General features: G+C 37.2%; 1 protein-coding gene and 1 pseudogene across 3 annotated transcripts; both read right to left on the bottom strand.

Annotated features, from left to right (window-relative positions):
- Positions 1 to 509: 509 nt before the first annotated feature.
- Positions 510 to 68,581, bottom strand: SPPL2A (signal peptide peptidase like 2A). Of its 3 annotated transcripts, none has more exons than XM_043985695.1 (16): positions 68,328 to 68,581; positions 54,529 to 54,648; positions 54,028 to 54,207; positions 50,703 to 50,792; positions 41,065 to 41,198; positions 30,910 to 31,058; positions 27,722 to 27,818; positions 27,317 to 27,418; positions 25,214 to 25,295; positions 24,635 to 24,709; positions 19,408 to 19,464; positions 19,135 to 19,188; positions 18,616 to 18,718; positions 16,792 to 16,866; positions 14,003 to 14,163; positions 510 to 4,812 (listed from the first exon to the last, which is right to left on the bottom strand). In XM_043985695.1, the coding sequence occupies exons 1-16, from the start codon at positions 68,391 to 68,393 to the stop codon at positions 4,741 to 4,743; spliced, it is 1,617 nt and encodes a 538-aa protein (XP_043841630.1). In that variant the 5' UTR covers positions 68,394 to 68,581; the 3' UTR covers positions 510 to 4,740. The 3 variants fall into 3 exon arrangements, with proteins under 3 accessions (XP_043841630.1, XP_043841632.1, XP_043841631.1); XM_043985697.1 differs by lacking the exon at positions 68,328 to 68,581 and adding an exon at positions 67,912 to 67,934; XM_043985696.1 differs by lacking the exon at positions 19,135 to 19,188 and having other exon boundaries at positions 68,328 to 68,579.
- Positions 68,582 to 71,005: 2,424 nt separating this feature from the next.
- Positions 71,006 to 71,502, bottom strand: LOC122739147 (annotated as a pseudogene).
- Positions 71,503 to 121,896: the final 50,394 nt, after the last annotated feature.

Genomic DNA, 121,896 nt, shown 5'->3' with positions numbered 1-121,896 from the left:
TAGGGCCTTGAGTCCATGTTCTATGACAATCAGTTGAACAAATAGATGATGTTAAGCCTGGAGAAGACAAGACTCAAATGGGAATTGATAATTATCTTTAGGTATCTGAAGTGCTATCAAGAGGAGGAGGGATTAGATTTATTGTATTTGGTCCAAAGGAACAAAACCAGGAATAAGGGGTGCAAGTTGCAGAGGAAAATTTAGGTTTGATGTCAGGGAAAACTTTCAAACCTGCTGAGAACTGGATCTGTCCAAAACCAGAATGAGCTGCCTGGACCTTCCTCTTTCTTAGAGCTCTGCAAACACAGGCTGGATGACTACTTGTCGGGTATTATAGTGTAGATTGATATATTTTTTATGTATGGGTTGAATTAAATGGCTGCTAAAGGTTCTCCTTTAACTGATGATTATGTGAAAGCAGACCACTCTAACAGGTTTCAAAGTTGCAAATTTTTTCATAATTCAAACTATAAAACAGCCACAATTACTTTTTAAAAAAGAAAATGCATTTATTATCAAGGGTTCATTAAATACAGTTAAAATATTGTTTTAGCCTATCAGTATCTACATATCATAATGGTAGTTCAAAGCATAATGCATAATTATCCTAAATGAAAAAGCTTCAGATTTACTTTAAAATGTTTCTGCCAGAAGAAAGCTAGTAGTGTTAAGTTTTAAGTTAATATAAACACTGAAATGCAAATTATAAATATTCCATTAAATTACTAAAAAAAGTCACATTAAATGAATCATTTAGGCAATGAAAATGCAATCATTTGATATTAATTAAAAAACACTGTTATTTTACAAATAAGTATTTTTCTACTTTGAGCTGAATGATATTTTGGGCCACTTTACACAATAAACTGATAGAGTAAGCAGAACATAAAGCTAATAAATTGATTTGTCTTCGGGTTAGTAGATAACTAACAAACATCTACCCCTGTAAAAATGTAGCTACTTACGAGTGGTTTAGTGGCCTTCCAAGTAGAGAAATGATGCATTGTTACATTTCCTACCATTTTTTGTTATTTACCTCAGATGTTCCTTCTGCACAGCTAACAATGATTAGCTTCCAAGGGTTGGATGAAAACTCTTTTTCTAAATGTCTTTTTTCAAACTCAGTTTTTCCACAGAAGCAAAAACCTTTATCCTAAATTATGGAAATATTATAAGGATCTCCCTTGGATATTTTTCATGGCTTGAAAGCTCAGCAGTGGAGAACAATGTTTACTGAAGTAATAGTTTGTAGCTTCTAAATGTATAAATTACAAAAAGTTTAGCAATTCAATTCAGGTATCTTCACTTTGTTTGAGAAACTCAAAGTGATTTTGTATATAACATCTACCTATTTTACAAGGTAGGTTGTTTTGAGGAAAGCACTTTGAAAACTATAAAGAAGTATATAAGTGGAAGATACTGTTATGCATTTTTATTTTATCGTTTTTCTATTTGGTAAAAAGGACAGTAATTTTACATAAATAGTCAGAGGACCAAGCACCTACAAAATGAAAGAGGTGAACATTAAATTTGCAAGCTTGATTTGGCATTATGGAGACAAAAATAACAAAGCTGATTGAATTTGACCTAAAATTGGTCAAAAGTTGTGTTTGTGCAGTATAGACTTGTCCCAGGTCATATTATCACAGTCAGTATCCATGAAAACTAGAAAAAACTCCTATTCCAATGTCTTCTTTTAGAATGAAAAGCATTTTTTTAGAAGAAATCTCATTGGCTAAGATCAGGATAGAAGTTTCACTAACTAAGCATATATAAACATGTATTCAAATGTTTAATATTCAGAAATACTAAAAAAATTTTTTTCTAATGCAGAAATCAGAATTAAATTCAATGAACATCTACCAAGCACCTGTTGTGTGCCCTGCACTGTGAGTGGAAAGAGTGTGCAATGCTTTGTTATTTTCTCTTTAAACATGCCCACTCCCCATTGTCATCTATGTGCATGGGCCAATAGAAAATTTATTCCAACAGATAGGTCCAAATTCTCACGGAAAAAAAAACAACATAGAATTCACCCTCTAAGAAATAATTTAAAAGGCAAGTTATTATGCAAGATGGAAAAAAGAGAATCAAGAAGTTAAAAAGATTCTCAAGTGCATATTCTGTAATTTGATTTTAGGAAAACTCAAATGGAGGGGAATGTTGAGATCCTTTCCCCAACCTCAACATCCTTACACTTTAGTAGTATCTGAATCTAAATAAATAAAAATTATATGTATATAAACATGCATTTACATACCCCATATAGAAGGAATGCTCAACAATTGAAGTAGTTTTATATATTTCATACTAGATATATTTTTTTCTGTTAGTGTTAATGACAATACAAGTTTATTGTTTTATAAGATAAACTCAAAAAGGAAACTTTGTTTTTCCTGAAACTAATAAGGGGAAAAAAAGAAAATGTATAAACTTCTAATACTAAATCCTGTCTTCCTCTAATTTTTAGTCATTTGAGATAATTTTGGACTTTGCTTTTGTTGATTAGATAATTTTGTACAGTACTCCATGAAGTTATAAAGTTAAAACATCACTTGAATTTTTACCTCCTTTAATAATTGCACATTATTTTGGTTAACTTGTTAGTTATGTTATATTTGAGTTCTTGCACTGACCAATCTAACTTTTTAAGAACACATTGCTCATGATGAAAGTTAAAAATCATTTCCTATTTCTGAGTTCATTTGATAGTTTTAACTAAAAGTAAGTTTTGCCATTGAAAGCAGCAATAACGCAATGCTTAGAAAGAAAGGAAATGGTATCAGAGGGCTCACATTTTCAAACTGGAAAATATCTGAAGAAGCAAAAAGATTATTACATTAAAACTGTTATAAATAATTATTTCAATTATACAAAAGAGAATTTTTATTTTAAGGCATATGCAACAGACAAAATTACAAGCAACCCTGGTTGATGTAATAAAGCAGAAAATGATAATCACCTATCATGTTTTTAAGGCTTTACCTGTCAGGGTTTATATGAAATAGCCCTTTTGCAAAAGAATCAATTAGATGAAAAAATTTATTGACATTATACAATCAAAATATAGATGAAGCTTTTAAAACAATTTAATCTTATTTTCTCTTTCACTATTAGAGTCTGCCAAATAAGCTGGATTCTTAATAAGAAACTGTTTTAGGAAGCCAAGGCATTCATTCAGTAAGAACCTACAAAAACCTAGGTTTTGGTCCCAGGTAAACCACTAACAAGCATTAACTTGGCTCACAAGCTCTCTGGACTTTAGTTTCTTCATTTTCAAACAGAAGGGGACAAGATTAGAAGATTCTTAAGGGTCCTGATCATAAAATACACTAAGCAAAAATAAGATGGCCCAAAGGGAATTGTTTTAATAAGCTATGCTTAATCACTTTTTCCCCTTTTATTAGTAATTTGCTTATGCAAAGTTAAACATTAAACCAAAGAACCAAATTCTCTTATGGTCCAAATTTTGTCTGTCTTATGTCTAATTTTTGAAAAAGAGAAAAATTAGCTATGACTTTCAGTAAGTTATGCTTTGTCCTTAAAAACAGAAGATCATAGCCACATATCATATATATTTTGTAAATTATTTGCTGAACTGTACTATCTTGGCAGTTGCACAATCACTCTTTGTTTAGGAATTCATAGGAAGAGCAAAAGGGAAAAAAAGGTATAAAGGTGATTTTTGACTCACTGACCTCCAGGAGAACTGGATTTGTTTTTGACTAATTGCCAGATTTCCAATTCAATGAGCTGTAAATCATAGAATATTAGAGCAAGAAGGGACTTCAGAATTCATCTAATCTAATACTTTCGCAGGTGAAGAAACATAGGCAGAGAAGTTAATGTGGCTAAAGGGACTAAAACCGAGGCTCTAGACAATTTTGTGTTCTTTCCACCACATCACACTTTGTATATTATCAGGCTACCATTTGCTACCACATGATTACAACCACCGAAGCCAAATATAATGTTAGTGAAAAAATGAAAGCTACCACATATCAAGACATGGTAAGCTATTTAAAAACAGATTTAATTTTTGGTGTTAGTGACTAAAATTTCAGTCATCTGTTTTTTCATCTGCTCCAGGAAAAAAGGTTTGTTTTAACAAGATATATAATATTAAATTCTTAACTTGACTCCCAATTTAAAAGTTGTTTTACTTGTACTACATTACATAAAAAAATAACATTTTGTGCATATTCCCTAAACTCTAATATTCTATGCCCTGCTTACTTGAGAGGGTCAGTTATTAGTTTTTTTAAAAATAGAGAATTGCTTTCTTTTATATTTTAGTTATTTCTACATATATTTAAGAACTAGTAAGATATCTGTATGATTCTTTAATAGTACAATCTGTTCAAAGGCTCACTGTGACAAAAATAGCAATTTGTCACTAGTCATGAAACCAAATTCAAGCCAGAAGAAAAGTATTTAACCAGAGGCCCAGGGGCAAGATATGCTTTCAGATAAAAAATATTCTGCATACAATGCATTTGAAAATTGCACAGACCATATGCTTTTATTTAATGTGAAGGCACAACTAACATTTTGGCTCTTAAAATACATTTTAATTATTTATGCTGTACTTTGTACCAGCTTATAAAAAATACATATGCAAGCATTACAAATTATTGAAGATTCTTTCAAATTTCCCATTCAAAATTCATATTTAAAAAAATCAAACTTGTCTATTTGTAGAAAAATTTATATAACAGATTATTGCAGGTTCACCTAATATTACTGTCCAACAGTTTGTTGATTGGTTGTCACATTTTCTTCATTAGCTCCATAGTCCAAGTTTTCCATCATCTAAAACACAAAAGAAAAACATTTTAAAATTTCAACATTTTCCAATTTTTCAATAAGCTGACATAGAAAGCCCCTAGTTCCTAGGAGGACATTAAATGAACCCTCAGGACTGGAAGGCATCTCTTTTACTAAGAGGTGGAAATAAGGAAAGAATACATTCTAGATGTGAAGAACATCCTATATACAAAGGTATGGACATGGTAGATGGAGTGTAGAACTTGGAGAATATTTACTGAGTAGCGACCCTTCTCTTTCCCTTTGGATTCACCAGGCACTTCTTTCAAAATATGACCCCAGCCCCCATAACCTTACCTTCTAAAAGAAAATGAGTTTTCAGATGAGTTTAAAGAAACAAATATTCTCAATGCATCTCCTATCCCTTTAAAATCTTTTCAATAAAAAGAAACAAAATTCAGATTCAAATACAAATGCTAAACATTTAATAAGCCTGAATGTCTTATTACAAGTGGAAACAAATATTTTTCTTCAGCTATCACATCTTCAAAAAGACAAGGAAATTAAAGACAACATATACAGAAGGAATGCAAAAAATATTTGTGAATAGGCTAGTTCAAATTGGAGTTTTTCTCTGAATTTGAAAAGCTGATTTGGCCATTTACAGATAGCTATCCTATTTATAAATGGAGCCTTCTCAAAAATTGGGCCATTAAATATTCAGTAAAATGATAAAACTGGAAAGGTGCTGATACAAGATTTAAATGGCTGTTCTGAGTGCTTTTACATTATCACTTGTTAGCTTCAGCTTGTGACTTCTAAAAATAATAGAAGTACTTGTGACATTTAGCAGAGCCAAACTGGATGGATTGTGGGATGCTAGCCAGCTATAAAGTTATTTCCCATTCAGATAAAAATGACAAAAATCGAGATTTTTTTGGCCCAGTGTTTCAGAATTGGACATTTTTACTACAAAAACAAAATTATTCTCTAAAATCCTTTATAGCTCTAAGTATATCAAAGCACTGTTTTTTTCAAAGGAAAATATACCATTATATTATATATTATGTTAGAACCAAAGATTGAGTCAAATCAAATAAATAAAACCCAAAAAGAATTGTTTTATACTTAGAAGCATATTATTCCATGGAAGCTCATGTACATATAGAACACATAATTGCTTTTTCCAAGTTAAGAATGCTTCAATGAGTCTGATTTATTTTTGTGTGTGTGTTTTCTTTTGTCTTTTTTTTCCTGGAACAATGGGGATTAAGTGACTTGTCCAGGGTCACACAGCTAGTAAGTGCCAAGTGTCTGAGGCTAGATTTGAACTCAGGTCCTCCTGAATCCAGGGCCAGTACTCTATCCACTGCGCCACCTAGCTGCCCCTGAGACTGATTTCTTGATGTAGTAATTTACTACTTCTGTATAGAAAAGATGATAGGTTGGAGAAGTAAGACTAAAGAATAAATCTCTTATTTTTTATTTTTATTTTTTTGCAGGGCAATGAAGGTTAAGTGACTTGCCCAGGGTCACATGACTAGTAAGTATCAAGTGTCTGAGGCCAAATTTGAATTCAGATCCTCCCGAATCCAAGGCCGATGCTTTATCTGCTGTGCCACCTGGCTGCCCCTAGTCCCTTTTTTTTTTTTTTTGGTGAGGCAATTGGGGTTAAGTGACTTGCCCAGGGTCATACAGCTAGTAAGTTTCAAGGGTCTGAGGCCGGATTTGAACTCAGGTCCTTCTGAATCCAGAGCCAGTGCTTTATCCACTGCACCACCTAGCTTGTCCCCCAAGGCAATTGATTTTTTTAAGATTCTTTCTTTTTTTTTTTTTGTATTTTTTTTTCTGGGGCAATGGGGGTTAAGTGACTTGCCCAGGGTCACACAGCTAGTAAGTTTCAAGGGTCTGAGGCCGGATTTGAACTCAGGTCCTTCTGAATCCAGAGCCAGTGCTTTATCCACTGCACCACCTAGCTTGTCCCCCAAGGCAATTGATTTTTTTAAGATTCTTTCTTTTTTTTTTTTTGTATTTTTTTTTCTGGGGCAATGGGGGTTAAGTGACTTGCCCAGGGTCACACATCTAGTGTCAAGTGTCTGAGGCTGGACTTGAACTCAGGTCCTCCTGAATCCAGGGTCAGTGCTTTATCCGCTGTGCCACCTAGCTGCCCCCTTAAGATTCTTTCTAACCATGAAACCTCTGTAGGCTGTGAATGCAGAATAAGGATTTTGGAGCTGATATGAAAGACAATGAGAGGCTACTTTGCCTTTTTGTGCAGCAGAATGGTATAATGAAAATGGGGCGAAATGAAGATGACTGAGATGGCAGAAACATACTGCTGGTTTGTGTAAAGTCATTAATATCACATAGTACTGGACAAATTACCACTGCCACCTTAAATTGGGAGTAGTTAAAAAAAAGAATTGCAAAGGTGAGTTTAAGAATTCAAATGACAATGAATATATTTGATTCAAGTTGGAAATCCCTTTCTCTTAGCAAACCTGGAACATTTTTTCCATTATCTCTGATGAAGTATGGACTTAAACCTGATACTAGCCAACTATGACCTACTGGCAAATGTTAATCTATGACGCAAGAACATTTTCACCCAAATGAGAGGACATTCCTTTCAAGACAGTTCCTCTATTCATTCAAAAATGCCAGAAATGTCTGCAGGGTCATTCAGCTTCTTCACAAATTATGAATAAGTTCTTTAGCATATTGATAATTGTAATACATAGAAAATAAAATATATTTATTCCTCTAACTTCCCTTCAAAATCTTTTTATTTTAAAATAGGGGAAGAGGATGAGGTCAAAAGATTCTGGGTCTGATCCATGTTTCCAGGAGAGAATTTTAGGTGACTGAAAGGCATTTACATTTATTATTTCCTATTTCTTTTTGAGTTACATTTTAAATTATCTCCCTTTAAGAACTATAGGAATCATTTTTGATAACTGTAACTGAATCATTAATTCAATAAAGCAGATAAAATAGGATCTCTGCTTTGAGTCAGATTTAGGTCTAAATGGTATCTACAATTCTTGAAAGGTATACATCTTATATTAAAAAAAAAGTTTTATAAATTAGTTTTCACTAACTCAGACTTGTGTCTATTTCCCAAACTATTAGAAAGGGCTTACCGTAGTGTAGAGTATTAGGCAGGTTAAAAAAAAAAAGATAATTTTGTATAATAGTTTGTTTAAAAAAAAGACAATTTATGGGGGACTGTACTGGATGCTCAGGTTATCAATCACACTTCAAACAAAACTTGCCTATTTTGTGTCTATGACATAAACATTTACAATAGTCATAGTGAGTTACTAATAAAACTTTTGGTCACTATTCCTCTCTCTCTCTCTGTTCATCTCCTTTTGATGGATTTGGTACAATGCTCCTCTTATTTACTTGCTCTATTGATGCTAAAAGTATATTGAATCTGTATATTCTTATACTTGTATAGTATTACTGACTGAATTAGATATGTTGATAATTAAGAGTAGGTCTTAGTTCCAAAATTCATTAATAATTTTCATTAAACTTCTAAAACACTGGGATCCTGATTCATGGCTTCCACATAAATAAACAAATGCAGTCTCAGCAGAAGTGTAGTCCAAATGTGGCTGCTTCTACCTACCTCCCTTCCAAGCAGAGCTATGTCTTATGACTTAGCAGATAAATATGACACTTAATTAAGGAAATTATTTAGAAAGTAAAAGCAAGCCTTGCTATAAACTGTTCCTTTTCAACATGACTTAATAGAATAATGACACTTTGATGCATTAATAATATCACTTCCTCCACTGGCTCAGATGACAATCTTCTACTCTTTTTCATCTTGTCAAGTCCTTCCATTAATTTTTCAAATAAACGAATAAATGAAAAAAAATTATCAAGTGTTTACTATATTCCAGGCACTGTGATAAGTCTTGGGGGATACAAATTCAAAAGACAGGCAGTCCCTCCCTTCATGTAACTTACACATTAATAGAAGTAGGGAGGAGCATCATCTACCATGTAGGAGAGATAAGTTTTTCCTTACAAGGCACTGAGACCATCCTTGAGACAGGGTTGGACCAGTGGTATCACCTGGTGAGTGAAGTCCACGAGACAGACAACAAGGAAGCAAGGAAGCTGCACCCAAGTGAATCAATGTTGGTTCCTTACTGAATGTCCTTTCAATGCTGTGGCTAATTAAACTTCCATTTATTAATTGTTAGATGGTCTATGAATTTCTCATTTTGTTCTGAACCTGAAGGATGAGAAGAAGTTCTGGCCTATAACTGGCAGCTTTGACAGGGTTGGATTGGAATGGCTTTGTTGAAGTGAGAAAAAGGTGATGCAGAGAAGGGCAAGCCCTGGGTGGTCTTCTTGCTTATTTAGGGTGGTATGGGGTGCATATTATGGAACAACCCCATTGCCCCAAAGGAATAAATGAATCAATGAGAGTGAGAATGAGGGGGAATGAATTGCCTGTGGGTGTTTAGCAATTAGAGACAGATGTGAATGTGTCTCTAAGAACCATGCACAAATAATGCTATAAACTATCATTTGATGAATTTGTATAATTTTTGTATTTGGGTGTAAATAGTGATCTCCAGGCTCACCAGCTGTGATAAGTCTCTGCCTTTCCTAAAGAATGGAATGCTAAAATTATTTAAGAACTGTACTGAAGGAATACATTAGGATTTTTACATTGCACTTGGAGAACTTTATTGATATTCTCTGGTTAAAGGCACTGCAGGAGACACGTGAGAAGATACTGCTTGATCTTCTCTAGGAGCCTAGAGATCTTTCTGGAACTGAGGATGTGGACAAATGTGCCACATGTACAAAAGCTGATTTGCTAAGCACAGGGTGTACCATATCAGTTTAAAAAGAGTAAAAGAAGAGACTGCTTCCATTCTTGCTCCTGTGAACCATAACTTTCTTTTTCTCTGGGACTGCCAGCTAGGGATGGGTATGGGGTTCCTGCAGAGTGATTCCTAGTACATGTCAGAACATAGAAAGGGAAAGCATGATCACTCTTCAGCAGTGTTTGGCTGGGCAAAGCTGAGTAAAGCTCAGGCTTTGGTAGTGGCAGCTCCCATGGCAGCACTTGGCTCTGCTATAGAGAGGCAGCCCTTAGACCCCAGCAGTGGCAGTATTTTCAGTGGCACTTAGTCTGGCACAGGACACAGCACTAAACCTTGGTATGTGGGGTGAGCAGAGCTAGGTCCTCTGAGAGTAATGGAGTAGATAGTGTCAGAAGCCAAGTGGGCAACGGTATGGGCACCAAGGGAGTGGGCACTGGTTTGTGTCACAGCAAAGGAAGGCCATGTGATGTCCTTTTCTTACTGTAATCTGGAACTGACTGGGCTCTCCCATATTACTGCCAATACTGTAATCATTGGTCACTGGTCAATTCCTTTTTAAAGGTGGCTCTTAGAGAACCAAAGTGTAGCATTGTTGGGAGATGTAGTATTAAAATTGTTTCCTTGAGTCCTTCACAAGAGGGGAGAAGAGGCCTTGATAGGTACACATATTTAGTATTCCCCATATGCTCAGGAAGGGCAATTCCTGGCTGGTGGATTGAAAAACATGGCATAGGAAGTGGTACAGGATGAATCTCAATATTGATCCTTGTGAGAAAATAATGGGATTTGGCAGATGCCCAGGAGCCCCACCTGAAGATTGATTTGGAATTGATTGAATTGGGTGAGACTGACAGAGACTGACTGAGAACCTACTTAAGGTTGATTAAATCGAGACCACAACTGGCCAACCCTGAGTGGGATGTTGTTCTCAGAGGCTGTGGACTATGACATCAACACAAGACGATCCTCAACCAATCAGCTTAAAGGATGGTCCCTTCCGGGGTGGGAGACAAGAAGTAGGAAGGGAGGCTGGCTCCCTAGCTCTGGCCTCTTTCCTTCTGGAACCATGGGCTGGTGGCTATGGGAATGAGGAGTCCATTCTGAACCCTAGGGTGGCTAGGCTTTGGCTATCTTTCTGAACTCCATCTGTTCTATCTTTATTAACTTCTAATACACTTTAATAAATGCTTAAGGCCCAAACACTGTTGCTGAAGTTTCTAATTTATAAGTAAATCTTAGCTAGTTTCCCCCCCCACACTGGGGGGCAGGTAAGGACACACATATTAGCTTTTACTCGTCACACCCTGGCACTGGGACAGGCAGCATGCATGACCTCTTAGCTACCTTTGTAGAGATGACCCTGACCCAAGATGAAGATCAATGACTGTGCCAGAAGTGTCATCATCTGTGCTGTGGCCTTGATGTTCCTGGTGTTGCTCCTGTTCATCATCACCGCTTTCCACTGGGACTCCCACTGTGAACTGCAAAGATTTGGTATCACCCACCACATGGACTAGATTGTTAAGATCTGGGACTTGGTCCTTCTTAGGTATGGGGGAAAGACGAAACTTGGCATTTCTGGTCTTCATTCACTTCTGTAGTCAGTCACTCCTTCATGGGATCATTACATTATTTGTTTCCTTTTTCTCCCTGTTTTTCTTTTATCTTCACTAAGCTCTTCTTCCAGTGCTGCCTATGGTAGGCTTCTAGTATTCCTGAAATGAGGGCTGTCTAGTAATGGTTCTAAAACCATTTAAGTGATGGAAGATTCTCTAAAAACATTTGCCACCAGGTTGGGTGGTGGGGAGGCAGTGGTGGTGACAGGAGTATTATATGCCCCTCAGACTAGATTAGTTTTGCCTTTCCATACAGAAACTTTCCTTGAGATTTAATTGACTCAGGGGACAAAGGCTCTTGACAGTGATATAACTTCCTGGTGGCCTAAGAACAAAAGTCACCCCACACATAAAGTTGGGCAGGTTGGGGGCCAGCACAGAGAGACATAGAAGTTGCATTTCTGTGAATCAATGCTTGTGTCCTTGCTGAGTGTCTTTTCTATGCCAAGGTTAAGGTCACTTCCTTTTATTAAGTGTTAGGTAGTTGAGTGTCTTTGAGAATGTCACGTTATTCCAAGCACCAGACTAGCTTGAATTAGGCTGGGGCTACTAGAGGGAGACAATACAAAAAGAGAATGGTAGCCAAGAGTATTTTCTCCTTTTGGCGAATCCAGTGAATGGAGCTATATAGCAATAATGACAAATCTCTTCCAGAAGTAATGATATTGATGATTTGATTACAGTTCACAAAGAACATCAACCCAACACAGAAGCTTTTTTAGGCAGAACTTAGTAGAGCCCAGTGCAATATTTGGGCTATCTATTTGTTATTCATCATTTTCACTGTATAATAGTATGACTTATTTTATTTATTATTTTATTTTTTAAGACATCCAGGAAGTCCTAAGACGTGATTCAACTCTTTTAAGGCTTATTTTTAAGTCAACAATATATTAATTGTCCTTGTTAAATTGGTCTTCTTCAAAGTGATTATACTTTGAAAAGAATTTGAGCAGCCAAAAACATGACAGTAATCTTTTATAGCATTATTGGAGCAAGTTGTTTCTTCACTGTGCACTACATTTTTAAATGCGAAGATTCTGATTAATGCATAAAATTTATGAAAGGTGATTCTAGGATACTGAAGTAAATCAATGCCAGGAGAAGATAGGTTTTAACATTTAAAAGTTATAAAACATTTTATTCAATAATTTAGACTTTCAACTAGGTGGTCTTAACCCCACTGAGGCATTTGGAAACAATGCCTTATCTGAAGCTCCATGGAGATCTCAATAAAGGGATTAAACATGAAGACATGAGCATGAAGTAATGGGAATTTTCCTAATTATTCATAATGGATATTGTAAATATTGATACCATAGATATGACAAGGCCAAAGGATTCTGTATAATTAATTCTCTATTTAAGAAGAGTTGGAGGGTCAGCTAGGTGGTGCAGTGGATAGGGCACTGGCCCTGGATTCAGGAGGACCTGAGTGCAAATCCAGCCTCAGACACTTGACACTAGCTGTGTGAAAAAAAGAAGAGTCAGAACATTTCCTCATTTCTTAACTACTACTTCTCTGGGACTCTTACTTTTTCATCATGCCCTCATGCCAGGTCACTTTTTCTCTCTCCCCCTTCTTTTGCTTTTCAACCTTCCTTTGTGTTTTGTCTTCCCATTAGATTGTAAGCTCTTTGAGGGCAGGAATTACGTTTCTTCCTCCCCTCCCCCCCCACATTTGTATCCCCAACACTTAACACAGTATATGGCACAGAGTAGGTGCTTAATAGATATTTGTTGACTGGCTGACAGTGTAGCTAACTGAACTTGGAATATACTCATCATAACATGGACCAAAGCCATGACTTTGACCTCAGTAGCAAAGTACTTCTATCTAGAGTTTCCCAACTATTTTCAGTCCCAGCACACTTGTAAACACTGTGTGGGTGAGTCAGGGGAGGGAGAAAGGGGAAGGACTTAGCTTCAGTGAACTTGGGAGGAATTTAGTTTCAATGAAGAGACAGCCCAACACCCAACATAAACAAGTTATGATAATGAAAATTTTCTCTACCCTAGGAATTGACAAGCTAGCTAACACATTTAAATTTGTCATCACTGCCTCGCTCTCTCTTTCCCCCCAAACTTATGATTTCATTACTGTAAGACATTTCTAGTAAGGAAACCTTTTCTTTTTAAACTTGGCCTCTACCTGCTTGGCAAATCAAAGTTTTAGAGAGATGCCTAGGGCAGAGAAATGAAGTGATTTGCCCAAATGTCATTATCTACATAAAAGACAGGAGTTAAATCCAGGTCTTCCATCCTCCAAGATTTGGCTTCTTATTTACTCTGCCATATTGTCTTTCACCCTGAAACGTTTTTATAAGCACTTTGAGGAGCTTAGGAGCAACTGGTTATTTAGTCATAGAAAATTAATGATTTGGCTACTTATGGAGGTTAAAAGTTGATTTTAAAGTAAAGTTACATTTTCCATGAATCATGCTTTTTGTATGTCTGGAGAGATTTTTAGGAACTTGAAGTGACTTTTGTTTTCTGAAGTGGTCCTCCTAATTTTTATCTTCTTCTTTTCATAGGTAGGGTTTTTCAAAGGCTCTTCTACTATTTGTGCTTTTGACTTCAGATACAGATAAGAAGCTGCCAGAAACTGACAATGTGGCAGGTGGGCAGCCACAGGAAGATTCATCCTGTTTCTAGAATGTCTTCATGACACAACAAAGCAGGCTACGAGACAGTGACCAGTCAATCAAGCTAACTAGTCATAAAGGTGAGTCAAAGTATCAACACAAAAACCTAAGTACATACCTGGTAGCTAGTGCCGTTCCAGATCTTCTTCACTTCCTTCCGCCTCCAAGCAACAATCACAACAGTGATGAGTGTGCAAGGTACTAAGTAGAGAAGAGCCGGCTGCCCGTGCTTCATCAGCATCAGAACTATAAAAGTGAGTACCATGCCCACAGCATAGGCTGCAAGAGGAAGAATGCTACATATTAGTCATTAACATTCACAGGCACATGTGCTGGTATTTTAAAAACTACTAGAGACTTTGTATTTAAACATCCCGAAGACCCCAGCAAACTGGCTTCTATATACAGTTTTAAGATTGTCCTACTCAATGCTTTTTTTTTGTGTTTTATTTTCTGTTTAGATTTTTATTTTCTAAAATATATGTAAAAATAAATTTTGACATCAATTCTTTTAAAAATTTATTTATTTATTTGCAGGGCAATGGGGGTTAACTGACTTGTCCAGGGTCACACAGCTACTAAGTGTCAAGTGTCTGAGGCCGGATTTGAATTCAGGTACTCCTGAATCCAGGGCCGGTGCTTTATCCATTGCGCCACCTAGCTGCCCCCTGACATCAATTTTTTAAAACTTTGTGTTCCAACTTCTCTTCCTCCCTCCCTTCCCACCCCCCACCTCCAAGAACTCAAGCAATTCAATATAAGTTATACATGAGTAGTCATGAAAAACATCTCCACATTAGCTAGGTTGTGAGAGAAAACAGTTAAAAAACAAAATGTCAGATTAAGGAATTGTCAAAGAAAAAAATGTGTTTCAATCTGTTTTCAGATACCATCAGTTCTTTATCTGTAGATGGATTGCAATTTTCATAAGTCCTTCAGGGTTATATTGGATCATTGCCTTGCTGAAAATAATCACGTGCTTCCCAGCAGATCATTTTACACTATTGCTATTATTCTGTATACAGTACATTTCACCCTTCCCTCCTTCCCCTCTTCTCTCCCCCCACCCACCATGAACCTCCCCTCCCACTTTCCCTCAGGGCAAATATATATTACTATACCCATTTGAGTACACACACTATTCCCTCTTTGAGCCAATTCCAATGACAGCAAGGTTCACTCACTCCCCCACTCCTTTCCCCTCTTCCCCTCCCCTCCATAAGTTTTTTTCCTGTTCCCTTCATGTGAGTCACCTCTCCCTAGTCCACCTCTCCCCTTCCTCCTCCCCTCCCAATGCTTTTTTTTTGGGGGGGGGGGTGAGGCAATGGAGGTTAAGTGACTTGCCCAGGGTCACACAGCTAGTAAGTGTTAAGTGTCTGAGGCCTGATTTGAACTCGGGTCCTCCTGACTCCAGTGCTGGTGCTCTATCCACTGCACCACCTAGCTGCCCCCCCAATGCTTTTTGAAAGCTAACCCCACAATCTCTTAAAAGTTAAGAAACTGACTAGAAAATGTGTGTATTATTAATTTAATTATTCTTCAGTAATAAAAATAGTAACAGTAATGCTTCAGTTATCTGGTATCATCAGAGAAGGAATTGTTCCACAGTCCAAACAACTAAAATGTAATTATTCCACTGAGTGGCAATACTTTGTTTCAACCACTCTGGAGAGTTAAAAAGTACTACAGACTTTGCTGATTCCTTAAAAAGAGAAAAATATATTGAGAAATAGTTAGCCTTTTTTGGATGATCCAAAGTAACCATTCTGAACATACAGTCACAGAATGTTAGAGCTGGAACAAACACTGGAAATCACTGTAGGCCAATCCCATAATTTTACAGAGGAAGAAACTGAGACCCAGAGGAGTTAAATCATTTGCCCAAGGTCAAATAGCTCCCCAATCCACTGCTTCTTCCGCTATATCAGAATGCCTTATAAAATGCTACAGTATATGATACCTTTGGTTACTGAGAGATGCGGAGCTGCTTGACTCTAGCCTATATTTTAAAAATTCTTTGGTTTGATGCTTTCCACTTTAATTGCCTTAAAAAAAAAAAAAGCTTTCCCCATCTTTCTTACTGTTAGACTATCACCTTTTCTATAAGTGTGTTTGCTTGTATTGATTTGCTATGGAGTGAGTTATAACTATCTAAAGTGAACCAAAAGGTCATAAGGGATAGCAGGGCCTTCCTATGAATAAAAGGGTATGTACTTTATTTTATCTTGAATGGTTGTTCAGAAGCCTCTATGGGTCCTTCCTGGTTGCTGCATGTGTACTGGGTAATTGCTGTTTCAAGATAAGTGAAGTCCTGATAAATGAGTCATTATACTTGACATTGATATGAATCTCCTTTTGCTTTCAAATCTATTTTGGGGGATGGGGGTAGAGTGGGCAGTAGACTCAAGGCAACCTGTGGTTTCTTTGGCAAAAAGAATTGCCAATTAGCAAAGAAGAACTGTACCTGCTCTACCAATTAATAACCTTAGGAAGTTGCCTGAGGCACTGAGAAGTGAGTGAAGTGATTTTCCTGGGGTCACACAGTCAATCTCTTTGTAAGAGGCAGGACTTAAAAATCTTCCTGCCTGCAAAACTAGCTCTCTGGACACTATACCAGATTATCTTTCTGAAATCTAATTTTTTGCTTTATATTCATTAATCTTTTTCAGTCTAATTTTCTCCTTTCAAAAATCTTGGGAATTACATAAAGTAAAGCAGATATTGTAATCTCTCTTTGGCAGATGAATAGGTTGAAGAATAATTAAATGACTTTCTTATATTCACCCAACTAGTTATGAGCACAGTGAGAACTATAATCTATGTGTCTGTCTTAGCACCTAAATTCCCAGACTTGTCTTCTATTTGCCTACACAATTATGGATCAAAAAAGGAAATAAATTAACTTACCAATTACGCAGGAAACAAAGTAGATAGAAGAACCGACATGAATATCGAATCTTCTGCAGTAAGCAACCAGGAGACCTAAAAAGCCCAACAAAATTAATTTCTTAAAGAAAAAAACCACCTTTAACAATTAGTTAAATTATGTATGCATTTCAATATTATAGTGGCAGTAAGGAACCTTGAACTCTCTGGAATAAAAGAGGCCATATTAATTTAACAAAACTTGAAACCACTAACCCTAAGATAATCTTAAGTGGGGTCCTCTCTCCACTGACCTTCTAGAACATTATCATCCTTTTGGGAATTTAGAATATTTTAATTTCTATTATATTAATGGTGAATATGGCTAATTTCATTAGAGAAGGATCATATCTCATCCTCATGCTGGATTATATGATAAAAAAGGCCTGTTTTCATAATAGTACAAGAAAGCTTCAAGTTTTAATTCTAAAACTCAAAGGTCAGTGAAATAACAAATCTAACTTATAGATGTACAGAAATAACCAGTTTCTTTTTACTTTTTTATTAAAAGGGTCATTTATAATAAGATTCAGTCTATGAAGAATTCTCAGAACTGACTGTAATGCACAGCTAGCTAATGTACATATCACATACATCAGTGGTAGTCCTGAAATATAATTGCTATTTTACTTAGTCAAAACAATTTCCTTCTGTTGCCTGAATTCATAGAAGAAAAAGTTCACTTTTATTATTTTTTAATTTAATTGGTTTTGGTCCCTATTTAGTGAAAGAGCAAGGTTTACTATAGTTTGTTTTTTTTCTATTCTTTCAATTGTTTGATCACATTTCTACACATTCAAAAATAACAACATTTCATCTTTTTTTATTGGCAGGGCAATGGGGTTAAGTGACTTGCCCAGGGTCACACAGCTGGTTAAGTGTCAAGTGTCTGAGGCCAGATTTGAACTCAGGTCCTCCTGAATCCAGGGCTGGTGCTTTATCCACTGCGCCACCTAGCTGCCCCTAACATTTCATCTTTTTAAAAATAGGAAATTAAATTTTAAAGTTAAGCTATAAAGTTTTATCAAACTAGTTATTTTTGGAATTTTAAGTTGCCTTAAGATGATGCATCCCACAGAAATGGTTTCCTACTTTTTCAGTTCTGTAAAAAGGGAATTGCCAGGAGACCATACACACTAAGAGCTATGTTAAACAGGACTATACTGTGTCAGCTTCCATAAAGGAGTACCACCATCTTCTCTCTCCCTCTGGCCATGCTGAGAGTATTGATTAGACTTTTCTTTTTTAGCTAAAGGGGATTACAATGGAGCTAGAACCTTCTAAGGGCCTAGCTTCCCTCACAGGCATAAGTGATGCATAGATTGCCCATGATCAAACATGGGCTCTACCTCTCGGGAAATATGATTTGTTGCTCTAATACTATGTATCCCCTATGTATCTGAAAGCATTGTTCTTCAAGAGTCAGGCAGGATCCCCCCCCCCCCAAAAAAAAATCAGAAGAGTCAGGGAGGATTATAGGAATAGTGAGAAAGAGAGAGGATAATTAGCTAATATCTTAAGTGGAGCCTACTTCAATGCTCCAATCACACAACTACCTCTCCAAGCATACCTCTTATTATCCTGCCTTGGTCCTTCCAACTCTACTAAACTATTCTAAGTCATATTACTCTTTAAAATTGAAATTAAAAAATATAATTTGTTTTATCAGCAACTTTGGGAACAATATCTTCTCTATAAACCTGTAGTTACAATGTAACTTACTAAAATTCAAGGGGAATATGAAAAAATGAGTTAAACACCCACGTTAAATGCAAATTAAAACAATTATTATAGACAACTGCTCACCTGGAACAATAATGTCTCCAAAACCCAATATTGAAACGGGTGCTAGACATGCACTCATTGCTGAGAAATATATTAGCCTTGGTACTTTGATAACGACTGGCAACTGTAGGAGGAAATGCTGACATTAAGCCTCATCTGAATCTTTAAATGTTGCATTTAAAAAGCAATGTACCAACATTAGAACTATTGTTTTACCCATTTTAATTGACATTAAAAAAAATTTGAAATCAGAGGACACACATTGAACACACACACATACACACATGTACACACATGATTTACAAAGCTTAAAAGAAGCAGATTATGTAGTTTTAGAAAAATGAAACCCAACACACACATAGCATTAATCCTATCGATCCAATAGCCCCACTGTCTATCTTCAATGACCAACAGAATGACTCAAGTCTTGAAACAACAGTTCGACTTTATTTTGGCCATCTGTTTTTCCCCCAAAGAAGAATCTTGTCTCAGAGGGTGTGATTTAGAGTCCAGTGAACATATCTAAAATACAATCCTTACTTTCTCATGGGGAGCTGAGGGCTGAGCAGTGGCTTCCACCAAGTTTCCACCATTCTAGGATGAAACCCAAGTCAATAGGTATTTAATAATTTTAAATGACTAAAAAGTGGCTATATTTTGTAAGAAAAAAATTATACCTTAATATGCACTACATGCTCATTGAATTAAATGAGAAGACAAAATTATTAATTGCAGACATCATGGAAATGCAGCAAAATTGATTGTGCACACACACTCATTATGAATATGCATTTCTGTGTAACATATTCCTACCTTTTCACTGCTTCCAAAAGGTCCAGCTGCAACTTCGATCATGATACTTTCCCCATTCTATTCAATGGAAAAGAACAAAGTTGTGCCCTCTAAATGATTTAACAATTTGCAACTATTCAAGAACAATTTGAGCACTTAGCACGGTGCTCAGCACAAAGCAACTATCTGGTTAATATTTGCTGAATGAATAATCAGCAAAAGATGTTTCAAAATAAGCTGCAAAATGCCCTTTCTCATTTCAATATTCATGGAGAACCAAACAGAATGTAGTCATTTAACACACACACACACACACATATACACATACACACAAAATACCTAACACACTTGCTCTTCTTACAATGGTGTTGATAAAACAAGGACTGACAGATAATAAAATGCAAACGATGTAACACAGTAAACCAAAGTACTGTTCTGTACTAACATATAATTCTGATAGTCACAGTCAATTCTTCATTATTTGCATGAATAATGAACAACGATAATTACAAATCTTTCATAGTCAGCTAACAGACTTCACATTTATACTTTTATTTGGGTATGTATGTATATAGTTCTCTGAAAAGTCACAACACTTATTGTATAATAATGAAACTATTACACTACAATCAAATGACTTTTTAAACATTTAATACTGCATGCTACACATAACAGACAGTCATTAATATTGCCTGAATGAAGAAGCAGCCCAAAAGGAGCTGGAAAGGTCTGTAAACCTTCTGCCCTTGAAAGCTGCTCATCTTCAATCCTGTTCCCTTTCCACACTCCATGCTGGAATTGGCAGTCTCTCCCCCACTTTTTTTGCTCAAAGCTTCTATCAAAGGGGAGTACAAGGTGTAAGGGGAGAAGAGCAAAATAAACTTTTGTATAAATGGTTTCTGGAGGTAGAACTCGGCATGGAGATGGTAAATATTCCTCAGTCACTGAACTGAGGATATTGTGGGACACAGATCTCAAAGTTCTATCATCTCGGGGTGGCTAGTTGGTGTCATGGATAAAGCACTGGCCCTGGATTCAGGAGTACCTGAGTTCAAATAGTTCAAATCTGGCCTCAGACACTTGACACTTACTAGCTGTGTGACCCTGGGCAAGTCACTTAATCCCCACTGCCCCACAAAACAAAACAAAACAAAAAGTTCTATCATCTCAAAGCAAAATAGGTTATGAAGGTAAGCAGGTATTAAAAACAACACTGATGGTTTTAAAAGAAATGTTATGACAGACTAAAGGCTCCTCCTTAACCTTGCTTCCTGGGCATGAGAGGTAATGAACTGTCTTTTTTAAAGGCAGGAGCAATGAAATTATCAGCTGTAGTGACCATGGCCCTGACTTTCCAAAGTAAGAACACAGTTTAGCTTACTTCTGTAAGATAGCTAAGGACTTTTTTTCCTCTCCGAAAAAATATTATTTGTCACATGTGATAGCTCTCTGTAAGAGTGAGGAAGAATAATACATGGCATACTATGATGACGTAAAACAAAATATCAGTAAAAAACTTACTAAAACAAAAAGAAACTAAGGACATCCCAAACTCCTCCATCAAAAGTCCTTTGTATTATCACCTATTCTCTCCTCCTTTCCTTATTTTGAATCTTGCCTCTGCTAGGTATTACTTATGTAGTCATTTATACAAGTTACTGGGTAAGTCGATTCACATTTCTGGGCCTGTTTCTGCAGATGTAAAAATGAAGGAGCTAGACCATATGATTTCTAAGGTTCAGATCCCAAATCCAATAATTTCCAACTCCTACAAGACTTCTCAACTTAAAAGTTTCACTAGTACCTCAGAAACAGTCTGTTAAAATTGAGTTTATTTTCTTTTAGAAACCTGCTCCTAGTTATTATTCACTATGTCTGTCAAGGGCACCACAGTGTACTTTCTCCTATATCTGAAACTTTGTATAATCTTTGATTCTTCTATCAACTTTACCTCTCATATTTAATCAGTTAACACTTTGTGTCTATTCTACTTAAACATCATCTCTGGTATCTGTCCCCTTCCTCTCTATTTTTACTGCTACCACCCTAGCATAAGGATAACAGTATATACTACTTGCCTGGACTAGAACTTCCTAACAGGTCTTCTTACCTTCATTCTCTTCAATCCACCCATCTCATTCCATCCAGTTATAATGACTTCCACACTAATCTGCTATATGCATAGTTCCACATAAATAACTCCATTGCTAAAGGTTTTTTAGTAGATACTACCACTTTGGTTTCTATAATATGTCTCTCCCATATGACTGTAATAGCTTCCTATTTGGTCTCCTGATCTCAGCACTCTCCCCACTCCAATTCATCTTCATTCAGCTGCCAAAGTCATTTTTCCAAAGTGTAGGTCTGACTGTGTTACTTACCAGTTCTCAAAAGCTCTAGTAGTTTCTCTATTACCTCCAGGTTTAAATATAAAGTCATTTACAACTTGGAGTCTTACCCTTCCAATCTTATATCTCACTCCCCTCCACATACTCTACCATCTAGTTACAGTAGGCTATATCCATGTGCACATGATATTCCATCTTCCAACTGCCTACCTCTGCAATGGCTCTCCCCTATGCCTGGAATGCTCTTCACATCTTCACCTTTTAATTTTGCTAGCTTCTGTCAAGACCCAACTCAAGTCTCACCTTTTTTTTTGTTTTTTGTTTTTGTGGGGCAATGGGGGTTAAGTGACTTGCCCAGGGTCACACAGCTAGTAAGTGTCAAGTGTCTGAGGCCAGATTTGAACTCAGGTCCTCCTGAATCCAGGGCTGGTGCTTTATCCACTGTGCCACTTAGCTGCCCCTCCCAAATCTCATCTTTTATAGGAAACCTTTCCTAGATTTTCCTTTGAGATGACCTTCCATATAATTTCTTATATAATCTTACATGCACCTAGTTATTTATGTGTTTCCTCATCCATCAGAAGGTGAGTTCCTTGAGGGTAAAAACTGTGTTTGCCTTTCTTTATATCCTTATGACAGTGCAGTGCCTGACAGATAGTAAGTGTTTAATAAGAGCTTGTTGATCAACTATTATGTCATTAAATTAAAGGAGGTGACAAAATAAATAGATGGTAAGGCTATTTCTTAAACCATATTTCCACATCATGATTGAATTTCCATTTAATGGAGAATTGACTGTGATTCATTTGCTAATGAATTCTTGACACCCCAAACTTAAGTTCATGAACACTTTCACATGCTCTAAATACATGCAATCTTATATTCCTACTTCTATACCTACTTGCCTACCTGCTATTAACCTATTAGGCTCATGGCCATGATGTAGCACTTCCAAGGTTCAAACCTTCTAAGCATAACAGCAAAAATGGAAAAGTTAGGAATGAAATGATCTGAGATTAAATGAATGGCTATGTAATGAGGTGACTTCAATAGCCTAAGAGTGTAAATTTAATCCTAACAGAAAACTTTAATAGCATTCATTTTTGTATGTTGCCTTGCAATTTTGTCATAATGAATGTATTGCTAGTAAACATTTCTAGTCTCCTGGGGCTAAGAATGGGACAAGAAAGTGAGAATTTCTTTATACATAGTTGAAGGAAGAGGGAATAGTCATATAGATGGCTTTCCTCCTCAGGGCATATGATTATGAGTTTCCAAACCTCCAAGTCCCTAAGAAAAGAACATTAGAGGTTGTGGATCTTTAATTTTTCTCTGTGTGCTTCTGCTTTGATTTGGTATGTGGTAGGGGTGATATTTCTCACAGAAATGGTTGGTATGACTCAGATAAAGAGAAGTGATGGTACCTGAAGGATAATTGCTTATTGATATAAAGCAGAATATAATAACTGTAAGGAGTTCAGCTCCAGCTCAGCTCTTTTTTGTATATTTTCCCATATTTATATTTATATCTATCTATTTATATTCTTGAATTAACAAATGATGAAACATAAGATACTCTCTTATAAAGTAATATCATGTGGATAGAGACTAGAGAAAGTATTCGTTAACTGTATTGTGTTATGAAGATTCAGTAATGCACTATTACTATAGGTCACTATTTGCCAGGTATTAAAATAGCTTTGTTATTTGGCATCTGTCACAATAATGGTATTTATTGTAATGGGTTTGCTGCTTCTTATAAATGCATGCAAGGTGATGTAAGCCCTTAGCCTGAAAAGATTTGTTGGGGCTTATAGTATGTGTTAGAAGATAAGAATTTTAATAAAAATATCTAAATTACAAGTCATAGCACTAATTTTTTGCTTATGTAGGCCAAGCGATCCTCAGCTATCGAGACTCTAGTCAAGTTACTTCATTTTTAGTCATATTGTCACTGATTAATTCATAGAGCTACTTAAAGATGAAATGAGATACTATATGTATTTCATGAACCATATAATTCTTTTTTTTTTTTTTTGGGCAGAGCAGTGAGGGTTAAGTGACTTGCCCAGGGTCACACAGCTAGTGTCAAGTGTCTGAGGCTGGATTTGAACTCAGGTCCTCCTGAATCCAAGGCCAGTGTTTTATCCACGGCGCCACCTAGCTGCCCCCAACCATATAATTCTATATAAGAGTGTTATTTTTTTTCCATTCATATATGACTGAGAAATTTATAAAAAGTGAAAGATGCTAGTAAAATACTATGGGCTGATGATAAGCTCAAAATATAATTTTTCAATGCAAAATTATTTGGAAGAGAACTTTCTTTATAATTCATCACTATTAGGGAATATCCCTAAGATTATACTATATTCAGACTTTCATTATAAATTAAAGATCACTGGAAAAGAAAGAAGGAAATAACTGGTGGGGTGAGGTGGGCTTAGAAAATTGGACTTGGTATGGAAAGATCAAAAAAAAAATGAGCTAGGAAAGGAAAAACGCATGACTCTTAGAAACTCAAGAGTTTCAAGAAAGGATGAATGAAGAGTAGACAAAGTAGAAATCATCAGATAATAATGATTAAGTTGAAGAATGTGGGATGAAAGAATAAAGGGGGAGGGGGAAATTCAGCACCATCCCTATGAGTATCTCAAACTAGAAACAATTTTTTCACTAAGAATCCACAGAATGTACACTTATACCCTCCATCAAATTGTTTTAACTTCAACAATAAGAATTCTCAAAATATTTCATAATTGGGGGGTGGGGTAGGGATTCACAAGGGTATACAGATTTCAAATTCATGGCAAAATCACCAAGTATGAACAATATAATAGAATGAACAAATATCTTATTTCTCAGAATGTTATATATAACTTTCAAAAATATTAACATACCTTTGTGATGAATGGTGTTATGAAAACAAAAAATACATCATAGATGAGAAGGAGGACTAGAAGTATTACACATGCCTGTTAAAGAAAAAAAAATTAAGAAAGAGTTGATAGTATTTTGAGACATTCACACATCTGTATACCTATTTAAAAAAACCACCACTAACCAACCCTCATGGGATTGTTATTTTTAATTCTGTCCTGTAAGGCAAAAAAGATTCTTTCTACCATTTTCATTTCTTTGGATATCACTGATTCAAAGCAAAGTCCTTTGTTAAATTTCTCCATTCTCTATAAGGCAATGAAGTATGTTATTGTTTAACAGGCAGCATGATATGGTAGGAAGAGTAGTGGACTGGGAGCTATAAGACCTTCATTCAACTTAGTTGTGTGCCTCAGTGTCCACAAATGTAAAGTGGGGAAGATGTATGTACTTTATATTACCTACTTCACAGGGTTGCTGTAAAGGTCAAGTAAGATATTACACAAAGTACTGTAACCATAACACACTTTATAAATATTTGTTCTTATTATTCATGCACATAACTAGTGTATGTTGGACAGGGCAACAATATACTCTACCTTGAAGTTGGGTAATTTCAGTGTTTTAATCAGATTCAGACAGAAAGCCATTCCCAAGAGATCTTGCAAAATCCAGGCCCATCTGAAATAAGACATTAATTTTTTTTTATTGAAAGTTATTTTTAAATGGATCCCCATAAAGAGATCACAATGAATAATATGCCCAACAAAGTCAATACAGTAAACAGTAAGTACCTACTACTACAGATAAAATAGTTGGGAGAAAAAGATAAACTAAAAACTAGACTAAAGTCCTCAGGAAATTTATAATTTAAAAGGAGAAATAAGGCATATATATATATATATATATATATATATATATATATATATAAATTATAATAGGAGAAATTGGAGAAGGTCCTCTTTCTTTCTTTCTTTCTTTTTTTTTTTTGTGAGGCAATTGGGTTTAAGTGACTTGCCCAGGGTCACACAGCTAGTAAGTGTCAAGGGTCTGAGGCTGGATTTGAACTCAGGTACTCCTGACTCCAGGGCTGGTGCTCTGTCCACGAAGGTTCTCTTTCAAGGGGAATGGAAGACAGATGTGGGAAAGGCTTCATGAAGAAGAATGTACTTGAGTTAGATCTTGAGAGAATGGATGTATCTCAGCATTTAGGAGATTAGGTGAGGAAAGTACAGTCTAGGCATGTGAAAAGTTATAGAGATGGGAGAAGGTAAGGAGAGAATAGGGGATGGTGTGTATTCTGGTTTGACTGGGATGTAGAGATTGTGAAGGGAAGTAAAGTGTGATAAGGTTAGAATAGTAGGTTGGAGCCAAATTGTAGAAAGAGTCATATGCTACTATAAGGGACTTTAATGGGAAATTAGTGAAGGGTTTGGAGTTGAGAAGTAACATGATTTGAAAATTACTCTGGCAGCCATATGAAGGTTATGTTGAAAACAAGAGAAACTAGTAGCAGGAAGACTATTCAAGAAGGTATTTACAATTATACCATGTAAAGATGATAATGAATTCCTGACCTAGACTGATTGCAGTTAGGTTCGAAAGGAAGGAAATAGTATGAAATTGTGGAATTTAAATGAAAAGGACTTTATAAATGACTGTACATGGGTAATAAATGACTAAAACAGGTCAAGGATGACTCAAAGGTTTCTCAAAAGTGACTGGAAGGAGGCTGGTACCATCAATATAAATAAAGAGGAATGGGTAGGTTTTCTAGTGGAAATGAATTCACTTTGGCCATGTTAAACTTAAGGTACCAGAAAGGTCATAGATAAAGAGATATCTAGCAGGCAACTGGAAATAAACTCAAAAGGGTCAGAATATTGGAAAGTCATTTTCATGGAGCTGTTAAATGAAGCCAGGGGAATGTATGAAACTTCCAAGAAAGAAAAAGGTAAAGGGCCTAGGACTTAAAAAATCCCTGTTGATGTGACTACTGAGGTAAGCATGGTATAGTAGAGCACTGGACTTAGAATCTGGAAAACATGGGTTCAGATCTTGATTTAGACATTAGCTGTATGATGCTGGAGTCATTTAAACTCTCTGGACTTCAGTTACCTCATCTGTAAAAAGAGTGGGTTGGATTCAATGATTTCTAAGGTCTCTTTTAACTCTAAATTTATGATTTAATTATTGTTTACTATTTCCTTTGTTCAAAAAAAAAGAAACCAATATTTTCTATATGTACTAAAGCAATGATATATTAGAATATTGGTCAGTACGATGAGCAAAAGTTGTAATAAGTCTAAATTTGTTTAAAACCATTGCAAATTTATAGAATAACTTTCCTAAATAAGCTAACTAAAGCATTTTATTGTAAAATTATCTAAAAAATTTAGATCCAGCAATTTCTATCAACATTATTAACAATATGTTAATAATTCATTAAATGATCTTAGTCTTCTTTACTTTTAAGCTTACATTTAACATGAAATAAGTTTCAAATGTCTTTGTACATTTGATTCCAAATCAATCAGCTTGGGAACTGTTTATTTGACATGGTTTTTCCTGAAAATTCATTCTTTAAAGACCATGATATTCTAGGATAAAAGCCATAAATTCCTCAGCCAAGTAGATGATTAACTAAGTGAAATGTGTGCCAATCTGTCTCTAATCTAAAACACTAAAAACTGGTCTCCTACCTGTCATCATTTCGAAATACTGCCCAAACAACAGCCAGGGATATGCAAAATGCTGCAAGAAAGAGAAGTCTTACTTCAAAGCTTTTGCTGCCACATGAGATCCTAAAAGAGAGAAAGAAACAAACACAAACAATGGAGAGAATTTAGTTTGCCAAGTAGTTGAAAATAGACTGGGGATGGGAAGATGGATTGGGTTAGGTAGGGTCATAATACAGTCAAAACAAAAACAAAAACTGCCATTCAGTACTAAAGTTGCTGCAACAGCCAACAGTTTCCTTTTTAAATAAAGCAACTGATAATAAAATACTTAAATGTGTGATATTTTGACATTTCCACTTTTTTTTTTGCATATAGCTTAAATAGCTAATAGCAACATTCTACAGCTGCCCAGAAAAAAATCCATACCTGCATTGTCCACATGGTATTTTCTTAATCAGTGTTGCAAGGCAGTTGTATAAACTCATTGAAGATGCCAAGCAGAAAATTGCTATCATAACATAGACTAGAAAAAAAGGAGAAATATTTAATGAAAACAGAGGAAAATGTCAGAAAAATGCTGTCATGTGGCATAAAATTTCTGTACAAATACCATATTTCAGTTGATTTGTTTTTTTAAAAGCTATCTTACATAGATGCTCAAAGAACATTCAATTAGACTGGCTAGACTGCAATGCAATGCTGTCTTCCATTGTATGCTTATTTAGGGTCTGTGAAAGGAATGGAAGAGTCACCTGTATAGCAGGAGTTGTTTGAAAACAACTCATTCTAAAATTGAAGCTAATAGAATCATGTGAGTTCTAATAAAGTAAGTCCAAGAATATTTATTTTGAGAAGGGGAAGAATGAATTCATTTATATACTGCTTTTTTGAAATACATATATAATGTATACTTAATAATCTTTTAATAATATCATATAAATTATTTCTGTCATTTTATCTATATAGTTTATAGGATATAACCTGATCCATTCTATTGCCATAGCCATGTAATAAAGAACTTTTCCCTAAGAGTTCTAATATAGTTATCAGTGTTTAATACTCATGTATTTTTATTGAAAATTATTAATAAAAGTTTTATGATAAAAATCACTAAGCTTAAAAGATTAAGTTTTTTAACCTCTCAATAATTCAAAATAATAATTAATTTTTACTGCATAGGCCTTCTGAAATTTCAATGAAATTGTGAGGCCACTTCGTTGTTCAAGAGAGGAGGACAAGCAAAAAGTCTAGAGCCAGTAAAATGTAGAAAGGGTAGTAGCTGCCCCATAGGGTGATTAAACCCCAAATATTAAGTGTTTACTGTATGCAATACATTGTGCTAGGCACTGGGAATAAATCTAAGATGTGGATGAGATGTATACAAATAACTATAACACAGGCACATGAAGTTAGATTTATGAGAAATTTGAGGGGTAACTTTTAGCTCAAGGTGGGTGGAAGGATCAAAGGCTTGATTGAGGAGGGGTATCTGGCCTGAGACTTTAAAGAATTTAAACAGCTGGAGATGTGGAGAGACTATTTTCCAGGGCTGTGTGTATGTCTGAGGCAAAGGGGTGGATTGGGAAGGGGAGAGATCCAAAAAAATATAACTGAGAAAGATGAAATCAAGAAACAGCCAGTAGACTAGTTTGTCTGGGACAGAGAATACCTGAATAGGAGTAATGTTTTGTTTTGTTTTTAAATTTTATTTTTTAATTAATAAAGTATTTTATTTTTTCCCATTACATATATACACACACACACATAATAACATTAATCCTATTTCTGAATTAGTCATGTTATAAGAGCAAAAATCAGAGCAATGATGAAAAACCTCAAAATAGAAAAAAAAACAACAGCACCTAAAACCAAAAGAAATAGTATGGTTCATTCAGCATCTGTATTCCACAGTTCTTTTTTTTTTTTTCTTGGATTTGGAGATCCTCTTCTATCATGAGTTCCCTGGAACTCTTCTGTACCATTGCATTGGTGAGAAGAATATAGTCCATCACAGTAGGTCAACACTCAATGTTGATGATACTGTGTACAATGTTCTTCTGGTTCTGCTCATCTCACTCATCATCAGCTCACGCAAGACCCTCCAGGTTTCTCTGAACTCCTCCTGCTCATCATTTCTTACAGCACAATAGTATTCCATTGTATTCATATACCACAACTTGTCCAGCCATTCCCCAATTGATGGGCATCCCCATAACTTCCAATTCCTTGCCACCACATAAAGAGCAGCTATAAATATTTTTGTACATGTGGGTCCCTTTCCCCTTAGGAGTAATGTTAAATAAGGAGAAAGCTAAGTTGAAATCATATTGTAGAGGACTATGAATGCTAGGCTAAGGAGTTTGTATTTTATCTTTTTTTTTTTTGGTAAGGCAATTGGGGTTAAGTGACTTGCCCAGGGTCACATAGCTAGTAAGTGTTAAGTGTCTGAGGCCAGATTTGAACTCAGGTACTCCTGAATCCAGGGCTGGTGCTTTATCCACTGAGCCACCTAGCTGCCCCTGTGTATATTATCTTAATAGGCAATGGTGAGCCACTGAAAGTAGAGAGTATGGTGATCAGATCTATTAGAGTTACTTTGGCAGCTGTGTAAAGGATGGACTGGAAAGAGAAAAAAGGGGCAGGGAGACAAGTATGGTAGTTTATGTGAGCGATGAGAGCTAGAACTGTAGCAGTGGTTCAGGGAAAAAAAGGAATGAATTAACACAGTGAATACACTAAAAATGCTATTAAAGAAAGCTAAAGTACAGTTGTCATAGATTGAAAGATGTTTTTAGAAATACTTTCTATAGGACAGATGAAATGAAGCTATTGAAACAAGCTGTGAGGTCTCAGGTTCATTCTCCACCCCAGCTTTAGGCTAATATTCTTTGAATGGTGGCTTGGCAAAGGTTTTTGGGTGATCTTCATGAATGTTCCTCTTTCCCCATTTCCCTCTTCTTGCTATTGTACACTTTGGCTATTGTTGGACTACTACAAAAGCAGGACTGGCAAGTTTCCAAGAGGCCATGCTGGAAAGAGGATCATTCTAGTTTTTACCTCAGCTCTCTGAGTACAAAAAAGTTCAGGCTACCCCATAGGCCACTGGGCACATGCCTGATTATACTTTGATATGACCTGATCCTGACCACTGGTAATGATAAAAGGTTTCTATATGGGGAAAATTATTTTTAAAATAAATTTTATATAATACCAACATTAGCAATTTAACTCAAAAACAGATGGACTATATTTTGGGGGTAGGCATTATACTTGTGATTCTTCTATTTCATGCATCAAAAAAACCTTAGATCACTGTTTTTGATACTGTACAGTTACGCTTTGTCTGCAGAGAAGAAAAATTAATAGCCATAGCCAGCATTTCTGCCTTGCCAAGAATAAATTCTCTTATTGAGACTATAAGGAGTTATCACCTAAACTAACAAGGGTGGAAGAATTAAAAATTTTAGTTGAGCATAAAAAAATAAATTAACTAAATCAGTCATCCAAGTTTTCACAATAAAAATACCTTAATTTAAAGAAAAGAGGAAATTCAAGGAAGTGAGTTGGAGTAATATATACCAAAAGTAAAAAAAATATAAAAACTAATTTCTTACCTAGCCACTTGTAGAAGAAATAAAGTAAGATCATTATAACACAACAGCCAACCACAAATATTATAACTGTAAGTGGAGTAAAAGTTAAAGAGTCTTCCTTCTTTTTTGTTTCTCTTTCTTCAGTGTTTGTCACTGCCTTCATGTCCTCCCTGCACAAATATACAAAAGAGCCTCAGTAAAACTTATCCTGTGAAACAGTTACACTTCTTCAGCATACGGAAATCCTGGTGTAAGAACATTTTCACCAACAGAGATTGCATCCAGCTGAGCAGATGATAGATTCTGAACATAAATATCATCTCCTTTATAATTTTACCAGAACAATCCCTAGAAATATTGTTTGGAGTGGGGTAGGTTATGAAGGGATAAGGGACAGAAGAGGAACAGGACTATAGAAAGCCCTGGCAGAAAACTTGATGGAAAAAAAGACAATCCATCAACACATGAGTTTATACGGAATAAAAATAAAACTTGATTCAAGCAAAGTTCAGATCAATTCCTAAATAGCCATTATATCATTAGTTATAAGAAGAATTTAGGGATAACATTCCAAGGACACTATAAAAGGAAATGAATCCATTTGCTCAAAACCCCTAATGCCACCATTTGAAATACAATAATGGATAAACTATTGTTCTGATACAATGTCATTTCTTAATATCAATTGGGACAAACTTTTGTATCTGAAAAAGTTGACAATATTTATGACACAAAGCTTAAATTAAGTCTATTATATTCTTCTTGCTACATAAGGGTGTTAGATATAAATGTTTTTATTTGAAACATATTAAAATCTAATTATATTATTAATCAATGCAAAATATTAAAACTATTCATTTTCCCCCTTATTAGTGTCCTCCTTAAGAGTTATTTCAATAACAATATATACATTTTCCTCTCTTGAGTGACCTCTTTAGATTTTAAATTGCCCAATAAAGGGCAAGAATTGTTTTCATTGCATTCTTTGTAGGACTTCTACATTTTTATTTCAGTTCCCTAACTAGAGACTGAATAAATATTGATAAGTTCATTTAGTTTAAAATAAGTTTAATACTTAGTAATGGTGATTACTATGCCAAAAGTTTAGAAACTTAAAAAAAAATGATGTAGTTATACTATATTCTGTAATGGCTATGCGTCAAAACTTCAATTACAGATGTATCATTTCAGTTCCTGTAGTCAGCAAAATCCACCAGATTTAACCATCCTTTCTACTATTCTTGATTCATAATTATAAGTAAGGTTGTGAGAAAACAAAGCTCACCTTCTAATTAAGAATTAGTTTTTTTCAAAATATGAGCTCTACTAAACCTCTGACTTATCTGTGGGTATCCAGCTAATGAGGCAGTTAACTTTATATCTTAAGACTCAAAATTAAGGTCTTCATTTTTTGTTTCTCTTTTTTCACTGCCTTCATGTCCTTCCTGCACAAAAATGCAGACATACCTCATTTTATTGTGCTTCACAGATGTGTATTGTTTTTTTTTCTTTTGTTTTTTTAATTATATATAAGGTATTTTATTTTTTCCGTTACATGTAAAGATAGTTCTCAACTTTTGTTTATACAAGCTTTACAATTTCAGATTTTTCTCCCTCCCCTCCCTCCCCCCTCCCCTAGACAGCAGGTAATCTGATATAGGTTATATCTATATATCTATATACATATTTATATATATACACACACACACACATATATATACACATAATAACATTAATTCTATTTCTGCATTAATCCTGTTATAAGAGAAAAAATCAGAGCAGTAATGCAAAATCTCAAAATAGAAAAAAAAACACAATAGCACCCAAAACAAAAGAAATAGTATGGTTCAATCAGCATCTATACTCCACAGTTCTTTTTTTTTTTTTCTTGGATTTGGAGATCCTCTTCTATCATGAGTTCCCTGGAACTCTTCTGTACCATTGCATTGGTGAGAAGAATATAGTCCATCACAGTAGGTCAACACTCAATGTTGATGATACTGTGTACAATGTTCTTCTGGTTCTGCTCATCTCACTCATCATCAGCCCCCGCAAGACCCTCCAGGTTTCTCTGAACTCCTCCTGCTCATCATTTCTTACAGCACAATAGTATTCCATTGTATTCATATACCACAACTTGTCCAGCCATTCACCAATTGATGGGCATCCCCTCAACTTCCAATTCCTTGCCACCACATAAAGAGCAGCTATAAATATTTTTGTACATGTGGGTCCCCTTCCCCCTTCCATGATCTCTTTGGGAAAAAGACCCAAAAGTGGTATTGCTGGGTCAAAGGGTATGCACAGCTTCATCGCCCTTTGGGCATAATTCCAAATTGCTCTCCAGAATGGTTGGATCAGTTCACAGCTCCACCAACAATGAATTAGTGTTCCAATTTCCCCACAGCTTCTCCAACATTTATTATCTTCTTTTTTTGTCATTTTAGCCAATCTGATAGGTGTCAGGTGGTACCTCAGAGTTGTTTTAATTTGCATCTCTCTAATCATTAGAGATTTAGAGCATTTTTTCATATGGGAATAGATAGCTTTGGATTCTTCATCAGAAAACTGCGTGTTCATATCCTTTGACCATTTCTCAATTGGGGAATGACTTGGATTCTTATAAATTTGATTTAGTTCCCTATATATTTTAGAGATGAGGCCTTTATCAGAAGTACTGGCCTCAAAAATTGTTTCCCAGCTTTCTGCCTCCCTTCTAATTTTGGATGCATTGCTTCTGTTTGTACAGAAATTTTTTAATTTAATATAATCAAAATCATCCATTTTGCATTTTATAATATACTCTATCTCTTGTTTGGTCAAAAACTGTTTTCCTTTCCAAAGATCTGATAGGTAGACTATTCCTTTCTCTCCTAATTTACCTATGGTATCACCTCTTATGTCTAAATCATGTATCCATTTTGACCTTATTTTAGTATAAGGTGTAAGATGTTGGTCTATGCCTAATTTCTGCCATATTATCTTCCAGTTTTCCCAGCAGTTTTTGTCAAATACTGAGTTCCTATCCCAGAAGCTGGAGTTAGCAATCAGAGAAGAAAAAGGAATTAAAGGAATTAGAATAGGCAAGGAGGAAACAAAACTATCACTCTTTGCAGATGCTATGATGGTATAATTAAAGAATCCTAGAGAATCAACTCAAAAATTACTTGAAACAATTAACAACTTTAGCAAAGTAGCAGGATATAAAATAAATCCACATAAATCATCAGCATTTCTATACATGACCAACAAAGTCCAGCAGCAAGAGACAGAAAGAGAAATTCCATTTAAAGTAAGGGTAGATAATATAAAATACTTGGGAGTCTACTTGCCAAGACAAACCCAGGAACTCTATGAACACAACTACCAAACACTCTTCACACAAATCAAATCAGATCTAAATAATTGGAAAGATATCAATTGCTCATGGATAGGCAGAGCTAATATAGTAAAAATGATAATATTGCCTAAATTAATTTACTTATTCAGTGCCATACCAATCAGACTACCTAAAAATTATTTTATAGAGCTAGAAAAAATAATAACAAAATTCATCAGGAAAAACAAAAAATCAAGAATATCCAGGGAAATAATGAAAAAAAATTCACAGGAAGGTGGGTTAGCGGTACCAAACCTGGAGCTTTACTATAAAGCGGCAGTCATCAAAACTATCTGGTACTGGCTAAAAAATAGAGTGGTAGATCAATGGAATAGGCTAGGCTCAGGAAATGCAGTAGTAAATGACACTAGTAATGTAGTGTTTGATGTGCATTGTTTTTTAATGAAACAAGTTGAATGTTTGATCTCCTAAATTCCATTCATTAATTACATATCCTGACATTGTTACCCAGATCTCACAAGAAAAAGAACCTACACTTAAATTGTTATCAATAAAACTCCCATCTTTATTTAATCACAAATTTTCCAGGTACTTGACTAACAAGTAATTTTGCCACTTAAAAATCACGAAGTGTGTTGGCTGGTCATCATTCTGATCATCTCTGTCCCTGATATTCCTGAGTTCTTGGAAGTGTTACAATAGACAACACCTCCCTCTCAATTATAGAGCTGCACTGAATGGCAGAAAATAAAGAGTTTTAAGATGTTTGAAAATCCTTAAGTGTTAGCTGAATAAAAAAAGACACCAACCCTTGGTATTATTGTTCAGCGTAAAGAAACATTTTAAAAGTCATTTTTAAAAAACAACGAACATTTGCAAAAAATTACATTTACAGTACTGTCTAGATATAAATGAATTCAATAAAGTTTTAGGTATTTATTTTCAGTATTTTAGTAAAGAACACTATGCAGTTTTATGGAGAAGAAGAAAATAATGTTCTACAATCTTTGTCTCAATGCTACATTTTAAATTGCAAATCACCTTTAAATAAATAAAAACCAAAACAAAACCACAGCTCGCCAAATCGGCTTTACATATAGTCATCTGCACAAAGAGATCAAGCATAGTTTCTTCCTTATCAACCTGGTGTTAAAAGGATTATGCTTTAAAGACTAATGATCTGTTCATAATAGTATTTCAACTCTCCATCCTGAAGAAGTCTCCAAGTGAAACCTGGGCCTTTTCATTTCCTAAAGTAACTAAATATCTTCCATTTCACAGAACAATCTGATTTTGATCTGGCTCGCAATGCATTTTTTGCAATTTATTAGACCCCAGTCCTTTTTTTCTCCTCTCTTCATTTACTTGCTAAATCACAATCTTTATATAGTTTATATTTCTATTTTTTAGGAAAATCTTATGCCTGGTCAACCAACCACTCAACAAACATTTATTATGTATCCACTATATGCCAGGCACTGGGCATAAAAAGACAAAATGAAACAGTCTCTTTTCATAAGAAGTGTATATTCTATTGGGAGAGACAACATGGCATATAAGTATATACAATTTTTGTTTGTTTGTTTGTTTTTTTGGGTTTTTTTGGTGAGGCAATTGGGGTTAAGTGACTTGCCCAGGGTCACACAGCTAGTAAATGTTAAGTGTCTGAGGCCAGATTTGAACTCAGGTCCTCCTGAATCTAAGGCTGGGGCTCTATCCACTGCGCTGCCTAGCTGCCCCAGTATAAACAATTTTTTAAAAAGCTGGAGTTATAGTGGATGCACTGGAAGATGTACTAGTACTTGGGTGGGAGGCATCAGGAAAAGACCACGTAGGAGGCTTTTGAGCTGAACTTTGAAGGAAATTAGGTATTCAAAGAGCTTGCAAAAGTGAATTACATTCCAGAAATGGGGAACAGGCTATGTAAAGGCACACAGAGAAAACGGAGTGTCATGTGTGAGGAAGAGTGAGGCTAGCTGACTGGACTACAGAGAGTATATAAAGGTTGAAAAGGCAGGTTATGGAATGTGAAGGTCTTTAAATGCCAAACAAAAGAGTTTGCATTTGTTTTTAGAGGTAATAGGGAGCAGCTAGATTATTGAGTAGTGATGTGACATGGTCAGACCTGTGCTTTAAGAATATCACTTTGCCAGCATCTACCACTCCCTGTTCAGATAGACCCACATCTTTGCATATGATTTTCTTTTCTTTTTTTCTTCTTTCCTCCCTCCCTAATTCTAAAAATCTATAAACCTACATTTGATCACATTGTAAAAGGCATTTTCTCCTAACAGAACTACAAAATTTGCTCCCTTTGTCTTGTATGTTTGAAAAATTGTCACTGTATTCCTCATGACAGTTTTCTTTGTATCTTTTTATTATTATTATTTTTTAGTGAGGCAATTGGGGTTAAGTGACTTGCCCAGGGTCACACAGCTAGTAAGTGTTAAATGTCTGAGGCCGGATTTGAACTTAGGTACTCCTGACTCCAGGGCCGGTGCTCTATCCACTGCGCCACCTAGCTGCCCCTTCTTTGTATCTTTTGAAGAAGGATGCCAATAATTATGTATCTTACTGTTCTTTGTGCCTATATGTATTCTGGGTAAGTTCCTGAGAAGTTTAGTTTACTTTCTTCAGTTCTGGGGCCAAATATTGAATGTAAGCTTATTAGTGACTCCATGTGTGATATATTCTAGTATGTTTCTGAGACATAGGAAAAAAGAAAGTGTTTTTTAAAGTGACTAAAACATTAAAATCTATGGTGTAGCAATTTCAATAGAAAAATAATTATTTCAAACACTTTCTCAAAATAGCCTAGAAAAAGAAGGATGGCTTTCAAAGGTTTTCTCCATAAACAAAATATGATATTGATTATTGTGGGATCTGCAAAATCTAAAACTGGATGAATAATATTTTAAAGTCAAGATGATAAATATAAAATGCTAGAGCAACATCTTCAAATGTTAAATGTTATACAAATGTCACGTTACATGTTATATGAATAGTTTGTCCTTAAATATAGAAAATTTCCAATTCTTTCACATAATGTGCTTTTGTTAAGACAAGAAGGGAAAACCACTCATATGTACATGTACAGATGTAACTAAAAACAGTCATCTTATCACTCTTTCCAAATTAATATTTAAGGTCATTTTTCTAGTACCTTTCTTTTGGTCTCTTAAGAGTTTCCTCTTAATTTAAGCCAATTTTTAGTACTCATGGATACCTGAAGAAATACAAAAAGTACATCTTAAATGATGATACAGATGATGTATATTCACCTAGTTAAATGTAAATGTATCTTAAACACGTGACAGAACTACAATTCAGCCTTAGACTTTTACTAGTTGTATGACCATGATCATATCAGCCTAAGTTTCCTAATAAAATAGGGATAACAACTGTAGTATGTATGCCTCACAGGGTTGTTATGGAGCTCAAATAAGATTAATATACAGTTCTTTATAAAATTTAAAGAGTCCTATCACATTTTTCTTGTTTTTCTTTGACAGAAATCAGACAGAAAAGGTCTTGGTACTATAATACCACTGTTATTATTCTTGTATATTTCATGTTTTGTGGATTACTACATAGGTGGATAAAATAACTTTTTGGGGGGGGGGAACGGAATAAAATATATTGGGCTGCAAGCATCTGTAGGGTCACTGACAGCATCTTTGAGACAAGTCCAGTAGCAGACAGGTGATGGAGATGATGTGTACTTTGTCCTATTCCCACATGATTTTGATTTCTTCTGCTGGTTGTCTATATTTTAAAAGCTTTTCATTTCGAGTATCTTGGATGGTATGAGTGTTTGATATGACAACATCTAATAAAAGAACGGTTTTTAAATTTTCATGGAAAAATATTATGTCCAGCAGATGATGGACAAGAGTTTTGCCTGTGATAGTGCTGTGGCTCCAGTATTATCATCATTATTTTTCCTGGTCCAAACAGTTTTCCTATTAGTAATGAATTTAGATACCTCCTCTAATATTGTATTGTCAGGGTATATGTTGACATATAATTTTGGAAGTAGTTAATACAGAATTATGATCATGTATATTTGTAAGGTTTTTTTTTTCTTCTCAATGGGAGGGGCAGGAGGTAGGAGAAAGTAAAAACAAGTATTTGTTAACTGAAAAAAATTAAAGTAAAAAAATTGTATTTTTCAATTTCTCTTAGGTCAAAGAGACAAATTTATAATATGGCTGATCTGAATTCAGATGCAATACATGGAACAGAGAAAAATAACTAGGATTCTCAGAAAAAAAAATTATGACCAATAGCCTTCGTATCAAACATAACCTTATATGTCAAAATAATATCACAAAGGATGGCAGTTTACTATTCGATGATTCCACTGGTTTTCCTTTTATTTATTTTATTTCCTAATGTTTGAAGTATTGAAATAATAACTTATAAAATGAGGGCTAATTTATTTTGATAAGGGACATATATTCAAATACTAATTCTCAGTCCTCATGTAGGTAAGCAATGGCACAAACATTAAAAAATATTTGGCTTTGGAATTAGATTTCCTACTTTTATAAAATCATGGGGGGTGGGGGGAGAGAGTGATACTTTCAGAATTCATTACTGAAATGAAATGATGACAATTGTAGATACCTAAATCAGGAAAAACCAAGAAAGTCACCCAATTTTCTCATGCTCAACTCCTTTCTGTTTTCCATTGCTTGTTGAGAATCAAAGTCCCAGGGGTAAGCAGAACTGTTAAATCTATTCACAGCTTTCTAGGAGGAAGCAAATTAACTAGTTGGGTTTTTTTTAATCCTTTATTGTGACTACATTGAGCTAGGAGAGAGGGAAGTTATAGCTTTTGAAGTTTAACCAGGACTTAAATCAATAGAAGTTAAGAGTAAAAAAGAAAAATAGTATTATAAAGGCAGTTTTCTTGTATTATTTCTTGCATCATGTTGAGGTTTTTTGCTGTGTCATGATATTCTGAGAGAACTATGATATTTAAGTTACCTTTGCACATCTTGTCTTTGAGATCAAGCTTTTGCTTGTGTAGAAATCGTGTTCTTTTAACATTGTTGCCATTTTTTCTACCAGACTTCCCTCCATGTCAGTATTTTTGTATTCCAAACCTGTTATTTTCTCTTTCACATCTTTGGAGAAATTTGACACTGTGGCTTTAAACTTTTCTAATTTGATCATTCTGATTCACTTTAAGTTCATTTTTTCTGTAGCTTTTCTGCTTGCCAGACAACAGTATTCCAAGGAAAGTATAAAATAGTAGAAAGACAAAGCTGGTTGCTTAGAAAAAAATGAAGTTTTGTTTTACTGCTCTTCTTCCATTACTGCCAAAGAGAAATATCCTGGTGCTATCTTGAATTAAGATTCAAGAGTTCTTTGCTCTGGTTAGAACAAAATAAACCTGGAAAAAAATGTTCCGTAAAGGAAGAAGAAAGCTAGGTGGCACAGTGGACAGAGTGAAGGGCCTGGAGTCAGGAAGACTCATCTGGAGTTCAAATCTGATCTCTGATATATACTAGCTATGCAACATTGGGTACATCACTTAACCCTGTTTGCCTCAGTTTCCTCATCTGGAAAATGACCTATAGAAAGAAATGGCAAACCACTCTAGTATCTTTGCCAAGAAAACCCAAAATAGGGTCACCAAGAGTCAAACATTACTAAAACAACTGAACATAAAAAGGAAGAGCTTAATATGATCCAAAGGATATCATTCTAAGTGTCACTGGCCTAGTTTTACTTAGTTTCAGAACTGATAAATGACCTGATTTATTTAAAGCCCTTAGAAGACTAGGTTGCTCTTTCAAAGAAATAAATAAAGGGGCAGCTAGGTGGCACAGTGGATAAAGCACTGGTCCTGGATTCAGGAGGATCTGAGTTCAAAGCTGGCCTCAGACACTTGACACTAGCTGTGTGACCCTGGGCAAGTCACTTAACTCTCATTGCCCCACCAAAAAAAGGCAATAAATACAATTAAAAAGAGGGAACAAGAAGAGAAGAAATAAAAGACAGTTTATGAAAGGAAACATTTTTATGTTCTCAAAATGAATGGGAAGGACTCTGTAAGGACAGTCTTGACTGTATATACTCGAATAGAATTATAAGTTAGCTGAAGAAATAATGTTGTGTTGGCTTTTTTTTTTTTAAAGAACAAGATGACAATACAGCCAACAGCAGGAGGAAATATTTTTTCTTTTTTTTTTCTTTTTTTTTTCTTTTTTTAGTATTAATTTGTACGTCCTAATTCCCCCCTTATGAAGAGTCATACTCGACAGTATGGCTATATACCAGGTATCTATGAACCAACTAGTTTGTAAGGGATATCAACAGCTAAAAACTTCATTCATTCTTCAACGGACTCCTCTCCTGGCTCTCATGGACTTCATTCTCTACTATTTCCAGCAACCTTCTCACCCTGGAAGATCCCTCGGCCCTTGAAATCACTTCTTTTAAGTTCCTCCCAAAACTTCCCTTTAAAGAAGGGTCCAGACCAGCCAGGATCATTCCTCTCAGACTTTTTTGTCTACAATGCCCCAACAGAGGTACCTTTCTCCTCACTCTTTTTTAAAGCTTTCTTTTATGTGTTGTTTTCCCCCATTAGAATGTAAACTCCTCAATGGCAGGGGCTGTATTTTTTGCTTCTATCTGTATTGCCAGTGCTTGGCACATAGTAAGAGCTTAGTAAATGCTTGTTGGTTTGACTTGCAAATTTAGTCTACACTACATCATGTTCAAATAACTAAGCTAATTAACTTAGTCAATCTTTAAAACTTAGTTTGTCAAAAATCATTTTTCTGCCACTTACTTAAAAAGAACTAAAGTTTAATACAACTTACAATTCACTGATGCCACTCCAGTAACCTCCTAAGGCCACACTTGACACAGCAATTATAAAGATGACCACCATAGTATAGTCAAATTTAGGCCATGGTGGTGAATACAGGTTCACAGAAATGTTATTTCCAAGTGTCTGAAAGAAAAAGGTAATTTTAAACATGATAAAGAACACACTAAGAAATAAGGTTAATACAGAAGTCTGGAAACAACAACACTTTATACTTCAATATGGAATGAACTCTGATACTAGACTTATGCAACTGGAATACTAGACCTAGGCTATTAGTAGGCATGATAAATTCTCTTAGGACAGAAGGCATGCATACTTTCCTTAGCTAAGTGTACCAAATACATTGGTTGACATAAACCTGAAAGTGCATATTTTGTTGACCACAATAATATGATTAAAAAAGACTTAAAGATTAGAGATTGCTGATAAATATGGTGACCAATTGTGACTTCAGAGACCTGTCTTTTGTAAAGCATACTTCCTGTCTTTAGATAGAGAGGTAGTATAGTATGGATGAAGAATAAGGAATGCCTTTTCAGACAGAGAAAATTTGTTGTTTTGTTTGTTTAAGGTACTAATTTGTTACAATGGAGGGAATGGGATAGTGGTGTGGGTAGTTACTAAAAAGTGTCAATGTTGTTAAAAAAGAATATCAACAAAATATTTCTTAAAAGTTCACAATGTATAATACTACATATCATTCAGTCACTTAAAGTAAGAATAATTTACACAAAATAGGAGGATATTAAATAGAGTCAAAACCAACAACTATGGTCATGGCGAATTTAGTGATTCCACGCTGATGGGTTCTAACAGGACCCTTATTCACATCATAAGACACCATGGTTACTCTGAAAACAATCTGGAAGGTGCTGTTGTAGTAGTTGAGTTCTTCACAAATTCAGATTTTCAGTATGATCTCAAACCAGCACCTCATAGGAATATAGGGACTTTATTCTGATTCTTACCATTTCATTGCAAAACCCAAAGGCATAGGGAAAAGCACTTTATTTGAAGTCAAGTCAATAGGCATTTATTAAGCACTTTCCATGTGCCATGTGCCAGGTGCTGTACTAAGCTGTGAGGGATACAAAGAAAAGTGAAAATGATCATTCCCCTCAAAGAGCTCACAAACCAAGAGGAAGAGACAGTGTGCAAACACCATAAATGCAGGATAAACGGGAGGTAATCTCAGATGGAAGGCACTAACATTAAGGAATTTAAGAGAATTCCCAAAGCTTGTACAGTTCTCTTCAAAGCAGTTAAGGTTTCTTACTCCCATGGCAATGAGGAGATGAACAAGGTTCAGTAATGTATAATAAAAACAAAATCAGCAGCAGCCAGATGGTGAGGTGGATAAAACACCAGCCCGGGAGTCAGGAGGACCTGAGTTCAAAGTCGGCCTGAGACACTTGACATTTACTAGCTGTGTGACCCTGGGCAAGTCACTTAATCCTCACTGCCCCACAAAAAACCAAACAAACAAACAAAAAAACCCAAATAATAATGATTTCTCTGTGTACTCTTCTCTAAAAGTCTGCTCCATGTACTGTCTCACTCCAGTTATATGCTCTACTTTTCTATCCCTACTCTAGTTAATACAAACTCTCACCATCAGTTTCTTCATCATGTCTATCTATAGCCGCTCTTTAATTTGGATAACACCATTTCATGGGTCCCATCCTCCCAAAGCTCCAACTAGCAATGTGACAGAGTAGATCCTACAGCTTTCTTGAGCCACATGCCAACAAACTTATCTGATGTTTCTTGATTTTGCCAGCTTTGTCTATCTATTTTCAAAGGATATGGCAACATCTTTGATAGTGGTAGTAGAGGTCTTATTGTCCAAAATGACTAGATCTGGTCTCAAGGACTTTCCAAGTCTTAGAACTGTCAAAGTTACCTGTACCTCAGTTGTTTCTGGGACTCTGATGTCGTTAAACAGCTTATACAAAATAGCATTGCGCTATTGAGTAATAGCTTCATTCAGCCAAGAACTGCAATGGCAGAGGACATGTGGGAGTTTTTCATTTGATGCCCCAAACCAATGACAGCATTATCTCCAGAGCCAAATCTCTTGGTTCTCATTTGATGGAATACAATCCAGTCTGGCTCTGTAAATAAAATGACAATTTGTGAACCAGATACAGGATCCCTTCCTCATAAGTCTGAATCTAAAACCAGAGAGGTAAAGGAATACACTTTACCTGACTAGCTGTTGTTTAAAATGATGTCTCAGTGCTTGATTTATATTCTTTTCCACTCCTAAGGCCAAGGCATTGCCATCTGGCCATAAAAGGAAGACTTTATTCAGTTAGAATTTTTACAGACAATTGTTGGGAGGCTACTCCCAGCTGGGGCTAGATGTTGGATGCTGCTGTGCCCTTGTTTCCAAACCTCTTCTCTGTGGAGCCATTTAAACAAATGACAAGTTATTCTGGCTGAACGTGGTACTTAATTCTATTCCTCTCTGTATTGCTGAGGACGCAGTGGGAGAGCTGACTCAGATCAATTGATCTCACCTCACAAGCCATCTGCCCAATGTCTGCTGCTACAACTAAAGTCACCCCCTCCCATTTTAAAGGGGAGGTACGTGGGCTCAATACTGGTTCTTTGGGTGAGGTACAGCTATCTCTTAGCATCTCTTTAAATTGTCCTAATGAAAAGATTGAAGGCATTCTTTGGGCTCACACTGTTCTTAAGATAGAATGAGACATAGTGTAAGATTAAAGTATTTACTGTGTCTCTTTTCTGCTGGGGAGCCCATTTCAACTTATGCACAAGGTTTAATTCTGGTCATGTAAATTATTATGACCCTGGAAGAGTTTGTGGAATCCACAGAAATTCTGAAGTAAGGGTAATCATTTTCTTTTTCTTTCTTTCTTTTTTTTTTTTTTAGTGAGGCAACTGGGGTTAAGTGACTTGCCCAGGGTCACACAGCTAGTAAGTGTTAAGTGTCTGAGGTTGGATTTGAACTCGGGTACTCCTGAATCCATGGCTGGTATCTCCTGACTGCGCTTGGCACTGAGTGGAGAGTACCTCCTTTTCCCAGCCATCAATTAAAAAGGACACATATTTGGTTCCATTAAAATGTAGTTTTGCCCAAGTGGCCACCTTATCCATGCTGTCCAGCATTTTTCTCAGAGGGCACAAGGTGTTAGCTACTATGGCTAAGTCATCAGCATATGGCAGGACATTAATTTTCCTGTACTACAATTTTCTGTCTTTGTCAGGGAATGATTAGTTTCTGGGATAGATTCAAAACTATGAGGCTAAGAGGACAACCCTGCCTTACTCCTGCTTAGTGTAAGGTTATCTCTAGTGTGGACAGAAGTCCTACTACTTCAATAGTCCTTGTAAGATACTAATCACCTCATTGTGCAAACTGGTCCATCTTAGTTTTAGCCAGATCACATTATGTAGCATTGAGCCAAAAATTTTAGTCATATTGATCTAGGTCAACACACACATTTTCTTTTTGTCTGGCTTCCTCCAAGTTGGATTATAATCAGAAATTATACTCCTTTCAGTCAGTCATTAACAGGCAGGAAGCCCTTTTGATCCCTGCTAAAACATCCATTTCTTGTTCTCTAATCACTAAGTCTTTTCGACAGGATGGAGGCACAGATCTTACCCAAAGTATTACCTATGGTTATGGAGCTCCAGTTGGAGGGCAGATTTCTATCACCTTTCTTATGGTTTAAAACAGTAGTAAAGGGGCAGCTAGGTGGTGCTGAAGTCAGGAGGACCCGAGTTCAAATCTGGCCTCAGATACTTAACACTTACTAGCTGTGTGACCCTAGGCAAGTCACTTAACCCCAATTGCCTCATCAAAACAAACAAACAAAACCTCCAAAAAACAGTAGTAGATAAGTGCCACTCCTTTGGGACATAATTATAAATTTCTGTGATGCATTAAAAATGGCTGTTAAAATATGTCTCTGGTTGGGGCAGCTAGGTGGCACAGTGGATAAAGCACCGGCCCTGGATCCAGGAAGACCTGAGTTCAAATCTGGCCTCAGACACTTATACTTACTAGCTGTGTGACCCTGGGCAAGTCACTTAACACTCATTGCCCTGCAAAAAAAACCCCACAAACAAAAAACCAAAAATATGTCTCTGGGTCAGTCTTTTTCCAGACCTTGGATCTGACGCCACCCAGCCCAGAGTCTATGTTCTTACATTGTTTTAATTGATCTTATATTTTAATTGGGTGAATAGGTATCAAAATGAATTACTTGTATTAGTAGAGATATCAGTTTAGTATGAAGATACAGAATATTATACAAGATAAACTGGAGATAGTCTCAGAGGGAAGGCACCAACAGAGAGTTCCCAAAACTTGTGCAGTACCTTTCAAGGCAGTTAAGGTTACCAACCCCCATCTCAATGAGTAGATTAACACATTCAGTAAGATAAAATAAATAACATAATTATGTGTTGCCTTTCTCATGATAACCTTGTGAAATCAGTAGACAAGTATTTTCACTATTTTTTTAGCTAAAGGGAGGCTGTGAGAGGTTATATGATTGGCTCACGGTCACATGGCTGGTAAGTATGAGCCAGGATCCAACCTCAGTTAAGTTCAGTTTCACTACAGCTCATTGTCTCAGGGCAGATACCAAGTTTGACTATTGCCACTAAAAATTAATGAAGCTATATTAGATATTGTAGCTACAATGTCTAGTCACATGATATGTTAAGTGTGGTAAAAATTATTTGTGGTAAAGATTAATATCGCAAGTTTTAGCTGAATCATTTGGGAGGGGCCACACCTGGCCCACCCTGAAATTATGTATGTTACTGAGGTCAGAAGGAGAACTCTCCATGAGCAACTTTTGAAGGACCTCCCCTTTTGGGGGAGGAAAGATTGAACGAGACCTGAAGGAAGGCAAGGCACTTCTGGTAGGGGAAGCTCTCGGGCACTTCCAGGACGCTGGATGCGCTCTCTCTGGAGGTTGACTGAGATGGAGTGGGTGAGGGGGGTGGGGGTGGTGGCATGCTGGTTAAGTCTGGCAGGCTGCTCAGGCTTGGGTGAGTTAATTACAGAAAACCCTAAATTCCTTTTTTTTGGTTGAGGCAATTGGGGTTAAGTGACTTGCCCAGGGTCACACAGCTAGTAAGTGTCAAGGGTCTGAGGCCAGATTTGAACTCAGGTCCTCCTGAATCCAGGGCTGGTGCTCTATCCACTGTGCCACCTAGCTGCCCCCCTAAATTCCTTTGAACCAGCTTAGGCTAATTTAGAGTTAAGAGATCTATCTGTATTTCTATTTTCCCCATTTCCTTATCTTTATTTTTATTAGTTTCACCTTTGTTGTTTAATCAATTCCCAAGTAATAAAATCTGATCCTTTTGTGAACTAAAGCTTAGAGGCTCCTTTCTTATTGGCCTGGGAGAAATATCTAAAAAGAATAGTTCAGAGGGGAGATTAAACCTAAAAAAAGGTCCCTCATATTTCTGGGACCCCAATATTAAGGCAAGTAACCCAAATAATGCTCAGTATATCTAATTTTGGCCCTCACATAATACTCATTTTTCCCCATATTCTTTCAATGTACTTACCTTATTGATGCTGTAACTTAATATTTTTCTGCCAGAGTACAATGGTTTGCATATTTTGATAAAATAGTGGCCAAGTAGGAGATAAAAACCAGATGAATAACAGCTCATAAAATGAAAGGAAGAGGAAAACACTTTAAGCTGTTCTGTCTTTTATATAGTTTTGAAAAGATAATGCTTATGATGCCCCTAGTATAATGCTCTTAGGGATGGTATCAGCCCTATTATCAAGAAGAGTGGCAAAGTTTCAAATTCATCTCAAGCTATAGTATTATATGCAGTTTTCTGTAGTCACTTTATAAGTTAAGCTTAGCTTCAAAATATCAACACTGAGGGCTTTGGGTCAACCTTTTTGGGGTTTTTTGCGGGGCAATGAGGGTTAAGTGACTTGCCCAGGGTCACATAGCTAGTAAGTGTCAAGTGTCTTTGGCCAGATTTGAACTCAGGTCCTCCTGACTCCAGAGTCAATACTCTATCCACTGCGCCACCTAGCTGCCCCTGGGTCAACCTTTTAATATAGAAAATTCAATGACATACAAAAATATGAAATGAGAACATATGAAAAAACCTGTGGCTGAAATTCTGTCTGTGTGTGTATATGTATACACATGGACCCACCCACATAATCACCTATACTGTGCAGTTAAAACTTATAAATTAATTCAAATAAATGCAACCAAGAAGCATTGAGATGTTTCCCACTTCCACTTTTCACAGACTAGGATCTACTCCAAACATTCTATAACAAAAAGAATAGCATCTTCCTTCAGAGCTATAAGGCAGACTTCTTACTGCTAAAGGACCAGCACAAATAAACCCAGTAAAGAGTATTGCATATTTAAATTTAGGATAGTCATTCATAAGGATTGTCACAATTTCCATTACAAGGAACAAATCCTCTTGCTCATCCTACTACAACCTTCTTATGTAGCCAGAAATGCCCTTGCTTATATACAGCCCTGGATCACCGATAGCATCATTGTCTCCACTGGTCAAAAACTTGACATGTCCATCTTGTCTTTCATGAATTTTCGAGACCTGGTGAATACTGGAATTTTCCTTCCCTTTATCTTAAAGACAATAATCTCTCCCCCTCTTTTGGAATCTTCAATTTGATTGGTTAAAAGAGGAGATTCCCAGGGGCAGCTAGGTGGCGTGGTGGATAGAGCACCGCCCCTGGAATCAGGCGTACCTGAGTTCAAATCCAGCCTCAGACACTTAACACTTACTAGCTGTGTGACCTTGGGCAAGTCACTTAACCCCAATTGCCTCACTAAAAAAAAAAAAAAAAAGAGGAGATTCCCTTTGTGAGATGCAGATTCTGGGCTACTACTGAGCACCATGCCACCTGGACTTTCACTTCTAGTTACTACTATTATTAATCTTTTTTCAGTTCCTTAGAGCTTAGGAAATAATCATCCTAAAATTTCAGACTTGATAATTACAGTTGTCACTCAATCACCACACATCATTCAAGAAGTCCAGAAAGAGCATGAATGGGATAGAAACAAAAGTCTTAAAATGGTTCTAAGGAAAGTTTTAAGCTATTCATCAAAAAGTTACCAGAGGAGATAAGGCACAGGATAACAGATCTAGAACCAGTATGAATCTTAGTGGTCATCTATACCAAGCCCCTCATTTTATAAGTAAGGAAGTGAGTCTGAGAAGTTAAATGACTTGCCCAAAGTCATTCAGAATAAGGGGCAGAGCCAGGATTCAGTCAATCTTAAGTGCTTACCATGTTGTCAGGAACTGAGTCAAGTCCTTCGGATATAAAGTAAAGCCAAAAAAAAAAAAAAAAGCTCCTGCTTCTCCCCCATTACTTTTTTTGAAATTTTGAAATTAAAAAAAATTTTTGGTGAGGCAATTGGGGTTAAATGACTTGCCCAGGGTCACACAGCCAGTAAATGTCAAGTGTCTGGGGCCAGATTTGAACTCAGGTCCTCCTGAATCCGGGGCCAGTGCTTTTATCCACTGTGCCACCCAGCTGCCCCATCCCCCATTACTTTCTAATGGGAGAGAAAACGCCTAAATAAGTAGGTTCATTCAAGATAGAGTGATTGTAAATGAAGGCAATCTGAAAGGAGACAGTGCTAGCAGCTGGAAGGATGAGAACAGGTCTCCCACATAAAGTAGTGTTTGAGCTGAGTCTCAAAGGAAGTAAGAGAAAGGAAGGAACAGAAGTGAAAGGCTAGATAATTGTAGGCATAGGGGATAGAAAATGCAAAGGCATGGAGCCAGGAGAGAGGCGGTCACTTGTGAGGAACTGCAAGGAGGACAACATTAGAGTATGGAGAAGGGAGTAAGATGTAAGAAAGCTGCAGAGATAGAAGGGACCCAGGTTGCAAAGATATTTAAATGCCATATAGAAGACTTTATGTTCAATACTGGAGGTAAGAGGGAACCATTGGAACTTATTGAGTAGGGAGGTAACATGGTATTTTTTTTTTAAGTGAGGCAATTGGGGTTAAGTGACTTGCCCAGGGTCACACAGCTAGTAAGTGTTAAGTGTCTGAGACCAGATTTGAACTCAGGTACTCCTGACTCAAGGGCCGGTGCCCTATCCACTGCGCCATCTAGCTGCCCCGTTACATGGTATTTTAACAACTAAGTAGAAGATGAATTTGAATAGGAAGAGACTTGAGGCCAGGAGACTTAAGCAGTTAGAGGGCAATTATAGGTGAAAGGTGATAAGGGTCTGAACTATGGCTGTACAGGTATAAATGACCAGATTTGGCAGTAGTTTGGGTATATGGGATGTGAATAGGAAATTAAAGATGGCTTTAAGGTTGTAAGCCTGGTGACTGGGAAGATGGTAATTCTCTTGAGAGTTATAAAGGAACGCTGTGGGAAAAAATAAGAACTTCTGTTTTGGTCACATTGAGTTTGACGTGTCTTTGAAAGATCAAGTGGAGATGTCCAAGAGGTCACTGGGGATGCATGACTATAGTTCTGCAGACAAATTGGGGATTATATAGAGATCTGGAAATCACCTGCATAGAGGTGATATTGAAGCCATAAGAGAAGTGAGACAATAATAGAGTGAAAAGAAGAGGACCCAGGACGGAGCCTTGGGGGATACCCATTTAGTGGGCTTGACATGGATGAAAAATCAGCAAAGAAGACTGAGAAGGAGCAATTGGACATATAAAAGGAAAACTAGGAGAGAACAGCATCACAAAAGCCCATGGAGGAGAGAGTATCCAAAAGGATGAGAAGATCAATACTGTCAAATGGCATGGAGAGATCAAAGAGAATAAGAACTAAGAAGAGGCAGTAAGATCGGGCAATTAAGAAATCAAGAGCGGGGGGCGGCTAGGTGGTGCAGTGGATAAAGCACCGGCCCTGGATTCAGGAGTTCCTGAGTTCAAATCCGGCCTCAGACACTTGACACTCACTAGCTGTGTGACCTTGGGCAAGTCACTTAACCCCCACTGCCCTGCAAAAAAAAAAAAAAAGAAATCAAGGGTGACTTTGGAGAGGACAGTTTTGGTTGAATGACAAGATCAGAAGTCACACTGCAAAAGGTTTAGAAACAAGTGAGAAGGAGGAAAGTGGGGGGTACTAAGTGTAGATTGGCTTTCTCAATGAGTTCAGTCATGAAAGGGAAGAGATATAAGATGATAGGTAGCAGGAATGACCAAGTCAATGAGGGGTTTTTCACATGAAGGTCTGATGAGTCCAAGCTTGCTACTCTAAATTCTGTGTTGTTGCCATTAATAATAATAATACCTAGCATTTATATAGCATTTTAAGGTTTGCAAAGCACTTTGCAAGTATCTCATTTTATCCTCAAAACAAACCTAAAAGTTAGGTGCTGATATTATTACTATTTTACAGATGAGGAAGCTAAGGCAGAGAGAGGTTAAATGACTTGCCTAAGGTCACAGCGAATTCAGGTTTTCCTGATTCTACATTTAGTGCTTTATTCACTGACACACATAACATCCTTGATTATATTATACCACATTATGTCAATCATTACATATCGCAGAATTGGTAAAAATATAGTTATTGAAATTAGACTTCAGTAGTATTAAAAATATACACTAAATATAACTAACTTACCTGTTGCATATCTCTCAAGTCTTTGTTACTCATAAACGCAATCAATATTCTTAAATCTTGAAATTCAGATCTGTTTCCTGATGGAGGAAACTAAAAGAGAAAATGTATTACAAAAATATATCTGAGGTAAAGAAGTAATAAAAAAATAACTGATTAAAAAACATTAAGCAAAAATGCTTTACCATTTGAATGCCACACTATTGTGTTGTGTTATATCTTAATATTAACAACATTTTATGTAAATGAACTTTTCTTTGAAAAACAAAACATCAAAAAACTTCAAATCCTCTTATGGCAAAAAATGATTGACATCATATATAGTGTTTATTCCAAATTTTGTCAAATGTCAGATTCAATGATCTTAGAGAAATGGCCATTAAAATACAAAAGAAATGGGGCAGCTAGGTGGCACAGTGGATAGAACACCGGTCCTGGAGTCAGGAGTACCTGAGTTCAAATGTGGCCTCAGACCCTTGAAAGTTACTAGCTGTGTGACCCTGGGCAAGTCACTTAACCCCAATTGCCTCACTAAAAAAAAACAAAAACAAAAAACAATAGAAATTATAATCTATATTATTTGGGTACATAAGAATTTTGTAATCGTTAACATTCTTTGGGGCCAAATGCTGTATTTTGTAATCATCAATTACAAAAGTCTTATGCAGCAAAATAATATAGATTATAATTTCTACTCCATGATTATAATGGGGAATAAAGTAGGTTTGGCAAAACCCTTTTATGAGGTGGAGAACTATTGATATTCTTAGGAAATGTTGTATATTAGAAACATAAGTATTGAAGCTACAAGTTCTTTTCCAATTTGTTTATCAGTAATACTACACACGTGTTTTTATAACAAACAATATAAACACAAAATCACTAAAGTAAAAGGAAATAAGCTCATTAATCTGAGTTCATATAAAATTTTCTTGATTCCACAAGTGTCAAAATAGTGGTGAAAGTCAGTCAAGGACTTTACTCTTAGAAAACCCCAGAGAATCAATAAACTTATTTGGGAGGATTAGAAGCTTCAGCAAAATGGCTGGAAATAAACTAAAAACACACACAATAAATGTTTCCATACAATTTTAACAAAAACCAAAAAGAAATAATGCATCCCATTCAAAATAACTAAAAAATGCATAAACTATCTGGGAACACATACACAATATTTATATAAATAAAAGAAGTTCAAAACACTCAGTAGAAATAAGAGGAGATTTAAATGGAGAAATATTTCCTTCTTATGGTTGGACTGTGCCAATATATTTTTTTAAATGCTATTTTAAATTAATTCACAGATTAAGGGATTTTCCAAGAAAATTACTGAGGAGATAGTTTTCTCAAACTAGACAAACTAAATTCCTGAAGGAGGAAGAAAAAGTCTATAATAACAAGGCAAATCCTGGGCGGGGGGCAGTTATAGAAAAAGGGAACATAATATTACTAGACATCAAATTACAAAGCAGTAGTCTACTGAAAGCAGACTGAAAGTAGAACTACTTGGTGTTTGTTAAAAAACAGATCAGTGTGACAAGCCAGGTAAGCAAAACCAAAAACCAAACAAACGAAAAATTGAAAACAGTAGCCCAGTAATTAATAAACCCAAGAACATAAATTACTACTTTTCTGGAGGGGGAAAACTGCTGAGAAAAATGGAAAACATTAATTAGGGTTAGTCCATCATATTTCAAAATGTATATGTGATCTGATTATAAAAGGCCAAATCATTAAAAATTAGAAGACAATAACAGGAAGTTCCTTTTGAAATTGAGGCTTAGGGAAGAATTATTAACCAAAGGATAAAGGATATTATAAAAGACAAATTGGCAATTTTGATTACATAAGATTTAAAAACTTTTGCATGAATAAAATAAATGAACACAGAATAAGAGAAACTAGGGTGCGGAAAAAAGTCTTTGCATCAAATATCACTGAAAACAGTTTGATATCCAAGATAGAGAGATTATGTACAAATATATAATATCACTACATAGCCATTTCCCAACAGATAAATGATCAAAGGACATAAAAGAGTTTTAAAAAAATGCAAATGATAAATGAACACTTGAAAACATACTGCAAATAACTAATAGTAAGATAAATTCAAATTAAAATAACTGGTATTTCACCTCTCACCCTGAAAATTGGAAGAAATAAAAAAATGAGGACTGTCAATGTTAGAGGGGCTTTGGGAAGATAGGCATATTAATATGCTACTGGTAGCACTGTAAATTGGTTTAACTGCTCTGGATATCACTTTGGAATTATGTAGAAAAACTTGACTAAACTGTTCATAACTTTTTTCATGCCATGATCTATTAATCTCATGCCCCAAATTAGTTAAAGAAAGAAACAAAGGAACAATATATAACACAATATTCATAGCGGATTCTTTGTAGTAACAAAGAACTAAAAAACAAGTAAGTACCCATTACCAGGAGAATAGCTTTAAAAACTATGATATATCATAGGACAAATGAAATGGAGTGCAGGAAGAAATGATGAATATGAAGAATTCAGAGAAATTTAGGGAGATTTATATGAACTGATATAAAGTGAAAAAAGGAGAACAAAGGGAAGAATATACTTAATTTTTATAATAATGTCAATTAATAGACTAAAAGGAAGCTGAACTCTCATAACTGGGAAAACTATTACTTCAGAAAAAAAGGCAATGAAATACATCTCTGTCCTCATAGCAGAGAGGTAGAGGACCACTAAGCTAAACATTATATATACTGTGAGGCAGAGTTACTATGTCAGGTGCCAATTTTTTTCTCAATTGTTTTCTGGCTCAATTAATTGTTTTTTATTCTCAAGCCTTTGTTTTTTTCTCATATTTATTTCCTAATATAACTATCTTCCCTCCCTACCTACAAGGCCATCATTTAAAACAAAGAAGAAAAAAGCCATTCAGCAAAATTAACACAACTAACTCTGACAATGTATATAACATTACACACCCAGAGCCTTCTACTTCCAAAAAGAAGGGATTAAGATATGTTTTCATGTCACTTTTTTGGGTCAAAGTAATATAATGTTCATTAAATGCAACCTTCTGCAAAAAGCCTTTCCTGGTTTCCCCATCCCCAGCCACTAGAGCCTCCCCCTCTAAGATTATTCTGGAAGCTTTTCGAAGGTAGGAAATGTTTTTGCCTTTACTTGTATCCCTTACACTTAGTACACTGTAAAAACATAACAAATGCTTAATAAATGCTAACTGATGAGCTGGTTTTTATTTTCACCTTACTGTTGTTATAGTCATTTGTACATACTGTTTTTTGGGTTTTGTTTTGTTTTTTTTAAGCCTATTAATACTTACAAGTAAACTGCCATTGGCAACCAACAAGGCTTTAGCCCCTCCTCTTTGTGCAATCCTGGCTTTTTCCAGAAATTCGCAGGTACCCCATGATACTGCAACTACTTTGTTCTTTATTCCAGTGGAAGGAATGTCAGAAATGTTGCAGAGTGGTGTGGTCAGGTTTTCCAAACTAAGTGAAGTCTGAAAATATAAGAAATATTTTTAGTTTATATGGCAATCAATATACCCCTCCCCCTCAAAAAAGGCCATATTAGATAAGAAACCAGTACTAGTTTGACACGTTAGTATTGCAGATCAGATACATTATTTGATCTAAATTAATTCTTATAATTACAAGAAACTCTCAAACTGATCTTTCTATAGACTAGTTTATTATAGCCAAGAGAATGAAATAAGTAAAATCACTATTCATCATTCCTTAACCACCATAAATTGCTATTGGCTCTATATGTTATAAAACTAACCACTCTCAGTATCTTCATTTTAATATAATCTACTTACTGCATTTTCTATTGTAGTGGGAAGAGTTGTCCAGTAGGGATTGTATAGCATGCAGTAGTCCTTAGATAGTGATGGTGTTCCGGTTCCATATGCATGTATAATTCCTTCCTGAGCAGTGGCCTAAGAACAAAAATTTCTACATAAACAATTCTGTTTACTAATAACTCAAGATTTATTGGTGTTTTATACAAGTTTAGGCATCATATCACATAACCACATGTTTGTGGAAGATTCTTTGCAGGGACTTGCTTCTTGCTTGTGGGATATTTTAAGCCTACAAATGTGATTAATCAATAAACATGTAGTAAGTGCCTGCTGTGTGCCAGGCATTGTGTTAAGTACTGGGGTATAAAAAGAGACCAAAGATAGTCTCTGACCTCAAAGAGTTTTCTAATAGGGGAAACAACATGTAAACAAACATATACAAAGCAAGCTATATACAGGATTAATAGGAAATAATTGAAAGAGGGAAAGCACTGGAATTAAGAGAGGTCAGGGAAGGCTTCCTGCAAAAGGGGATTTTAGTTGGAACTTAAGGGAAGTAAGGGAGATCAGCAGTCAGAGGAGAGGAGAGAGAGCATTCCAGGCATGGTGGACAGCCAGAGAAAATTCTTGGAAACGAGAGGTGGACGATCAAATGGATCCGTGCACAAATTATGTTGTTTTTATGATATATACACAATCTTTTGTGCAAATACATTTGTAGGCCATTGGTAAAATTCTGGGGAAGATGACTGGGGAATATGAAAGATTCACTTCTCCCTACGCTATGACTGTACTTCCAAACCATTTAAAAAATGTTAATTATCCTGGAAAGAAATTTGGAACTGTGCCCAAAGGGCTAAGGGACTGTGCATACCCTTTAACCCGGTAATACCACTATTAGGTCTGTATCCAAAAGAGATTAAAAAAAAAAAAGGATGCACATGTACAAAATATTTATAGCAGCTCCCTTGGTGGTGGCAAAGAATTGGAAATCAAGGAAATGCCTATCAATTGGAGAATGGCTGAACAACTTGTGGTATATGAATGCAGTGGAATACTACTGTGCTGTAAGAAGTGATGAGAAGGTAGATTTCAGAAAAACCTGGAAAGACTTATGTGGACTGATGTTGAGTGAAGTGAGCAGAACCAGGAGAACATTGTACACAGTAACAGCAACATTGTGATAGACTTAGCTCTTCTCAGCAATACAATGATCCTGGGACCATGAAGGTCTGAGACCATGAGAAGTTAGGGAATCAGGAGGTCAATACTTTACTGATATATAATATTAATTAATAATAAATGCTTATTGTCAAACCTGGTGTAATAGCAATCAATAGCAATTAATTTATAAAGTAAAGTAGTATCAACAATTTTAGAAAATACAGGGGCAGCTAGGTGGCACAGTGGATAAAGCACTGGCCCTGGATCAGGAGGACTTGAGTTCAAATCTGGCCTCAGACACTGGACACTTACTAGCTATGTGACCTTGGGCAAGTCACTTAATTGCCCTAAAAAAAAAGAAGAAAAGGAAAGAAAAAAAAGAAGAAAATACATTATGATATCTTTGGGATATAGACCTAGTAGTGGTATTATTGGGTCAAAGGGTATGCACAGTCCCATAGCCCTTTGGGCATAGTTCCAAATTTGAACTTAAGAATTTCTGATACAGTTCTAACAGGATTATACCATATTTCTATATTCGTCTTCCATTACTTTCCCTTGCACTCCATTTCTGGTACATGTCATTTTAAAATTGAAGCCAGTCTTTCAGCTCTCTAGGCAGCCACATTTATTTCTTTAAACAATGCTTTTTCTCATCAGAATTATCTTACTGTCTTCAGAATTTCATTTATGAACACTTCTTTCCCTATTGATCTTATTTCTCCTATAGAATTCTAGGGATCCTCCCTTTCTCTTGAAATAGACTTCTCTGAAATAGACTCTCCCCAAATTTACAGCATACATCAGACTATGCTTGGCTTTTCTATCCTTCTTTATCACAAATTTAAAAAGGAAGTGTTTACTTCCCCCAAAGTAGAAAGATTAGTGAAGATGAAGCCAGGAGACCTGAGTTCAAATTCTACCTCAGATATTAGCTGTTTATTACACGTATTACCTACCTTACAGGATTCTTGTGAACAAAGTATTTTGCAAGCTTTAACACACCATATAAATAGTAGCTATTACTCAACATAGTGGACAGAAAATTGGACTTGGATTCAGAAGACCTTAGTTTGAATCTCATCTCAGATACTTACTAGCTACATGACTCTGGGGAAGTCACTTAGTTTCCTTCAGCTTCTGTTACCTCATCTGAAAAGTGGGGATAATAGCTCTTATCTCAGTGTTGTTGTGAGGATCAAATGAGAAAATATATGGAAAATGCTTTATGAACCTTAAAGAGCTGTATAAATGTTAGTGATTAGTAGTAATAGTAATAAAATTATAAATATATTTTGAAAGCTCTGATCTGATTAATACAAGAAACATTTCCTTGGAGTGACAGGGACAAGCACTGTAGAATGGTGAATTCAGTGAACTATCAGACACAGGCACTACATCAGTTGGTCTTGCTTACTTTTTTTTTTTAAATAACAAGAGAAGGCTCACTGATAGTTACACAAACTTATGATGCATCAATAAAACAAACCCCAAAAATGATAAAGTAGGAAATGACTTAGTGACACATGAATGGTAAATGTCATAAGAACTTGGCTCACTTTCTTAGAAGCATTCTGTTTGAGGGCTTTAGGCATTTTTAAAAAAACTTTCCATGACTCCATCTTCTTCCCTCCCCCACCCCCAACAATCATTTCAGAAAAGAAGGGAGAAGGGGAAACATAAACTAATACAATACTACTTGCCATAGAATGAGTTTGGAAACTCAAAATCCCTTATCACTATTGTATCAAACTTCTGTGACATGTCTGTTTCCTGAATTCATCAACTTTTCCCTTCTGGCCAGGTAGCTCTGTTGTGTACTCCCTACAGCAACATTACTTTCTCTGTTGTTTTTAACCATTAGGCATTCTTTATCTAGTTTATGAATATCTTAAAATGAGTATAATTTCTTAATATACCATGCTACTTTGTTCCACTTCTCCTTTTGCCCTTTCTTTCTCTATTCTCTTCTTTCTAAATAATGAAATCCCTTCTAGATCCATATTCCAGCCATGAGCCCCCCTCCTACCACCTCTCTGTGGACATTGCTTCCTTAAGTTAAGATCTTCACTTCATCTTATTACCTGTACTCTGTGCATTTGTGCAGTCATCATCTTAGATCATGGCTTAAATTTAGGCTTTTAGTTTAAGCCAGAAGCCATCTTAGACTAGCTTCTTTCTTTAATTTATCTTCTGTGAATTACTGGGAACTTTTACTGGTCTTTTTCTTCCTTCATGGTAGTTATTCTCTATGGTGCCTAGCTTGGTGGATATACATATGCAGTTTTCTCCATCCCCGCCTCTTTTTTTTTTTTTTGCTTAAAGCCCTTGTGATTAAATTTGTAAGATTCTATAAAAATATATTTTTACAAACTCTTTTTAGGTATACTCTATCTCTGGCAACAAATTCATCATTACTATATTTTAAGCCATAGTTCAGTTCTTGGATACCAGCTTCTAAACTATTCAATCTTCTGAAGCCTCCCTCGCTGGGGACAACAATGCCAATGTATGATAATTACTACAGAGAGTCAGAAAAAAAGAGATGTAAACCAATCTGAACCAGAATATTTAGGAAAATCTTCAGGGAAGGGGTATATCTTAAAAGAAAAGTTGTTAAGAAATTACAAATGAATGGTTCTGAATCAAAGACGATACTTTTTTTTCATAAAAGACAATACTTTTTTGGGGGGAAGAGTGTGTGAGGCAATTGGGGTTAAGTGACTTACCCAGGGTCACACAGCTAGTAAGTGTCAAGTGTCTGAGGCCACATTTGAACTCAGTTCCTCCTGAATCCAGGGCCGGTGCTCTATCGACTGCCACCTAGCTGCCCTGACAATACTTTTAAATGAAAGTATTAAGACTATAAATACTCAAATAAGTGACTTCTGGAACTTCATGTCCATTAAGTAAAGAAACTCATATTATTCAAAACCATGGTTCATCTAATCCAGTATTATGACTAAACATTTAAGTACCCAGTATTATATGACTAAGGGACATGTGGTACAAGGGCAAATTGAGTGAACAGTTGTCTTACATGGCATGCAATTTGATAAACTCTTATTATTAAATGTTTTCTATATAAAAGGCAGTGTGTTAGGCTGTGGAGATACAAGAACAGGTGGAGGAGATCCTGCTCTAAAGCTTACAGTTTAATGAGGGGAAAGACATATATACAAATAACTATGACGGAAGGGAGAGTGTGATAAGTACAAAGAGGTCTAAGGCAACGTGTTTAGAAAATCTAGGAGGGAGAGATCCCTTTCACTCAGTAGGGAGAGGCAGGGAAAGCAGAGTGGGTATCAGAGAAGGATTCATAGACGAGAGGGCACTTGAGTTGTACCACAAAGAGTAAGATTTCAATAGATAAATGGGATAAGGAAATGGGTATCCATTTAGGTTTGGGGGATGAATGTGAGCAAAGGTGAGGGGATGCAAAGGGGCAAGAATTAAAGATGAGGAATAGTCTAATTGGGCTGCAATTAAGAATATACCAAGTAAGAGATAAGGCCAGAAAGGTAGGTTGGGGCTAGGATATAGAAGATCTTAAATGTATAGGGTCAGGAGTTTATATTATTCTGTGTTGGCCTAAGGAAGTCACTGAATATTTAAGTAGAGGACTGGTACAGTGACATAAGATTTAGAGCTGAAAAGCACACAGAGATCTTCTCTAAGTTCTTTATTTTACAAATAAGAAAGCTGAGGCCCAGAGGGGTTAAGAGACTTGCAGAAGGTCACAGAGTTAGTAAGGGGCAGTGGCAGTCAAACCCAGGTTTCTTGACTTCCTATGCAGCACTCTCCACTAGACCAAGAACAGATTGAAGATAAGACCAGAAGCAAAAACAAAACAAAACAAAACAAAAACACCCAATCCTGTTAGGATGGTAGTATAGTAGCATATAGGAATATATGGCATACACACACTGGCCTGAAGTAGGGTGGTTACAGTACAAACAAAAAGGAAAGACTATGAGTTATAGTGAAGGTAGGAGGAATGAATTTTTTTAAAAAAGTATTTATTAAGTGCTTACTATGTGCAAAGCATTGTACTTTGGGTGTACAAATAGGAAAATAAAAACCTCCAGAGTCTGGCAAGTAATTGGATTCACAGGGTAAAAGAGGGAAAAATTAAAATGATTCCAAAGTTACAAGCTTGGGTGACTAGGAGGATGGTGATGTCATCAGTAGAAATAGAGAAACCAAACAAGGTAGGAGAGTTTTGGATGAGGAAGTGGAAATAAATAATTTAGATTTGAATGCATGAGTGTGAAGTCCCAATAGGAGTGGAATATCTAGATAGTTATGTCTAGGAGGCATTTGGAAATAGGAGACTGGAGATCTCAGGGGAAATTACAGGGAAAAGTTACAGATTTGGAACTTTTCTACATTTAAGTGCTGAGATCACCAACAAAAAGTACGGAGGAGGACCAAGGACAGAACTTTAGGGGATATCAATAGATTAAGAAGATGAAATGGTACTATTAAAGAACAAGAAACATAAGGATAAAATGTAACAGACTCCAAGAGAAGATTTAATAAGGACGAGATGATCTAAAGTACTAAATGAAGAGGTTAAGAAAGTCAACAGGAAAAAAGGGTGATTTCATTTTTTTTTTAAGTGAGGCAATTGGGGTAAAAGGACTTGCCCAAGGTCACACAGCTAGTAAGTGTTTTTTTGTTTGTTTTTGTTTTTTGGTGAGGCAATTGGGGTTAAGTGACTTGCCCAGGGTCACACAGCTAGTGTCAAGTGTCTGAGGCCGGATTTGAACTCAGGTCCTCCTGAATCCAGGGCTGGTGCTCTATCCACTGCGCCATCTAGCTGCCCCTACAGCTAGTAAGTGTTAAGTGTCTGAGGCCAGATTTGAACTCAGGTACTCCTGACTCCAGGGCTGGTGCTCTATCCACTGTGCCATCTAGCTGCCCCGATTTCCTTTTCAAACATCTGAATTGCCTCTCAAATATCCTAATTTTCATTAATACATTTGTAGATGACAAGACCACAATGAGTTATATGAACCATTTTTAAAAATATTATTAATATTTTCAAACTGTACAGTCTTCTTGGAAAAAAATGGCATTTATTTAATAGATTCATTAAATATTAGGGCTGAAAAGGAGCTGAAAAAACACCTGATTTAATCCCCTCACTTTTTCAGATAAAGAAACTGGTAGGGTAAAGCGACTAGCCTAATTTCACGTCTGGGATGAGAAAAAACCAGGACAAGAACTCTGTTCCTTCATTGTCTTAAATATATCTCATTCCAGTGCTCTGAGTATTACCAGAATGGCCCTTTGACATTCTTTAACTGCATCTTCTCATCCTTTTCTCACTTAATTATTTCTTAGATTTGGTGAATAATGTCCTCTTCACTTTATTGAGACCATTTATAATTTTATAGTCTTTGGGTCTATGATCTTCTCAGTTTGGTCTTTTCAGACTTAAAGAGTCCTCATGTTAGGGGGCAACTAGGTGGTGCAATGGATAAAGCACCAGCCCTGGATTCAGGAGTACCTGAGTTCAAATCCAGCTTCAGACACTTGACATTAGCTGTGTAACCCTGGGCAAATCACTTAACCCTCATTGCTCCACCAAAAAACAACAACAACAACAACAACACAAAAAACCAACCAAACAAAAGAGTCCTCATGTTTTTAAGACTCTTGTCATAGAGTAACCTCCCAAATCTTTAATCATATTATTTCCTCTCCTCAAACTAGTTCTATTTTATCTTTGGTGCAGTAAGGCTGCAGAAAAAACCATGACTTTGTAAAAGGGTAAGCATTTTTTATTTTTAATGTTGTTCTTGAGAATAGTCAGTAATTTCTTGGCCCTTTTGGTTACAACAATGCCTTGAGTTGATATCTTCAGGGATCAGTCTACAATGACTCTTGAATCTCTTAGGGAATAGATCTTACTCTTAGGAATTTGTGTCAATTCCTTAAAGATTTTAAAGGTCAGATTTTTAAAAATCAGAATTATTAATCACAAAGAGTTCTTACAGAACATTTAAAAAATAATTCAAGATGAGATGTATTTTTATAAATTTCTTTAACTTAACAAATCTAAAACTGAATTAATTTTCATACCTCAGAAACCCATGCCTTATTTCATCTGAGAAATAGAATTTCCTTATTTCTGCTGAGATTGTCACCATCCTTCCAAACTTAGTCATCTTCATATTTGCCCTTTTTCTCCATATCTAATGAGTCTTATAGATTCTACCTCCACCACATCTCTAAAATCTTCCCCCTTATTTCCACTCACAGGGCAGTTACTTTAGTTCAGATCAAGACTTCTTGCCTGTACCTCTACAATAGCAACCTAATTGGTCTCCCTCCTTTCAATCTTTCATCTCCAATTCATGCTTCAAACAGCTACCAAAATAATCTTCCTAATGCAAAGTTCAGACTAGGTCACATCTCACTTTCCCAATGTTCCCCACCCTTCCTAAGCTTCATTGGTTCCAAATGCCACTAGAATAAAATACAAATTCCCTAGCTGAACAATTAAAGGCCTGCAAAATCTGGCTCCTGCCTACTTTTTCAGACTTATTTTATATTAGTCCCCTTCATATAACTGAAGATTTTCATCAAATTTCTACTTCCTGTTTCCTGAACTCCAGATCCTATTTCCATGCCTTTGTGCATGCTGACCTCCCTGCCAGCTCCTTGACCGGCTTTTTCTTTTTCTTCGGGTTATCAACACAATATTCTTGAGGGTAGGGACTGTTTCACTTTTGTAGTTGTATTCTCAGAGCCTAACAATATCTCATCATATAATGGCTGTTTAATGCTTGATCACCCCCATTTTTTTTAGTGGCCATCCCAAAACTTGCATTTGCTTAATAGGGTACAAAATGTTGTTCAAGCAGTACATCACCTCCCTGAAGGCCAGGACTGTTTGGTTCTTGTCTTTGCATCCTCACTGCCTTGCAACTCCTAATTGCTTAATAAATACTTACTTATTGGGTCATAACTGATAGAGCAGAAGGCCGACATCCTGTAACTATAGTTTAGTTATTTTTTTCTCTGCATGCATTGTCTTACCTTTATGGTTCCTTCCTGACCGTGTCACAGCCCACTCCTCAATAAATTCCAGTATCTCCCTATCACCTTCAGAATCACAAGTCAAAATCTCGCCTGGCATTCAAAGCCCTTTATAACTTGCCCCTCCCCCACACCTTTCCAGTCTTCTTATACCTTATAACCATCCCCCAATCCCAGTCCCCTGTGTATTCTACAATCCAGTGATCCTGACCTCCTTGCTGTCCCTCACATAAAACATTCCATCTGATGACTTTCACTGGCTGTCCTCCACCTGGAATGCTTTCCCTTCTCAGCCCCAACTTCCTTGAAGTCCCTGCTAAAATCCTACCTTCTACAGAAAGCCTTTCATGATCCCTCTTGTGCCTTCTCTTTTTGATCACGTCCAATTTCTCCTGTATCGAGATGTTTGCATGTGGTTATTTGTATGTTGTCTCTTCTGTTAGATTTTGAGCTCCTCAAGAGCAGAACACAGTATTTAGCACAATGCTTGGAACATAACAGGCACTTGATAAATATTTATTGACTTCCTAACTTCAAAGAATCATAGATCTGGAGGGACCTCACAGGTCATCTACTTTAGCCCAAACTGAGATCCAAAGAGGTTAAATAACTTGCCCAAGATCATCCAAATATTTCAGCATCAGAAATGAGAATACAGATTTTTCACTGCCCCTCCCCCAATGAAACTGTTGTTGCATCGTTCAGTGGTGTCTAACTTTAAGTGGCCCCATGGACTTTGCCAAGGGGATTTCTTGGCAAAGATAATGGAGTGGTTGGCCATTTCCTTTTCCAGTGTATCCCCATTTTACAGATGAGGAACTGAGGCAAATGACTTGCCCAGGGTCTCAAAAGTAGTAAGTGTCTGAGGTGGGGTTTGAACTCAGGTACTCCTGACTCCAGATCCAGTGCTCTATCCACTGCACCACCTAGCTGCCCCTACAATGAAATTAATATACCACTTGGTCTCAGACCTTATAGCTATTAGCTTTTTTCTATTCAGAAGAATGACTTCATTTGCAAAAATGAACATTTTCCTATCTAATCCTTCCTCCAAATCTTTTATAACAGTATAAAGATTAGTTTTAGCTCTGATTTCTGAAAAGTACATCGATTTACATTTATCTATCCAGAGTAGAGCCTGCTTATCTAGACTTTTTTTGTTTTCAGTCTTTTAACTATGTCCCTATTCAATTTCAAAGGAATTAAAAAGTTTTTAAAAGTCTCTGCTATAGAATCTCCTCAAGGGATTATTTGATAGCTTAAAAAGATTTTATCCATAATAGCCAGCCTGTGTTCTTTTCCCCCATACCTTTAAGCCTCACTAGCATGCCTATTTAATTCCAACTGCAGGATCATTCCTACTCCATATTAGAGAACCAATACTGACCTTAGTCAAGCAGACTCTGAAGAGCATCATGCCTCATAACTGAGCTAGTTTTTGTATACATTCCACTATGACATTATTGATTCTATCTCACACAGTGGCAAGGTCGCTGCCCTTGTCACTCAGTCAGCAAACATTTTGTTAAGCACTTGCTATGAGTCAGGCTCTGGGCTAAATGCTGAGGATATAAAGAAAGTCAAAAACACAGTCCCTCTCCTCAAGAAACTCACATCTTACTGGAGAAACAGCAGGCAAATAATGATGTGTATATAAGACATATTCAGTATAAATGGAAGATAATCTCAGCATTGCACCCCAGTGGTTTATCACTGATTTTCATTCCTTGTGCTCGTTATCCAGTCTCCTTCCCAATTGGATCTCTGCCAGTTGCCAATCCCATCACTTAAATGAATGAGCAACTTGGATTCTAGACCCCTTGTTGACAATACCAAAACACAATACTTTCTGGGTTTTAGTTTAATTTGTTAAATAAAAAAAGGTCAGTCCTAAATATCCTTTAGGGTTACTTTACAGATCAAATAAACTTCACTGGTTCACATTAGAAGTGTGACTATTAGTGAAGTGAAGGTCAAGGGTGGGGCCTGTAGGGTCTATTACATGAACTGACACAAGTAGCTTAAGATGATAGAATACAGTAATGATGGTGGTGGTAGTAATAACAATAACAACAACTAACATTTACACTGCTTTAGAGCTTACAAAGTGTCTTACAAGTATGGTCTTATTTGATCAATGAGGGGATTATATGAAATAGGAAAGATAGTAAAATGAAACTTGAAGAATAAATGAGGGGAAATAAAGATTTCCAATGATGTGGGAGAAAAGGAGTGAAGAAGGAAAACAAAGTAATTTGGGATCAACAAAAATTATAGTATGAATAAAAAGAAGCATAGAAAAATTTACATGATCTGATGAAGTCAAGAAAACAACACTGATAATGACTACAACAATGTAAACTGAAAGCACACCACAAAACAATCAAAAGTGAATGTTGCAAAATTACACACACACACACACACACACACACACACACACACACCATTCTTTGTAGAGATGGTAGATCCATGGGTATGGTACATTATTCATATTTTTAGACTTTTTGATATGATGCTCAGTTTTGCTGACATTTTTCTCTTCTCTTTTTGTTTAAAACATTTTTTTTAAAAAAATGAGATGGTTGGGGAGGGAATATTGGGTGATATAAAAAACCCCCACAAGACATCAATTAAAATGTTTTTTGTCAAGTACAGTAGACACAAAGCAGGGAGAAAATGGTACCTGCTGAGCAAAAACTATAGGATATGGGTACTTCAAAGAACCACCTTATTTGAATTTCAGAGTAGATAGAGCCCAGGGCTAGAGTCAGGAAGACCTGAGTTCAAATTCAGCCTCAGACACTTGACTGCTGTGTGAACCTGGGAAGCCACTTAACCTTTGTTTGCCTTAGTTTCCTCAACTGTAAGATAGGGATAATAAAAGCACCTATCTCCAAGTGTTTTTGTAAAGATCAAATGAGATAATATTTGTAAAAAGTCCTTAGCACAGTGCCTGGCACACAGTAGGTGCTATATAAATGCTTATTCCCTTCCCTAACTTTCCCTTCCTTTCAAAGAGTCAGAACAAAGAGAAAGCAAAAAGAAGCTATGGAACATAAAGGGAAAAAGGTAAAGTGAAGGACAAGAAATTTATTAAAGAATAATAAGAAAGAATATTATTAAAGAATAATAATTATTTTAAAAATAAGAAAAAACCTATAAGCCACAGGAATACAGGAAGGGCAATAGAGAACTTGAGAGGAGCAATAAGTGTCAAAGGTGGGGTAAAAAGGAGAAATTTCAAGTAAGTCACAAAGAGTTAATTAAATCCAAGCAAATATAGTGAAAAGCATTATAAAACCAGAAATGTACAAAAAGGTGGAAGATAAGATGTGCAGTCTGTTGGGCCCTGAGGCACAAGCAGCAAAATGGAAGAAAAAATAGAATTAAATTGTTTTACAGAAAATCGTGTTAAGGGTTTTTGGGGAGAGGACTTGTTATATTGTGGGAAAAACTGTAAATATTTTTTATTTTCTAAAAATATACTCTAACTTTAAAAAACCCCATCAGAATCACATGAAAAGGTATAAAATAATGCTATGAAAAGTATCAAGAGCTAGAGAACACAGGAGAATCACATACTATCTACTTTGTAACTATATTTAGAAAAAGAAGCATAAAAAATTTACATGATCTGATGAAGTCAAGAAAACAACACAGATAATGACTACAACAATGTAAACTGAAAGCACACCACAAAACAATCAAAAGTGAATGTTGCAAAATTACACACACACACACACACACACACTCTGCTCCAGAAAGAGGTAAAAGACAGAATATATACTCTCCCTTATCAGATTGTCAGTTCCTTGAAGACTATACCTATGTGTATATATGTATGTATATGGACACACACTAATGCCATCAAATGTCTCTCAAATATAAAAGCCTATATTTTTTAATTCCAAAGTCCTTCTAGTATTTCAAAATTGTTTCAAATAATGGAATATTACAATCTCTAAAGAATTAAACTTGAGTAACACACAGAAGGGTATTAAGAGGGACATGGCAGATGTGAGTAGTTTGCAATAACATAAGGATTATAATTCAAAGACTAGGGAGAAATGGAGAAATGAATTTTAGAAAAAGATGGTCTGATGACTTTGTAAGAATAATGTCACTGGACAGCCTTAGTACTCTCTGGTATTCTCTCAATATCAGAAGAAAGGGAGGAGGTCGATAGCGCTTTGAATGCACCCCTAGGTGTAGAACTTTTGGCAAATCAAGAGTTGCACAGGATGGGCCTGGAGGCATGGGCTCCATTAAAAGCATCGTTCAAATCAATGAGATCCCAGATCCATTTTAGTATTTCTCCCCAAAGACTTTTAGCTATTTCATCTCATTTATATTTCCCGTACAGCACAGAATACTTCCCGGTAGATGGTACGCAAGCATAAACTTGTGGAATTTAATTTATCCATTAATTATGAACCTTCGCCACAACTAAAGATAAAACATAAACCTTTCACCGGTGTTAGTTTTAATCGAGCTAGACCAAGCATTCTCAATATAGATTTGGTATTTTAAAAATTCGTAAAACAGTATCCAGGAAAAAAAAGGTTTTTTTTGCAAGGTATGCATTATAAACCACTCACTAGTACATTTAAAGGCTTTTTTTAAAACGGGGTAGGATTAGATAACTTTTCTTCTAGCTTTAAATCTACTATGATCACATATCCCATTTAAAGTTATTGCTGTAAACTTCTGAAGCGTCAAGATGAAGCTTGAAACTATAAAACAAAAGTGAAATCATCGTACAGGCTTTGTGATCATTTCAAATCTGAAGCGCTGCTCCACGCAGTGATTTGGTTTCCTTTAAGTTATACAAAAGGGGAAGTGTACTAAATGACATTGTAGTAGATAGAGCTCTTGAACAGTCTAATGCTCTGCTTTAATGTTGCCAATTCAAGCGGTGGGGGGGGGGGGGAGGGGGTTACCAAGCGCCTATTAGCACAACTAAAACGCAAATGTGCAAGTTAAACACTCTGGGAATGTCTAACTCTTGGGGCAGGATGGAGGGACATTAAAGTTATTCCCAGAAAGGCAACTAACTCTTCACAGTCCAGAGGGCAATAAATCACTGCTTGAAACAACAGCGAAGAACTGTTTTGGGGAGCAAGAATCTGGGGAAACGAGGGGGGAAGTGGTTGGGAGAGAGGGAAAGCTCCACCTACACCTTACCCGAGGGGCACGGCATTCCAGGGGACAGCAAGTAAAGAAGTGGCATAAAACAGGCGGAAAGGGGAGAAGAAAGAGAGGAGGATGGGAGGGGTGTTAGGGGAAGGAGGAGAACAGAAGGAGGCAGGAGGGGAATGAAAGGAGGCAGGAGAAAGGGAATGGAAGGAAAGGGAAACAGGGATGGAAAAGAAGGGAGGAGGGAAAGGGGGCAGAGGGAAAGCGAATACAAGGAGGAGGAGAATGCAGGGCAGAATGGGCGGAGGGTAAAGGAGGAAGGAAGGGGAGGAGGGAAGGGAGGGAAACCTGGGGGCATCCTCAGCCACGCCCTGTGGCTCGGCCCGGGAAGGCCGAAATGGGAGGGAGCCTGAGTTCCGTCGCTGCCCCGGCCACTCTGGCCGCCCCGCCCGCCGCTCCCTTACCGTCCGTAGCAGAAAGCCCCAGAGCAGGACGGCCGCGGCCGGGAGCAGCCGCCTCTTCGTCCCCATCCCCCTCGGCCCCTGGAGCGCCTGTTCCAGAGACGCTGGCTGCCGCTCGGACCCGGCAAGGAGGAGCCGGCTCCTGCCCGTTCCACTCCACTTCCTTCCGGCTCGGACCCCAAGCGGGTGGCTTCAGCCTGGGCGCCAGTGGTGGAGCGAACCTCGACTTCCGCCCCGACGTGTCCAGCGGGGGCGGGGCGGGGGTGGATGGGGAAAGATGGGGAGGACTGAAGGAAAGTCCCCACGCGTGGCTACGCCCCGTGGGCGGGGCTCGGTGGGGATGGGCGGGGCTGTCACTTCTGACCTCCTGCTCCCCAGCCTTTCGCTCTGCGTTCCCCTTCTGGACAGCTTTGCATTCTCCTAACCAACTCTCTCCCGTGGTGTGCCCCACATTCCTTTCAAGCCCTATCTTAGTCCCCACATTCCCTAATTCGCCTCTGGCCCAGGTTAAGATTGTACCATCTAGACCTTGGAGGCACGACCTCTCCAGGAGCGTCCTGCAGCAGCGGAACCTCCAGTCCTCCAATTCGTGCTCATTTTTCACCTAGTCATGAAAAACGTCGCTGTGGTAGCGAGGGGGAAAGCACTGGACTTGGCATGAGAACCCGGGTTTGAATGCAGACTGTGTGATCTTGGCCAAGTCATTCACTTCCTGGCTCTAGGCTTCACTTCCCTCAGCTGTCAAATGGGAAGAGTGATACCCTTACTATCCAATAGCAATAAGTAGCATTCACATAGCATTTTAAAGCTTGGAAGAACTTTACATGTGTTATTAGATCCTCAAAAGTTGAGGAGTGATTACATGAACTACTCACAGTCTTTCCTATGGAAGGTATCTCCCAGCCACTGCCGCTGGCAAACTAGACAACCTTTACTCTTCTTTCTCACTCTCCTTATCTAATCAACGTCCAAGTCCTTTGACCTATATCCAATTAGTGGTTCGTCATTTCCACCCTCATAACGTCTACCTTGATGAAAGCCCCTGTTCTAAATTGTAGGTCTGACCCTATTCCACACACTTCAGTAGCTGACTTTTACCTCCAGGATGAACTATAAAACCCTCTGACTTTCCAAGCCCTTTATAACCTGGCCCCTTCCTACCTTACACCTTACTCTCCGCTAAATACTAAGACGGAGGGGGCGGGGCACAAATGCCTCTGCTCTGTTCCTTAAACAAGACACTCCATCTCTTTACTCTGGCCATCACTGGCTGACACCATGTCTGGAATTCTCTCCTTCCTCACCTCTGCCTCCTGGCTTTTTTCAAGTCCCAGCTAAAATCCCACCTTCTACAATAAGGCTTTCCCGATGTTCCTTAATGCCAGTGCCTTACCTTTGAAGACTACCTCCATTTAATATATATGCATTATGTAATATGTAATAATATATAACATATGTATACTATATATCTTGTTTGTGCATAGTTATTTGCTTGTGGTCTCCCCCATTACACTGTGATCTTGGAAACAAGGATTGTTTTTTCCCCTTTTTTCTTTGGATCCTCAGTGCTTAGCGCATACTATATGCCTGACACTTAACAAATGTTAGTTGACTGACATAACTAATGACTGTAGTGGGATCTGAATTTAGCAATTCCCATCTCTAAGTACAGAATTCTAGTCACTGAACCACACGGTCCACTGGTTTATTGTTAAGTATCAAAGGAGAAGGAATCTAAAGAAGCAATGAATCATTTTGAGCCACAGTTTCCTTATTTGGAAAAAAAATGGGGACAGTATATGAGACAAACTGTATCTTCCAAATTTGTTGGAAGTGCAGTAAGGGGGTGTTAATGGGAGAGCATCTGGTTGCTCAGGTTGGAACTTAAAGGATATCAGTACTATATATTTCTCTGTGTGGGAAGGATTAACATTCATTGATTCAGTTGATACAACTGCTAAGATGTACAGTGGATAGAGCTAAGTCTGAAGTCAGGGAAGGCCTGGGTTCAGATTTGACCTCAGATACCACATGACTCTGGGAAAGTAATTCAATCTCTATTTGCTTCAGTTTCCTCAACTGCAAAATGGGGATAATAATAAAACCTACACCACAGGGTCACTGTGAAGATCAAATGAGATAATATTTGTAAAGTGCTTAGCACAGTGCCTGGAACATAGTAGGTACTAGATAAATACTGCTGCTGTTGTTATTGTTGTTATTAATGGACAATTGTACTGGGAAATATTTAAAGTTGAGATAATGGGCTATTATCCACCAGAAGTTTACATTCTAGTAATCAGCAAAGTAGAGTGCTTTGAGAATAGGAGCCTCTAAGCTAGTATTTAGCATTTCAGGTTTGTGAATTTAGCTGATTCTCAATAAGCAATTCATTTCAACTAGCATTTGTTACATATTGTCAATGTATAGTTAGAAGCACTCGGGATACAAAGAAAATAGAAAAAGTTTCTGCTCTCAAGGAGTTTGCATCCTATTCTAATCAAACCCATTTTGTTGTTTTCAATTGTGTCTCACTCTTTTATTTCTATTATTTTCAGAGGCACAGACAGTTTATCTTTACAAAATGAGATTAGGAAGAGAAATGAAGAACTCACTGGTAGTAAACAGCAAGAGGCAAACATGTCTTCTTGGATCTGTCATTTGATGAGATAGATTTTCAGTTACTGTGCATTTCCATTGTTCTTCTGTGGAAGTACACATGGCAGAGACTTGGGAATCCAAATGCCTGAAACTAGTTGACTCATGTTTCGAAACTACATTGTTTGCAGGGCTATGATTGCCACTGTGGTTAGCAGTGCCCCAGAAGAAGGTAGTGCTGGACTGCTCCCACAAATCTTTATTCCAGTCTTCATCACAAGGAGGGTGTTGCCATGTGTTCACAATCAGAGCCTCCAATCTATAGTTCCTGGATTAACTGACAATAGCCTGTTCAGTGCTGCTTTTATCACTAAAGCTTGAGTTGTGGTGGCTGATTTCAACTCAGAGAACTTGGTGGTAAGGGTTGAAAGGACACGTCACCAATTTATTTGCAACATCCGGGTGCTTCTTTTTGCATTTGATCAGATATTAATGGAATCTACAGGCCCTGATCTGATTTTTTTTTAATCATTTGGGCATTGTATCAGCTTCTCTGGATCTCAACATAATTGTTTTCCATGTCTGAATTGAAAAGGAAGCAACCCCAAGTGATCTCTCAAAGCTGTGATTCAAAGAACCAGAATGTCATCTACCAAAAAGGTTGCAACTCAGAGAAACAGAATCAAACTCAGAGCCAGCCACACTCTTTTGCTGTTGTTGTTTTAGGGAGCAGCTTAGGATCATTGATTTTGCTGTGTAATTGCTCAAATGCAATCTAGCCTATTGGCCTATTTTCTTACTCCTATTCAATTCTGGGTCCAGTTGTCTTCTTCAGTGTCTATCCACAATATATGAATGAATGAACTGTTTCAATGGACTGATGGCCCATTCAACTCAATCATCCACTTGGATGAAGAATATTATATTGCTAAACCAGACTAACATTTTGGAGCAGTTGTAAATTTGCAATAGTAGCCCTGAAGTGGGTATTTGTTGTTGTTGTTGAATTGTTTCAGTCATGTCTGATTTTCCATGACCTCATTTGGGATTTTCTTGGTAAAGGTTTTAAAGTAGTTTGCTATTTCCTTTTCTGGTGTGTTCCCATTGTACAGATGAGGAATTGAGGCAAACAGGGTTAAGTGACTTGTCCAGGTTCACATAGCTAGCAAGTGCATGAGACTGAATTTGAACTCAGATCTTCCTGACTCCAAGCGCAGTGCTCTATCCACTGCCCCACTTAGCTGCTCCCCTAATCAAACCCCAAAGAGGTTTGAGAAAGCAGAATAACAATTTCTTAATTCACAATGAAAAATGTAAGCCATTCAATAATCTGAATCTTTGTGTCTGCTGATCAGAAAGTTCTTTTTCTAAGGAGGAAAATTGTTGTTTTTTTTTAAACCAAATCCTAATAATTTTAGAAGTTCTCTTTTGTTTGTGGTTTCAGAGCAAAGGGAATTAATTGAGTGATCCTAATGGAACAGATAGTACCATAAAACCTTATAGCCAAAAGCATCTAACTTTAGGAACAGACTTGCTGAATGAATTGGACACTCAAGTTGGCTCCCTTGGGGCAATTCTGAGTGAACACCAACCAAGTCATAGTATTCAACTCTCTCGTCTAATATTTTTTATTAGTAATACTAATTTTTTTTGGCGGGGCAATGGAGGTTAAGTGACTTGCCCAGGGTCACACAGCTAGTAAGTATCAAGTGTCTGAAGCCGGATTTGAACTCAGGTACTGCTGAATCCAGGGCTGGTGCTTTATCCACTGCATCACCTAGCCGCCCCTAGTAATACTAATTTTTTGGTGCAGGCTCTCTTCATATCATGCCAAAACTATTGGTCTCTCTGCCTCAAATCTCTCCCCACTCCAGTTCATCTTCTATTCAGCTCCAAAGTGATTTTCCTAAAGTGCAAGTCTGATCATGTCACCTTCCAACTCAGTACTCCAGTAGTTCCCTATCACCTCTAGGATTAAAAAAAAAATTCTCTGTTTGACTTTTAAAGCTCTTCACAACCTATCCCCTTCTTGCTTTCTCACACTTTCTTCTTACTTTTCTTACATTTATTCCATTCCAGGTATTCTGCAATCCAGTGACACTGGCCTTCCTATTGCTCATACTTCTCCCTGCATTCCTCCATGCTTGGAATGCTTTCTCTCCTCATCTAGGCCTTTTGGCTTCTTTGTCTTCCTTAAAGTCTCAACTCAAATCCCCCTTCTGAAAGAGACCTTTCCATTTATCACACACACACATAATATATCTATTATTCGTATGAAATTTGTGTGTTGGGGGGAGCTAGGTGGCATAGTGGATAAAGCACCGGCCCTGGATTCAGGAGGACCTGAGTTCAAATATGACCTCAGACACTTGACACTTACTAGCTGTGTGACTCTGGGCAAGTCACTTAACCCTCATTGCCCCTCACAAAAAAAAAAAGAAAGAAAGAATGAAAAAGAATTCGTATGTTGTCTCTCCCATTAGAATGAGAGCCCCTTGAGGGGAGGGGCTATTTTTGTCTTTCTTTGTACCTCCAGAACTTAGCATCATGCCTGACACAAAGCAAGCATTTAATAAATGCTTGGTGACCTGACTCATGGTGCCTCCTTATGAATCCTGAGAGAACAAAACCCCGCTACGTTATTTTACTTTACTTTAGATATCTTTTCAATTGATGGCTTCCTTTTTAGCACTCATGTCCAGACTCAAGAATTGTATCAACAACTTTACAAAATATCTCTTAGGGTAGTTGTATTACTTTTGTAGCTTTCTTTTCATCCAACCTGTGGGGTTGATAAGAGGCAAAAGGGTGTCCTGGGTAGGGAGCTAGCCTCGGAGTCAGGAAGACTAGTGTTCAAATCTAGTCTCTAACACAAGTTGGTTCTCTAGCCATGGGCAGGTCACTTTATCTATTCATGCCTGAGGCAACTTCTCTGATACTATAAATTGCAGAGCAGCCACAAATTGGCTTTGCCAGAATCATTTCACTTGGAGTTTCCCAAACTAATAAAATCATAGGCTAGGATTCCCTCTCCCCGACTTCCTCACACCATCTTTCTCCCTACTGCTCAACATGTTGATTTTGATTCTTATTGGATTCAATGTAGCAGCGCTGTCCATAAATACTGAGGACACAATCTATTAGGAGCCTGAAGTTTCTCTATTCAGTGACTACAACGCTGATCAAACGATAGTGAAAATGTCTTAGAAACTGCTATATAAAGTGGAAACCCTTTTTTTTGGGGGGGGGCGCGGCAATGGGGGTTAAATGACTTACCCAAGGTCACACAGCTAGTAAGTATCTGAGGCCAGATTTGAACTCAGGTACTCCTGAATCCAGGGCCAGTGCTTTATCCACTTTGCCACCCAGCTGTCCTAAACTGCTATATAAAGTAAAGGGCTTATTATTTTCCCAGACAATCAGTACCGACAAGAGTCTTTCCCTTTTTTTTTTAATATCTCTTCTCTTTTTCCTCTGGATAGTATGCAATTGTAAATAAAAGGTTCCTCTTTATTGGTTTCCTAATTGTCATTTGAAAGGGTACATTTTTCTGTGAACACTATTTTTTTCATTATGTTATGAACAAGCTTCAATAATCCTCATTGATGTGGGTACTGGACACTTTCCAATGCAACCTACCCATGTCTTTTAATCCCACGCAATTTTTTTTATGCATCCTTCTATAAATCCTCAACATAGCCTCTACCCAGTGTCCTGGAAGCCTTTTCATCTTTTCTGGTTACTACCATAGTATTCTTTTTTTTTTTTTTTGGTGAGGCAATTGGGGTTAAATGACTTGCCTGGGGTCACACAGCTAGTAAGTGTAAAGTGTCTGAGGCCGGGTTTGAACTCAGGTACTCCTGAATCCAGGGCTGGTGCTTATCCACTGCGCCATATAGCTGCCCCCCCCTTTTAAAAAATGTTCAGGAGTAAATGGTCCACTCTGACCTAAACAGCAACAATTCTAAAAGTATGGTCCAACCCAGGGGGTCCCTGAGACCCCCCATGAAGTAAAAACTAGTTTAATAATAATACTAGGATGTTATTTGTCCATTACAATTCTCTTCCCTTTTATAACTACATATCTGTGTGAGGCCAGATTTTCTTTATATAATTCAATCACAACATATCACAATAGATTGAATGCAAAAGCAGGTATGAGAATCCAGCTATCTTCTCTTTAAGCAAGACTTTAAAGAGATTTGTAAAAATATGTAAAATAGTGTTGTGTCTAATTTTTTTTGTTTGGAAAAGATAGTTATTTTTCATTAAAAATGTTATGTTTCGGGGCGGCTAGGTGGCACAGTGGATAAAGCACCAGCCCTGGATTCAGGAGTTCCTGAGTTAAAATCTGGCCTCAGACACTTGACACTTACTAGCTGTGTGACCCTGGGCAAGTTACTTAACCCCATTGCCCCATAAAAAAACAAAACAACAACAACAGCAAGAAAAGTTATGTTTCTATATAATGGGCTAATTGTTATTTTAAAGTATGTTAATAAATTTTTAAAAGAAAATTTCATTTTAAATCTCATGGTAATTATTGATGGAACCCAGAAAAAACAAAAAAACTGTTTGGTTTCCTCAATAATTTTTGAGAATTTAAAGGAATCCTGAGAACAAAAAAAGATTTGAGAACAGCCTTGGGTCTGGGCATTTTTACTTTTTTTTCAATATACAGTTTTGTTTTGTTTTGTTTTGTTTTGGTGAGGCAACTGGGGTCAAGTGACTTGCCCAGGGTCACACAGCTAGTAAATATCAAGTGTCTGAGGTCAGATTTGAACTCAGGTCCTCCTGAATCCAGGGCCAGTGCTCTATCCACTGCACCATGTAGTTGCCCCTCAACATAAAGTTTGAATGATGATTAAGTCTCTAACTTTGGAGACATTGTGCTTGAAGAGAATTTAGAAATCATCTTGAATACTTGCCCCCCTCATTTCCCAAGTGAAGAAACCAAGGTTCAGGGGTAAGGTCACTTTAAGTTGGTAAAACCAGGATTCTAACCCAAGTCTTCTTACTCCAAATCTAGTTTTCTAGCCAATATATTCTGCAACAACCACTCAAACTGAGAAGGAATCACTTTTTCCTCTTGTGCAATGTCCTAGTTGAAAGGATATCTGGACTTGTTTTAGAACTAGTCATTCTCATGTGTTCAGGAGAGGGACTGATGGTCAAGGACTGCTTATGAATGTAAAGAGGATATGTAGGATGGGAATCATGCTCAACAACAGTTAAATTAGCTTTGGAGAAAACTACTTTTTGCTTTCTCACTTTATGCCAGCACAGTTACAGATTTACCATTTCCTAATTCAGCTGGAGAGTCAGAAACCTAGAGATGAGTCTAGGAAGCAGAGTATAAGAGAAAGTCTTTACAATGCCCAAGATGACTACCATGGATAGAGGCAATATCCTCAAAAATGTCATGGAGCCTCAGGAGCTGAAGGATGACTCTTTCCTAACTAGCTCTGATTTCTAGAAAAGTCCTTAAGTTCCAAACTTCATAGAAACTTCAAAACACTGAGTATAATGGATAGTGCTCTGGACTTGGAATCAGTAAGACCTAAGTTTAGACCCCGCTAGCTGTGTGACTCTGGGTAAGCAATTTACTTAGCTTCTTTGTGAATCTGTGCCTTGTCTGTAAAATGATTGGTGTGGGGAAAAGGTGTTGGAAGGAGTTGGATTTAAGGATCTTTAAATTCCCTTCCAGCTCTTAATCTGGGATCTTACATACTACTTACTGTTTCTTGTTTGTCCAAATATGGCAATTAAAAGTACTTTACACTGTACTTAAATCATGCTCAAGACCTTTCCTGAGATACAACCCACCTAGGACTAAGAATAAGAAACAAGTCAAATTGAGTTGCCATAGAAATTAGAGTTTGAAGGTTTCTTTTTCTTTCTCCCCTATTACAAATTATGGGTGGGAAGCTTAGAAGCGGAAAGGATAAATGATGTGCCCAAGAGCATACAACTAGTTAGCCGGGTTTAGAATATAGGCTTTCTGCCCTCTAGTACAATGCTCTCTCCCTTACAATCACTTCAGGCAGATGAGTCTTTTTTTTTTTTTGGTAAGGCAATTGGGGTCAAGTGACTTGGCCAGGGTCACACAGCTAGTGTCAAGTGTCTGAGGCTGGATTTGAACTCAGGTCCTCCTGATTCCAGGCCCATGCTCTATCCATTAAACTACCTAGCTTCCCCTAAGCAGATGAATCTTAAGCCAACGTCTTTGGAACTACTTGAATATTCATTCATACCACACAGGCAGGGCTGGTTATAGGTAAAACTGTGAAGTTAGTAAGTACTTTTTTAAAAATCAATTTTATTTTATCCTCAGGTCCACATTCTTTCCTTACCACACTGAGAAAGCAAGAAAAACAAAACCCCTGTTACAAACACATAAAGTCAAGCAAAACAACTTCCAACACTGGATACATTTTTTAAAAGTCTCCCTCTGTAGCATCTCCTCTTTATCAAGAAGCAGGTAACATACTATAAAGCGGCAGTCATCAAAACTATCTGGTACTGGCTAAAAAATAGAGTGGTAGATCAATGGAATAGGCTAGGCTCAGGAAATGCAGTAGTAAATGACACTAGTAATGTAGTGTTTGATAAACCCAAAGACTCCAGCTTCTGGGATAGGGACTCAGTATTTGACAAAAACTGCTGGGAAAACTGGAAGATAGTATGGCAGATATTAGGCATAGACCAACATCTTACACCTTATACTAAAATAAGGTCAAAATGGATACATGATTTAGACATAAGAGGTGATACCATAGGTAAATTAGGAGAGAAAGGAATAGTGTACCTATCAGATCTTTGGAAAGGAAAACAGTTTTTGACCAAACAAGAGATAGAGTATATTATAAAATGCAAAATGGATGATTTTGATTATATTAAATTAAAAAATTTTTGTACAAACAGAAGCAATGCATCCAAAATTGGAAGGGAGGCAGAAAGCTGGGAAACAATTTTTGAGGCCAGTACTTCTGATAAACGCCTCATCTCTAAAATATATAGGGAATTAAATCAAATTTATAAGAATCCAAGTCATTCCCCAATTGAGAAATGGTCAAAGGATATGAACAGGCAGTTTTCTGATGAAGAAACCAAAGCTATCTATTCCCATATGAAAAAATGCTCTAAATCTCTAATGATTAGAGAGATGCAAATTAAAACAACTCTGAGGTACCACCTGACACCTATCAGATTGGCTAAAATGACAAAAAAGGAAGATAATAAATGTTGGAGAGGCTGTGGGAAAATTGGAACACTAATGCATTGTTGGTGGAGCTGTGAGCTGATCCAACCATTCTGGAGAGCAATTTGGAATTATGCCCAAAGGGCGATAAAGCTGTGCATACCCTTTGACCCAGCAATACCACTTTTAGGTCTTTTGCCCAAAAAAATCATAGAAGGGGGAAAGGGACCCACATGTACAAAAATATTTATAGCTGCTCTTTACGTGGTAGCAAGGAATTGGAAGTTGAGGGGGTGCCCATCAATTGGGGAATGGCTGGACAAGTTGTGGTATATGAATACAATGGAATACTATTGTGCTGTAAGAAATGATGAGCAGGAAGAGTTCAGAGAAACCTGGAGGGTCTTGCGTGAGCTGATGATGAGTGAGATGAGCAGAACCAGAAGAACATTGTACACAGTATCATCAACAATGAGTGTTGACCTACTGTGATGGACTATATTCTTCTCACCAATGCAATGGTACAGAAGAGTTCCAGGGAACTCATGATAGAAGAGGATCTCCAAATCCAAGAAAAAACAAAGAAAGAAAGAACTGTGGAGTATAGATGCTGATTGAACCATATTATTTCTTTTGTTTTGGGTGCTGTTGTTTTTTTTTTTCTATTTTGAGGTTTTGCATCACTGCTCTGATTCTTTCTCTTGTAACAGGATTAATGCAGAAATAGGATTAATGTTATTATGTGTATATATATATGTGTGTGTGTATGTATATATATATCTATATGTATATGTATAGAGATATATAGATATAACCTATATCAGATTACCTGCTGTCTAGGGGAGGGGGGAGGGAGGGGAGGGAGGGAGAAAAATCTGAAATTGTAAAGCATGTATAAACAAAAGTTGAGAACTATCTTTACATGTAACGGAAAAAATAAAATACCTCATACATTAAGAAGCAGGTAACATTTTCTATTCTGAGTCCTCTGGAATTGTTTGGTCATTGCTTTGATGAGTGTTCCTAAGTATTTCAAAGTTATTTGTTTGTACAATGTTGTGATTTTATAAATTGTTCCCCTGGCTCTACTTACTTCAGTTTGCATCAGTTCATACAAGCCTTGCCAGCTTTCTCTGAGAACATTCCCTCATCCTTTCTCATAGCACAGCAATATTCCATCACAATCACAACTTGTTCAGCCATTACCTAATTGATGGACACCCCCTCACATTCCCATTCTTTGATGCCACCAAAATAAGCTTCCATAATTATTTTTGTACATATGGGCCCTTTTCCTTTTCTTTTGATCTCTTTGGGATATAGATCTATTTGCAGTATCACTGGGAGAAAGAGTAGGCACTGTTCAATTAGCTAAGTACTTCTTTAACATCCTCATCCTCTGTTCTTTCTTTGCTCTCACAAAGACCTAGTATTCCCACTATACCTCTTTTCTTTTTTTTTTCTCTCCCTTCCATCAAAACTGCTCTCCTTGAAAGGATCTGATAAAATTATTTGTTAACTTGAAAATGACTGTTAGAACTTTATTTTAAACTTTCTCAGGGGTGTTTATATTTTAACAGAGGAAAAGATGTCTGTGTAAAGGAACAGGGTTTAATTTCAGAATTAGCAAGCCAAGGGGAGAGGTTTTTTGGAACATAAAGAAGGCCTTTCTGGTATTTTTGCAATCACAACATGTAGGTGGCTGCCTTTTCTGTCTATGGCCCTGACTGTAGATATTTAGTCAGATATGCTCTAACTTGCTTGTCATGTTCCCCCAATTAATGTAATCCTTTCCCATTTCAATCTCTACCTTTACCTTCTTCCCTATGGTTTTATATATTATTTCTAAATTAGGAAATAAAGACAGAGAAATTAAAAAATAATTGTTAAAAGTGGACTGGGGGGGGCAGTTAGATGGCACAGTGGATAAAACACCAGCCCTGGAGTCCAGAGGACCGGAGTTCAAATCCAGTCTCAGACACTTAACACTTACTAGCTGTGTGACCCTAGGCAAGTCACTTAACCCCAATTGCCTCACCAAAAAAAAAAAAGTGGACTAGGAATGGCACATCCTCCCTCCCCCATGTATATTGTTATGTTAACTCTTAAAATAATATAACACAGCCACTGAGTAAATACCCTCAGGAAGTTTTGCTGACTCCAGGTGACTAAGAGCATTAGAATGTACCTTTTATATCATAATCACAATAACTGACATTTAAATAGCTTTTTGAAATTTTCAGAATACTTTCTGTTTGAATTTCAGATGAACATTAGAATCTGGAGGGACTTTAAAGACCATCCTAGTCCAATGCCATTCATTTTCCCATGAGGAAATGAAGTGTCAAGGAAGTGAAGTGGCATGTCCAAGGTCATATTGGTAGCTGGTTAGTGGCGGACTAGAATTCAAATCTCTGCCTCCCAATGTTTTTCCTTCAGCTTGGTAGTCATAGTTAGAAAACATATTTCACCTATAAAACAAATATTTTAGTAATCACGTTTTGTTTGCAAGCTTTAAATACACATTTTATTCAGTCATTCATACAAACTCGATTTAGGATAGGCTAAAATCTAGGGGGTAGATAAGTGGTGAAATGGACAGAGCACCGGCACTTCATTCAAGAAGATGCATCTTCCTGAGTTCAAATCTGGCCTTACACTTACTAGTTTTGTGACTCTGGGTAAGTCACTTAACCTTGTTTACCACAGTTCCTCATCTGTTAAATGAACTGGAGAAGGAAATGGCAAACCACTCCAGTATCTTTGCCAAGAAAACCCCAAATGGGGTAATGAAGAGTCAAACGAGTCTGAAACAACTAAAGGATGACAAAAAGAATCTATTGGTTCTTTCTAGAATTTAAAGTTTTAGTGTTGCAGTTTTTTTTTTCCTGGAAGGCAGACTAATTGCTAGTATTTGCCTCACATGGGTCCTCTTCTTATCTAAAATGAACACAGAATACTCTGTATCCAGAAAATTCATTCCTAGCTAAAATGCAAACCCCAAAGCAGTTTTAAACCAGCCACTGCTAGTTTGTAACACCTGCATGCATACAAATGTAGTTTTTAAAAGAGAAAAGAAAACAAAAGCAATAAAGGCATTCTGTTCCTTTAGGGTAAATACTTAGATAGGATCTTAAACATGCCATTGAAATTAGGTACCTATTTTGCACATTATTCTTAATGAACAGTTGTTAACCTATGAAAACATTTATACAAATATTTGGAATTACTTCAGACAGTTTATATTTTACTTAACACTTGTCTTCACTCCTACAGCTACCTTACTTAAATATATACTCTGACACCACACTTAATTCTGATAAGCATTTGTGGAGGGGGAAGTGGAGAAAGATTGTCTAGACATGTTATCTAAAATGATAAAGTCTATAATTGTAAATTCAACCACAACAGGAGCATTTAAAAATCTAGCTTTGCTAAATCTGCTTTGATGCATCAATTATTATGAACTTTTTCTTTCCCCTGGTTAGTTAAAAATTAAAACAATTTAATGGCTTTCATAGCAAATGGGATAAATCCCAGAATTCTCAAGGTTAATCTTAAAAAACAAAAAACACCCAAAAAACCCTAAACACCCAACCCACCAACGGTTATGCTCCTGTGTAAACATTCCTTTCCATTTATGGTCATCCCTTTTTTTTTTTTCCATTCCCAAAGCTAGTTTGAGAACTTGTGAATTAGCTTTATTTATAGACTCAACACCTTAGCCATTAACTCTTTTTTTTTTTTTTTGGGGTGAGGCAATTGGGGTTAAGTGACTTGCCCAGGGTCACACAGCTAGTAAATGTTAAGTGTCTAAGGCCAGATTTGAACTCAGGTCCTCCTGAATCCAGGGCCGGTGCTCTATCCACTGTGCCATCTAGCTGCCCCCAGCCATTAACTCTTAAATACTAGTTGTTTAAAAGGAGACATCCTCAGTAGGTTGACCTTAACTAAAGAGCTACATTCAGCAATTTTAACTCCTAGTATGTCAAGATAATTACTACCAATTATTGGCAAGCTATTAAATAGCAACTTGGATTCCTTTGGTGAGGGAAGGACCTGTTTGAAATAAAAGATCGGCAACTCAGTAGCAATGAAAAGGAAAGTTTGATACATCTCAGTTTACACTTCTGCTGTGACTTTGGGAGATGGTAAAGAGAAGATGAGGTGATAGTGTGGGAAATGGAAAGAGAAGCTGGTTCCAAATCCTGGTTCTGCCAGGACTGAATTTAAAAGACTTTCTCAAGGCCATACCTATGATAAAATAAAATCTATTTTTTATTGTATAATATGTATGTAGGACATATATTCTCATTTTCCAGACAAATTCTTCATTTCTGGATATTCTAAAATGACCAAAATTCTGCGAAAAATAGTTACTCAAGGGGCAGTTAGGTGGCACAGTGGATAAGGCACCAGTCCTGGATTCAGGAGTATCTGAGTTCAAATCTGGCCTCAGACACTTGACACTTACTAGCTGTGTGACCCAGGGCAAGTCACTTAACCCCCATTGCCCCGCCAAAAAAAAAATAGTTACTCAACCTTCCAGTATAAATTTAAATTCTAAACTCAATGGCAAAAATTTACAAAAGTCAATCAGCCAGTTAACTAGCCTTTATTAAACACTTACATGACAGGCTTAGCACTGGAGATGAAGAAAAAAATACCCAACTAATCTCTGCCCTCAAAGAGCTCACAGTCTAACGGGGAAGACAACATGTAAACAATTATGTACAAAGAAAATATATGCAAAATAAACTGGGGGTAATTTCAGGGGGAAGGCATTAAGATTAAGTATAGGCTAACCTGTATTGGTTTTACCTGGATTATTGGAACAGCCTAATAATCCCCCTCACTCCACTCCATCTTGTACTATCTGAAATCTAGTATTCACAATGCCAAAAGGTCAGCCAGCTATCCAGAAAAAAATATACCTTGGAGGGCTAATACCTGAGATTAACTAAGTACTCAGAAGTCTCTTTGGGCAGTGGAGACACATTGTTTAGCCATATTTTAATTGATAGAGATCACAGAAGAATCTGGACAAGTCTAAGATCATTGTTTCTCTAACTATATATTGATGTAGTTTTAGCTAATTAACAAAGTTCTGCATTCCTTCATAATTAATACCCAAAGAATTGAGTTCATCTAGGGCAAGTTGTACCTGAATAGGACTCCCTCTTTAAAAAATCTCTCAGAGTTTTTCTAGTCCAACATCCCTGACTACTCTCATTATCAAATATCTGCTCAAAGATCCCTTATGATGAGACTCATTATAACCCAAGGTATTTGAAAAACAGTAGAGGCCCCAGTGATATCTCTTTGACTTGATAATTTCTTTCCCCATATCTTGTTGTACTGGAAATGCAACGTTTAGCATTTGCGCTGGGAGGAAGGTGAATTGTCCTTTAAAGAAGATTCCTGAAGCCATTATTTCAGCTAGAATTATAACATTGCCTTCCCAAGAACTGACAGATTAATTTCAGTGTTGTGGTTGTTTTTAAAAATTTCCTAATTTAGGATAAGACCAGAGTTACCTTGAAGTTTGTCTGTTCAGCAAGACAGCAAGAGAAAATCCAAGGCAGTGTAATTCAATTTCATTTATTTAAACAATCATTTATTAAGACCCTAGTGTACCAAAGAAGCTTTCAAGTCCACTGGAGAAGACAATGTGTACATAGATAAGTACACTATAATTTGAGGATAGAGAAATACTAACATTTAGGGAGAACAGAAGATGCTCCTGTTGGAGTAGTCGCCTTATCTGAACAGGGAAGGAAACTAAGAATTCTAAGAGGGAGAAGTGAGGAGAGATTAAATTATAAGCATGAGAGACAGCTTGTGGTTGTGCAAAGGCATGGAGGTGGGAGATGCAATGTTAAATTTGGAGAACAGTAATTAGGTTTATTTGGCTTAAATACAAAGTACATGAAGGGAAGTGATGTGAAATAAAACCAGAAATGTAGTCTAGAACCAGATTACAAACAGCTTTAAATGACAAGCTAAAAAGTTGGGTTTAAAATTTAAAATAAAAAATTTTTTTCACCTTAAATGTAATGGAGAGCCATTGAAGTTTCTGAAACAGTGGAGTGATGTGGTCAGATCTGCGCTTTGGGACAATTATTTTGATGGCTGTGTGGAGGAATAATTGGAAAGGGGAAAGCCAGTAGAAATGAAGATAAAACAAAAATTAAGAGAGCAAGAAAGGCTAGGCAGAAAAAGCCCAGAGATTAAAGTTTATGTATACATTAAGTCTCTGTGCCTTAAGTCTTCCCTCACTCCAGTCCAGCCTCCACTCAGCTATCAAATTGATCTGCAGTTTTGACAGGTTTTGACAGTGCAGGTTTGACATGTCGCTTCCCTCTCCCCCCATTCAATAAAGTCCATTGGCTTTCTATGACTTCAGCATCAAATACAAAACCCTCTGCTCGGCTTTTAAAGCCTTCATACTCTGTCCCTTTCCTATGCTTCAAGTCTTCTTCTTCTTCTTCTTCTTCTTTTTTTTTTTTTGTAGTGAGGCAATTGGGGTTAAGTGACTTGCCCAGGGTCACACAGCTAGTAAGTGTTAAGTGTCTGAGGCCGGATTTGAACTCAGGTACTCCTGACTCCAGGGCCGGTTCTCTATCCACTGCGCCACCTAGCTGCCCCTGTTTCAAGTCTTCTTACACCTGATTTCTCTTCATGTTCTCTACTATCCTGTGACAGTAGCTGTCCAGTTCTACAGTTTCTCATACAAGACCCTCCATCTCCTGAGTCTGCATTTTCACTGCCTGTTCTGCCATGCCTTGAATTCTCTATTTCCTCCTCTCCATCTCCTGGCTTCTCTGACTTCCTTCAAGTTCCAGCTAAAATCACATTTTCTGTAAGAAGCTTTCTTCAACCCTCCCCCTGCCCCCCATGCCAGTTCTTTCCCTCTGTGATTATTTCCAGCTTTTACTGTCTATATCTTATTTGTAAAAAGTTGTGTGTATGTTGTCTTCCCCATTGGATTGTGAGTTCCTGGAGAAAAGGGACTGTTTTTGCCCTGCTCCATATCTCCAGTGCTTATCTGGGCAGCTAGGTGACACAGTGGATAAAACACCGGCCCTGGAGTCAGGAGGACCTGAGTTCAATTCCAGCCTCAGACACTTATGAGCCTGGGCAACTTGCTTAACCTCAATTGCCTTAAACATCCCATCTCCAGTCACCCTGCTGTATATCTTGTCAGATGGCTCCGTGGAAGAAAGTGAGGTTGGTGACCTTGCCCAGCTGTCCCTCACTTAAATACAATTCAGTGCAAGCCATGACATCACCCTGATGTCATAGTCCTCTTCAAGAATGAAGGACAAACAATAATAGCAACCCATATCTCCAGTTCTTAGCACAGTGCCTATACTAAGGGCTGAATAAATGCTTGTTGAGTTATTTGAGTTTTCCTAGTGACTGCTGATTGTTAGAGATGCACTTAGTCATCTAATGGATGTAAGGGGCTAAAATTCTAGCTAGTCTGTCTAAAATCTCTAATGAGTGGTTGCCAATAAATTATAAGCTTTAGCAAGAATTTAGACTTTTAAGCTTTTATTGAGGAGAATAAGAATTTGGTGAAAAGAGAGAGAGAAAGGCCTAGATTCATCTATCTATAAAAGGGAGAGCACGTCTTTTGTTCCTCTCTCCACCAGAGTCCTCACGAAAGAGAGCTAGAGTGCCAACCTCGTCCCCTCTTCCTCCCACAAGCAAACATCACTTCCTGACGCCAAAGAAAAGCCACATGTTTTGCCCTCAGGTGCCTTCTCCTCATGGCGGGGCTTTCCTTCAGTAAGTCTCCAGCAGGTAGCATCATTCCAATCGTTACAGTCCCCCCTTTGTTTCTTCAAGAAACACAGGGTGTTTCCTTGATGAAACAGTCAAAAACAACAGACTATAATACCCTATGCTAACAAAGAATATGTTAATAACAATATAGAAAAGGGAGAAAGGAAAGTTTGTCCAGAGGGGCAGTCCCTCATGAACCGGTGCTTTGACATTGGCCTGCAGAGGGAGGGCCTCTCCAGAGATTACATATTACAAATGGTGTACATAACAACAGAAGGGAATAAAAATCAACAAAACAAAACTGTCCATTCAAAGTCTTTGAAAGTCTTTTCTCAGATAATTCTTGGGATTTACTCTGGGTGTAGTTGTGGAATGGAAGACTTTTCAGGGGTTGATGTGTGGATGCTGGTAATCAGACAGGAAAATTTCCTACAAAATTGAGCTTAACACAACTTTAAAATAGCTTTGTCAATAATCAATTCAAACAATGAGAGTTTTAAAAAACATGTCTAAGAGAATTCAGAATCTTAGTTGTTACACATGAAACATATAATAAAACAAAATTTGAAAAATTCTCTAAAACTTAATATTACTATAGTCCCCCCTTGTGGAGGGTAAATTGAGAAGACAATTGCTGTGATATTGATTTAAAAAAATAATTTTTATCTTTTTTTCATCACTTTTTGCATCATCTGCCTAATTATCCTCATGCATGCCATTATGAGAAATTAAAAAATCTAATATAATTGGTAACAGATGTCAAGGCCAAATTCAACACTGTATTTATCATGACACCTGAGATAATTATGGGGGTTACCATAAAAGAACAAAGAAATGATGGGATATGAGCATTCCCATACTTGAGCAATATATACTGCTCATGCAGTATGCCAGGCTTAAAATAGGTGGATGGGATATACATCCATGCTATTGAACACATTGGAGGAAACTGAGTCAGACTTAATCAGATACATGGGATTGAGATGTCCATGGTATCAGGCATATAGGAGGGGGCATAGAAGCCAGGTGTAGAATGAGATGGGTGGGATGAAAACTTCCAGCCATCTGTACAATATTGTGGGGGAAAATCAAACCAAGAGAAACCAACCTCAATGTTTGTCAAAAGCCGTTCCCTCGGCCATACTTTGACTTCATGCATGTTTCCCCTCATATGACAGTTCAATGTCTGATCTTGCATGTATTCCTCTTTTGATTGGATGGCATCTTGGCCAACTGGCATCTGATAACTCAGAATGAAGGCAATTAATGTTTTAAATGATAAGTTCCCATAATCCAAGTCTCATATGGATTTAAAAATTGAGGATACTAGGGGGCGGCTAGGTGGTGCAGTGGATAGGGCACCGGCCCTGGATTCAGGAGTTCCTGAGTTCAGGTCCGGCCTCAGACACTTGACACTTGCTGGCTGTGTGACCCTGGGCAAGTCACTTAACCCCCATTGCCCCGCAAAAAAAAAAAAAAAAATTGAGGATACTAATTATCGCAAAAAATGTGAATGTACCTTGACTCAGAATATAATATACAATTATGCAATAATTTCAAAAAATACCTTTTTATTTTTTTTACTAAATATACAATTACTTTTTTGAAAAATCAGAATATATTTAAATACAAGTTAAAACACAACACAATCTTAAAGAAAACTTTTTTTGGAAAAAATAAAACTTTTACAAATGTTCCCCTCTTTTTTTAAAAAAAATATGCTTATCAAAAATAATACTTCTAGAATCAATTTACATTTGCCATGGCAATCAATTTGCCAGGGAAATGCTTTATAGAGTTTGATCAAATAATCAGTTGAAAGAAAAAAATAACAAAAACAAATAACTCAGAATATGGGAGCACAATACCCCCAGAATTAACATTGTTTTATGAAATCAAAACCATCTTGCATTGTTTCAAAATTAGATAGATGGGGGCAGCTAGGTGGCGCAGTGGATAGAGCACCGGCTCTGGAGTCATGAGTACCTGAGTTCAAATCCAGCCTCAGACACTTAACACTTACTAGCTGTGTGACCCTGGGCAAGTCACTTAACCCCAATTGCCTCACTAAAAAAAAAATTAGATAGATGAATGAATAGAAGAAAATACACATGGAATAATAAAAGACAATGAAATTCAAACTAGGGAAATCTAAATGAATATGATTTTAATATTAATAAGAGTATTACAAAATCTAAACTTGATCATATGACTACAAAAAGCTTTTATAAATATTCTCCCCCTTTTTTAAACTAAGTATAAAACACAATCTTAAAAGCATGAAAATCTCTATGATAATAAACCCATACTGTTAATTTCAAAATGTAGATGTAATAGCATAGAAATCCTATGTAACCTCTGAACTGACATTATTTCTCTGAGTGAATTTAGAACACTTTTGATTCCAATATCTAAAATACTCAATACTCATATTAATACCTTTCTGCTTACTTCTACTTTTCTGTAAAATATGTTTTCTTGAAATATGATGATGATTGTCATTTTTATTCAGGTTAAGTTTGTCTTCTTTAACCCCTCTATTTTCCCTGTTGGTCCTTTCATAATATAAATGTTTTATAAGGTTACTAATTAAAGACAAAAGCAGGTTAACAAAATTATAAACAAAATGAGCATATCTGGGATTTAAAGGGTTTTCTAAGGTTGGTTTGGGAGAACCACAGCAGGCTGAATCAGAATCACAGCCAGGCTGGGGAAGGGCTGAGCCTGACTGCTCTAGTAACTGAGTAGAAGCTGCAAATGTAGGTAGAGAAAGCTGCGCATGTGCAAGATCAGATCTATGGACTTCCCAGGAGGATCAAGGGGCTTGGCCATGGGAGGAGTAGGAGGTGGTGCCAGAGGAGGGGAAGGAGGTGGGGTCCTGAGAAGAGGGAAAGGGCAATTTGAATCAGGCTTGGTTTTGAACTCAAGCCTGGGTTCTCCTTCCCCTGCTTTTGGGGATTAAAGGCTTCTAGAGGCTGGGTCATTGCCTCCAGGCATGCAGAATTAGAGAACTTCTTAGCATTAGAATTTGAAAAAAATACAGGAGTCAGAGGTTTCTCTGAAAAGGCATGGTTGGGAGAGGGGGAGGTATTTATATTCCCTTGTGTGAGCACTGTGCTCGCTCTTCTAACAAAAATAAAAATAGAAAATCCACAAAAACAAAGCATTAACATGATCTTAGCCCCCATCTGTCTGGTTAAACAGACTAAAATCAGAAATAGGGTACTTAGGGAGTTGAAAAAACCCATTTGAAAATGTAAATAGAAAATAGCCAGTACTTAGCAGTACTTCAGATTTGAAGGGGCAGGGTAGGGGAAATTTCTTACCCAACTGGAAGATCAGAAGATGGAGGTTTCAGCTATCCCTTCATGGTCACCATCTGTAAGGGGCTAAAATTCTAGCTAGTCTGTCTAAAGTATCTAATGAGTGGTCACCAATAAATTATAAGCTTTAGCAAGAGTTAAACTTTTAAGCATTTATTAAGGAGAATAAGAATTTGGTAAGGAGAGAAAGAAAGGCCTAGATTCATCTATCTATTAAAGGGAGAGAGCATTTCTAGCTCCACTCTCCACCAGAGTCCTGAGGAAAGAGGAGAGAGCCAGCTTTGCCCCTTCTTTCTCCCACAAGCAAATGTCACTTCCTGATGCCAAAGAAAAACCACATGTCTTGCCCTCAGGTGCCTTCTCTTCATGGCAGAGCTTTCCCACAGTAAGTCTCCAGCAGGCGGAGTCATTCCAATCATCACAGTCCCTTTTCTATATTGTTATTTACATATTGTTTGGTAGCATAGGGTGTGTTTCATCAAGGAACACCCTGTTCCTTGAAGAAATAAAGGGGGGAATGTGTCAAGATAATGGAATGTGATAGATGAGGTTTAGCAGATACTCAGGGACCTACCTGGAGATTACTAGATTGTAAGAACATCTGATAAATAAGGGTACTTAAGAAGGCATTGTACTTAAGAAGATAAAAACTTTGAACTTTACATCAAGACCACCTTTGGGTCCAGTGAACCAATGAATTTGAATGACACTAGCCAATCAGCTTGAAGAACCTCCCATTTCTGGGAGGGGAACATGAAGCAGGAAGTGGACGCTGGGGAGAGTCTTCTTCTTTTGGCTGGAGAGATCGGCATGGTGGCAGGACTTCACAGGGGAGTTTAGAAAGGCGAGGATTTCAGGCTATAAGAAATCTGTTCTCAATCTTTCTCTTTCTTTTACTATCTTTCAATAAACCCTTAAAAAACTTAAACTCGTTTATCAGTGATTTTAGTCAGTTTCTCCCCAAAACTGGGGGGGACAGATTAGAACCCACACTTGGAATTTTAAATTACACATATATTAATGAAAACATAGACATAATTCCTTTAAAGTTAATTGATAAAAATAATAAACTTGGTATGCGCAATAAAATTTGTACATATTACACTTTCACTAGATGAGGCTAATCAATGTTTAATAAAAAGCATGTTGTAAAAGTGTAAAGTGATTCATGATATGACATAATTAAAATAATTTCTCACAATAAATAGCATTCCTTAAAAGACTATATACAAAATAGAGCACTGAAGCAATAGAGTTTTGCTGCTGACAGATACAGATAATAAAGAGCAAGAATATGGGCAGGTAGATGGAGAGCAATAACTGCTTTTTTAGTTTACTTTTTATTCTTGATCAAATTCATTTCCAAGTTAAGCACTGGAAATAATCTAACTCTAAGTAAAGTAGTTGTCTTGAACAGAGGGATTGTAATCTCTCTTCACAGATTATGGGGTGGAAAAGAAAAGATTTAAAGATATGATTTTAGCCTGAAGGATTTCTATTTGGCATTCATCTGCTAGGGTCCAGTGGCTAGGGCATCTCCCCAATAAGGGTATCTTTGTGGCTTTTTAGTCAAAGGTCCCACAATCTAAACTAAAGCCAAGCAAGATACTTCCAATCTTGAACTATGTCTTTTATTTTCAACTCTTATGTTAAATGACTAAGTAAGGGTTAGATTTGCCCAAGATTCTCTCTGGTTCAGCATGCAAATGAATTCAAGCTGAAAAATAATTGAACTAGTGAGGTAGGATTGTGTTTTCAGTTGTCTTTATTATGGATAGATTTTGGGGGGGCGGAGTGTAAAGCCTAAAATTCTAGCTGTGATGTTTAAAATCTAATGTGTGGTTGCCTGACCTGACCCCAGTGAGGGGGAGAAACTAGTTAAGATTTACTGATCAATTCAGCAAGAGTTTAGGTTTTTAAGTATTTATTAAAGTGTATTAGAAATTAGCAAAGAGAGAGGAATTGAGAACAGATTTCTTAGCTTAGATCTATTTGGGATAGCTGGAGATAAAACCTTGCCTTTCCCTAACAGCCTACATGAAGTTCTCTGTCCACCACCAAACCGAAGTCCTGAACCAAAAGAGACCACTTCTCAGTGGCTTCTTCCAGAATCACTCCCTGAAACAGGAAGCAGGGCCATCCACACACACACACACACACACACACACACACACACACACACACACAACTCCAAGCTAATTGGCTGGTAGCATTGATTGACATGACTAACAGGTGGTAACTTCTGGATGCCAATCCAACCTTCAAAACCCCAGAAAGGTCACTTCTGGATGCCAAGTCATATGTTTTCTTTTCAGGCCTAATTCTCACAGTGTCCCTCTCAGCAGGAGGTGTCATTCTAATTCTCACAGAAGCTTTGGATGTAGGAGCCCTGATGTTGCTATCCTCTTCTGAGGGTGTACCTCGATCTTCCTTGTCACTAAAAAAACTTTATATGGTCCTCCCCTTTCTCTGTCTGCTCATCTTGCTTGCCTTTTACTTGACTTTTAGCTCCTTAAAGTGGGGTGCTATTTCCAGGCTGCACTGTCCCTCCCAGGTGGTATGATTTAAGGAGGGGCAGGTTCTCTACTCACCTGGCCTGTTCCCTGGTCTATAGATAACCCCAGGCCAACTTGCTAATTAACCAGACAGCAAAACTTTGTGTGCTGTGGTTGTTAGCTCTGACGAGCCTGTGCCCTTCCCCCTTCTGGGCAACTGCTACTCAAACTTATGGTTAGCTTTTACTTTGGTGTTGTATTTGGTGGCAGAAAAACCTTCTGTCTTTCTATATCTAAATAGCATCAAAGGGAGAGGTGGCTCCATGATAACTTCAGAAAAAACAGATCTATAATAAAATATATATTACTTCTAATCTGTAAAATGATGTAAAAATGCAGCATAGTTAGTGAATCACTCTTTGCTTTATTTCTGATCCCTTAATATCTGGTGGATGATCTGATTTTATATCAATTTTGGGTTATCCCTGATTAAAAGACTTCTTGGAAGGTAAAATGCAGCATAGTTAGTGAATCACTCTTTGCTTTATTTCTGATCCCTTAATATCTGGTGGATGATCTGATTTTATATCAATTTTGGGTTATCCCTGATTAAAAGACTTCTTGGAAGGTAAAATGAGAACATAGTTCTTTTCAGAGGTGGGATATTCTGGTCTAGGCCTGATTCAGGTCAGTTCCCTCATAGTTTAGATTCTATATTAAAATTACTTAGCCATAGAAGAAGTATATATGAAGAATGCATTGGGTATATCTCCAAGTTGATTCAGCTGAGCAAAGCTTCCCTGCCTGAATTACCCATCATAGTGCACCATGCTTCAGAGAGATCCAAGACCTCATTCCAGCTGTTTTGTACTGGTGTGCGAATGGGGTGGGGGTGGGGACCAGGAAGTGATGTCAATGGCCAGAACCTGAGCCAATCAGTTCTTTAGGATGGTTTTAGTATGTTTTAAGGAAAAAGTAGCAAATTTGCATGAGGGAAAGGGTTATAATACTGCTTCCACCACAAGTGGGGGAGGGTATGTGGGTGTGGAACATTGCATATAAAAGCAGAATTTTTTTCATTGTATTGATTGGTTTTGCTGACTTTTTTTCTTCTCCCTTCCTTCCTTCCTTCTTTCCTTCCTTTTCTTTCTCCTAATTGTTATAAGTAGTAACTCTGGTAGAGGGGAAAAGGCCAGATGAAGGGGGAAATCCAGGTGATATAAAAAACCAAAAGATATTAGTGCTCACATTGGCAGCACATATATTAAAAACAAAAGATATCCACAAAAATCTATTTTTTTAAAAAAAAGTGTTCTTAGGACACTAGGTAAATTCTGATTCAAATTAAAGACTTGAGTCTATCTGAGCTCCATGTCTATACCTCAAAACTTCATTTTGCCCAAGAATCAACCCAGACTCTACAGGATGATTACCACAAGTAACTTGAGCCTGAGACAGACCTCTTGAAGCCATTTAGGCCAGATAGATCAATTTAAAGTCCATATTTCATAGTCTTTAAGTGTTCAGAGCACTTTCTATAAGCTTATGGAGCTACCAAATGTCAGAGTTGGTAAGAACTACAGAGGCTGTCTTGTCCAATCAGTACCTGAATTCAATTCAACAAATATTTATTAACATTCTCTAAATGTATTTTTACATTTATTTAATATTTACATTATTAAAAGTAAAATAAATGACAGAAGGTCATACTTGGAATAAGAAACTGATTTGTTTTATTGTAATGTACTTATATGTCTTAGAATAGTCCAATGGTTTGTCAGTAAATATCTGGAAAAGTACAGGAAATTCCAGTGTTATATGTTAAGCATCTGGTAAAGTACTATAGCTTGAGAAACCAGCCCAGCCCCAGAACACACACATTCTCTCTCCTTCTCTTTCTCTCTCTCTTTCAAGGAAAGCTATTTTTTATGTACTGATGTTAATTTTAATTCTGGGCTACAATCAAAATTTTGCAAAGGTGCCTCTCCTTACTATCCTGCTTCCTGCACTTCCTTCCCCAGGCATCTACCACCAGAATTACCCATGCTAAGTACACTGGGAAAGTGGCTCTTTCCTTTTCAGGCCCTCCAAGTACTTTAGGCATTTCTTGGTCATAGCTACATCTGAGAACAAAATCATTAATCATTGCACAAAGTTAGCTGTAGCCTACTATTTTCTTATTTAATGCATGGTCTCAAAAGTATTTAACAACAAACATCTGCTGCTAGCCCAGATGGGTTGGGAGCATTCATTCTGTCCTTCTAAAGAGTCCCCTAGCTCTGGACCCAGGCTATAAACTATGTTCAGGCCTGGATTAGCATGACCTCTAAAGAGAAGGGTCAAGTTTTTTTTTCCTTTGAAATCTCTGATTCTACATTCAAATCCAGAACCCCAATGAAAATGATTTAAAGCTAAGGTTTGGCTCATGTCTAGGGTGTCTCCAAAAAGGGAACTAGAAAGGTACTCTCTGAATAATGTAGATGATATATAAGGCAGTTATTTCTCTCACAAAAGAAATGCTAAAAATACAAGAGATTCACATGTGGTGTTGTGGATAGAGTACTGGGACTGGCATCAGGAAGACTTGAATTTGAATCCTGCCTTAGACATTTACTATCTGTGTGGCCCTAGGCTAATTCATTTATTATCTTAGTCCCAGTTTCCAAATTTGCAAAAAGGAATTAATAATAACATCTATCGGGGCAGCTAGATGGCGCAGTGGTTAAAGCACCGGCCCTGGATTCAGGAGTACCTGAGTTCAAATCCGACCTCAGACACTTGACACTTACTAGCTGTGTGACCCTGGGCAAGTCACTTAACCCCCATTGCCTGCAAAAAAAATTAATAATAACATCTATCTCACAGAGTTATTGTGAGAATCAAATGAGAGAACATATATAAAGTACATTACAAATAGTAAGACATCATATAAATGCTACTTATTATTAAGTGCATATTGACAAATACTTAAGCGTAAAACAATAACTATTATGCCTTCCTGAGTGGTTGATACTTAAAACATTAAAATATAAGGCACTTAATGGTACTGTTAAATAAGCATTTTGCCTTCACCTCTGCCCTGTGTAAATAGCTCCCTCATAGTCCATGTATTCTGATAAGTCAGGCCAAAGCTTATACTCAAACTCCAATGGGCAGTTATACATTGCCTATTTTTAATATTTTAAAATATTATCTCTTATCAACCCTCCTTTAAATTCTGAACTACTCTCTGTGGGGGTAGTTTAGCTGTTTGCAGACTGAGCATCTCTGGTGGGCAGTGGTAAGTCCTTTTGGGAGGAATTAGAGACACTGAAGGGACTGGAACAGATGGCTCAAGGAGAGCACTAAGTGGTAGACAAACTTAGATACTGTACTTCCTGCTGGATAATTAATATAGTGTCATGCTGGTTTTCTGTAGGCTCGAGGCTAAAGGCAAGCACCCATGAGGTCATTTGGACTGTTATAGTAGTTCAGTACTTCAAGTATCAGTTCACATATAGAACATTGTACTCAGTTATGGACACCACAGTTTAGAATGGACATTCATAAAGGGGAAACTATTCAGAAGAGGGCAGGATGCTGAAGAACCTTGAGATCATGATCTCAATATGAAGTACTTTTAAATTATCTTTTATTTATTGTTTATACTACTGATGCTCTTTTCCTTTGTTTTATTTTGCATCTTTTGTCACTTCTCACTGACTCTGTTCCTCCCCAAGCTCTTCTTTGTAATAAAGAAGTATAATCAAGCAAAACATATCATTACCTTGGCCATGTTGGAAAACATATGACTCATTCTGTACCTTCAATCCATCTCTCTTCTGTCAAGAAACAGGAGGAACTCCTCATCATCACTCTTTTGAAGTCACAATTAATAACTTCATTGATCAGGTTCTGAAGTCTTTCAAATTTATTTTCCTTTACATTATTGTAGTCATTATGTAAATTGTTTCCCTAGTTCTATTTATTTTACTCTGTATCAGTTCATATAAATCTTCCCAAAATTCTCTGAATTATTCATACTTATAATTTCTTATGGCAGAATAATATTGTATTTAGGAGGGGGTTGACCAAGGGTCCTCTGATTATTTAAGTTCTATCAATCCACTTGACAAAATTACAGGATGCAAGTAATAGGTAACAGAGACTATGTTACCACAGATTCTTGATTTATAAAGGGTCTAAAACCTTGAGTGGCTCACACTCTGATTGACCTATTCACAAACCATAATTTTACTTGTCTTTGCTTTTTGCAGGGCAACGAGGGTTAAGTGACTTGTGCAGGGTCACACAGCTAGTAAGTGTCAAGTGTCTGAGGTGAGATTTGAACTCAGGTTCTCCTAAATTCAGGCCTGATGCTTTATCCACTGCACTATCTAGCTGCCCCACCATAATTTTTATCAAACTAGGAATGGTCCATTCCTGCTTTGTGAAGAGTTTATCCCTTTCAGATTTTGGTGAAACAGTATAAAGTGTTTACACTCAACTAAGAGGCATGAGGTCAGCTAGGTGATGCAGTGGATAGAGTGCTGGGCCTAGAGTCAGGAAAACTTCCTGAGTTCAAATATAGCCTCAGACACTTACTAGCTGTGTGACTCTGGGCAAGTCAATTAACCCCATTTGCCTCAGTTTCTTCACCTGTAAAATGAGCTGGAGAAGGAAATGGCAAACTACTCCATCATCTCTGTCAAGAAAACCCCAAATGGGGTCACAAAGAGTTGGACACAACTGAAAACAACAAGGAAGTATGAAGAAGCATCTCAGTCAGTTTGGTGGAATGGCAGGTAACCATGGTGGCTAATTGAAGAAGCAATCATGTGCCATACTATTTCTATTTTTTTTTGTTTTTCTTTTTTGAAGTTTTCCCTTTTTTCTCTGATTCTTCTTTCACAGCATGACTAATGCAGAAATATATTTAATGTGATTGTACATATATAATCTAGATCAGATTGCTTGCTGTCTTGGGGAGGGGGGAGGGAGAAAAATTTGAAACTAGAAATCTTATAAAAACAAATGTGGAAAACTATCTCTACATGTAACTATAAAATAATAAAATACTTTTATGTTTTTTAAAAAAAAGAATCAATCATGTTCCTATTGGCATTGAAAAGAACGAGCAAACTCTGAGAATACAGTGATCTCTGGTAGTTGATAAGAGAGTCAGATGCAGAAGTACAGCTGCATCTTTTTCCTATTACCTCTTCTAGAGTTCAGTATGACATATTTCTATTTCCTCTCCTTTCCCCTTACTCCATAAGCAATGGTATCTTATAGCAACTTGTTCATCAGGAGACATCACACCCAGCAGAGAGAAGACCCAGAATCCAGCTGACTAGATGTTGTCTGAGGTTTTCTTCCAGTTCTAGATCAACAATCCTAAATAACCTACTTTCAGTACATCCCTACCACATTTCTCCATTGGTATCCCTCTTGCCCCATGAATAATTGGCTTCTTTCTGTCCCTGAAAAATATTAAACTGGACAACATTTTCAAGTAAATCCAAGTCACTCTCAACATGTCTATAATAGCTAAAAGCTAGTGCAGCAAATTGAAAATGATACTGGATTTGGAATCAGATGACTTGGGTTCATAGCCCAGCTCTGCTATTTACTCCCTTAGTGACTTTGACCAAGTCACTTCTCCCATTTGGGCTTCAGTTTTTTCATGTGTATAGCATGAGAGGGTGAGGCTGAATAATATCTAAATTTCTATCTAGCTCTAACTCTATGAGCCTATGTAATATAGACAAAGCATATTTCAACTAAATTTTTTTCACATGTCACAGCTACCACCATTCTTCATATTCTTTTCTTTTGGTGGACTATGTTTAGGGGGAAAGAGAAGTCCCATTTCCTGCTCTGTTTAACTTCTTTTCTTCAGGTTCACTCTTCTTGGCATTCCAAGAACTGAAGTGGCCCTCTTTCACATGCCCTCTAAATTTCACCAGTATACTTCTCTTTGTCTCTCAACTCCCACCTATTTGCAGAGAACAATCCAGTTTTATGAAGGTGGGGAGTTCCTACCATTACACTGCACCTGATACAATAAACTGAGTAGCCTCCACCCTATGGTAGGTCTGGAACCTACATTCTTAGCACACAGTAAGTTGATTATGATTTTGACTTACTAGTTTGTTTTGCCTGGGATCCTTAAGCTAACAAACATTTTACAACTCTAAGGAAATTAAGGACAGCTGAACTATTTGTACAAATAAGCTGCAATAATTGGAGACAATGACCCTGAACACTACCAGTCTCTCTCTTTCTCTGAGGCTACCTGAAGGCAAAAAGGAAAAGCAGGAATACTGCTACTAGGCATGTATTCTAAAAAGCTCAATGACAAAAAGGAAAGGACCCTATATACAAAAATATTTATAGCAGCACTTTTTTGTGTGATAGCAAAGAACTGGAACAAAGTAGATGCTTATAAATTGAGAAGCCAAATTAATTTTGGAAAATTAATATAATAGATTTGGTGCTCCCTCTTAACTACACCCTGATCCCATCCCTACACTTGCATTTATAGGATTGCTTCTCTAGAGGATGACTAAGACAAATTCAAGGTACTCTGTGTACTCATATAATTATAGCTCATGAGTCCAAACCAAGGTGTTCACATTTCATAGTGAAACAGTTAACGCAGCTCAAGGCAAAGACATTTACTGAAATGGCATAGAATGAATAATAGTTACAAAATACATCTTTCATAAGCCTAGGGTACAGTATCCCACAAATACACATAGTATAAGTAGAGCAATGGATATACATAGAATTCACAGGTAGAGAGACACATGCATAGTCTGAGCCCACTAAAACTTCTGGATCTTTTTTTAAAAAAATAGGAACTCTTTTCTAACTGTATCTTTTCCATACTGTACCTGTGAAATTGACATTTTAATTCCATATGTAGGATTGTATATTACCTCTATTAAATCTTAATTAATTTGGCCCATCATTTTAGCTTGCTTAGATAGTTTTAAAACTTGATTTTGCTATCTAAGATGGTAGACAGCTCTCCCAGTCTCATATAGAAGGCTATGTGGTACATTAGAGTGAGTACTAGCTCTGGAACAAAAATATTTGGGTATAAATCTCACTTCTGGGGGCAGCTAGGTGGCACAGTGAATAGAGCACCAGCCCTGGAGTCAGGAATACCTGAGTTCAAATCCGGCCTCAAACACTTGACACTTACTAGCTGTGTGACCCTGGGCAAGTCACTTAAACCCAATTGCCTCGCCAAAAAAAAAAAAAATCTCACTTCTGATGTTTACTACCTGTATGACTTTGGGCAAGTAATTTAATCTCCATGGGCCTCAGTTTTCTCATATGTAAAGTGACTGGATCAGATGACCTCTGTCTTAGATGTCTCCTTTGATTGACTTCTTCACCATACCCTAGGAAACTGGTTTTGTCTTTTTTAATTTAGAATTTTATTTTCCCAAATTACATGTAAAAACAAATTTTAACATCAATTTTAAAAAACTTTGTGTTCCAAATTCTCTTCCTCCCTCCCTCCCCATCCCCCCTTAAGAACTCAAGCAACTCAATATAAGTTATACATGTGTAGTCATGCAAAACATTTCCACATTAGTCAGGTTGTGAAAGAAAACAGACCAAAAAATTTCAGAAAAAGGAAATAACAAAAAATATGCTTCAATCTATATTCAGATAACATCAGTTCTTTTTCTGTAGATGGATTTCATTTATCCTAAGTCCTTCAGAGTTGTCTTGGATCATTGTATAGCTGAAAATAACTAAGTCATTCACAGCAGATCATCTTACAATATTGTTGTTATTTTGTATACAGTACATTTAACTTTGCATCAGCTCATGTAAGTCTTTCCAGGTTTTTCTGATAGCATCCTGCTCATCATTTTTTTGTTTGTTTGTTTGTTTTTTGTTTTTTTTGGCGGGGCAATGAGGATTAAGTGACTTGCCCAGGGTTACACAGCTCGTAAGTGTCAAGTGTCTGAGGCCGGACTTGAACTCAGGTACTCCTGAATTCAGGGCCAGTGCTTTAACCACTGTGCCACCTAGCTGCCCCCCTCATCATTTTTTATAGTAAACTATATTTATATAGTACATTAAAGAGAAGTTTCCTTACAATAAACCCATGAGTTTGATTATTGCAACAACAGTAATAGATAACATTTATATAGTACCTTATACCTGACAAAGAATTTTCTTTACAGTAGCCCAGCAAAGTAGGTACCATACATTTTATCATCACCATCAATCAATCCTCCTCCTCCTCAATAAATCCTCAGGAAATTTGTTATTGGGATAGCCTCATCAATTTTGGTATTCCACCTCATCACTATCCTCTGCATCTCTGATTGGATGGTGGAGCCATGAACTCCAAATCTTCATTTAAAGAGAGAGCTCAGCTCAGACATCTCATTTCCTGACTGCACTGCTTTGGGACTTCTCTCACTGACATCTCCAGCATGTCTATTCTTTGGTACCTTTTTCTCCTTTTCTCTTTCCTTCCCTTCCCCCACTCCCCAACACTTTTCAGCTTCCTTTTTTGTCTTGTCTTTCCCAATTAAATTATAAATTTCTCAAAAGCAGGGACTTTCTTTTTTTTCATACTTGTAGCCCCAGAACTTAGCATGATGCCTGAAACATACTTAGTGCTTGATAAATATTGATTGATTGATTCATCTTAGGTCCCTTCTTGCTCTAGTTAAGGACTTCTTAAACTTTTTCCACTCCCAACCCCTTTTCTACCTAGAAATTTTTATGAAATCCTGGGTATATAGGTTTATAACATAGGTATATATATATATGTATGTATATGTATATGTATATGTATATATATATAAAACCTTTTACTGATGCCAATTTTTTTGTGACCCCCACATTCAGTTACGTGACCCCACATAGGGTCACAAGCCACAGTTTAAGAAGCTTTGCTCTAGTTTATGCCCTATTAAACAGCCTAGGACCAAGGACAGATCCTTGGAGGTGCTGCACTGGGGACCATCCTTTATGTTGACTTAGCTTCATTTCTGTTTTTTGGATCAGGTTATTCAATCGATTTGGTCAAGTGGTAGTTCAGTGAGGTCAGAAATAAATGAGATGAAAAAAATTTATTGGTCCACCTAATTAGACATTTGGAATATGTAGGAAGTGACAAAAAGTCTAATCAGAATATGGAGAGAACATTAGTCCTATCATTCCATGCCTAAATGATAAGGTGACAGCCACAATTTAATTTGGTGTCCTAGAGACTTGTTGGAAGAATAACTAAAGGGGTACAATGTTGCAGGGTGCAAAGTACTACAGGAAGGCTCTGGATGGGTAGAAACAAAGTTATGTAGCACTATATGTGAAGGACTGATGATAAGAGTGTGAAACAAGATTACTAACTTGGAAATTTTACCTGATAAAGAAAGTACTATGAGATCTCTGTGAGTAGAAATTTTCTTGTTATTACAACAACAACAATGGATAATAAGGCTATAATACAAAGAAACAGTGACCAAGACATTAATCTGGCAATGTCTAATGAAACTGAGGAAGTGAAAAAATTAGATCATATGGTAATAACCATACAAAGGTTGTTAGAATGCTTCATGTGGACTGTTGGTTTCCATTCCAATGAAGTGGAAACCCCCCTACACACACACACACACACACACACACACACACACACACACACACACACAAACAAACAATCTGAATCCATAGGACCTAGGTTTCATTCTTTATGCTACAAACTACATATATTATTAGGTCGTGCAATGAATTGAGCACTAGACCTGGAAGCAGGAAGACTTGGTTCATAAACCTTAGACACTTACTAGCTGTATGACCCCAGGCAAGTCACTTAACCTCTTTTTTGCCTCAATTTCCTCAAATGAGGATAATAGCATCTACCTCCCAAGGCTGTTGTGAGAATCAAAAGAGATATTTGGAAAAAGTGCCTAGCATTGTTCCTGGCTCATAGTGAGTGCTGTATACTTGTTTAAAAAATCATTTAATGTCCTTAGGTCACAGTTTCTTCATCTGTAAAATAAGGAGATTGAAAAGGATGATATAAAAAATGTGACTAAATGCTGTGTAATTATAAGGACCAAGTTCAGTCTTGAAAAGAGTTGAGAAAACATATCTCTCTTCTTTCATTGAAGAGTGAGAGATTACTGGTGTGGAATGTTACATATACTACCAGAGAGTCAATATATTGGTTAGTTTGATTGAATTGGCCTCTTTCTCATTGTTTTTAAAGTCTTTATTATGAGAAATGTCTCATTGCATAAGGAAAGGCTATATTAATAAATGAACATGAGGTAGATATAAAAGACCAACAAAAACAAGAATTTTTTTAAAAAAGTGGCAGATGAGATAACACTTAAGCTTCCTTTCAAAACTTAAATCCTATGATTCTGAGAAATGGATGAGAATTAGGTAAATAAACATGTAACAGGCATCACCAGGTTAATTTCAATATCTCTGAGGTCTCAATGCTAAATCTTATGATCCTGGTGAGAAAAGAAAAGCCTAAAAAATTAATGATTACCCAATTTCAGCACTGAGAACTCTTGCAAAATGGAACCATTATTTAAGGAGGGAATGAGAGGAATATTTATGAAAGTAAATAACCCGCAGGAAACCAAGAGAATATTAAAATACTTTATTGGAAGAACAGGAAATGTGTGCCACAGATGAAAAAAAATAGATGCTTTAAAAAATCCAGATGGTAAAGTAAAAGAGACCATTGTGGAGAGAAGGCATCTTTTTAAACATGGGAAATGAGGATGACAAGGAAGCCCATGATAGCTAGCCTGACTAGTTTAAACTAAAAATTACGCTGGCCAAAAAAGAATTTGAGAAGCACCTTAGAAAGATTCCAAGGCCAATAATAAATAGTTCCTTAAATAAACCAGAGAGAGAAAGACAGCTAGAGACTCAGTCAGACTGTTTGATGACCATGCTGCAAAAGTGCCCTTGGAGATGAAAAGGATTGCCATTTATAAGATTATCTCCAGATCTAGAATTTTTTCCAATTACATGGTTTTTTAATTTAATTTTTATTTTTTTACTATGGCAATTGAGGTTAAGTGACTTGCCCAGGGTCACACAGCTAGTGTTAAGTGTCTGAGGCTGGATTTGAACTCAGGTCCTCCTGACTCCAGGGCCAGTGCTCTATCCACTGTACCACCTAGCTGCCCCTTTCCAGTTACATGTAAAGATAGTTCTTAACTTTTGTTTATATAAGCTTTCCAATTTCAGATTTTTCTCCCTCCCTCCCCTCCCTCCCCCCTCCCCTAGATAGCAGATTATCTGATATAGGTTATATATATGTATATATATATATAAAATGACATTAAACATGTTTCTGCATTAGTCATGTTATAAGAGAAAAATCAGAGCAATGAAGAAAAACCTCAAAATAGAAAAACAACGGCACGAAAAACAAAAGAAATAGTATAGTTCAATCAGCATCTATACTCCAGAGTTCTTTTGTTTTTCCTGGATTTGGAGATCCTCTTCCATCACGAGTCCCCTGGAACTCTTCTGTACCATTGCATTGGTGAGAAGAATATAGTCCATCACACAATGTTGATGATACTGTGTACAATGTTCTTCTGGTTCTTCTCATCTCACTCATCATCAGCCCACGCAAGACCCTCCAGGTTTCTCTGAACTCCTCCTGCTCATTGTTTCTTACAGCACAATAGTATTTCATTACATTCATATACCACAACTTGTCCAGCCATTCCTCAATTGATGGGCATCCCCTCAACTTCCAATTCCTTGCCACCACATAAAGAGCAGCTATAGATATTTTTGTACATATGGGTCCCTTTCCCCCTTCTATGATTTCTTTGGGCAAAAGACCTAAAAGTGGGATTGCTGGGTCAAAGTGTATGCACAGCTTTATAGCCCTTTGGGTATAATTCCAAATTGCTCTCCAGAATGGTTGGATCAGTTCACAGCTCCACCAACAATGCATTAGTATTCCAATTTTTCTACAGCTTCTCCAACATTTATTATTTTCCTTTTTTGGTCATTTTAGCCAATCTGATAGGTGCCAGGTGGTACCTCAGAGTTGTTTTAATTTGCATCTTTCTAATCATTAGTCATTTAGAGCATTTTTTCATATGGGAATAGATAGCTTTGATTTCTTCATCAGAAAACTGCCTGTTCATATCCTTTGATCATTTCTCAATTGGGGAATGACTTGGATAAATTTGATTTAGTTCCCTATATATTTTAGAAATGAGGCCTTTATCAGAAGTACTGGCCATAAAAATTGTTTCCCAGCTTTCTGCCTCCCTTCTAATTTTGGATGCATTGCTTCTGTTTGTACAAAACCTTTTTTTTTTTTGCAGGGCAGTGGGGGTTAAGTGACTTGACCAAGGTCACACAGCTAGTAAGTATCAAGTGTCTGAGGCCAGATTTGAACTCAGGAACTCCTGAATCAAGGGCCAGTGCTTTATCCACTGCGCCACCTAGCCGCCCAGTACAAAACCTTTTTAATTTAATGTAATCAAAATCATCCATTTTTCATTTTATAATATTCTCTATCTCTTGTTTGGTCATAAACTGTTCTCCTTTCCAAAGATCTGATAGGTAGACTATTCCTTTCTCTCCTAATTTACCTATGGTATCACCTCTTATGTCTAAATCATGTATCCATTTTGACCTTATTTTAGTATAAGGTCTAAGATGTTGGTCTATGCCTAATTTCTGCCATACTATCTTCCAGTTTTCCCAGCAGTTTTTGTCAAATACTGAGTTCCTATCCCAGAAGCTGGAGTCTTTGTGTTTATCAAATACTACATTACTAGTGTCATTTACTACTGTGTTTCCTGTGCCTAGCCTATTCCATCGATCCTCCTCTCTATTTCTTAGCCAGTACCAGATAGTTTTGATGACTGCTGCTTTATAGTAAAGCTCCAGGTTTGGTACCGCTAACCCACCTTCCTGTGCATTTTTTCATTATTTCCCTTGATATTCTTGACTTTTTGTTTTTCCAGATGAATTTTGTTATTTTTTCTAGCTCTATAAAATAATTTTTAGGTAGTCTGATTGGTATGGCACTGAATAAGTAAATTAATTTAAGTAGAATTGTCATTTTTACTATATTAGCTCTGCTATCCATGAGCAATTGACACCTAATAAAACTTGCCCCCATGATGCTATTTCAATAAGAAAAAAGAAGTAAACATATATATCAAGTTTTATTGATGCCTTTTGCTTTTACATCCTAGTAATTTTTGTATACTCTCCTCTTCTTCCCCAAATACTCAATGAGTCTTTTCTTGTATAGCAAAAATTATAGGGTTGACCACACTGACTTGAGGGTCACTCCTCTGCCACTTGATTCACTCCCATATTTAATTTTATCATCTTGAGCTTTTGAGTAATCCAATGATAAGTTTGAATATTTTCTTATTAATTAATAAAATAGTAAACTTTTTATAATTAATCAATTGGCCTGAACCCCCACCCCAATTCATTAAATATTATGTATTGAATAAACTGGAGAAATCTCCATCCCCAACAGTAGTTTCATATATCTTTCTACTATGTACTTTAATTTCCTGTGATTAAGTAAATATTGAAGCTCTTTCCTCAAAATACCATTTGGCTCTTAAAGATAAAATAAGAGTATTTGTAGACTCTATGGGAGAGCCTAGTGAAATACACACATATCCATTTACACATGTGTATGCATAAATGTGTGTATGCGTGTATGTATATGTCTCACATTCTTAGCCAAGAAAAATAGTTAAGCACAAACCTAGCAGCCTGGTGTTGGGTAAACCCAAAGACCTCAGTTTCTGGGTTAAGGACTCATTATCTGATAAAAATTTCTGGGAAAACTGGAAAGCAGTTGGGCCAAAATTAGATTCAGACCAATACCTCAAAAAATAAGTTAAATTAAGCTCCAAAAGGATAAATGAAATAGACATAAAATATAACATTATAAACAAATTAGAACAAGGAAGAAATTACCTTTCAGATATATGAATAAGAGAAGAGTTCATGACCAAACAAAGGATAGAGAGAATAACAGATGATAAAATGGACGATTTTGATTCTGTAATATCAACAAGGTTTTACACAAAGAAATCCAATAAAGTGAAGTTTAAAAGGAAAAGTTAACTGGGGAAAGAGATGTTTTCAGCCAGTTTCTCTAATAAAAATCTCATTTCCAAGGTATATGAAGAACCAATTCAATTTTATAAGAATAAGAGCCATTTGCCAATTGAGAAACTTAAAGGATATGAACAGGAGTTTTTAAGGGAAGAAACCCAAGCTATAACTATATGAGAAAATGCTCCAAATCACTAATAATTAGAAAATTGCAAATTAAAACAACTCTAAGATTCCATCTCACATTCATCAGATTGCCAACATTGATAAATAAGGAAATTACTGATGTTGGAGGGATTGTGGGAAAACAGCACATTCTTTTTTGGTGGAGCTGCAAATTGACCTTCCCATTTTGGAAAGAAATTTGAAACTTTGCCCCCAAAGTAACTAAACTGTGAATACCCTTTGACCTACTACTAGTGGTACCAAAGAGATCAAAGAAAGAGGAAAAGATCCTATTTGTACAAAAATATTTATGGCAACTCTTTTTATCATTCAAAGAACTCAAAACTAAGGTAGTACCAATTAATTAGGGAATGACTGACCAAATATGGTAGATGAATGTAATGAAATACTATAAGAAATGATCAAGGGGATAGTTTCAGAGAGACCTGGGAAGACATGCACAAATTGATGCAAGGTGAAGTGAGTAGAATAAAAAGAACAAGTCACAGTATAACAGCAAAATTATAAAAGTGAACGATTTTAAAAAGTTAACAAAGGGGCAGCTAGTTGGTACAGTGGATAGAGCACTGGCCCTGGAGTCAGGAGAACCTGAGTTCAAATCCAGCCTCAGACACTTGACACTTACTAGCTGTGTGACCCTGGGCAAGTTACTTAACCCCAATTGCCTTACCAAAAAAAGAAAAAAGTTGACAATGATGAATGCAGAATTAAGAATGCTAGCTACCTCCTGACAAAAGGATGATGGACTAATATGTATAATGAAACACATATTGGGGCATGGCAAATGTGGGCATTAGTTTTGCTTGACAATGCATATTCATTACAAGGATTCTCTTTTTCTTTTTCTTCTTTTCAGGGCATGGGGAGAGAAGAAAATGAAAAAAGAAAATTTAATTTAAAAAGAAAAATAATTAAAGAAAACCAACTGACGTAACCACATATAACAAACGTACAACATTCTGCACTTGTTGACCCTTCCCTCCACATAGGAAGCCTCGGGGCAGCTAGGTGGTGCAGTAGATAAAGCACCATCCCTGGATTTAGGAGGACCTGAGTTCAAATCTGGACTCAGGCACTTAACATTTACTAGTTGTGTGACCCTGGAGAAGTCACTTACCTCATTGCCCCACAAAAAACAAAACAAAAAGAAAGGAAGCCTCATTCCGCCCCCCATCCTTTTCCCAAGGACAAGACTAGTTATTACACTTAGTCAGTGTTTATTTCACTGAAGAATTAGGTTTTTAAAAAAAATTTAGCCATTTGTAAACAAAATAGAATTATTTTATTATGAAGTGAAATATAGTAATTTCTTCTCATCTGTCCTCTTATTATTTATCTATTAATTCAATGAATGAATGAATGAATGAATCAATTAATTAACTGTTTCAATAGTTCATCCTCCTACTCCAGGCAAACAGATGCTTCCCCTTCATTCTCCTATCCCTGGGCTGAGATAACTCTTTCTCATTGGTGATAGAATAGCCCATTTACACTTTGGTTCACTGTTTTGTTGTTCAGTGTGAAATTCAGAATTGCACTCGTGAAAAAATATTCATTTTTACTTAGCAGGCATTCAGGTAAACTCTTCTCAGTTGATTTAGAAATGCCCCCTCTTACCTAGTTCCCAGAGGATGCCTGAGGCACATACCCAATTTTAAAGCAATATTTAAACTATAGGGAGAGACAGAGTACTAGGCAACATACAGACTTGGAGGCAGGCCTGTGAATGTCCTAGGAACCCCATGTGCGGAGGAACTGGGGCTAAGACACAAACTAAGAGTAAACACGCTTCTAAGACATAATGTTAACAGGTTTAAAAGGATGCAAAAGCACTGCAGGCTGCTTTATCAGCCTACACACTTCACACACCTCCCAGGACCCTGTGGAAAGATGAGCCTTGAAAAGAGAAAGAGATAAGAATGATGACCCCTTAATGAAAAGCATTATAGCAAGGGAGCCTGGAGTACATTGTGTGTTTGAGTGTATGTAGATTTCTATGTGTGTATAGATAGACAGAGATAGAAACATAAAGACAGGTACTAAGGAATAATAAAGCATAGATCCAGGATATAAAGGAGCAAACCTAGATTCTATTCCCTTTTGCTGGTATTGAGTCATGTGGATTGTGTAGATCCTAGGGGGAAGTTGGAACCTACCAAGAAGAGGGCTTGATTGATTCCCTATCAACCCCAAGAATTATTACTCTAAGTTGGAAGAACTATATAGAGTTCTGAGAGAAGGAAAAAGAGCTCTTTGTTGTTTTTGTCTTTTACTAGTGAAGATCTTGGTGTGAGTTTGTTTTTATGTTTTGTTTCAGTTTTTTTTTTGGTGGGGCAATGAGGGTTAAGTGACTTGCGCAGGGTCACACAGCTAGTAAATGTCAAGTGTCTGAGGCCAGATTTGAACTCAGGTCCTCCTGAATCCAGGGCGGGTGCTCTATCTACTGTGCTACCTAGCTGCCCCTTCAGTTTGTTTTAATGTCTCATTAGCATGAGTACTTGCAAAGAGAGTAAGGTTCCTTTTTATTGAGACATACACACATATCTATAATACATTTATATCTGTGTACATACACACACATATATTTTACATAACATATATTTCCCAGCATATATCCCTCCTTCTTTTCACTCTTATAGAGTCATCATTTATTTTGGTCATTTTTTTTTTGTGGGGCAATGAGGGTTAAGTGACTTGCCCAAGGTCACACAGCTAGTAAATGTCAAGTGTCTGAGTCCATATTTGAACTCAGGTCCTCCTGACTCCATGGCCAGTGATTTATCCGCTGCGCCACCTAGCTGCCCCTAGAGTCATCATTTATAACAAAGAATAAAAAAGAGAAAAAAAGTTCAGCATGACTAATTCAGACATTTAAAAAGTCTGACATTCTATCAAGTGTTGCACTTAATAGTTTCCCCTCTACGAAGAAATGTGTGCATGTGTGCATGTGTTTGTATGAAGGTCTTTTTTGTAAAAGGAAAATAAGCCAGACATTGATGTTCTCATAGTTTCCCTGGATGAAGGCACTAAGTCAGATATTTTGTGAGACCTTCCAAATTGATACATGGATCTTTTGGAAGAAGCCAGAGACCAAATGATAAATCGGTTATAGTTTTAATACAAGGCAAATTGTTTGTAAAGTTGAGACAATTCAACATAAATTTTGTGTGCATTTTAACTTTTTCCCCTCTAAAGATTAAATCACAAAACTCCATTATGGTGTAGACATGACCCTGGGTTCTCAAAACCTGTATAAGTGCTACATCATGTTCTGCTAGGCCCCACCAAACTGAAAAGACTTTAAGTACAGATCCAGTTATAGTCTGTGTGCCTGACGTCTGAGGACCAGCTTCTTTCAAACTGTTGGTGGTAGGAGGCATGCCCATACTGAGGAGATAATGGAATAAATTCAATTCAATTCAACTAATGTCTTCAAAGTAATGGTCAGAGGTAAAAGATCTTAAAAATCAAGTCCTGGTCTTCCTCTCAACCCCTAGAGTATTGCAGTAATGTCCTAACTGTTCTCTCTGATTCCAGATCTACATCAGACTTCCAGTCTGATACCTGTAAAACAGCACTTTACATCTATCATCCCCTATTCTTGTTTCCATCTCAAAAACTTTCACTGATTTCACACTGTCCAGCTGTCAACAGTTGAGGGAAGGAAGCTGAGAAGGTATATGCTTCCAAGACTTTCAGTGGACTAAAAACTCAGTATCAATAATATGCCATGGTAATAAAAAAGTTAATGGACTCTTAGGCTACATTAAGAGAGGAATGGTGTCCCTAATGAGGGAGGGGAAGCATTCTGTGCTCTGTCCTGATGAGATCACATATGAAATATAATGTTCAGTTCTGGGTACCACGTTTTATGAAGGACCCTGACAAACTCAAGGATGTCCTAGTGTTTGGCAGAGGGCAGCCAGTATGATCAGGGGACTCAAGTCCCATAAAGATAGATAAGTTTAAAGAAATGGGAATATTTAATTTGGAAAAGTCTATTGGGCTCCCTGATCCCGAGAACAAGGCATCTGTCTTGATCTTGTCTTTGGGGGCAAAACTAATGGGACACAGAGAGAGACAAGGAGACAGAGATAGACAGACAGACAGACAGACATGCACACACACACACACATAGACACACACACACACACACACACACACACACACACACAGGTCTTATGTGAAGAAAAATTTCCCAACAATTAGAGTTGTCCAAAGTGTAATGGGCTGGCTTTAAAGACGGTAGATTACCTTTTCACTAGAGAGAGATCTTTTCTAGGGAAGGCTATAAATGACCACCTTAGTGCCTTAAACATTACCTAGAATGGAGTAGGTATTTAATAAATGCTTATTGAGTTGAATTGGATAGTATGAAGGGCACTGCTGAGCAGGAACAGATTGGTTTAGATAACTTTTTAGTTTTCTTCCTATTCTTGGGTTTCTGTAAGTCTGTGATTGGTTCTGTTACCTCTTAGGCCTCTTCCAGCTCCAGATCCTCTGATTTAGTAAATTTTAAAGTTTCACATGCTTCTTTGGATCATAGTACTCTCCCACTTCTCACGAGATCCTTTTACCCAATACTTATGGTGATTCAATTATTCAGTTACTTAATCTCTGAGGGCTTTAAAATTCTATTACTCTGAGACTATAATTATGGGCTATAATTATATTTTCATGGTGCTATTATAAAAGGATCCATGGAATTCTGTGAATTCACCAATATGCTTCTCTGAAACTGACTTTTTAAAGGGAAATTTCAAAAACCAAAAAATCTGTTGCACTGGCTGAAGAGTAGAATCATGAGCAACTTGCTCCCAAATGAGCTGATATTTCATATGTCAGTATTTACTACATAGTTAATCTTTTTTCATTCTTTGTGAATTATACTGCTGGATAACGGATTTTAAATTGAATGTTTAAATAGGCTAAGAACACTATGGTTAGTGAGTTATATTTAAGTTACCACAGCAGTGATAAGACAGACAATTAAAGGGTAAGCTCCTTCCAAAACCCTTAATTTTTGTTAAAGTATTCATTTACCACTCTCCATGGGCAAGTCTGACTTTTGATACAATAGCAATGAAGTCAGATAGAGAAGTCTGCAGACTTTAGCATCTTCTCTACCCAAGTATTACCGAGGCCACATTGAACCAAACTGTTTATGTTTACAAGCAATTTGGGGTTATTGGAATTGAGAGGTGGTTGATCCTTGACTAGACTGAGACAATGGAAGGAGTTTTAAGATAGAAATTCATTAGAGATTGTCTCAAAGAACCTCGGAGAGTTTAGGTTGACTTAATGTTATTAACTAAAGAAATGTGTAATTCACAGTTTAAAAGCACTAACACAGAACTAAACAATATCAGAAAGGTTCCTGGCTTAATAAAAAAGGTTTATTAAGTATCTGTGTCAAATGCTCTCTGTTGACATTCTTTACTTCTACTTGGAATATCATAGATGATAGATTTAGAGTCAGGTGGAAGGTCACTTAGTCCAATCTTTTTATAGGTGAGGAAACTGAGGCTCAGAGAGATTTTTACTTGTCCATATTATCATAGTCAGTTTCGGAGTCAGGATTGGAATCCAGAAATTCTTTTCTTCCTTTCTTCCTTTCTTCCTTCCTTCCTTCCTTCCTTCCTTCCTTCCTTCCTTCCTTCCTTCCTTCCTTCCTTCCTTCCTTCCTTCCTTCCTTCCTTCCTTCCTTCCTTCCTTCCTTCCTTCCTTTCTTTCTTTCTTTCTTTCTTTCTTTCTTTCTTTCTTTCTTTCTTGGTGAGGAAATTGGGGTTAAGTGACTTGCCCAGGGTCACACAGCTAGTAAGTGTTAAGTGTCTGAGGCCAAATTTGAACTCAGGTCCTCCTGAATCCAGGGCCGGTGCTCTAGCCACTGCGCCACCTAGCTGCCCCCAGAAATTCTTTATGTGAATTTACTTCACTTTATATCTCTGCTTCCCCGTATCTATTATAGAATATTAAACTGTTTCATTTTTTCCTTGGATTCTGCCTAATCATCAAAAACTATTTGTGAACCTCCTTTATGGACACAAGGAATAATGCTAACAGCTATGGGTTTTTAGAGAACATTGCTTATACCTAGTTTCTTAAGGATCTTTCAAACCAAAGATATAGAAAGTTTTAAGACTGTGAATCAAATTCAACTAGGAAAAAATGAGATGTAAAACTATAAATTTCTTAGAGCAGTTTTCTCAGACTCTGTTGTATGTATCACTAGAGATGGATATATTTTTTCAATGAAAATGATAATAGGGGCAGCTAGGTGGCACAGTGGATAGAGCACTGGCCCTGGATTCAGGAGTACCTGAGTTCAAATCCGGCCTCAGACACTTAACACTTACTAGCTGTGTGACCCTGGGCAAGTCACTTAACCCCAATTGCCTAAAAAAAAATTATAATAAAGAAGATTCATTACCATCTGTTTTGTCACTATACCCTAATAACAAAGTCCTTTAGATAGTCCCATACCACCAGTGACATTGACAGCCTACTCTATTGACAATTTCTAATATTTACAAACATTAGGGGCAGCTAGGTGGGGCAATGGATAAAGCACCAGCTCTGGATTCAGGAGGACCTGAGTTCAAATCCGGCCTCAGACACTTGACACTTACTAGCTGTGTGACCCTGGGCAAGTCACTTAACCCTCATTGCTCCCCCCAAATAAAATAAAATAAAAATAAAAACAAACATTAAAACCCCTGGGAGAGCCTTAAGAAACTTTCCTGCTCCTTTTGTCTACTGGAAGAAATTCTACCCTTTAAGAAACTGGGGAAGAAGGAACCATATCTTCAAGTCAATTAAAAAGTATTGAAATTTCCACCCACAGAACTTTGATGACCAAGGGAGATAAAAATTGGAGGGGACATAGAACAAAGTGAAAATCATTGCCCTCAAGCCTCTGAATTTGGAACAAGTCCTCCGAACACAGTGGCCTAAAGTTGGGTGGTCTTGAGCAAGCTGGGGCTATGACTGTGGAAGAGAACAGTATCTCTAGAGGTCTGGTATGGGGAAGACCAAAGGTAGACATGAGGGGATAGGGTGTAGTGGTGCTGACAACTTCCTTCTCCCTTGGGGCTCTAAGGTTAAGTGGCAAGGAGGCATTGTAAAGGGTGGGGTTGTGACTTTGGCCTGAACAGCAGAAAAGGGCCTTCTGTGGCCAAGCATGGGGAGGCAGGATTCTCATCTCTTTCTCCTTATCTCTCTCCTTTTCCCCCTTCCCTTTCCTTGTCTTTCCTTTTCCTCTCCCTGAACATTTTCCTTTGCCAAGTTATACTGTGTGTTTGACTGATCTTGGACAGCTGCAAATGTTAAGCTTTGACAGATACTCTCAGAATATCCCAGTTTAAATAGCTCTGCCTCTCCTCACACCCTAAATAAACAAACTATTAAAGGATATGTAAGAATTGTTGACTTAAATCCATTATACTGAAGTACAAAAGCAGAAAAGTTTAAAAAACTGGTGATTTTTGAGAGCTGTGGTTCTGGTATCTTTGAAGTGATTATAAAAAATGAAAATTTATGGACAGGTGACAAAAAAGATCCTAGCCCTTAGTGGGATTTCTGCTATAAAAATTTGATTTTTGTAGCAGATGGAAACATTTAAAAATGTTTTGTTGATGATCTTCTGTTTTCTTTTCCTTTCTTTTCTTTTCTTTTATCACTCTAAATTCCCAGTGGCTCCCTATCTCTAGTCCCAGACCTCTTTTTTTTTAATACTTTATTTTAACATTATTCTTTTAAAATGTTGAGTTCCAAATTTTCTCCCTCCCTCCAACCCTTTCCCCACCCACTGAGAAGGCAAACAGTATGATATCAATTGTGCGTGTAAAGACATGCAAAACATATTTCCATATTACCCATGTTGCAAAAACCAAAAAGCAATGAAAAAAATAAGGTAAGTGAAAAAAGTTTGCTTCAACCTGTACTCAAGAGTCCATTAGTTTTCTTTCCGGAGATAGATAGAATTTTTCATCATGAATCCTTTGGAATTGTCTTGGATATTGATTAGAGTAGCTAAGTCTTTCACAGTTGGTCATCATTACACTATTTCTACTCCTTTGCATGATGTTTTCCTGGTTATGCTTATTTCATTTTTCATCAGTCCTTCAAAGTCTTCCCAGATATTTCTGAAAACATTCCCCTCATCATTTCTTATGCATAATAGGATTCAGTCACAATCATATACCATAACTTACTTAGCCATTTCCCAACTCATGGGCATCTCAGTTTCCAACTCTTTATCACCACAAAAAGAGCTGCTACGAATATTTTTGTACATGTAGGTCCTTTTCCTTTTCCTCTGCTCTCTTTAAAATACAGATAGCATAGTGGTACCTTTTGGGTATAGTTCCCAATAAGAACCCCCTCTTGTAACAAATAAGAAAAAAACAAATCAGCATATTGGCCAAATCTGAAAATGTATGCCATATTCTACACCTACAATTCATCATCTTACTCTTGAGATGCGTGCTCCTTTAGTTCTCTGAAGCCACGATTGGATAGTTTACTAATCAGAGTTGTGAAGGATTTTTTTTTTTGGTGTTGCTTTCTTTACATTCTTGTGGTCACCATACAAGTTGTTCATCTGGCTCTGAATCAACGGAAACTTCCCCAATATGTATCATAGGATCATAAATTAGTACTGAGAGGGGCCTTAGAAATAAATCAATTCAATACCCTCATTTTGACAATGAGCAAACTGATTCCAACCTGGGTCTTCAGGTGCCAAATCTAGCCCCCCCCCCTTCTTTTTTTTGGAAACATCTTAAAGGGATAGGGCTAGGGAGGTAGAGAGAGGAGAGGAATATTTGACCAAAGATGACATTTTTAATGGTTTTATATTTCTATTAAATATAATTTTTAATCCAGTCTTTCCTCCCTACTGGAGTTCTTTTATATCCAAGTGTTTCTTCCAAAGAATCTCAGGAACCAACTCAGTAAGTCCCTTACTTATCATGTGTCAAGAACATTATTCTCTCAGCCAATCAGATGTCAGTGTCCCTCCCCCAGTGGCATAAAAAAATGCTCCAGGCTTGGGTGGCAGGCAGGTTATGCAGGTAATGCATTGGAAAGAAAAAAAAAACCAACTACCTATATAGGTTTAAGAGCAAAGTTGATGTTTTTTTAATGGTTCTTAAAAGGAACATTTTGTAATTTGTACTGCTGGTGGGGGGAAATTGTAAAGCCTTGGAAACTTTAGAGGAGCTATCTTGATGCTAACTAAGAGTAGAAAGTTCACACCATAACAGAAAATATAATTGTTTGCTTAAAAAAATATTAATGGGGGCAGCTAGGCGGCATAGTGGATAAAGTACCGGACCTGGATTCAGGAGGACCTGAGTTCAAATCCAACCTTAGACACTTGACACTTACTAGCTGAGCAAGTCACTTAATCCTTATTGCCCCCCCCCATATACAAAATATTAATAGTATCATGCTCGGAGGGAAAAAAGGCCACTTATTTTACCTGGAATGGCCATTTAAAAAGTACCATTTTTGGACAGTCTGCAGATGAAAAATCACTGATCCTGAAGAAGGCCTCTAGTGAATGAGATGAATAAGAACACAGGATAAGATGGCAGATGTAGGTTGCATTCTGCAAGGTAACACCTCATACCTATCAGATTGGCTAATATGACAAAAAAGGAAAATGACAAATGTTGGAGAAGATGTGGGAAATTGGAACACTAATGCATTGTTGGTAGAGTTGTGAGTAATACAAACATTCTGGAGAGTAGTTTGGAATTGTGCCCAAAGGGCTATGAAACTGTGCATATACTTTGACCCAGCATTACCACTACTAGGCCTGTATCCCAAAGAGATCATAAAAAAGTGAGAAGGACCCATATGTACAAAAATATTCATAGCAGCTCTTTTTGTAGTGGTAAAGAATTGGAAATTGAGGAGATGCTCATCAACTGGAGAATGGCTAAACAAGTTTGGTATATGAATGTAATGGAATACTATTGTGCTATAAGAAATGATAAGCAGGTGGGTTTCAGAAAAACCTGGAAAGACTTACATGAACTGATTGCTGAGTGAAATAAGCAGAACCAGAAGAACATTATACACAGTAACAACAGCATTGTGTGATGATCAACTATGATAGACTTGGCTCTGCTCAGCAATACAATGATCTAATACAATTCCAAAAGATTTGTGATGGAAAATGCTCTCCATATCCACAAACCTAAGGAGTCTGAATGGAGATGGATGCATACTATTTTCGCTTTTTTTGTTTTTTATTTTTTCTTTCTTGTGATTTTTCCCTTTTGTTTTGATTTTTCTTTCACAACATGATGAATGTGGAAATATGTTTAATATGGTTGTACATATATAACCTATATCAGATTGCTTGCTGTCTTGGGGAGGGGGGAAGAAAGAGAGGGAGGGAGAAAAATTTGGTACTCAAAATCTTACAAAAATGAATGTTGGGGGGCAGCTAGATGGCACAGTGGATAAAGCACCAGCCCTGGATTCAGGAGTACCTGAGTTCAAATCTGGCCTCAGACCCTTGATACTTACTAGTTATGTGACCCTGGGCAAGTCACTTAACCCCAATTGCCTCACCAAAAAAAAATGAATGTTGAAAACTATCTTTACATGTAATTGGGAAAAAATTAAAATACTATGATGTGTGAAAAAATATTTTTATTCCAAATGTATTCCAGATCATTTCCTAAAACCTTTATTGAACTCTGGAACCAGCTTTCACCACACACACCCTTAGAGAGAGCAAGTGTAAAGAGGAGGAGTAGGTTATTTATTGATCAGAGAACCATCTGGTGGCCAAATAATTCTACACCCCCTCAGCTGGTTAATTAGTTAATTATCTGAAGAGCTGGCACTTTTCACTTCAGTTAGATAAAGGACTCAATTGTGCCTTTATACAGGTTGCCCCTGCTTACCTCTGCCTCTTGGAATCCCTCACTCCATTCAAAGATCAGAGCATATACCACCTCCTACAAAAGGTCTTTCCTAATTCCCTCTTTTATAAGTACTCCTCCACCCAATGACTTTGTATTAATTTTGTCTATATTTACTTACCATTATCCTACCGCCTCACACACATACCTCTGAGTATGATACTATTAAAGAAATGGGAGGAAGGCTGGATTTTGGGTCTTGGACCTGCCCCTTTGTGACTTTCGAGGACAAAAGAGAAATCTATTCTAACTCCATTTTTGGATTTTTCTTCTGGGCATCTATGGAAGAGAGGGTGCCCTGAGCCAACATCTTGGCAGGCAAGTGAGGCAGAGGCACAAAGCAAGATCTGAAATTGCTTCTGGATCACTGTGGGACTCTGCGAAGAGACCTGGGAAGTTGTGAACCTAAGACAGATGGGAAGAAAAGGACTCACAGTGGCAGGAAGAACATGCTATGGCATGAAACACAGCCTAGGTGAGGTCAAGCAAAATACAACATTATTGTTTCCTTCTCCCTTTCCTTCCATCATGTGGATGAAGGAATTAGGGTGAAGAACAGTTGAGCCAAGTTGTAATTCAAAAACATTTACAATTTTGGATTTGTATGCTTCCTGAGGGTTTCACTAAATCACATAGCCAATAAGAGTGAATTGTTAAGTCTGTGAATCACTGGATACTAAACATAAGCACATTTTGTTTTGTTTTGTGTTTGTTTTGTTTTCTTTTCTTTTTTGCGGGGCAATGAGGGTCAAGTGACTTGCCCAGGGTCACATGGCTAGTGAGTGTCAAGTATCTGAGGTCTGATTTGAACTCAGGTCCTCCTGAATCCAGGGCCAGTGCTTTATCCACTGTGCCACCTAGGTGCCCCCTAAGGTTTTTTTTTGGGGGGGGGCAATGAGAGTTAAGTGACTTGCCCAGGGTCATGCAGATAGTAAGCATGGATATTAAACATAGAGGAAGGAGTATGAACCAGGGCTCATAAAAGCAGAGATAAGAGAGATTTTATATTTTTGGTCATTTTGGGGGACATATTCCCAATCATATCCTTAGACCACTGTTGAACCCTGGGAGCTATCTACCACCACGCATAGGCTTGTAAGAGACAGCAAGTGGTGGGAGGGGAGTAGGTTGTTTACTAGTCAGAAAACCATCTGGTGGTCAAATAGTTTTATATCCTCCCAGCTGGTTAATGAGTCAATTGTCCAATGAACTTCTGCTTTCTCTGAATAGCAGATAGAAAGTGAGCAAGCCAGGTGTGGTTGAATATAGTGCCATGCAATTCTAGCCCACCATCCACTCCACAACACCTGTTAGACTTGTCTGTGTATAAAAGTGGATTGTATAGAGCATATACAGATATTCTTTTTCCTGCTTATGATTGATCATGTGGCACTCAGGACCTTTTTCTAGTCATGTGATGACCTTTTGCTGAAGGGACTTGGTGTTTTGCTATGCTGTGAAAAACCCTAAATGCTTCCTTTGATTCTCCCCACCTGCACCCTCCATCCTGTGACAGCAGCAGGGTGTCAGGGTGCTTCATGGGTTAAGAGAATAAACAGCTTTAAACTCTACTCTCTTGTCTGTGACAATTCTTAAGGTGGCAAAATGGGACTCCAGGGAGGGATGAGGAAAGACAGTGTCCTTTACTCTGGTATCTTAGTGATCCTGCCTCTGTGACAGGTCATGCTGCCTCTTTTGTGTTCCCTTTTTTGAATAAGTAACCTTGTGAACTCAATAGGTTAAGATGTCTCCTGTGTACAGCAGTGGAGTAATTGGTCGAGGCTTTGGCAGTGGCAGGTTAGGCTGGCAGCAAGGGGTATTTCTGCATAGGAGCCAGACACCAAAAAAGAAGATGAACCAAAGCTTAGCTATTTCATGAGCTAGTGCTTAGCTAAGGTTAAATATAAATTGCCTCATTACTAGTATTGGAAAAACTGCTTAATGTTTTAATGAGGCTTAAAGATTAGGGAAGTGGTTAACAAGCATTTATTAAGTACTTAGTCTGTAATGAGCAATATACTTGGCATTGAAGTTATAAATAGAAGAAAAAAAAGATAGTCGCTGCCTTCAAGGAGTTTATGTTCTAATGGAGGAAGACACATAAAAGGAGAGCTAAAAAGGGAGAGGAGGGCATGATAAGCATTACCCAGGTGGTGTCATGGGACCATAGTCCTTAGAGTCCCAAACACAGTAGGGAGGAGAATTAAGCATGGATAGTCTGGGTCCATTCACATAAAGGAGGCCCTGAAGGGAATTCACCAATAGGGAAGGTGGGGTGTGGGGACAGGGGCACAAGCATTTATTAAGCACTTACTATGTTCCAGGCTCTGTACTAAGTGCTTTACAGATATTGTCTCATTTACCTCTATTATGATTCTCATTTTACAATTGAGAAAACAGTGGCAACAGAGGTTAAGTGACTCTCACACAGTGTCTCAGACACAGTAAGTGTCTGAGGCCAAATCTGAACTCAGGTCTTCCTGACTCCAGTAAATCAATCAACATTTATTAAGTGCCTACTATATGCCAGGCACTATGCTAAGCCACGAGGATACAAAAAAGGCAAAACCAGTTCTTGTCTTCAAAACAGGTTACAATGTAATGAGGGAGACAACATGCAAACAATTAAGTACAAACAAGATAAATACAGGATAAAATGGAGATAATCTCAGAGAGGAGGAATTATGATTAAAGAAGACTGGGGAAAAGCTTCTTGCAGAAGGTGAGATTTTAAGTGTGAATTGAAGGAAACCAGGAAATCTAGGAGGTAGAAATGAAGGAGAGAATTCTCCTTCCTGCAGGAAGATAGCTAGTGAAAATAAACAAATGAACGAATGAATGAACAAATGAGTGAATGAATTTTTAAAATTAAAGAAAAAAAAAGACAAAAAAGGGCTGCTAGGTGGTTTCAGTGGATAAAGCACCAGCCCTGGATTCAGGAGGACCTGAGTTCAAATCTGGTCTCAGACACTTAACACTAGACATGTGACCTTGGGCAAGTTACTTAACCCTCCTCATTGCCCCACTGAAGAAGAAGAAGAAGAAGAAGAAGAAGAAGAAGAAGAAGAAGAAGAAGAAGAAGAAGAAGAAGAAGAAGAAGAAAGCTAGTGAAAATGCATAGAGTTGGGAGACAGAGTATCTAATGTGAAAAATAGCAAGGAGGATCAGATGAACGGATCATAGAGTAATGAGTGCAATGCTTAGTATTTCTTTTTGTGAAGAGGATTAAATTGCCTGTCCCATACTCAATTTCTTTCTTTTTTTTTTTTTGCGGGGCAATTGGGGTTAAGTGACTTGCCCAGGGTCACAGAGCTAATAAGTGTCTGAGGCTGGATTTGAACTCAGGTACTCCTGAATCCAGGGCTGGTGCTCTATCCACTGCGCCATCTAGCTGCCCCACCATACTCAATTTCAACTGTATATTCAATACCTTTGTAATGTTCTTCCTTTTGAGGAACCCCTAGATTGTGCATTATAATTATCATCATCCCCAGGAAGGGGCTTGTTAATGAGTTAATGAGTGTAGGAAAAGAGGGTCCCTCCTCACCATAGGGCAAGCTGCCTAGTCCTGAACTTACTGAATCCCATGGCTGGGTAGGAGGTAGTGCTGCAGATCCTATGGGCTCAGCAGATCTGGTCTTCAATACAAGATGTGTGCATTGTTACAGCCCCCTATTGTAGGAGTTTTAAACCTTTTTAAAAATTTAATTTTATTTATTTTTGCATATTGTGTGATCTCCTTTTGCATTCTGGTGAAGCTTATGGATCCTTTCCTTCTCAGAATAATGTTTTTAGATGCATGAAATAAAATGCTTGATATAAGGAGGTAAATAATTCTATTAAAACACATTTAATGAAATACTTTTCCCATCCAAGTTCAGTTTCTCTGAAATCTATTCACCAGCCATGCACCCTAGGCTCCTTGGGGGTAGAGGGTGTTTCATTTTTTTTGTCTTCTCCTCTCTAATTAATTCCTTATCACCATTCCAAGAGTGACTTTTTCAAACCTTTGCTCCTCAAGTGTCCGCATCATTTTCATAGACATGTTGCCTCCTACTTTAACAAGAAAATAAAGGTGATTTCACCATGAATTCCTTCTTTTCTCCTCTGTATTGCAACCTCTTGACATCATTCCCCATTCTCTCTTCCTTTCTTTCAGTATCTGATGAAAAGGTGGCCCTTCTCTGTGTCAAGACCAACCTCTCTTCATATACCTTTCATCCCATCCTCTACCTTCCAAACACGCCTCTTCTAGCAGATTGCCCTCACAATCAACCCCTTTTTCTAATCTTCTATGTCTCTCTAGCTACTGATTTCTTTCCTCATGGCAAAAAACTTACACAGACCGGCTGATCCTTACAAAAGCCTCACTAAGTTCCATTATTCCCTCAAACTATCATCCTATCTCTGTTCTTCTTTTCAAAGCCAAATTCCTAGAAGCTGTCTGCTCTTATTGCTTCCACTTCTCCCTCTAAATGCTTTATAATTTGACTCCTGGTTTCACCATTCAAAAGAAACCATTCTCTCCAAAGTTTTCCAATGCCAAATATAACGGCTTTTTCTCAGTTCTCAACATTCTTGACCACTCTGTAGCTCTTGACACTGTGGACCAACTTCTATCCTAGTTACTCTTCTCTGCATTTTTGTGATTCTACTTTCTTTTAGTCCTTCCTCTTCTTGACTGCTACTTTGAAGTTTCCTTTGCTGAAAATCATCCATATCTTAGCCCTTATGGAAGCAGCTGGAGGCAGAGTGGGTAAAGCCCTGGGCCTGGAATCAAGAAGACCTGAGTTCAAAGATTTCTTTAGACACTGTGTAAATCTTGGGCAAATCACTTAACCTCTGTTTGCCTCAGTTTTCTCAACTGTTAAAATGGAGATAATAATAGCAACTACCTCCCAAGATTGTTGTGAGGATCAACTGAAA

The sequence above is a fragment of the Dromiciops gliroides genome, chromosome 2, assembly GCF_019393635.1.
Source record: "Dromiciops gliroides isolate mDroGli1 chromosome 2, mDroGli1.pri, whole genome shotgun sequence".
Taxonomy (NCBI): Eukaryota; Metazoa; Chordata; class Mammalia; order Microbiotheria; family Microbiotheriidae; genus Dromiciops; species Dromiciops gliroides.
This window is presented reverse-complemented; position numbering and strand designations above follow the sequence as displayed.

Coding starts and splice junctions, on each gene's coding strand:
- SPPL2A (XM_043985695.1), bottom strand. CDS start 68,393: ATGGGGACGAAGAGGCGGCTGCTCCCGGCCGCGGCCGTCCTGCTCTGG. Junction 24,710..25,213: donor TGAAATTACCCAACTTCAAG/GTAGAGTATATT, acceptor TTTCTTTAACAG/GCATGTGTAATACTTCTAGT. Junction 14,164..16,791: donor CTTTGTTTCCTGCGTAATTG/GTAAGTTAATTT, acceptor TTCCTCTTGCAG/CCTATGCTGTGGGCATGGTA.